Source organism: Lepus europaeus, chromosome 2, assembly GCF_033115175.1.
Source record: "Lepus europaeus isolate LE1 chromosome 2, mLepTim1.pri, whole genome shotgun sequence".
Classification (NCBI taxonomy): Eukaryota; Metazoa; Chordata; class Mammalia; order Lagomorpha; family Leporidae; genus Lepus; species Lepus europaeus.
Window position 1 is genome coordinate 155,283,003 of NC_084828.1, and position 121,896 is coordinate 155,404,898.

Sequence of the window (121,896 nt, forward strand, 5' to 3'; positions counted from 1 at the left end):
TTAAAGTCAGATAATGTAATGCCTCTTGATTTGTTCTTTTTCCTCAAGATCACTTTAGCTATTTGGGGTCTTCTGTGGTTTGATACAAATTTTAGCAGTGTTTTTTCTAGTTCTTTGAAAATGTCATTGGCATTTTTATGGATATTGTGTTGACTCTGTAAATCTATTTGGGTAGTATGCACATTTTAATGATACTGGTTCTTCCAATCCATGAACAAAGCATGTCTCTCTTTTCCTTTATTTCTTCTTTAGTTTCTTTCATTATTAACATATAGTTTTAATTGTAGGAATCTTCCACTTCTTTGGTTAAATTTATTCCCAGATACTTTAACTTTAATAGTTATTAAAAATTGGATTGCTGGGGCCGGCACCGTGGCACAGTAGGTTAATCCTGCACCTGTGGTGCCAGCATCCCATATGGGCGCCGGTTCTAGTCCCGGCTGCTCCTCTTCCAACCCAGCTCTCTGCTGTGGCCTGGGAAGGCAGTAGAAGATGGCCCAAGTCCTTGGGGCCCTGCACCCATGTGGGAAATCCGGAAGAAGCTCCTGGCTCCTGGCTTCCGACGGCGCAGCTCCAGCTGTTGCAGCCAAATTGGGGAGTGAACCAGCGGATGGAAGATTTCTCTCTCTCTGCCTCTCCTCTCTCTGTGTGTAACTCTGACTTTCAAATAAATAATAAAAATAAATCTTCAAAATAATTGGATTGCTTTCTTGATTTCTTTTTCAGATGATTCCCTATTGGTGTATAACAATGCTGTAGATTTTTTTACATTGACAATGTATTCTGCAATTGGCAGGTTTTTTTTTTATTATTATTTCTAACATCTGATTTATATGTGATCTTTAGAGTTTTCTATGTGTAAGATCTTAGAATCTGAAAAGAGTGATCATTTGACTTCCTCCTTTTTTTCTGGATGTCCTTTATTTCTTGTTTTTGCTTAATTGTTCTAACTAGAACTTCTAGTACAATGTTGAATAAAAGTGGTGAAAGTAGTGGCAGGCATTGTGGCACAGCAGGTTGGGCTACTACTTGGGATGCCTGCATCTCATATCAAATACTGTTTCAAGTCTCAGCTACTCGGTGCTTCCAGACCATCTACATGTTTATATGCTTAGAAGGCATCTGATGATGTTGGGTCTCAAAATCACAAGTTCCCCAGGGCTACTGTCTACCAAGCTCACCAGAGGCTGGCAGCAACACACACAAGAATGAGTTCAACTTTCTGGATTGCAGGTATCCTCTTAATTCCAGGCAACTCTAGAGACTCACCCTGTGGATACTGGCAGAGGGCTAGTATCGTACCTTTGGGTTTTGCTGGGTATTGAGTCTGTGCAATATGACCAGCTCTGATCCTTAGCTCCCTCTCCTAGCCTCTTCAAGGTGCTAGAGCTTTGCTTTTCTGCCAACAGATAGGGCAGTTGGGGCAGAGGTCATCTGGCTGTGGAGGCTCCATATATTCACTTGACCAGTATTAACCTAGTGGCAGGAGCTGGAGGCAGACATCTTGGCACATAGATTCAGTTTCGCTCTCAATCCCTCAAGCTGAGGGAGGGGTGACACTGGCAACTTCTTGCCTACTGCAACTTTTCTTCTGATTATAACCTAACACTGTGGTCTCTCATCTGGCTTCTGCAGTTTAGGTGAAGGTAACTTGGTGTTTATATAGCTGCTCACATTGGTGGCTCTGCAAGGTGGGGGTCTGGTGCATCTACTCAGCTACCATCAGGTTCACTTTCCAGTCCTAGGATAGTGTCTTAAGCATTAAAAAAATGTATAATAGATGATTGCTGCTCTAAACACAGAGCTCTACAAGTAAAAGGTAGATCGATCAGTGTTCTGCAGGGATATAAAAAAGAGTTATAGACAATAAGCAAATCACATGATGTCAGTTTATCTCAACACATTAAGGCTTTTTGTGCTCTACAACCAGAGGAAACATGGTGTTTGTCTTTGGGATCTGGCTTAGTAGAGCGATGTTGAGTCTGTGATTATAAAGTAAATTCAAAGTTTATTATTACAAACAATCTTTTAAAAAAAGAAACGTAGGAGGGAGAGAGGGAGTGAGAAAGGCAAGAGAAAGGAAAATCTCATTGTATTCTTGGAATAGTATCTATAACATTTATGAAATATGTTCTCTATAAATTAATTTAAAAGTGATAATCAAAAAATATTAAATAAAAGATGTGATTGCTGCATTTAATGTAGATGGAAAGACTATAATTGATAACATTTTTATTTTTTAATTTAATTTTTTATTTATTTCTGTAATTGGCTAAGTAAAACAACACGTGAAAACCCTTATTTCACATCTTACTTCTTCAGGCTTTCACATGTGTCGCCTCATTGCATATACAAGATTCTTTTCCTAACATGTAAGTATTTCTTTTCTGATGATAAACACATGAATTTTAACTACAGAAAACTGAATACTAGAAAAGCACAGCAAATTTGATATATTTGCAGCAAGTATTCTTTATTCTATGTTGTATTAAAAACTTGAAGTGAAATGGACACTATAAGAAACTATGACCTGATCAGCTCTTGTCCTGGCTCTAGATGTACAATGTAATACTTTATCCTTTTTAGTATTTGTTGTTGTTGTTGTTGTTGTTGTTGTTCTAGTACTAGTGGTTGAACTCTGTAATTAACACACAATTATTCTTAGGTGTTTAAATTTTAACTGAAAAGTGATCCCTGTTAAATATAAGAGTGGGAATAAGAGAGGGAGGAGATCTACAATTTGGGACATGCACAATCTGACTTGCCGCAAATGATGGAGTTAGAAATGTACCAGGGGATTCCAATACAATCCCATCAAGGTGGCATGTACCAATGCCATCTCACTAGTCCAAGTGATCAATTTCAGTTCACATTCGATGGCTCTGATAGGTCTAAGAATCAAAGGGATCACAAAAACAAGACAAGTGTCTGCTAATACTAACTGATAGAATCAAAAAGAGAGAGAAAGATCCAACATGGGAAATGGGATACACAGCAGACTCATAGAATGGCAGGCGTCCTAAACAACACTCTGGCCTCAGAATCAGCCCTTAAGGCTTTCGGATCTGGCTCAAGAGCCCATGAGAGTATTGTAGGCATGGAAAGCCAAGGCACCATGGAAAAGAAAAAAAAAAAAGAAGAAGACCTAAATGAATGATCTCTGTGAGTGAGATCCCAGTGGAAAGAATGGGGCCATCAAAGAAGGAAGTACCTTTCTCTGAAGGGAGGAGAGAACTTCGGCTTTGACTATGACCCTATCGGAATAAGATCAAAGTCAGCGAACCCTGAAGGCTTCCATAGCCCTGGCAACTCATGACTAGAGCCTAGGGAGATTACTGACGCCATGAACAGGAGTGTCAAATTGTTAAGTCAGCAACAGGAGTCACTTTGTACTTACATCCTATGTGGGATCTGTCCTTAATGTGTTATCTAATGTGCAGTGATGCTATAACTAGTACTGAAACAGTATTTTTACACTTTATGTCTCTGCGTGGGTACAAACTGATATGATCTTTACTAACTATATACTGAATCAATCTTCTGTATATAAAGATAATTGGAAATGAAAAAAAAAAACCTGGTGTAAAATTGGAAATGGCATAGAAAATTAATTAATTTTTTTAAAAAAATATTATGTAGGATCTCTGTCTTTAATGTGCTGTACACTCTTATTTAATGCTATAACTAGTACTCCAACAGTATTTTTTTTCACTATGTGTTGCTATATGGCGGCAAACTGTTGAAATCGTTACCTAATATATACTAAACTGATCTTCTGTATATAAAGAGAATTGAAAATGAATCATGATGTGATTGGAAGGGGAGAGGGAGCAGGAAAGGGGAGGGTTGCGGGTGGGAGGGAAGTTTTGGGAGGGGGAAGCCATTGTAACCCATAAGCTGTACTTTGGAAATTTATATTCATTAAATAAAAGTTTAATTTTAAAAAAAATTTGATATTATGCCAAAAGAGTATTACATTATTTTTCCATGTAATATATTACAGCAATTTTCCATCTGTTTAAATAATATTTGGAACATGATGTAAAACCATTATTGATTCTTTCCTGAGGAATGGCTTGTTTATTCAGAAAAAAATATATTTTATCATGAATTTGTAGTTGTAGAACTTAAAAACTGACTCCTGATATAACTTTATACACTGATATATGAATTAAATGTCCCCAAAATGATGATGTTGGTGATCAATAACTGTGACAAATATCACATAAAATCAATTTGTTATATCAGATGACAAAGATACATAATAAGTATGCTTAGATGGGTGGATGGATGGGTGAGTAGATAAATGAATGGATTCAATGAACAGGTGATGGATAGATTTGATGAGTCTCAGGCAGACTGCTTTCTCTATGAAGGAAAATACCTAAAATCTGAAAGCTTCACATTTTCTCTATACTTCTGAGCTAAAAAAGTAAGCATGAAATTGTCCTCACCAGGCTAGTCTCATCAGAAAATGAGAACCCAGAAACACCCTTGAAGGGAATGGATCTTTTTATTTTACTTGGAGCAAGGAACTACAGTTCTCTCTAGTGTTCTATCTATGTCATACACATTACCTGCTCTATTAGCCTGTAGCAACAGTAAGGCATACTGTCTGTATCTCACTTGAATTCCTTCTCATCATTTTACTAATAAATAATTAAAGGATTATGTTTTAAACACAAATGGGTGAAATGATAGATTCCTTTTTAAAACCATAGTCATCCTGTCAACTTACAAGAAATTAGCATTAATTTCTTTTTTTAAAACTTTTATTTAATGAATATAAATTTCCAAAGTACAGCTTATGGGTTACAATGGCTTCCCCCCTCCCATTACTTCCCTCCCACCCACAACCCTCCCCTTTCCTGCTCCCTCTTCCCTTCCATTCACATCAAGATTCATTTTCAATTCTCTTTATATACAGAAGATCAGTTTAGTATATATTAAGTAAAGATTTCAACAGTTGGCCCTCACATAGTAACACCAAGTTAAAAATACTGTTTGAGTACTAGTTATAGCATTAAATCACAATGTACAGCACATTAAGGACAGAGATCCTACATGATATTTTTTAAAAATTTATTAATTTTCTATGCAATTTCCTATTTAAAACCAAGTTTTTTTTTCATTTTCAATTATCTTTATATACAGAAGATCGATTCAGTATATACTAAGTAAGGATTTCATCAGTTTGCACCCACACAGAAACACAAAGTGTAAAAATATTGTCTCAGTACTAGTTATAGCATTACTTCACATTGGGCAATACATTAAGGACAGATCCCACATGAGACGAAAGTACACAGTGACTCCTGTTGTTGACTTAACAATTTGACACTCTTGTTTATGGCGTCAGTAATCTCCCTAGGCTCTAGTCATGAGTAAGAAATTAGCATTAATTTCTTAATTCAGGTCAATCTTCAGATCTCTCTCTCCCTTGCTCTCACTCTCAGTTTTCTGTTCAAATAAAATCTTATATAATTTCTCACTGTTTGCATTTTACTGGTTATAACCCTCTTTTGATGCATAATATATTCCCATGCTTCTGTGTTTCCTATAAATCAATATTGATTATTTTATTTCTTATATATCTAGAGCCTTGATCAGATTCAGATCTGAATTTTTTTGTAAAGTCATTCCTTTTAAACATCCATGTAAAGTATTGGGATTTTGTATGCCATACTATCATATAGTCATTTTGCTTCATTTTAATGCCTGTCACACCCTTACACTTTTCATGAGACCTTGGAAGCATAGGCACACCCTGGCTGTCATGCTCACATCTCGCACTATGATGAAGGTTCATTTGTCCTAAACAATGAACTCTAACTTGAGGGGAAGAAAAGGGTTCCTATCTCCCCTGAAGCTTTAACAGATCCAGCAAAGTTGCAGGAGAAAGGAAGCACTAGCTTGGGCTGATAAATGCCCCAATTCTCAAGTTCAGCACAGAGCAGGTAGACAAAAACCACAATCACTGGCTGTTTCTTTTAGAGGGAAAGAAGATATATATTGGGGGCTGGCATTGTGGCATAGCAGGTAAAGCTGCTGCCTGCAGTACTGGCATCCCATATGGGCGCCAGTTCGGGTCCCAGCTGCTCTTCTTCTGATCCAGCTCTATGCTCTGGCCTGGGAAAGCAGTAGAAGGTGGCCCAAGTCCTTCGGCCACTGCACCTGTTTGGGAGACCAGGAAGAAGCTCCTGGCTCCTCGCTCTGGATAGGGGCAGCTCCGGCCTTTGCAGCCAATTGGGGAGTGAACCAGTGGGCAGAAGACCTTTCTTTCTGTCTCTTCCTCTCACTGTCTGTAACTCTACCTCTCAAATAAATAAATAAATCTTTATAAAACTATTCAGATTAAGGGACTGCTCTATGGTGTAACAGGCAAAGTCTCCACCTGAGGCACGGCCATCCCATATGGGTGCTGTTTCAAGTCTCCACTGCTTTGCTTCTGATCCAGCACCCTGCTACTGTGCCTGGGACATGAGCAAAACATGGACCAAGTACATAGGCCCTTGCACTCAGGTTGTATATCAGGAAGAAGCTCCTGGCTTCTGGCTTCGGATCAGCCCAGCTCTCGCCATTGCAGCCATTTGAGCAGTGAGCCAGCAGATGGAAGATTTCTCTCTCTGTCTTTCCCTCTCTTCCTCTATAGTTATGCCTTTCAAATAAATAAATAAATTTAAAAAAAAAACCCATATTAGTGATGGTTGTCCACCATAAGATAAAGACATTTAAAAGGACCATTTTTCAAAAATCTGTGTGTGTCTGACTGTAGGCAATATTCATTATAAAACTGCAGCAATCCTGAAGCAAGAAGGAGGAAGAAAGAATATGCTAGCTGGGCCTAGGAGACTGGCAGAATGCCTTGGGGGATAATTTCTAACTGATGCAGATGCAAAGTGATGGTATTGTTCTGGCAAGATGCAGCTTGTCCTGTTTTTTGGCTCCAAAGCCATGAGCTTGCTTTTCCTAAGCTATTTATCTATCCTTTTGCCATTCTCTCATTTGATGTCGAATGTTTTTGTGTAAACGTTTTTCCTCTTGCCATTCAGCACTATCATTTTTTAAAACGTGTGTATATATAATGTTGTGATTTAGTTGATAACCCAAGTTTTGAGGAACAACTTTGAAACTAATCTTATTCACTTACCTTTGTAAAATGTTCAGCTAGGTAAAACCATTGGAGAGTATCTTTGTCCCACAATCTAATTCCTAGCTGTGCTCTGACGTGTTTAAACCTGAAAAAGAGCAAGGAACATGAACAGGATCTGTCATTTTGCTCCCTTTTAAGATGGTTAGAACCAATGGCAGATCTTCTAGCATATTCTCCGTAAAAGGACCAGTTTACATAGAAAGTGTATGATCTTGTAAAAAAAAAAAAAGTGTATGATCTTGTTATAATCATCTTTTCCTAATCTATCTTTTGCAAAACAGTGTCACCCACACATCCACCCATCCGTCCACCAATTCATGTGACTATCCACATATGCATTTATCCATTCATTCATCCAACAAAGAGTGGTAAGTTTTTTACTCTGCTAACCACCACTGTTGATCCCTGTGTTTTGAGTAATCTTATGGTCATTCTTTTGAATTCTTTTTCAGGTACTCCATCAATCTCTTCATCTTCACATTTCTTTAAAGATTTATTTATTTGAAAGAGTTGCAGAAGAAGAGAGAGACAGAGAGAGAGAGACGGTGAGGACTTCCATCTGCTGATCCACTCCCCAAATGACCACAATGGCTGGAATTGGGCTGATCTAAAGACAGGAGCTTCTTCTGTGTCTCCTACATGGATGCAGGGGCCCAAACACTTGGTCCACCTTCTACAGCTTGCCCAGGCCATAGCACAGAGCTGGATCAGAAGTGGGGCAGCTAGGACTCAAACCATCACCCATATGGGATGCTGACACTGCAGGCCAGGACTTTAACCCATTTCACTATAGCATGGGCCCCTCATCTTCACATTCTTATATAGAAATGTTGTGTTCTTTCAATCATGTGTTAAACATAACAAATGGCCAGACTGTTATAGCAACAAAAAAGGCCAGTAGAAACCTTGAGATTTCAATTACCAGGATATCCTCTACTAAAAAACTTCTGATTTTAAATATGGATTTCTCCCTGTTAGGCTAGCATATAAAGAAGTAACTCAAAGATGAATCAAATAAATGAAATAAAGCCAGGAACATAGTCTTATAATGGAGGAATTTTTTTTTTTAAGTTAAAGAGTAACCACAGAGAGTTTTCACTGAGATCCTTCACTAAGACAGACGTGAAGAAATTTATATCCCTTTACCCAATCTCATATGTTATTTTAGAGTGGATGTTTATTGTCTTAGAAACACGAATTTTCAGGGCTGGCGCTGTGGCACAGTGGGTTAACACCCTGGCCTAAAGCGCCAGCATCCTATATGGGTGCCGGTTCTAGTCCTGGCTGCTCCTCTTCCAACCCAGCTCTCTGCTGTGACCTGGGAAAGCAGTGGAAGATGGCCCAAGTCCTTGGGCCCCTGCACCCATGTGGGAGACCCAGAGGAGGCTCCTGGCTCCTGGCTTCGGATCCATGTAGCTCCGGCCATTGCAGCCATCTGAGGAGTGAACCATCGGATGGAAGACCACTCTCTCTCTGCCTCTCCTCTCTCTGTGTAACTCTGACTTTCAAATAAATAAATAAATCTTTAAAAAAAAAAAAGAAACACAAATTTTCTTTCAAGTTCCACTTCTACCAGAACACAGCCCTATGACCTTGAACAAATACCACCTGAGAACCTTATGTAAAAATTGACATCTATTTCAGCTACATTGCTGGAATTGGGAAGACATAAAAGAACAAATGGGGGCTGGCATTGTGGTGCAGAGGGTAGAGCCGCCGCCTGCAGTGCCAGCATCCCATATGGGTGCCAGTTCAAGCCCCGGCTGCAGCACTTCTGATCCAGCTCTCTGCTATGGCCTGGGAAAGCAGTGAAAGATGGCCCAAGTACTTCGGCCCCTGCACCCACGTGGGAGATCCAGAAGAAGCTCCTGGCTCCTGGCTTTGGATCGGTGCAGCTCCAACTGTTGTGGCCAATTGAGGAGTGAACCAGCAGATGAAGGACATATCTCTCTCTCTCTCTCTCTCTCTCTCTGTCTCTGCCTCTCCTTCTTTCTGTGTGCAACTCTGACTTTCAAATAAATAAATAAATAAATCTTTTAAAAAATAAATAAAATAAAAAAGAATAAATGCAGGAGAGCTTTATAAACTGGGAGACATATTCAATCTATTTCTCTAACTTTTTAAATTATGAAGACCTAGGAAAGATCTACATACTTCAAAAAAGCATAGAATGATCAACTCTAAAAATATGCACATCATATATGGCAATTATAGTAGTTCATTTTTATGGATAATCATCTTACATGATTTCTTCTACATGGTGTAGAAACCATAGGTGCAAAAAAAAAAAAAAGATAAACATCAAAGTAGAAGGACTACCAGGACAGTCCAGCTTCTAAGAGAGTGATATACAATGGGGACCGGCACTGTGGCATAGTGGGTAAAGCCACCGCCTGCAGTGCAGGCATCCCATATAGGTGCCAGTTCAAGTCCCAGCTGCTCCAGTTCTGATCCAGCTCTCTGCTATAGCCTGGGAAAGCAGAAGATGGCCCAAACGCTCATGCTCCTGCACCCAAGTGGGAAGATCCAGAGGAAGCTCCTAGCTCCTGGCTTCGGATCGGTGCAGCTCCAGCCGTTGCAGCCAATTGGGGAGTGAACCAGTGGACAAAAGGCCTCTCTGTCTCTCTGCCTTTCTTTCTCTCTCTGCGTAACTCTGACTTTCAAATAAATAAGTAAATCTTTAAGAGAGAGAGACAGAGAGAGATACAAACAGGAAAACAATAATTACATTTATAATAAGATGTTACTTTCATTCAGTCTAGAATATCCACTCTATTGTGATAAGCACATTCTCTTGGAACATGCAGAGCTCTCTGGGAAGGCAAGTTACAGATGACTGATTGCCTGGTGATCATGAGACCAAAGTATGGAAATTAACGGTATTATTTTTACATAGATTGTTATCAGACAAATTGTAGCCCCATATACTCACGTTCTGAACTGGAAGCATGCATGCCTATTGTATCAAGTGCACATGCTACTTGTCAGGATATGGGTATTTTTCTGTTAGTCCTAGCGATTGTCTTGACAGAGTGCCCATTTCCATTTTTCTGGTCTTCCTTCCTGCATTCACCAAGTTGACCAACCATTTTTCTTTGTTATCTTTTTTCTAAAATATGCAAATAATTTCAATCAAGGCTCAGAGCCTTGGGCCATTCAATCTTACTAAAATGATCTTACAAAATTCTGAAGGAATCAACTGTGCTACAATTCAAAGTCATTTCATTCTCCCCAGTCTATAGATTATTCCCCTCATTTCTAAGTCACTTGAGAGGCACTTCACTGTTGTGACTCCTTTATTCTCTCAAAGACAAATATATATATATATGTATATATATATATATATATATTCAAAGAATGAAATGTCAGCTTGTATATTACTCCACCATTCACTGCCTCCCCAGGGTGGAAATTCACCTACACTTGTCTCTTACAAAACCTGAGGGACCTCCATCAGGAACAGAACTGCAGCCTAAGAATAGTCTTTCCCCAAAATCAGAAAGTCTCTGAATAACAGCAAGGTGCAAATCATAAAGACCTCTGGAAGTGGTCTCCAGAGATTAAAAATAACTTCTTTAAAGTAGTGACAAAGGGACTAAACTTAGGTTTTTGAATTCCCCCAATATTCTCCTAACTTTGTTCAAGATATTTCAAAATGGCAAAACTTTTAACAAACAGTGTGGAAGTAGAAACATATTCACTGAAGTGCTTTTTAGTACCTACTATACCTCAGTGCTTATAGCAGGTGAGCAAAATTAAGTTAAAGTCATTGTCATGGCTCTCAGAGAATGTATATCCAGAATAAGAAGCAGAAGAAATAATCAATAACTGTAACAACACGTGAAAAACACTTTTTGAAACCAAAAGCAAGAGGAGTGGATTAAGATAGCAGAGTAGGGAGTGAGCTTGCTGTTGAGTCTAAGAGAATATAGTTTTAAAAAGTGGGAAGATTGTAGGCTCAGGGAGAGTTAGGGAAAAAAACAGCAGAGGAAATGCTACATAAATTGGAGAAGCACAATGGAACGAGATGGAGAGTGAAGGCATGCACCACTTATGACCCCAGCAGCTGAGAACCTCTGCACCAGCATTGGAGAACGAGGTGAGATGAGACTGCAGCAGCCCAAGCCACTGGTGAACAAGATGCAGGAAGTCTTGGAATATATCCAAGACTTGAAACAGCCCTTTGACTTGGCTAATTTTTACCACTCTGATTACAATTTGAAGGACCAGGCCGGCGCCATGGTTCACTAGGCTAATCCTCTGCCTGTGGCGCCAACACCCCAGGTTCTAGTCCTGGTTGGGGCGTCAGATTCTGTCCCAGTTGCTCCTCTTCCAGTCCAGCTCTCTGCTGTGCCCCGGGAAGGCAGTGGAGGATGGCCCAAGTGCTTGGGCCCTGCACCTGCATGGGAGACCAGGAGAAGCACCTGGCTCCTGGCTTCGGATCAGCACAGCACACCAGCCATAGTGGCCATTTGGGGGGTGAACCAATGGGAAAAGGAAAACCTTTCTCTCTGTCTCTGTCTCTCACTGTCTTAACTCTTCCTGTCAAAAAAAAAAAGAGTAATTAGAATTATATTAGATTTACTAATAGGACTAGTAATAGAGAAATATTGACTGCTTACAAAGAGTTATGAGTGACCTTAAACTCTTTCATTAAATATTTTGCTAGATCTCATTTGGATGAAATGAAGTATGTAACACTGTTACTCTTGTCTAACAGATATGGAAATTGAAATGGACAGAAATTAAGTAATCCACAAAAATACACAGCACAGTTGAGGCAGTATAACTCCAGAGCCCATGTTCTCAATCTGGATATCGGACTGTGTCTCAAGAGTGTCAAATGTATTTGGAAATTTATATTCATTAAATAAAAGTTTAAAAAAAAAGTGTCAAATGTCAATTGTTCAGTCTTTGGAAAAAAAAAAACCTAAAATAACCATTCTTAAATTTAAAAAATAAAAACAGTACCTGACTAGTTCACCTAAAGTAATGTAATTTGCAAGTGGCAGGGGTAGGATTTGAACTGAGATCTTTTTTTCCTTAAAATTGATTGATTTATTTAAGATAGAGTAGAAAAGATAGACAGATTTTCCATCTGCTCAATCACTCCCCAAATTTCTGCAACACCTGTGGCTAAGTCAGGCTAAAGCCAGGAGTCAGGAACTCCATCCAGGGCTCCCATGTGAATGGCAGAGACTCGAGTACTTGAACCATTATCCACAGCTTCTGAGGCACATAAAAAGGAAGGTAGACCTGAACTGGAATAGCTGGGACTCAAACTGGTGAATGTTGGCATTCAATCTGCCTCACTACAACACCTGCCCCACATCAAGGTTCTGGTACTGAATACTCTGCAGTCAATGTAGTAGATTTCCTCCACGCCTTTACTTTGCCCAAAGCGCTTCCCCCAAGAGCACAGCCTTTGCACCAAGGCTGGAGCTTGGCAACATTGCTTTATCTTCTATCATTTAATGAATGAGGGCTTAAGAAAACAGCAAATGAATAAAATAGGTGGGAACCTACCACTGCCCTTTCTAATTGATGTACATTCCAAACAAGACTTGACAAGTAGAAATCAACATCTGGTAAATACTAGCCAAACTGCTATTTCTATGCTTGCTGGAAGAGATAACAAGTCACCAAATCCAGTTTAATTATATTATTTATAAACATGGCTACATCCTTTCACAAAACCAAAGACTTTGATAAATTCATAAATGTAATAAACGTAATATGAGATATGTCAAAATTTTACTTAGAAATAACATTATATACTATGTTATAATTAAAACTAATTAAATTAATATAATTTTATGTGGTTGATATATGTAAATATATAATTATATATGATTTGCATATAATATAACTAATTAAATTAAATTTGATAATTAGAATTTAATAAAATTATATATACATGGGCAAAAATTGATAGATACTATGGAACTGAAGTCAATTATTGTGGAGTCTTTTTCATTTATAAAATTTTCATTATTTCTATTATTATTCTTGTAATAGATTAATTCACCTTTCCAATTTTCTGAATAATTTTGAATCTACTCCATGACCTTTCCTGTGATTTGAAAAACCTTCTAAAGACAAAAAATATTACTGATTTATTGATAACATATAAGGAAATTTTTACTAAAATAGTGCTTTTTATAAATAGAAAAGATTAATCAATCAAGTGAACTGAACCAACAGAATCCACTATTCAGATTCTGTCCATCCTCAAATTTTGTGTGGATCTCAAGGATGCACACACTCTCACATCAATCCAATAAGTCACCAGGTACTGAGTTTAAAAGTAAATCATACAACCAAAATACTAAAGCTTCTTACAGATTTCTTTCCGCATCAAGGCTGGGAGAATTGCATGTATTACACAAAATCTTAAAAAAAAGAGAAAAACCTTTGAGGATAGGGCTGTGACTGCATGCACAGCACAAAGATGGCCTTTTTTAAAAAAAAAAAATTGTTTTTTAAAGATTAGCCGGCGCCGCGGCTCACTAGGCTAATCCTCCGCCTTGTGGCGCCGGCACACCGGGTTCTAGTCCTGGTCGGGGCACCGAGCCTGTCCCGGTTGCCCCTCTTCCAGGCCAGCTCTCTGCTGTGGCCAGGGAGTGCAGTGGAGGATGGCCCAAGTCCTTGGGCCCTGCACCCCATGGGAGACCAGGAGAAGCACCTGGCTCCTGCCATCGGAACAGCTCGGTGCGCCAGCTGCAGCGCGCCTACCACGCCGGCCATTGTAGGGTGACCCAACGGCAAAGGAACACCTTTCTCTCTGTCTCTCTCTCACTGTCCACTCTGCCTGTCAAAAATAAAAAATAAATAAATAAATAAATAAATAAATAAATAAAAGATTTACTTATTTACTTCAAAGTCAGTTACACAGAGAGAGGAGGAGAGGCAGTTACACTGAGAGAGGAGGAAAGGCAGTGGTCTTTTTTTTTTTAACTTTTATTTAATAAATATAAATTTCGAAAGTACAACTTTTGGATTATAGCAGCTTTTCCCCCCATAACCTCCCTCCCACCCGCAACCATCCAATCTCCCGCTCCCTCTCCCATCCCATTCTTCATCAAGATTCATTTTCAATTATCTTTATATACAGAAGGTCAACTTAGTATACACTAAGTAAAGATTTCAACAGTTTGCACCCACACAGATACACAAAGTATAAAGTATTGTATGAGTAGTAGTTTTACTGCTAATTTGCATAGTACAACACATTAAGGACAGAGATCCTACATGGGGAGTAGGTGCACAGTGACACCTGTTGTTGATTTAACAATTGACACTCATATATGACATCAATAATCACTCGAGGCTCTTGTCATGAGCTGCCAAGGCTATGGAAGCCTCTTGAGTTCGCCAACTCCGATCCTATTTAGACAAGGCCATAGTCAAAGTGGATGGCCTTTTTTTTTTAACATTTCAATTACACTTCTGTCCTAGAAAGTGTACAAATGTAAATCTATAAATGAACTTCGTAGTTTTTTTTTTGAGAAGGTCAGTTCCCACTTTACGCAGTTCCTTCACATAGTTTATAAAAAAGAACATAATGTTATGCCTTAAATTCCTAGTCAACACCCTAAAACACAACTTCATTGTGTTAAAATTTATTGTTCATCTCTCCATATCAACCACAAACCTGAGAGTAGCTTGAGAGAAGAAATTTCTTGTATTCATCATCAAACCCATTATGCCTCCTAGAGCATTGCAAGGCAATACAGACAGAAGCTGATAAATAGACATGGGCAACTGCAAATGGAAATTATGGGTTTCTAAGGCACCAGCCAATTATTGATGATAATAACAAGTGTTAAAATTCATAAACTTCCAGAAATAATGTTAAGTCCTTTATGTATACCCTTTTCTTTAATCCCCACCACAACTTCATGGTGTTGGTATGACTATTTTCCTCATCCTATAGACAAGGAAATAGATTCAGAGAGATAAATAGTTTGTTCAATGCCTCATGAATAAGAAAAAGAAGGTCTGAATTCAAACTCAGATATTTTCATTCCATTCTTGCCAAGTGTTGTAAGTTATTTTCAGTGCTAAGAGATAATTATCTAGAGATAATTTGGGACATTCTCCTTCTATATCTAGAAGAGGCACACAAAATAACATAGAGAGAATAAAGTTGCCGTCAGTTCCTCGCCTGTACCTATAAGTCTTCCAGGCTTGTTCCATCTCCAGGTTTTGGAAAATATACAAAATATAACTCCCTGCAGCGCTGAATTCAGGAAATTCCTCTAGCTCTTGCTTTCTTTGCTCCTGCTCTCTGTCAGGAAATATACCATCTCTCCATCCTGATTCTTTTCATATTTCTCTGAAGTTTGACTTTAAAATCTAGTTCCATGGTATTTCGGTTTGACTGATTCAGAAACCGTGAGGGCCAGTCTACTTGTTTCAGCAGATGCTCCGGGCAAAGACCTTAGGCTATGACCCTTATGGAGCACAGGACCCAAAAAAATCACTACCCCTTCCATCTCAGACCCAACCCACAAACACTTCAGGGAAGGGTCATCATCCAACCAGAGTTAGTTTTAATTGAGAATGTTAAGGTGACCAAAAATTCATTCACAATCTCTGACCATCTCCAAATGTCATTCGTCACTATTAAAAAAAAATCAGTGTTCTTACAGACTAAGCCAACCGTGAAAGTCACCTGCTCTAGGTCTCTCCCATATCAAGTCTTCCTTGGTTCTCTACATCGGGAAGTTTGCTGGAGTGCAGATCTCAAGAGACTCCTCAATACCTAGGAAACATTGTGGTAAATGACAATCTCCCTTTAGTGAAATCCTAAAATATTTTCTACAGTCTCATTACTACAAAGTAAGTTCTTATTCCTCCATATTTTTCCAGTTCATTCCAATATATTCCATGTTTCCCTATGTAACTGGGGTGAGGAAGTGAAACTCCAATAAGATCAAACAAAGATATCACCATTTTTCTCTTCTGTCTTTATTTGTGTCTATCTTGAGAAGTTTATTGATTCAAGGATGCTACTCTGAATGTTGTTTGTTACATTAGATCTGTCATCTTACTTTCTTCTTGTACACAATGCCTTTGCTCAGGCAAAGAATATGATGTATAAATCTTATCTTAAAAGCTACCATAGTATCTGGCCACAGCAGATGACACATATTTGCTGAATAAATGAATGAGACCATTTTCCTTGCATATATTTATTTTATGAATTAACTCCCATGTGAGATTATAGAACCCTAGGAAATAGTGTCTTGTCTTATCCATCTTTGTTTTTTCAAACTAGCAGAGTCCCTTATATGTAGTAAGTGATTCATAAATATTTATTAAATTGAACTAAATTGGTCACTGAGCATGAAAAACATGTCACTTACCAAATTTGAGGATTTAATCTCAGAGTGAAGATCAACCTAATGTCAAATAAGCAGAATGGAGAAGGCATTAAACAGAACAAAGTAATTATTGTCATTAAAATATAATATGATGAAATCATACCTGAGGGAAAAGAAAAGATCTGCACATTAATTTTTTAGTGATTTACTGGGCTCAGGATTATTTCTTGATTTTTTATGCTTATACAAACAGGACAAACTCAACTTCTTTAAAAGATTTTGTGTTGTAGTAAAAATGCCATTGGCATTTTTCTTTTTGTAAATGGGGGACATGATAAGGCATTTCTTTTATAGATTGTTGTGAAGATTAAATAAGACTGTAGAGAAGGGGCTCAACATGGATGTTTATGCTTCTTATTAGGTGCTGAATAAATGTTTATTTCCTTCCTCTTCATTGGAGTAATCAAATACCATTACAGTACCCTGTTCATTCATTTATTCATTCCTCATTTAGTGGAATCAATGTTTCAAAGAGGAATAATACCGAAACCCTTTAAAGACAAAGAAGATTTCAATGAACAGGCAAAAGGAAAGATTATTAGCTTGATAAAAACATACACAATAGCACAACTTAAATGTGTTTTGAATTCAAGGTAAACTGGAGTTTAGTAGTTGAATTTGAAACTTAAGAATCATCAGATGATGACTAAAAAATGGTGACTTTTAAGTGCCAAAATATTTGAATGTTCATCCTTCAGGCTGTTGGAAATCACCAGACTGTTGGTATCACCAGTCCTCTTCTCAGCTCACTCTACAGTTCTTTCTAAGTAGCCTCCATCTACTCCTATGTGATTATGATAAACAATTACACAAATCTACATACCCAGCCCAGACCACTTCTCTGAGTTCACACCTATATGTACAACTGCCTAAAAAAAATCTCCATATGAAAATTGCACAGACACACTTCAATAAACCATGTAAAAATTGAACTCACCATTGGTGCCAGTTGTTATCTGTATCAGCTTAATTCCCCCATCATCCATCTAGTGCTTGTAGTCCAATCCTGGTGATTCATCCTCATACTTCTTTCTCCTGTATCTTCTACAATAAAGAACAACAGTCTCTAAAATTCAAACTCAAACATCTCAAATTTTTCTGTTCCTCTCATCATAATTGAATCAACACTAGCACAGGCCACTTTGTATTTCACCTAGGTGGTCACTTACCTGGTCCTCTACTTCTACTTTTGTCATTCTCCCACTCGTTCTCTATGCAAAAATAAAGATTACATTTTTAAAAAGTCAGCCAGAACATACAATATTCTCCTGGCTGACTTTAACACACAATTATTTTTAGTCATTTAAATTTAACTGAAAAGTGATCCTGGTTAAATATAAGAGTGGGAATAAGAGAGAGAGGAGATGTACAATTCAGCACATGCTCACTCAGACTTACCCCTAATGGTAGAGCAAGAAATGTGCCCAGGGATTCCAATTTAATTCCATCAAGGTGGCATGTACCAATGCCATCTTACTTGTTAAAGTGATCAGTTTAAGTTCATAATTGATCAAAAAGATAGGATTAAGTGTCAAAGGGATTATATAAATAAGATCAATGTCTGCAAATAATAATTTGTAACGTCACGAAATATAGGCTGCATTTGGTGGCTTCCTTCTCAACGAAAATGGTAAAGACTGGAACATGAAGAGCTGTTTGATGAATCCATCCCTTCTAAGCAGTCTGAGTGTGGGGCAGCACTTCTACTCCCTTTTCATGGGTTTGTGTAGACATTTGTGGTGGATTTTAATTTTAATTCCCGAATCTTGATGTGGATGTCAGTATCTTTTACTATACCCACCTCTTTTTCCATTGTAATTGTAGTAGACATTCAACAAATTCTTGAACAGCTTCCTGAGTTTGGTTTCCAGTTTGCCCAAGACAAACTTCCCATCTGACAACAGGAGGATTCAGCATGGTTCCGATTATGTCTCTCCTATTTACTGGAGCCTTTATTGAGGAGCTACTATTTGCCAGATATTGTCTAAGCATTGGGATGGAGGGTTAAGATTGCTCTTGTGAGACCTTCCCAGGAAGACCCACATTGCACGAGGCATTATATACTAAACACACAAGGGATGGTGTTAATCATGCTGGTGGAAGAAGAAGAAGGTGAGATTTCTAAGAAGAAACTGGATGTATGAAGATATTCACATCAGAGGAGCCTAACTGGAGTGCAGCACTCCAGTTATTAAGAAATAAAGAACGTTATTAAGAAATAAAGATAAAGATACGCATGGTTTAAAAAATTGTGTTGTGTCTTGTAAACCACCTTAAGGATTTATAATTCTACTTTTTGACTCAGTGTATTGGGAAAGCCACAGAATGATTAAAAACAGGGAGCAATGTGCTCTGGCTGACTTTTTATTTTATTGCTTTTTGCTTTTTATTTTATTTATTTTTTTCAACTTTTATTTAATAAATATAAATTTCGAAAGTACAACCTTTGGATTATAGTGGCTTTTCCCCCCATAACCTCCCTCCCACCTGCAACCATCCAATCTCCCATCCCATTCTTCATCAAGATTCATTTTCAATTATCTTTATATACAGAAGATCAACTTAGTATATACTAAGTAAAGATTTCAACAGTTTGCACCCACGCAGACACACAAAGTATAGAGTACTCTTTGAGTAGTAGTTTTACTGTTAATTCACAATACAACACATTAAGGACAGAGATCCTACATGGGGAGCAAGTGCACAGTGACTCCCGTTGTTGATTTGACAATTGACACTCTTATTTATGATGTCAGTAATCACCCGAGGCTCTTGTTATGAGCTGCCAGGCTATGGAAGCCTCTTGAGTTCACCAACTTCAATCTTATTTAGACAAGGCCATAGTCAAAGTGGAAGTTCTCTCCTCCCTTCAGAGAAAGGCACCTCCTTCTCTGATGACCCATTCTTTCTACTGGGATCTCACTCACAGAGATCTTTCATTTAGGTCATTTTTTCTGCCACAGTGTCTTGGCTTTTCATGCCTAAAATACTCTTATGATCTTTTTAGCCAGATAGGAATGCCTTAAGGGACGATTCTGAGGCCAGAGTGCTGTTTAGGACAGCTGCCATTCTGAGTCTGCTGTGTACCCAGCTTCCCATGTTTTACAACCGAATATTGATTGTTGTAAATAAATTATTAGAATATTTGAAGAGAAAGGCGTATTTTGATGGTATGAATGTGTCCCCCAAAGTTAATGTTTTGAAATCATAACCCCTGGGGAATCAGTGTTGACAGCTTGGACTTCTAATAGGTAATCAAGTCACAAGGGATTTTCCCTCTTGAATAGATTAATGTCATTATTGCAAGAGTGTTTTTTATACAGGGGCTGAATTACAAAAGCAGAATGAATTTGACCCACCTCTCTCTCTCCCTCATACTCTCCTGTGCTTCCATCTTCTGCTATGGGATGACACAGAAAGAAGACCCTCATCAAATCTGGGTTCCTTCACCTTGGATTTCTCCACCTTCAGAACTGTTAGGAATGAATCTCTGTTGCTTTTAAATTACCTAGTTCCAAATATTCTGTTATAGCACCACAAAATGGACTGAAACAGCAATTAGTCATCATTTTGTCATTGTAACAAAAACCTGAGAGGAACTATTTAGGGGAAAGAAGGTTCATTTAAATTCACAGTTTTGGAGGTTTATATCCAAGATCAGTTGTTCCCACTGGTCTGGCATCTGATGAGGGCAATGGACACAGAACACGTGCAGAGGAAAGGTCACGTGGTGAACCAGAAAGCAGAGGCTGGAAGATGCATGCTCCCTGTCTGTGTGGTTTTTCCTTATAAAGTCACCATGATTTGATCTTGAGAGCTCCAATTCAAAAGTTACCAATCCAAAAATTACTTCATAAAGGCCCTACCTTCAATCTTCATAATTGGACCAAAGCTCAATCTTTTAAGGACCATTAGTCCGTGATTCGGGGACCTAGACGTCCGCATGAGTTGGGGAGCCAAACCCTGTTCAAACTACAGCAAAACATACCATCAAAAACTTTAAGTCAAAACCCAGCAAGTCAATAATCCACTGAGAAACAATTTTAAAGTCCATTCTAGGACCTTTACCTTCCATGGCCAAATATGTTTCTAAGAAGTCACTTAAACAAAAACAGGGTAAATAATTGACCTTTATTCCTATTCATTGCTCTGGACTCCTCAACACCACTAAGGGAATGACTCTTTCCTTAAATCAGGAAAAAAAAGACATATAAAACTTTATAGAGTTTCCGTGAATTAGGTTTGAAGGAAGTGATAATATTACGCAACAGTATGCAATGACCTTGAGCAAGACACTTCTCTGCCTTAGTTGTCTTTCAAAAGAAAAAGACTCAGCCAGGTGGTCATTAAAATCTCCTGCTCCTGGGAAAATATCTCTCAGTCTGAAGAGAAAGTCAGATATTTTAAAACAAAATGTTATACAGAATGATATGTGCAAAAATAAAATTGGAGGTAATGAGCCACTATTTCTAACTGGAGATATTGAGGGAGAACATTTTCAAAGGAAAAAAAAAAGTTCTTGAAATGAGGTCTCCAAAGACAAATCGGAGTTGGATGGAATGTCAAAGGAAGAGAAGGCATGCCAGGCAAAAGCAGCAGTTTGGACAGAGGCCTGGAGGTCTGAAACAGCATGTGGTTCCAGAAAACAGCAAGAGTTTTATGATAGCTGAAGTAGAGCTTGCCAGAGACAGGGCTGCAGGAAGTGAGCATGGAGAGGCAGGCTGGATACAGAAGAGTTGATTTACACTGGGTATGGAACTTTGGAGGATAGGGTGAACATCAAGGGATTTTAAGGAAGCAAGAAAAATGAAAAGATTTTCATTATAGCAAAGTCACTTGGAAGTAATATCAAAGAATGAAAAGAAAGTGAAAAAAGAGGAAGACTACCTAAGGCTATTGCTTGGTGTTGTAAAAGGATGAGTGGCCGAGAGAATGATAGGGAATTTTTAAGACACACCACACACACACACACACACACCACAAATCCCTATTGTCAGAGCTTGATAAATGATTACTTGTGGGAGTGAGAGTTGGATAAAGTTGATGCTGACTTTCATAGGGAAAAAAAAACAATAAAGGTACTAACAATGCTGGTGGCGATGTAAAATAGTGCAAACACTGCAGAAAATACTCTTCTAATTTCTCAAAAGATTAATTATATTTACCAAATAACCCAAAATCTTTCTCCTAGATATATTCCCAGAGAAAGTATTGGGAGCTCAGAACCCAGTGTCCCCAAGTATGGCTCTTTGATGTATTGGTTACTTTGACCTGAAGTTTATTGGAAGGACCTCAAAGGCAAAGATTCTCTGACCCCTGCTTCTTACCCTTCTTTCTACCCCAAAGCAAAGCTCATGAAAACCAGACTTCCTTTTCCCCAAGCCAGGTCATAGAAATTAGAGCTTGTCTCTTGTAAAACAAGTCACAAAACCTATAAATGTCACTCTCTTCTCTTTTCCCTTCTCTGGAATGAAAACTTTCCAGAGAAGTTCTGCCCCATACTGAGAAGAAAGAAACACTTCAACAGGGAGGCTGAGGAGAAACTGAACAGACAGGCCCTGCTGGGTTCCCATCTCAGTCCATCACCACTAGATCCTAATCTTTTGTCCAATCACGTTTCTAGATGTCTGTTCATTCTTCATCAAACAAAACATAAAAGTAGATTTTCCTGGATTTTGAGCCTTCATTTTACCAAAGAAAACTCAATTTTCCATGTAATGGAAAACTTTGATTGGGTATATTTTTAGGCTTTCTTTTGTTAATCCATCTCTTATTATAGGAGTGTCAGGCATGGGCCTTATGATGAATGAAGAAAAGTATCATACTTTTCCTTTCATGTGTGTCTACACAAAAACTTGTACAAGAATGTTCACAGCCACATTATTTATAAGACTCAAAATGTGGAAACAACCCAGATGTTGATCAGCTAATGAATAGTAAACTTTGGTACAACCACACAATAGAATATTATTTAGCAATAAAAAAGAATGAAATACTACTACATGCTAAAACTTGGATGAATCTTGAAAGCATACTAAGGGGGCCGGTGCTATGGCATAGAAGGTAAAGCCGCTGCCTGCAGTGCCAGCATCCCATATGGGTGCCGGTTCTAGTCCAGGCTGCTCCTCTTCTAATCCAGCTCTCTGCTATGGCCTGGGAAAGCAGTAGAAGATGGCCCAGTCCTTGGGGCCCTGCACCCTTGTGCAGGAAGCTCCTGTCGGTGCAGCTCTGGCCATTTGCAGCCAACTAGGGAGTGAACCAGTGGATGGAAGACCTCTCTCTCTCTCATTCTCTCTTTCTCTTTCTCTCGCTCTCTCTCTCTCTCTCTGTCTCTGCCTCTGTAATTCTGCTTTTCAAATTAATAAATAATTTTTAAAAAAAAAAATGTTAAATGATTCCACTTGTATGACATTTCCAGAATAGGCAAATCCATAAAAACAGACAGTGTATTGGTGGTTCTTAGGGCTGGAAGGTCAAGGAGAAATGGAGAGAGACCATTAAAGATATAGAATTTCTCTTTGAGGTAATGAAAATTCCTAAAATTGATTGATTGTGGTGATACTTGTGAATATACTGAAAACCTTTGAGTTGTCACTTTAAAATGGGTGAATTACATCATATGTGAATTATGTCTCAATAAAGCAGTTATTTTTAAAAAGTGCTAGCAGCACCGACTCCCAGCCAAGATCTCTCAAGGACAAGGACCATTCCTCTGGCACAGTAGTACCTTGGAAAAACAACTTATTGAACAGAAAATCACTTGTATAAGTCAGAATGAAGACAATAACTACTCATCACAGTGTAACAAATTGCAAAATCTTTTCAACCATGGGCATGCAGCTAGAATTAAGAATCACCCAGAAAAATATCAAAATGATAACATTTGCTCTATGTTCCACCTTTCAGGTGCTAGCAAGCATCAAGGTGGCTGTGTTAGCCCTCACTTAAAAATGCAGGAGTAATTGTCCCTAAGCCAGCTCTTCTAGGATGAGCTAATGACTAAAATCAGTTTCTCTCAGTTAGATCTCTTACTCTGGAGAACTGAATTTAGAGGTGAGATACAAACACAGAAATTGGAGCTGGACTTTTTTGTTCAGTACTTTTTCAGTTGGTGTTTGGTTTGATTTTGGTTTAGTCATTTGCTTTGGTTTTTGAAGGTAATGAAAACCACAAAGGAAGATTTTAGCTCTGAGAAGCTATAGTTGACCCTTCTGAATACTGCATCAGATAGGACTTTTCTGACCAGTCCAGACATTTTTTGTCTTTGGACTTGTGCTTTGATTTCCTTTGTGTTGCACTGCCATGTCTGGTCTGGCCTGACTTTGCTTTGCTTTGTGCATGTCTGCCTTTGTAATCAAGCAGCATATATCAAGGCAGGCATTAGAATAGTGAGTCCAGCATTTGTGCTAAACAAAATACACCCAAATTTAGCCATCATATAAAGTGATAAAAGACATCTACTTCAGACTCAAAGTGTAATTTTAAGAAAACACCAAACAGCAAACAATTAAAATAATTTGGAAATGAATACGGCCCCTCCACCACACACAAGTTTACATAACTCGACATTCTCTTATTTCACCAGGTATATAGGCAAGTTCTGGATAATCTAAACAGGAAGAGTCTTAGAGTTTATAATCCTGGGCTCCAGAGGAGAGATTTGTTGAAAGACTAAGTTGGAAATGGTCATTTCCTTCAGTCTTAGTCCTTTGGCAGAGATATCCTGATGTATTCTGCTAGCCACCATTAGCACCAGTAGGAGTTTTCCATTTAGATTGTCATCTGTCTCTAGAGGGAAGTAGTATACAAACATGAATCCTACCATTTGTCAACCATGTAAGCAGAACTCCTTAGAACCCACTGCCAGTTCTACTATTTAGAGCTCTAAAGATAAATACAGAACTCATCAAACAGATTGATGCTGAAAGATGAGCAAAATTGACCAGAAAGCATTGCTGGAAGCATGTGCCTCCAAAGGAAGATAATTAATGTGGCAAATCCCAACCACTGTGACTACATCCTAAATCCACATGCATCCCTTCTATGCAACATAAATATGTTTATTTTTTCCCAGAAATATGAACAATTTAGAAGTTTCAGGTATATTTTACGAATACATAGCATTTATTCATTTTTATTTTTAAAATGTTTATTTATTTATTTATTTGAAAGTCAGAGTTACACAGAGAGAGGAGAGGGAGATATTGAGAGAGGTCTTCCATCCAATGTTCACTCCCTAATTGGCTGCAACAGCTGCAGCTGCTCTGTCCGAAGCCAGGAGCCAGGAGCTTCTTCCGGGTCTCCCACGTGGGTACAGGAACCAAGGACTTGGACCATCCTCTACTGCTTTCCCAGACCATAACAGAGCTGGATCGGAAGTGGAGCTGCCAGGTTGAACCGGCATCCATATGGGATGCCAGTGCTTCAGGCCAGGGCGTTAACCCGCTGCACCACAGCACCGGCCCAAATACATAGCATTTAAACTAAGAAGAGAGGCAGGCACTGTAACACAGCAGTGAAGCCACCACTTGTGGTGCCCACATCTCATGTAGGAGTGCCTCGGTTCTAGTTCTGGCTTCACTTCTCATCCAGATTCATGCTAATGAACACCCTGGGAGGAAGCAAACAATAGGTGCTGATGGAGTTCTGGGTTCCTGGCTTCAGGCTGACCCAGCTTTAGTGTTCCTGTGGAGTGAACCAGACAATGGAAGATATCTCCCTCCCTCCCTCCCTCCCTCCCTCTGTGTGTGTGTGGGGGGGGGGGGGTGTTGTATTTTAACAAATAAATAAATAGGTCAATGTGAAAAATCAGCTACTGAGTTCTACCCTCAGAATTGCCTTCAACCCTCAGAAATGACTTCATTGCAGCTTATTTTACTTTTGCAATGCACTCTAAGAATCTATGCAATGTAAAATAATGACAGCAATGCAAATATCGGCTTTCATTAGATGCCCTGGCATTCTTTGTAAGGCTGCATACTAAGCATTTAGTAGAATAACAACAAAAATAATAGCAAATGCTTATTAGGTGTACTCTGTATCAAGCACTGATCTAAGAGCTAAGTATGTATTAGTTCATTTCATTTGCACAACTCATTTAATCATTACAACAATAATTAGTTCATTTCATTATTACAACAGTAATAAGTAAATTATTATCCCACTGAATGTTAAAGAACTAAATTACGGCCGGCGCCACGGCTCAATAGGCTAATCCTCCACCTGCGGCGCCAGCACACTGGGTTCTAGTCCCAGTCGGGGCGCTGGATTCTGTCCCAGTTGCTCCTCTTCCAGGCCAGCTCTCTGCTATGGCCCGGGAAGGCAGTGGAGGATGGCCCAAGTGCTTGGGCCCTGCACCTGCATGGGAGACCAGGAGAAGCACCTGGCTCCTGGCTTCGGATCAGCACAGCGCACCAGCCAGAGCGTGCCAGCCATAGTGGCCATTTGGGGGGTGAACCAATGGAAAAAGGAAGACCTTTCTCTCTGTCTCTCTCTCTCACTGTCCACTCTGCCTGTCAAAAAATAAAAAAAAAGAACTGAATCACAGAGAAATTGAGTAACTTGCTCAAATCATATGTACTAATTGCAATCTGGTTCCAGAGTTTATACTTTTTTTTCAGAGTTTATACTTTTAACCATTACAAAATACTACCTTAAAGTAAAAGACATTATACAAAAACTGAGGACTTGAATTAATAATGGTATCTTCAGAATTTATATAATTCAATCCAAAATAATTCAATTAAACCTAAAATAAGCTTTGATAATATATGATATTTTAATATATTTGCCATTTATTGAATGCTGTAAGTGTAAACACACTTCGTTAAAGTCTTGACAAATAGTACCTCATTTAACATTCACAACATGCTTATGGTTAGGGGTTATCATCATCTCTATTTTATACATGAAGAAATAAGATAAGGAAGTGAGAAATAGGGGCCAGCAACGTGGTACAGTGGGCAAGCCACAGCAGCAACCCAAATGAGCCCTGAGTACGGGCTGCTTCACTTCCTATCCAGGTCCCTGCTAGTGCTCCTGGGAGAGCAGCAGCAGACGCTTCCACTGCCTGAACACTGCCACTCACACGAGAGACCTGGATGGAGTTCCTGGCTTCTGGCTTTGGCCTGCCCAGCCCCAACTCTTGCAACCATTTAGGTAGTGACCCACTAAATGGAAGGCGTCTCTCTCTCTCTCTCTCTCTGTCCTCTGCCTTTCAAATAAACAAATAAATCTTTTTAAAAAGAAGCGTTAAATGATTTATCCAAATCACTAGCAACCCATTGGCAGAAGGAGGATTGAATCCATAACCCATGTTTTAAGGTTTCATTAAATGACAAACAACTTCATATTTGTTTATTTATTTATTTTTTTTTTTGACGGGCAGAGTGGACAGTGAGAGAGAGAGAGAGAGAAAGGTCTTCCTTTGCCATTGGTTCACCCTCCAATGGCTGCCGCGGCCAGCGTGCTGTGGCCTGCGCATTACACTGATCTGAAGTCAGGAGCCAGGTGCTTCTCCTGGTCTCCCATGCAGGTGCAGGGCCCAAGCACTTGGGCCATCCTCCACTGCCTTCCTGGGCCATAGCAGAGAGCTGGCCTGGAAGAGGGGCAACCGGGTCAGAATCTGGCGCCCCGACTGGGACTAGAACCCGGTGTGCTGGCGCCGCAGGTGGAGGATTAGCCTATTGAGCCACGGCGCCGGCCACCAAACAACTTTAAAATGTGTGCTTTCAGTTTCCAAAAATTTTCACTTAATATACATCTTTCAAACACATCAAGTGAAAATTCATACCAAACATTTGTGATTACTCATTAATAAAAATTATGATTTTATCTGAAAATGGGGGGAAATGTGAAATATTAAATGTTCACTCTCTGCTGTGGCCCGGGAGTGCAGTGGAGAATGGCCCAAGTGCTTGGGCCCTGCACCCCATGGGAGACCAGGAGAAGCACCTGGCTTCTGCCTTCGGTTCAGCGCGGTGCGCCGGCCACAGCGCGCCGGCCACATCGCGCCAGCCACGGCAGCCATTGGAGGGTGAACCAACGGCAAATGAAGACCTTTCTCTCTGTCTCTCTCTGTCTCACTGTCCACTCTGCCTGTCCAAAAAAAAATGTTCATTGAGTGAACACATTACTCATCAATTTTTTCATCAAAAATCGAAGTTTGTGATGTGTGCTTTTCTCGTTAAACTCTTCTCCCATGCATATTATGGAATAACAAGAATAAATAAATAATCATAAAGTCCATAATGATTTTCAGTATCAACATGCACAGAAACTGGAAAAGGAAACAGAGTCTTCACACATCAAAGAGATCAATGGGTGGCATCCATTTGTTCTTGCATCCCCTTCTTTTTCAAATTTCTTTCTTCCTCTTCATATAGATTGTCTTCTGGGCTGTGTAAATGACCTTTGCTTCAGGAAATCCATGAGATTTTCACAACTGAATTGACTATAGACAGAGCTCTTTTCCATTAACTCTGTAGGAATCCTACCACCCTGTCTATATCAGCAGATAGGAATATCACAGTGTTGCCCACTGGGCCTCAGCAGGTCCAGGACTCACACCATCCTGAGGTCTCCAGACACCACACGTGTAGCAAATCATCATTTAGTTATTACAGTGAGATTACCTTTTAAGTGAATTGCAGTTTTAGAATCTCCTTTTACACCAATTTCTTTATTTAAACACCTGGGTATTTAGATTTCAAAATAAATTATCTTCTATAAAATTAGTTACACTCCAAATTATAAATAGAAATTCAGATAATGGTTCATAATTAGCCTCCTAGCGTGTTCACAGAAGACAATCATCATGTTCAGGCTATCATGTTAGAGAAAGAGAACTGGATTTAAGAAAAAAAAAAGTCCTGAATTTGAGTCCAAGTCATGAACAATAATGTATTTAAGGTTTTTATTCACAAATTTTTATCTTTCAAAATAATTACTTATGGGACTAATAAAAAATTTGATATTTTGATGTATAAATTATAATGTCCTTTCCAAATATTTATTGTTAACACTGACAAGATAAATCTTTCATGTATTTCCAAGACTGAATTAAGTCCTCTTTCATACTGTGTATCACCTCATGCTTATTCTTTATAGCAAGTCTATTGGAACCAACCTAGATCCTCCTGACAACCTCAATTCCCTTGCTGGGAACCATCTAAGGTTTTCTTTGCCCAAGAAATGTGGATCAGCTAAAACACAGGGAAGGTAGAGAATTGCCAGATATTTATCTCAAGAGCATCCCTCAGCCAATGAGTGACTACAGGTGATGAATAAATATATACACCCCCTAAATAACTGAAGAAACTCTGAGTATATTGTCCACACACTCCAAGAAAACTCTGCAGGACTCAGCCTTAGTTGTTCATAATGGCAACTTGCTGATTAATACACCCTGTAATAGCTTCCTTCACTTTCCTGTTTCATTTCCCTACTCCCTATTGATGGTAGATAGAATCACCTCATACACACACACACACACACAAAGTATTCTCAACACTCAAATCCTAATCTTGGGAGGCAATCTTGTATTCCTGCCTAAAGCACCTTATTTTGCTCTATGAAATTGCCTTCCTGTTTGTCTTCATCTCAATCACATTCACCACTGGATCTCTAACACATTGCCTGGCTTTTCTAGTCTCATGTCTAAAATGCAGTCTATTCCCAATAAAATGTTATTAAATCAATCAATCATTTTCTCTGTTTCTTCTCATTAATCATTTGTAACCTTTTCTGTTGTAGAAGCTATGGATCTTGTCCCTTTACAACTGCTGAAGTTCACACACTAGGATATACTTGGACTGAGTAACAGCAAAAACATTGTTCAGCCCCTACCACACACACACACACACACACACACAAATCTGTTTTTTAAAAAAGAATATTCTTGGACCGCGGCTCAATAGGCTAATCCTTCACGTGCAGCGCCGGCACCCCAGGTTCTAGTCCCGGTTGGGGCACCAGATTCTGTCCCGTTTGCTCCTCTTCCAGGCCAGCTCTCTGCTGTGGTCCGGGAAGGCAGTGGAGGATGGCCCAAGTGCTTGGGTCCTGCACCTGCATGGGAGACCAGGAGAAGCACCTGGCTCCTGGCTTTGGATTGACTCAGCACACCGGCAGTAGCGACCATTTTGGGGGGTGAACCTTTGGAAGGAAGACCTTTCTCTCTGTCTTTCTCATTGTCTAACTCTGCCTGTCAAAAAAATAAAATAAAATAAAATAAATAAAAAAGAATATTCTTGCTTTGTTGTGATGAGAAAACATATCATGAGTTCTACCCTCTTTACAAATTGTAAAGTGTACAGTAAAGTGCCAGCAACCATACAATGTTGCACAACAAATATCTAGAACTCATCACTTTGTTAGACTGAAACTTGATGACTACTGACTGCCTACCACCCCTCCATCCAACCCTGGGCAACCAGCTTTCTACTTTTTGCTTCTTTGAGTTTTGACTATTTCCAAAACTTCATATAGGTAGATTCAACAGTATTTGTCCTTCTGTGGCTGACTTGTTCCACCAAGTATAGCATTTTCAAGATTCATTCATATAGTTGCATATGTCAATACTTATTTCTTTTCAAAGGTTGAATACTATTCCATTGTATGTATATACAGCATTTTCTTTATTTATTCGTCTATCAATACATTTAAATTTCTACTCTATCTCAGCTATTGTGTATGAACATAGAAATGCTAGTATCTTATGAGATTGTGAATTTAACTTTTTGGATTTTATGTCTAGTAGTGATTGTTGGATCACCGTATGGAGAAATTCAATAATGTTTCCATAGCAAATGCACAATTATAGGCCCCCCCAACAGTGTGTAAGGATTCCAACATCTCTAAATCCTCACAATGCATATCTGTTTTTTTTTTTAATGGCTGATTTGTATTTTTTTTTTTTTTGGACAGGCAGAGTGGACAGTGAGAGAGAGACAGAGAGAAAGGTCTTCCTTTTTGCCGTTGGTTCACCCTCCAATGGCCGCCGCGGTAGGTGCGCTGCGGCCGGCGCACCGCGCTGATCCAATGGCAGGAGCCAGGTGCTTCTCCTGGTCTCCCATGGGGTGCAGGGCCCAAGCACTTGGGCCATCCTCCACTGCACTCCCTGGCCACAGCAGAGAGCTGGCCTGGAAGAGGGGCAACTAGAACAGGATCCGTGCCCCGACCGGGACTAGAACCCGGTGTGCCGGTGCCACAAGGCGGATGATTAGCCTAGTGAGCCGCGGCGCCAGCCTTGCATATCTGTTTTTATTAGCCATCATAACAGGTAAAACGTTATAGTTCATTGTGTTTTGATTTGCATTTCCCTGATTATTAGTGATGCCAGGTGTTCTTATTGGCTATTTGCATGTGTTCTTTGGAAAAATGTCATTCTTTTATCCATTTTTAATCAGGAGATCTATGCTTTTTTATTATTAACAGACAAATTTATATTTTCTGTTTATATGCATATATACATATTTTTATTTATTTATATTTTATATATAATGGAATATTATTCAGCTGAAAAACAACAGGTTAAATCCTGAAATTTGTAGCAAAATGAAGAACATTACATTTAGTGAAATAAGCCAATCACATAAATAGAAATACTCCGTATTCTCACTCATATGTGGAATTTGGGGGAAAAATGTCAGTTTGAACTTAGAATACTGATTACTATAAGCTGGAAAGGGTAAGGGGAGAGGGAATAGAAAGAAGGTATAACCTGAGTACTGAGACTGTCTAAAGAATTAGAAGCAGGGGGACGATAGGCTCCAAATATACAGAAAAGACAAGGTAGTAGAACTTCTTTCATGTTCATTAGCTGATTTAATCACTTTATGCTGTATATCCATGTGTTGAAATACTGCCCATAAAAATGTACAAATATTCCATGCTAATCCTAGTGTCGGCAGCTATTTCTCCCACCATGTGGTTGCCTTTTCACTGTTTATTGCTTCCTTTGTCATGCAGCTTTGTACTTTTACGTAGTCCCATTTGTCTATTTTTGCTTTTGTTGTTTGCAAACTTGGTGTCATATCCCTGAAGTCATTGCCAAGATCATTATCAGAAAGCATTTCCCATATGTTTTCTTCCAGGGTTTTATTGTTTCAGGCCTTATATTTCCGTGTTCAACCATTTTGAGTTGATTTTTGTGTACAGTATAAGGGTCTAATTTTATTCTTTTGCATGTGAATATCTAGTTCTCCCAACACAATTTGCTCAAGAAATTATTCTTTTCCAATTTTGCATTTTTTATGATATTATTATAGATAAGTTGGCCATATGTGTAGATTTATTTCTCGGCTTTCCATTCTGTTCTGTTGATCTGTCTGTATGTCAATACCAAAATTATTTGATAATTACACTATCTTAATCCATTTTCTGCTGTTATATCAGAATACCTGAGACTGGTTAATTTATTAAGAAAAGGGATTTATTTTGGTTTATTGTTCTGAAGGTCTGGCTTCTGGTGAGAGCCTCACACCAGAGGGTTATGCAGGCAACTAAGGAAAAGACCACAAGGCAAGAGAGGAAGAGAGGAGAAAAAGAAGCAAATCATTTCATTAAAATCCTCTTATGAGAACAAATCTAGCCTCACGAGAAAAACATTACTCTCTTACAGCACCCCCCACCCTGTTAACACCTGTCACAGTGGAGTCCAAGTCTTAACATGAATTTCAGTGTGGACAAAGCATAGTCAAACCATAGACTGTAGCTTAAATATGTATTTTTAAATTAAGAAATATGACATCTTCAAATTCTTCTGCTTTAAGATTGCTTTGGCTATTCATTATTCCTTTGGCTATTCAAGGACTTTCTCAAGATTACTCTGGTTATTCACAAACTTTAGGATTTATTTATATGTGTAAAAAAATACCATTGAAATTTTAATAGATATTCATTAAATATATAGAGCTTTTGGGATAATATTGACATTAAAATAATATGAAGTCTATCAGCCCCTGAACACAGAATGTCTTTGTATTTATGTGTGTCTTGTTCAATTTCTCTCATAAATGTTTTGTAGCTTTTTATATATACAAGATATTTAAAAAGTTTATGAAAAATACATGTGATGAAAGTGCCATGCATAGACATTGGCATAGGCAAGGGTTTCGTGGATAAGACCCCAGAAACACAAGCAATAAAAGCAAAAGTAGAAAATTGGGATTAGGTGAAGCTATAAAGTTTCTGCATCACAAAGTAAACACTCAACAAAGTGAACAGGCAGCTGACACAAAGGGATAAAGTATTTGCAGACCATGCAACTGATAAAGGATTAATATCCAAGATGTATAAGGAGCTCAAGAAACTTGACAACAACAAAACAAACAATCCAGTTAAGAAAATTGGCTATGATATGAACAGGCATTTTTCGAAGGTTTAAATACAAATAGCAAATAGACCCATGAAAAGATGCTCATAAATATTAGCTATTAGGGAATTGCAAATAAAAACCAAAATGAGGTATCACCTCACCTCTGTTAAAAAGGCTATCATCCAAAAACCCAAAAATAACAAGTGCTTACAAGAATTTAGAGAAAAGGTACCCTGATGCATAGTTTGTGGGAATGTAATCTGGCACAAATATTGTGGAAGACAGAATGGAGATTCATCAGAAATATGAAAATTGATCTACCATATGAGTCAACCTCCTGCGAGTTTACCCAAAGGATATGAAATCAGTATATGAAAAAGTTATCTGTACCCCCATGTTTACTGAATATCAATCCACAACAGCTAAGATATGATATCTACCCAGATGTCCACCAACTGATAGCTAGATAAAAAAAATAGTACATTAATAAAATGGAGTACTACTCAGCCATAAGAAAGAACGAAATCCTGTCTTTTGCAACAAAATGAATGCAACTGAAGATCATTATGCTAAGTGAAGTAAAGCAATTCCAAAAAGACAAATATCATGTTTTGTTTGATGTATAGCTGATAAATAGAGTACCAAAAAATTTAATGTATATGAGTGAAATTGTCATCTTGAGATTTGATTAACATTTGTAATCTTTGTCTATACTACTGTTCAATAGCGTTCTTTCTGCTTTCTACTTGTCGGATTCTTTATTTAGTGGAAGATTAAATTTAAGATTATCAAGTAAATTGAAAGTATGTTACTAATGGTAGGATTAAGTGTCAAAGGGATAACATAAACAAGATGAAGTGTCTGCTAATACTAACTGATAGAATTAAAAAGGAGAGAATGATCTAACATGGGAAACGGGATACACAGTGGACTCATAGAATGGCAGGTGTCCTAAATAGCACTCCGGCCTCAGAATCAGCCCTTAAGGCATTTGGATATGGCTGAAGAGCCCATGAGAGTATTTTCGGCATGGAAAGCCAAGACACTCTGGAAAAAAAAAAAAGAAGAAGAAGACCTAAATGAAAGATCTCTGTGAGTGAGATCCCAGTGGAAAGAATGGACCATCAAAGAAGGAGGTACCTTTCTCTGAAGGGAGGAGAGAACTTCCACTTTGACTATGGTCTTTTCTAAATAAGATCAGAGTTGATGAACTCAAGAGGCTTCCATAGCCTGGCAGCTCATGGCAAGAGCATCAGGTGATTACTGACATCATAAATAAGAGTGTCAATTGTTAAATCAACAATGGAAGACACTGTGCACCTATTCCCCATGTAGGATCTCTGTCCTTAATGTGTTATACTATCCGAATTAGCAGTAAAACTACTACTCACAGTACTTTATATTTTGTGTATCTGTGTGGGTGCAAACTGTTGAAATCTTTACTTAGTATATACTAAGTTGATCTTCTGTATACAAAGATAACTGAAAATGAATCATGACAAAAGATGGGATGGGAGAGGGAGTGGGAGATGGGATGGTTGCAGGTGATAGGGAGGTTATGGGGGGGGAAAGCCACTATAATCCAAAAGTTGTACTTTGGAAATTTATATTTATTAAATAAAAGTTTATAAAAAAGAAAGTATGTTACTGCAAAAATTAGAAGAAATAAAGGAAGGGGAAGAAGGCTGGGAAGTATTATTATATATGAAATCTGTTCTATTTATATAAATAAAAAATTAGAGAAAAATTGTGATTTAGAAAACATCATCTTGAAGCTGTTAATTACCTTGCTAGCAACCTTAGAGATGATGATGGAAACTTCCAGAGTTGTTGAAACCTTGGGTTTTTTTCTGCTGGGTGGGGTCATTGTTTTCTTTATTATTTATGTGAGAAGCAGATAAAGAGACAGTGGGATAGACAACTAGAAAGTGCTCTCATCTGCTGGTTCACTCCCCACATGTCTGCATCAGCCAGGGTTGGACCAGAGCTAGAGCCAGGAATCTGAAAATCCATTCAGGTCTCCCACATAAGGATTAGGACTGTAATTATTTGAGCTATAGTCACTGTCTCCCAGTAGCTGCATCAGTAGGATGTTGGGGTTCAGAGCCTGTGCTGGGGGTTGAAAACAGGCATTCCAGTGTGGGACAAGAAGGTCTTAGTCATTAGACTGAACACCTGCTCCAAAAAGTTTGTTTCCCTTTTTTATGATTCATTCATTCATTCATTTGAAAAGCAGAGAGACAGAAAACAAGGGAGAGACAAATCTATCTTCCATTGACTGGTTCACGTTAAAAATTCCTCCCACTTCTGGACCTGGGCCAGGCCAAAACCAGTAGTCAGGAACTCAATATGTGTGTCCCATGTGTGTAGGAGGAACCCGAGTACTCAGGCCATCATTTGCTGCTTCCCATATGCATAATCTGGAAACTTAATCAGAAGCAGAAGAGCCAGGACTCAAACTGGCACTCTCACATATGACATAGACATTGCAAGCAGCTACTTAGCCTGCTGCACCACAATGCCCACCCCTAAGACCTTGGTTTTTGTCTCTTGATCACTCCTTGCCTAGAGGAATGAAAATGAAAAATTCCATATGTGATTCTTCATCTGCTACTGGTGTCTGCATCAAAATACCATCCCCATTCACAAGAGTTGAGGAAAAGGAGAACAGATCATAAATTAACTCATTTTTTGACTTAGTGTTGTTCAGTGGCAAGTAACAGAAACCCAGTGACTAAATTAAACAAAAAGAATTTTTATTACCTATGCAAAATGAGACAAAACAAGAACCAGACAAACAAAACACACTATGGAGATTTTGATAGGAACATATTGAATTTAAAGACCAGTTTGGGGAAAATCAATATGTTGACCATATTGAAAATTTAATCTATAAAAATTTGTTATGTCTTCACTTAGGGGTCTTCTATTATATTTTTCAACTAATATTTATATCCTTCTAGTAAAAGGCGTTGCACATCTTTTGCTATATTTGCTTATAGATTTTTCTACATATTCATAATCACATACACACAGAAGGGTGTATCAATATTTAATATTTAAATATACATTCTAGTGGTTATTTTCTAGATACACAAAAATTAGGTTGAACACTGTATTGATTGTATATGCTGTATAGTCCGTCATAAGCAACAAACTACCTCATAGTTCAGTGGCTCATGTTCTAATGCCTCCATTATGAGAGGAGAGGATAAATGCACTCTTCCATAGCCATGAAACAAAAGCTCTCTGGTCCACTTTATTGGACACAGTGTGAACTTGAGAAACTGGTAGATGTGACCCTCTAGGAGGATTCTAACACTCATTCCTAAATCCTGTTCTACTTGAACAATAACATCTCACATCCCACCTGCTCTTCTACATAGCCTTTCTAACAACTCTTTAAGAAGTGGCACCAAGTGCCTTCCCCTGGAATTATGGCAGGTGTGTGGTTGTTTTGATGAATCAAGTATGGCAGCAGTGGCATTGTGACTTCTGAGTCTAGGTCTTAAAAGACAATAAAGCATCTGCCTTGCTCAGCAAAAACACCTGCATTTAAAGCTCCAAGCCACTCTGAAAGGAGCCCTGAAGTCTCCATGCCTAAGAGGAGGTCAAGCCCTCTAGGAGGATGGCACACTAATGCTCAGGTTCACACATTCAGCCAAGGTCCCAGACAGAAGCCAGCACCAACATCCAGAGACTCAAGTGAATAAATCATATTTGGAAATAGATTGTCTAGCTCTCAGGGTAGTTTTCCCAGTGGAAGGGCTAGACATCACCATGTAAAGAAATCTATATCCTCTACGCCTTTATTGAATTGCTAGCCAAAAGGATTTAGAGGCATAAAAATGGTTATTTTTCACCACTAAGTATGGGATGGATTGTTATACAGCAATAGCAAACAGAACAGGGGTTTAACCAAATCATCCTGAAGCCTCCAATTATTGGAGTCTAGAACATTATTTCTAAATTCTGCTGTGAAATGAATCACATCCCAGCAAAGCTCTGCAGGATGCTGTTGTCTAAATCCCAGCCCACCAGTCCAAGGGAGAGAGGACTCATTTGCTCTCGGAATGATGCATAATTCAGAGTCAGGGTTTGCCCACTCAGAGCTATGTCATCCCCAAGATCTCTGTTTTTCCAATCCAGGCTTTAACACCTTTGCTGCTACTTTGGAGTGCGGCATCAAGGGATCTTGCAGAAAACATAGTTGTGCTCACTGCATCTCTGAGCAACTGACACAGCGAAGCTTTCAACTGGTGCCTGATTCACCCTCCTTAGCTTTGTCTTGTGTTCTATATTGGTATGCTTGACTCAGCTGCTTTGGTAATTTTCTTTTTTTTTCAGGGGAACTTTAGACAGACACAAACACACACACACACACACAAACACAGGGGAGAAGCTGTTAAAAACACCCATTGTGTTGAATACTTAATTGCTCCCCAAAATGCAATTCAGCTGACAGAAGCTGAACTGAATTCAAATCAACTACTGTCTTCCATTTGCTCGTGTTGACTGCTCCTTCTGGGAATCCAAGCAGCATTTCTCTAACTTCTCTTTTGACTGCAACAAGGAGAAAAACACCCTGAAGCCTGCCTATTACACTTTCCTTTTTCAAAGGAATTGCCTAGAATATTACCCCAGTAAATCCCGAAAATCATATTTAAAGTGTTTTTTTTATTTCCAGTGTGAGTAATTCACACAACTGTCACAGCCCAGCTCACCATAAAGAGAATGCTGTGCTAAAATGATATTATTTGATTATAAAAATCTGAAGCTGGTGAGTTGTGGAAGGAAGCCAAGAGAACCCTTTGGGGGAATTGGTGTTGCTGTCTTGTCCACACTTGCTTGTTTCCACTTGGAAAGGAAGATGCAAGTGTCTCAATTCACAGTGTGAGGCACCTTGCCCCCTCCAGGAAAGTATTCCAGCTGTCAAAATCCCAAGATAGGAGCAAGCACTCAGCACAGCAGTTTAGATGCTGCTCAGGACATCTATATCCGGCATCAGAATGCCTGGGTTTGAGTTTCCCCTCTGCTTCCGATTCCAGCTGCCTACCAATATGCACCCTGGGTGGCAGCAAGTGATAGTTCAAGTACTCAGGTCCCAGAGACCCACATGGAAGACCCAGATTGAGTTCCAGACTCCTGGCTTCAGACTGGTCCAGCCATGGCATTTGGGGAATGCACAAGCAGATGTAAGATCCCGCCCCACCTCCTTCTCTCTCTCTCTCTAGCAGTATGGGTCTGTCTGCCTGTCTCAATGTCAATTTGCCTATTAAATAAAATGAAAATAAATTTTAAATTTAAAAATTGAGTAGTAAAAGATGAAATATTTTTAAAAATTTCAGGAGAGTAGAACTAATTCAAAAGGCATCTTGTTGGGACATTGTGTGTCCCCTGACAGTCATATTTTCATCTTTCTGAAGTAGGTTTTTCAGAGGTCTGCTTATTTCTGACAACCAAACCCAAGTCACTTCTTTTAATGGGAATAGTCCAGCAACTTATAGCTTTGCTTTTAAGGTTTTCAAATCTCACAGAAGGATGTTTGAGGGGAGGGAATTGTTATAAAAGAAACCCTAGCAATAGGAAATTCACAACCTACAGAGAGAGTAGTGCTGTAGGCACTAGTCTAAAAAGAGACCACCCAGCAATCTCCTGACCTCTATTTGTGTGTACCACTGCTGCATGCAGAGTAGAACTTTCACCTTTGCCCTTGAATCTGTGCTCTATTTTCAATTTCCTCCATCAGTAGAATGATGACATGGCATTTTGATACATCTCATACTTGTTCCTTCCTCAAAGAAACATAACTTTCATGAAAGAAATCCAGACACCTTGCTAGAGAGGATGGTGAGACACCAAGTTCAGAGATAGGTCATACGTAGGAGTACGGAAGTACAAGATATCCAATGCTTGTCAGCTCTCTGACTCATAGTATTATTGAACTTTCCTGAACCTCAGCTTCTGAATTTTTAAAAATGAGGGTAAAACCCAATTCACAATGCTCTCATGAAATTACGTGAAATAATTGTGGTTTGTTTATTTAGGTTTATTAAGCACCTCCAATGTGTCAGATATTGAAGATGTAGCAATATATAAATCATGAGAGTGTTGCTTTACAAGAGCCCACATCCTACAGGAATACACAAGGAACAAGCTTACACTTAGGCCTGAGTTTGTTTTGAAAAAGGAATAATAATGATAGTGTGGTATTTAAGCCATGAAGGACATGGAGAAGATTCATGACTGTGAGACAGGGATGTGCATTCAACCTAGTGACTAGGATGCCATTTGGGATACTCACAGCCCACATGGGAGTACATGGGTTTGAGTCACAGCTCTGCTGCTAATTCTACCTGCTTGTTAATGTGAACCTTGAGAGGCACCAGTGATGGCTGACGTACTTGGGTGTCTTCCACAAACACGGGAAACCTAACTGAGTTCCAGGATCCCTTCTTAAGCTCAACTTCAGCTATTGTAGTCATTTAAAGAGTAAACCATTGGATGGAGGCCCCTCTGCTTGTCTCTCTGTCTCTTTATCTCTCAAATAAATTAAATAAATAAATAAATAATTTTTTTAGAAAAAAGTGATGTTAACATTATTATTTTTAAAAGACTATAAAACAGTGGTTGGCATTGTGACTGCCTGTGTTGTCAGGATTCCATATAGGCACCAGTTTGAGTTCCAGTTGTTCCACTTTTGATCTAGCTCCCTGCTGATGCAACTGGGAAAGTGGCGGAGGCTGGCACCTGGCTTCAGGTCAGCCCAGCTCCAGCCTTTGGGGTGTTTGGGGAGTGAGTCACAGATGGAACATTCTTTCTCTCTCTCTCTCTCTCTCTGTATGTCTCTCTTTCTGTATGTCTCTCTCTCTCTGTATCTCTCTTTGTAACTCTGCCTTTAAAATAAATTAATAAATCTTTTTTTTAAAAAAAAAGACTGTAAAACATAATTCTTCTCTTTTGATATAGTTAAAATCTAAGACTAACACATGAAAGAATGCATTAATACTGGCAATAGAGGCCTGAATTAAGCAGCTTTTGCAAGTTGGAGTGCCAGTTCAAGTCCCTTTACTCTGCTTCCCAGCCAGCTCCTTGCTAATGCACCTGGAAAGGCAGAAAAAGATAGCCCAGGTACTTGAGCCCCTACACCGATGTGGGACACCTGGATGGAGTTCCTAGCTTGTGGCTTCAACCTAGCTCAGCCCTGGTTGTTTAGCCATTGGTGGGGTAAACCAACAGATGGAAGATTTCTGTCTCTTTCTCCTTCTTTCTCTGCCACTCTGCCTGTTACATAAACAAATATTAATAAAAGAATACTGACTACATGTAATTTTGTTTAAACTTTTCAAATGCTGTCCAAGAAATTGAAAAACTGTAAAATGCAGCAGAGAGTGGTCTTGCAAGGCATGATGGAGGTGATATTGAGCCAAGCTTCAGTGAGACCCGTGGGCTTTGCAGAGGTAGTGATGCGGGAAACTGATACTACTGAATGGAAACAACTTGAGCGAAGTGATGACTAGAGCAGAGCTGTAAATAGAATTTTCTGCCATAACAGCAATGTTCTAACCTGTGTTACCCAATGCATTTGCCCCGGCCACATATGTGGCTATTGCACAGCTGAAGTGTGGCCAGTGTGACTGAGGAACTGAAGCTTAATTTATTGAATTTTAAACAGTTCAGTTTTACATAGCCACAAGGGACTAGTGGTTGCATTAAATAGTACACTCTCAACGGACTTGCGGAAGACCTGTCACAATTTTTTTCAAGATAAGTAACCCTTAGGGCCGGCACTATGGAGCAGCGGGTTAAAGCCCCAGCCTGCCCTACTGCCATAGGGGTGCCAGTTATAGTCCCAGCTGCTCCTCTTCCGATCCAACTCTCTGCTATGGCCTGGGATAGCAGTGGAAGATGGCCCAGGTCCTTGGGCCCCTGCACCCACATGGGAGACCCAAAAGAAGCTCCTGGTTCCTGGCTTCAGATCAGTGCAGCTCCCGCCATTGCAGAGTGAATCAGCAGGTGGAACACCTCTCTCTCTCTCTCTCTCTCTCTCTACCTCTCTCTGTAACTCTGTCTTTCAAATAAATAAAATAAATCTTAAAAAACAGATAAGACCCTTGCTCACCTGATTTTAAAATTGTCTTCCTGACATTATTACACTCCAACTACCCTTTGAAGGCAAAAAGACACTCTAAAATAGAGTGTTTCTCTACAACATGATACCAGAGCAACGTTACGAGCTGACGTTATTTGCACAGCTTCATCCTGGCTTTATCTGAACCAATGCTTTTCTCTTCAGATGACTGTTGTTTCCCTACAGAATCCAGAAACTGGAAGTGGAAGCAAAACAAAACAGGCAACCATGAAGAAAGCAATGATGAAGGTCCATTTACCAAAAAGCTTTCAGTGTGTATCCATTTCCATGATTACAGGTAATAGAGAAAGGGGGAGCAAGGGGTGAAACCATTTGTTGCATTAAAATCTGGGATAAAAGACCAGAAAAAGGATTCAAAGCTGAGTGATATTTAGGGCACTAGCAACACAAAGTGGGAAAAGGCAGCAAGTATTCTGATGGCCAAAGGCAAAATGAAATCTTTCACGTGAAATTATCCAGGTAATTCCACAGGGCAGGATTATTTTGAGGGGGTGGATTCTCAATAGCCCGAGACACCAGCAGGCAAGCGGAAAGAGGAGACTAGAGGGAACGAGGCTTGAAACCCTGTGGGGAAAAGTTCACCAGGCTAACTAGAAGAGAGAGGAAAAAAAAAAGTGACCGATACGGACACGGGTTTCTCTCTCTCCACTCACCTCTCAAAAGCGAGCAAGACAAAGAGCAGGTGCCATTTTGGACTTACATCATTGGAAAGGCACCAAACAGATGAGCTTTCAAGTCATCTCAAGGATCTAGAAAATCTGCAGCAAACCAAACCCAAATCCAGTAGGATAAGAGAAATAATTAAAATCAGAGAAGAAATCAACAGGATTGAATCAAAAAAAAAAAAAAACATTACAAAAAATCAGCCAAACGAGGAGCTGGTTTTTTGAAAAAATAAACAAAATTGACACCCCATTGGCCCAACTAACTAAAAAAAGAAGAGAAAAGACCCAAATCAATAGGATCAGAGATGAAAAGGGAAACGTAACAACAGACACCACAGAAATAAAAAGAATCATCAGAAATTATTACAAGGACTTGTATGCCAGCAAACAGGGAAATCTATCAGAAATGGATAGATTCCTGGACACATGCAACCTACCTAAATTGAGCCAGCAAGACATAGAAAACCTAAACAGACCCATAACTGAGACAGAAATTGAAACAGTAATAAAGGCCCTCCCAACAAAGAAAAGCCCAGGACCAGATGGATTCACAGCTGAATTCCACCAGACATTTAAAGAAGAACTGACACCAGTTCTTCTCAAACTATTCAGAACAATAGGAAAAGAGGGAATCCTCCCAAATTCTTTTTATGAATCCAGCTGGAAAAAGATGCAGCATTCAAAGAGAATTACAGACCAATATCCCTGATTAATATAGATGCAAAAATCCTCAATAAAATTCTGGCCAATAGAATGCAACAATACTTCAGAAAGATCATCCACCCAGACCAAGTGGGATTTATCCCTGGTATGCAGGGATGCTTCAATGTGCACAAATCAATCAATGTGATACACCACATCAACAAACTGCAGAAGAAAAACCATATGATTATTTAAATAGATGCAGAGAAAGCATTCAATAAAATACAACACCCTTTCATGATGAAAACTCTAAGCAAACTGGGTATGGAAGGAACATTCCTCAATACAATCAAAGCAATATATGAAAAACCCACGGCCAACATCCTATTGAATGGGGAAAAGTTGGAAAAGGAAGCATTTCCGCTGAGATCTGGTACCAGACAGGGATGCCCACTCACACCACTGCTATTCAATATGTTCTCAAAGTTTTAGCCAGAGCTACTAAGCAAGAAAAAGAAATTAATGGGATACAAATTGGGAAGGAAGAACTCAAACTATCCCTCTTTGCAGATGATATGATTCTTTATTTAGGGGATCCAAAGAACTCTACTAAGAAACTATTGGAACTCATTGAAGAGTTTGGCAAAGTAGCAGGATATAAAATCAAAGCACAAAAATCAACAGCCTTTGTATACACAGGCAATGCCAAGGCTGAGGAAGAACTGCTAAGATCAATCCCATTCACAATAGCTACAAAAACAATCAAATACCCTCAAATAAACTTATCTAAGGATGTTAAAGATCTCTACAATGAAAATTACAAAATCTTAAATAAAAAAAATAGAAGAGGATACAAAAAAATGGAGAAATCTCCCATGCTCATGGATTGGAAGAATCAACATCATCAAAATGTCCATTCTCTCAAAAGCAATTTATACATTCAATGCAATACCCATCAAAATACCAAAGGCATTCTTTCAGACCTGGAAAAAATGATGCTGAAATTCATATGGAGATACAGGAGACATCGAATAGCTAAAGCAATCTTGTACAACAAAAACAAAGCCAGAGGCATCACAATACCAGATTTCAGGACATACTACAGGGCAGTTGTTATCAAAACAGCATAGTACTGGTACAGAAAGAGATGGATAGACCAATGGAACGGAATAGAAACACCAGAAATCAATCCAAACATCTACAGCCAACTCATATTTGATCAAGGATCCATAACCAATCCCTGGAGTAAGGACAGTCTATTCAATAAATGGTGCTTGGAAAATTGGATTTCCACGTGCAGAATCATGAAACATGACCCCTACCTTTCACCTTACACAAAAATTCACTCAACATGGATTAAAGACTTAAATCTACGACCTGACACCATCAAATTATTAGAGAGCATTGGAGAAACCCTGCAAGATATAGGTATTGGCAAAGACTTCTTGGAAAAGACCCCAGGAGCACAGGCAATCAAAGCCAAAATTAACTATTGGGATTGCATCAAACTGAGAAGTTTCTGTACTGCAAGAGAAACAATCAGGAAAGTGAAGAGGCAAATGACAGAATGGGAAAAAATATGTGCAAACTATGCAACAGATAAAGGGTTGATAACCAGAATCTGCAAAGAAATCAAGAAACTCCACAACATCAAAACAAACAACCCACTTAAGAGATGGGCCAAGGACCTCAATAGACATTTTTCGAAAGAGGAAATCCAAATGGCCAACAGACACATGAAAAAATGTTCACGATCACTAGCAATCAGAGAAGTGCAAATCAAAACCACAATGAGGTTTCACCTCACCCTGGTTAAAATGGCTCACATTCAGAAATCTACCAACCACAGATGCTGGTGAGGATGTGGGGAAAAAGGGACACTAACCCACTGTTGGTGGGAATGCAAACTGGTTAAGCCACTATGGAAGTCAGTCTGGAGATTCCTCAGAAACCTGAATAGAACCCTACCATACAATCCAGCCATCCCACTCCTTGGAATTTACCCAAAGGAAATTAAATTGGCAAACAAAAAATTCACATTAATGTTTATTGCAGCTCAGTTCACAATAGCTAAGACCTGGAATCAACCTAAATGCCCATCAACAGTAGACTGGATAAAGAAATGATGGGACATGTACTCTATAGAATACTATACATCAGTCAAAAACAATGAAACCCGGTCATTTGCAAGACAGAGCAGGCACCATTTTGGACATACGTCATAAGCAGGGCGACCTCAGGTCTGCACCGGCCCTGAGCCTAGCAGAAAAACCTGACTCTGTGGGGAGGGGTGAAATAACAGGAGATTAACATCTAACTTGGCAACCCAGTGGGAGACTGCAGGAGAATTGGAGCCCACACTGAGGGCAGCACAGATTCCCTGTGTGGTCCTTGGGAAAGAGCTTCCAATCTCTGGCTCCTGTGGGTATATCATTTGCCTGCTAACTACCTCCAATTACGTTCAGCTGTGCGGAATTACTTCCCTTTTAAATCAAAAAAAGAAAGAGAGATTTACCACACCTAACCTGGGAGTGTCATCTTTGACACACCCTCAACCCTGAGGAACCAAACACAGCTCTCAGTCCACACTCATCTCAAGCCTCTGGGGCTCCACTGAAAGCAGACAGTCCACTTGATATAGAGCCATAGTGTAACAAGAAAAAACACCACAGTGAAGAAACCAAATATCTCCAACATGCCAAACAACAAACGCAAAAACCAAGCTAACAAGAACAAGGAAGAAACTATGACGCCCCCAAATGAAAAAGACACCCCAATTCAAGATTATGAAGATGATGAGATAGAAGAAATGCAAGAAGCGGATCTCAAAAAATTGATAAGAACATTAAGAAGTTCTCAAAAACAAATTCTTGAACTACAGAAATCCTTCATGGACAAGATAGAAAATCTCTCTCGTGAAAGTGAAATATTAAGGAGGAATCAAAATGAAATGAAACAACTAGTGGAACAAGAAACTGCGATAGTGACGAGAAATCATAATGAAATGAAGAATTCAATAGATCAAATGACAAACACATTAGAGAGCCTTAAAAACAGAATGGGCGAAGCAGAAGAGAGAATATCAGACTTAGAAGACAGAGAACAGGAAAGGAAACAGTCAAATCAAAGAAAAGAAGAAGAAATTAGAAATCTAAAAAATATTGTCGGGAATCTACAGGATACTATTAAAAAACCCAACATTCGGGTTCTAGGAGTTCCTGAAGGCATGGAGAGGAAGAAAGGATTAGAAGGCATTTTCAGTGAGATACTAGCAGAAAATTTCCCAGGTTTGGAGAAGGACAGAGGCATCTTAGTACAGGAAGCTTATAGAACCCCTAAGAAACATGACCAAAAGAGATCCTCACCACGACATGTTGTAATCAAACTCACCACAGTGAAACATAAAGAAAAGATCCTAAAAGGTGCAAGAGAGAAACGTCAGATCACTCTTAGAGGATCTCCAATTAGACTCACAGCAGACTTCTCATCAGAAACCCTACAAGCTAGAAGGGAATGGCGAGACATAGCCCAGGTACTAAGAGAGAAAAACTGCCAGCCCAGAATACTATATCCTGCAAAGCTCTCATTTGTGAATGAAGGTGAAATTAAGACTTTTCATAGCAAACAGAAACTGAAAGAATTTGTTGCCACTCATCCTGCCCTGCAAAAGATGCTTAAAGATGTCTTACACACAGAAACACAGAAACATGGTCACCAATATGAAAGAAGGTAAAGGAAGGAAACCTCACAGCAAAAGATCACAGGAAGCTCAATTTCTCTTTGACATAGAATTAAACTCTGATGCTCTGTTAAAGCAATGTGTTAAAGTAATCCATTATGTTCTCTTGATGTCTGTTAAATTCTAATTGTTCAAAAACAGCTGAATTTTTATTAAGAGCTATGGGTTATTTAAATATGTGCTTTTTTCAAAAATTTGAATAATCACCTTGTAACAATGATCAGATTTGGTCTATGTTATGTCATGATTTTAAGGAATCTTATTTCAACCAGATATTTTGGATTTTGAGCCTTCTTGGCATTCTTGACAGGCATTCAAAAAATCAAAGTTTCAAACAATCTGGTCTCTAAAATTTCCAGTAAATCCTGGACTTTGGTTTTTCCAGTTTGGGTCCAACTGAAAAAATCGAAGGACCTATGTCTCTCATCTTATAGAGACACCAACTAATCAGTCTATTTGGAGTATATTAGAAGCACTGTCAAGATGTGATGTGGTACCAGACTTTAAGTTTCTATAATGGAAAATGCTATTAATACAAATGTTTGAGAATTAAAAAGTCTAATGATCTTGTATTACTAGACATGATAGTTATCTTAATGAGAAAGCCCTAGAGGCTTAAAGGGTTAAATACTTGTAAAATCCTACAGGTGCTTTCAAAAATACTGTGAAGTAAGCAAGTGCCTCTTGTTGGTTGATGAGTTCATAATTTTAAACATGGCGACTTAAAGTCTTTTGTCATCCACAGTTATATATGATCTGCTGCTCATATAACTAAAGCGTTGTTGGTTCTGTGTTTAGCTGTCCTCCTATAGGTTCCTATGGACTTTTTCCAGCCACTTTTATTGTATTCAGTACTTTGGGATGGCTCTGTAAACAGATGAAGCCAATAATGTATTAACAGTACCAACTGAGACAAAGTATGGTTAACTGAGGTTACTAAAAAGAAAAAGCAATTCAAATCAATTGGCAATCTACAAAAAGAGTTAAAGATTTTAAAAGCTATTATTAAAATTGCTATATTGGTCTATTATGCTATATTATATGTGTGTACATATTGTATGTCCACATGGGGAAATTTTATTAAGAGTTTTATCTTAAATGGCTTATAGATAAGATTGTCCATAAATTTAAGCTGCTAAAATCAATCAAAGATACATTTTAATTTGTGGGACCTGAATCTGTGTATCATATGTTTTAAACTTGTTGGTAGAAAGAAACTAAAAACATTTTATATGGTTGTGCTTAAGTTTACTGGCTAAACAAACTACACCAGGTTAGATATTTAAGAGGTGTTTTCAAATACATGATTCTTAAAATTTATAGAAGGCATTGGACCTTCTGGTAAATGTTTTCTTAAGTTGTTATCTAATGGTTGAAACGGTTTGCTAAGTATTCATGTGATATTGCTATTGTCAGCAAGCGATCTAGAACTTGCTCCCTCATTTCTCTATTCTAAGACCAACTTGTTCTTTCATTTCTCTATTCTCTTCAAGGTAGGAAACTAATTCTATTATGAAGGAATCTGTAGGATGCACAATTTAATCTTTAGACCTTATAAAAGAGATGGCTAACATTTTTCTGCAATAGCATAGCCAAAATAAGAACTCAAATAATAATCTCATAGCTAGATTCACTTCGCCATCAGCGAAGTATATAGTAAGTAGAAAAAACCTCCCTTACAGACCAAAGGGAAAGAAAGTTTTAAAGTGAGAATATAATTTTCCTCATGGGCATTGTCTACCTTGGAAAAACTACTACAGAACATGCCTGTGACTATAGACTTGTCGTTCAGGCCACCGAAGATTAGAGATGGGACTTGGGCACTCCCTTGACTTGCATCCTCTGGTCTGCTTTAACACAAACCAGGAGGAAAAGAAAGCTTGGCATCAGAAGCAATGGGTGGCAGGCCTATTAATGGCTGATCTGTACAGTGATCTGCCCTCAAGGAGACCCAACAGGCCAGTCCACTGCAGTGGCTTTCAATGTGGTAAGCCTGGGCTTCAGCAGAAGTCAGCTTGTGAAGAGCCCTGGCAGCTCTGCCAAGAGTTGGATCACTGGAAATGGACCTGCCCTGGAGTCGAAGGATGCCCAGGTCAGAGCCACAGATCTTATTGGCTCTAAGCTGAAAAGCCCTTCACTCAGCCCAACTTCCAAAGTGACCACTGCAGCTGAGGGGATGGTCAAGTAGGGTCAGCAACATTGCAGGCAGAACTGTACATTTCTTGTTAGAGATGCCCCCTGCCTTTACCTGGCCAGCTCTCCTCCCAGGCCAGCCAAGTAATGAAAGTCAACAGAGTGCCTTCCCCTAGGAGGTTCACACCTCCCTTAGGATATACCCCATGTGAAGAGATAGATAGGTCTGGGCCTCTTAACTTACAAGGCCTAAAGCCCACCAGATTATTATCAAGCCCCTTCTATCAGGTTCTATTTGCCTCTCAATCAGAAAACTTAATTGTAGCTTAGACAGTACCTTTCTTAGCTCCTCTAATAATGACTCTGTCCTTTGTTCTAGGCTCTGTCTAGTGCACTTGGGCCTCATTCCTTTGTAATCATAACCTCTACTCTACCACCAATGGCTCTACTCCCAACCTGTGTGTACTGATGGTCCTCTTCCCCACTTAATGCTGTATAATTGTTCAGACCTGGTAAATGCCACTCTTAGGATCATTGGTTACTATCCTCACTCTGTCTTTTATGACCTTGTCTAAATATGATCAGAGTCGGCGAACTTGGAAGGCTTCCATAGCCTTGGCAACTCATGACAACAGCCTAGGATAGTTACTGGCGCCATAAACTAGAGTGTCAATTTGTTGGGTCAACAACAGGAGCCACTGTGCACTTGCTCCTCATGTGGGATCTCTGTCCTTAATGTGCTGTACATTGTGATTTAATGCTATAACTAGTACTCAAACAGTATGTTTCACTTTGTGTTTCTATGTGGGTGCAAACTGTTTAAATCTTTATACTAAATTGATCTTCTCTATATAAAGAGAATTGAAAATGAATCTTGATGCAAATGGAAGGGGAGAGGAAGCGGGAGAGGGGAGGGTTGCGGGTGGGAGGGAAGTTATGGGGGGGGGGAGCCATTGTAATCCATAAGCTGTATACTGGAAATTTATATTCATTAAATAAAAGTTAAAAAAAAAATAAAGATAATTCAAAGTGTATCTTGATGTGAATGGAATGGGAGAGGGAGCGGGAGATGGAAGGGTTGCAGGTGGGAGGGAAGTTATGGGGGGAGGTATCCACTGTAATCCATAAACTGTACTTTGGAAATTTATGTTTACTAAATAAAAGTTAAAAAAATTTTTCCCAAGAGTTTCAGTGGTACACTGGGTTTGTTGAAATCTTTACTTAGTATAGAGTTGGTCTTCTGTATATAAAGTTAATTAAAAATAAATCCTAAGGATGGGATGGGAGAGGGAGTAGGAGGTGGGATGGGTTGGGGGTGGGAGGGCAGGTATGAGGGGAAGAACCATTATATGTATCTATGAAATTTGCATTCATTAAATTAAAGCTTTCTAAAAAATAAATAAAAATAAAAGTGGGCATGAATTGAGATAGGGAGATAGGAGAGGTTAAGAGCAGCAGGAGCAGCAGCACCTCCCAACCACTACTGCTTATATTTCTATTAGTAGACTCCGGTGGGCTATTCTGTGATGCGTAATCCTATTTCTCTCACAGTGGACCAATGAAAAAGTTACATCTGAGTTTACAAAACATGCATATGGATGCCCTGATTCACAAAACTATCCCTGAGGGGAAAATGCATTCATTAGATTAGTTAGTGAGAAAGAGATAAACCAAACAATAAGAAATAAACTCCACAATCAGTCTGGATATATTACCCTGGATGCTAAATTCCTTTCTGACAAAACAGCAGATCTAGAAAATCAGAGTGGATGCTATAGTATATTACACCAGGGAGAAATTTTTAAGTGGTGAATTAAACTCAGTGTAAGACATGCAGCAATGACTGGTCTTGCTCTCCAGCAGGTTAAAAGACCAATATCATGTAGCCAGGCTCTCTAAGTGTGCATTAGCCACAAAAGAGTCCCCCCACTGTTCAGTACATTGTGCTGAAGCAATCGGATTTCCAGAAATAGACTCACCCTAATCCCCTTTTTTATATTTTCCAGAGGTGAACCTGAACTTTCAATGAGCTTGACTTTGCTTTTATTTTTTCATTCTTCTTTTCATAGATGATTGAATTTCCTCGTGCTGCTTTCAGATCAGATGTTATTTGGAGCACTACTCAAAGAAAGCCATCCATATCCATTGAGAAACAGTGGGTGGCAGAAAAGTTCAGCTTCATTCCTGATTAAGCAAAGAGACACATCAGGGGGTGTGGGAGAAGGTGGAAAAAAACACCGAAGGCACCAAGGTCATGGAGAAGTGCAAGAATTTCACTGCATAGGATGATGCTGGCTGATGCTCAAAGTCTACCAGGTTTAAAGAAGGATTCACGGTTTTTGTAAGAACTACAGGAGCTATTGTTTTCCCACGTGCTAACATCACAAACAATATATTTAATCATTACACTTGCAAATTAGAAATGTTAGCACCAGCAGCTATAGAGTTACAATGGAAAAATATCCCTTGATGCAATAGTGGAATTCTTGCAGTAAAACCTGGTTAACCTTTCCCCAGTAGCAGAGAAACTCTCCAGTCCTAGTTCATAATTTATCCTCAAAACCTGTTTCCTCCCTCTTCTAACCTCTCTTGCTCTCACCTGCCAGAAATGAAGCAGGAGATGTTTGTTGAACCTGACAGCATGTGTAAAAACCCTGGGCGGAATCAGCTCGCTTCATTTTTGTAACAACACATGATAGAAAATTGGGACTCCAGTAGATAAATAACTTGCCCAAGAAAATAACAATCTGTTCATAATCAAATATGACTGGTTACAAAGTTCACTATGGAAGTGTTTTTGCTTGACCATAGGAGAAAGGGGCATTTATTGAAATCCAACGCATGGATGTTGAGATGGAATAATGTGAGTAAGGCAGTCCCGATTACTTGCAATAACTTACTCACCCATACGAAGGGACCTCAAGTCATTATTTTTCTCTTTCTTATTCCAAGTTTTATTAGAGAAATGATTTGATTTTAATTTACTCTCCAAGGACCCAATAACAAAACATATCAGCATCTTTCAATTGCAGACACAGAGTTGAAATGATTGACGTGCTTTCCTTCTGGGCATTCTTGTGCATCAGCAATCACCTGGGGCAGCACCCACGCAGGCTCCCCTGTCCCATCTCAGCCGGGCCCTCCTCTCCAAGCTCCTAACGTGGGTCCTAGGCTAAGAAAACCTGCTGTGCTCAGGGGAAAAACCACAGCAACAACAAAAGAAAACCACAGCAGCCCACCCACACATCTGTTTTGTGAGGCTAAAATTGAGTAAGGTGATTAACTGAAAACAGGCTTAATATATTCAGAGACCTAGAGGTTTGCCCATGATTTTTCACCTGCTTTACACCTTCCCCTGAAAACATTTGAGCTCTCATTGAAGATGTCTTAAACAAATGAAAAACGTGTACCGACTTTGCTGTCATAACCTATCTTAGCTTTCAGAGAGAACTGTAGAATAAGGAACAACACCTCACACTGACACTTCTTGGTAGCAGATTGTACACTCAGAATCAAAGAAGACAATTCTCTTGTTCCAAGCCATCCTTAAGAAAATAAAAGTGACACCAAAATGCTATTATCCGGGAGGTTGGCAAATATTTATGCATGATTTTCTTCATCATTTTTGCCAATCTCCATTTACTATTTTTAAATGATCACATCACTTATGTTTTTAAAGATTGTTTTATTAAGAAAGAAAATCAGGGGCCAGCACTATGGCATAGCTATCACCTGCAGTACCAGCATCCCATATGGGTGCCAGTTCAAGTCCGGCTGCTCAACGTCTGATCCAGCTCTTTCTTGGAGCCTGGAAAGCAGTAGAAGATGGCCCAAGCCCTTGGGTCTCTGCACCCACATGAGAGACCCTGAAGAAGCTCCTGGTGCCTGACTTCGGATTGGCCCAGTTCTGGCTGTTGTGGCCATTTGTGAACTGAACCAGTGGTTGAAAGACTTTTCTTTCTCTCTGCCTCTCTGTAACTCTGTCCTTCAAATAAATAAATATATCTTTTAAAGAAATTTAAATAAATTTATGTACAAAAATTGACCCCCAAAAATCTGGTACATTCCTACTTCAGAGACTACTAGAAAGAAAATACATTTTTAAAGGCTATGTGGGGTCCATATTGTTCTCAGGGTTCTTTGCCTTGCAAGAATGGAGAACAGCCATTCCATGAGCCATAGAAGGCCTGCAAAATCATTTGGTCTAGCCTTGCCAAGGCAACCACAGATGCAGTTGAAATGCAATAAATCTACAACAGGCTACTTTTAAAGTTGATAATTGTGTATGGCCTGAAAATGATGTTATAAAAATCCAAATGGCCCTTGGCAGGAAAAAAAGATTCCTCAGCCCTGGTAGGAATTTAAAACACAGGCATGAATACAGTGTCGAAGTCCCCCTGGGCAGACCTTCTAGATTCGTATCCCTGTAATGTCAGTCAATGGTGGGGTGACCTTGGGCAGATCATTTAACTTCTCCTGTTCTGCTTCTTAAAGATTATTGATTTATTTACTTGTTTATCTGAAAGGCAGAGTGATAGAAAGAGGGAGGGAAGACAGAAGTGAGAAGGATGTTCTGTCTGCTGGTTCACTTCCTAAATGGCTGCAACTGCCAGGCCTGGGCCAGGCCAGATCCAGGAGTCAGGATCTCCATCTGGGTCTTTCACATGGGTGGCAGGGGCTCTGCTACTTAAGCCATCATCTGCTGCTTTTCCAGGTACTGTTAAAGGGCTAGATTGGAAGCAGTGTGGACAGGACTCAAACTGACACTCCAGGGAATAAGAGAGGGAAGAGATGTACAGTTTGGGACATGCTCAATTGGACTTGCCCCAAATGGTAGAGTTAGAAACGTGCCAGGGGATTGCAATACAATCCCATCAAGGTGCCATGTACCAATGCCATCTCACTAGTCCAAGTGATCAATTTCAGTTCACAATTGATCATAATGATAGGACTAAGAGTCAAAGGGATCACATAAACGAGACTAGTTTCTGCAAATAAAACTGATAGAATAAAAAAAGGAGAGAACCATCCAACATGGGAAGCAGGAGACACAGCAGACTCATAGAATGGCAGATGTCCTAAATAGCACTCTGGCCTCAGAATCATCCCTTAAGGCATTCGGATCTGGCTGAAGAGCCCATGAGAGTATTTTAGGCATGGAAAGCCAAGACACTCTGGGAAAAAAAAAATTACCTAAATGAAAGATCTCTGTGAGTGAGATCCCAGTGGAAATAACAGGTCATTAAAGAAGGAGGTACCTTTCTCTGAAGGGAGGAGAGAACTTCCACTTTGACTATGACCTTGTCTAAATATGATCAGAGTCAGTGAACTCAAAAGGCCTCCATAGCCTTGGCAACTCATGACAAGAGCCTAGGGTGATTACTGATGCCATAAACAAGAGTGTCAAATTGTTAAGTCAACAACAGGAGTACTGACTCCTCATGTAGGATCTCTGTCCTTAATGTGCTGTACATTGTGATTTAATGCTGTAACTAGTACTCAAACAGTATTTTACACTTTGTGTTTTGGTGTGGGTGCAAACTGTTGAAATCTTTACTTAATATATGCTAAATTGATTTTCTGTATATAAAGAGAATTGAAAATGAATCTTTATTCATTTTTCTGTATATAAAGAGAATTGAAAATGAATGTGAATGGAAGGGGAGAGGAAGCGGGAGATGGGAGGGTTGCAGGTGGGAGGGAAGTTATGGGGGGGGGGAGCCATTGTAATCCATAAGCTGTACTTTGGAAATTTATTTTCATTAAATAAAAGTTAAAAAAAACTGTCACTCCAAAATATGGAATGCTGGTGTTGCAAGTGGTGGCTTAACCCACTGCACCAAAACAGCAGCCCCATCTGTCCAGTTCTTGATTCACTTATTAGAACTAGGCGAGATACACTGGATACGCTCTAAAGACCGCTTACGATCCAAAGTACTCTCAGCATCTCATGCACTATGCCGTATTTAAGCTGTAATGAATGCTGCTGCTGGAAGTAATTAGATATCTTTGGGGACTGCAAGATGGAAAATGGATGCCTGTTTCTCTCAAAGGACATTATTCCCCCATCTGCCAATTCCCTTGGGTCAGGATAATAATCATTATCCTTTCCTGAATTTGTTCTTGTATCTGTTATTGCACATACAGTTTGAAAATGACGTACAACCTCCTGTCTCTGACTGATATCAAGGCACACATTTTTATCTGTCTTCTCATCAGTCCTATAGTCAAATATTCATAAGCTTTAACCTGCTACAGAATACCACACAATGTCAAAAGTACCCAAAAACAGTGTGATTAGATGGGATGTCATAAATGCTATGATAGAAAGTACCTGGAGCCATCATTTCTATGTAGGCTTGCCAGAGGAAGCTTTTTGGAAGAAGAGAGATTGTAGGTAAAATGTGGTGTTAAAAAAATTGGATTGAGAAACACAAGGATAGCACTTCCCAGGTGCAAGGAATAGTATGTACAAAGGTCTTTAGGTGGAGAAGAGATTGCCTTATTCCAGGAACTTAAAGTATGCCAGTGTGATCAACAAAGAAGAAAGCAACATAACAAGGCTGGAGGTTGGGAAAACCTGGTTCATATAATTTGCTGTGCTACAGTATCCTGCCCAGTGTAGCAGGGGCCACTGCACAGGGTATGGCATGACCTGAACTGAATCTTTGAAAGAAAACATACCTTGACAATTACAGGGAAAATGGATGTTTAGAACACAGACAGCAAGAATTGTGGGAAAATGCTTCAATGGTTCAGAGAAGAGCTGGCTGGACTACTATAGTGGCATTGGAGACAGAGAACTAAATGAATCTGAGATACATTTTGGAAGTAGAAATAATAAACCTTACTAACAGATTAGAGTGTGGGATGGGGTAGCTCAGAGAAGCAATACTGACTTTTCAGATCCTAACTCATGTAACAAGGAGGTGGGGTAACTGAATGAAATGAGAATTACTAAAAGAAAATGGAGCCATGTTGTAAAAGCAAGACTGTCATGTAGAGATGGCATTTGAGCAATGAAAATAGATAAGCTCACCAGGGAGAGCAAGTAGCCAGCAGAGGGTAGCTGGAACCAATACCATGGGACTGCAACATTTGCACTGGAGTCTGAGAAGGAACAAAGAAGAGGAAACCTAAGAGAGGGTTTTTATCCTAGAACACAGAACATTTCAAGAGGACAAAAAGATAATCCAGGTATGCTGCTACTCAGAAATTTGGTAAAATGAAACTGAAAAGTGACCCTTGGAAGTGAAAATATGGAAAGCAATTTTCATGACATGATAAGGGAGTCAGCCTCAGTGTGTTCTGGGATGGATGGGAGTTGAGAAAGCAAAGTCAACACTCGCACACAATGCCTTTAGTTGGTTAATTTAAAATTTTTGAATAGGAAACACATTAAAGTGACTCAAGTGGTACCAAAGGAGGTATTCGAAGAAGAATACTTGCATGGGCCCATCATCCTTACTGCTTTTCCCAAAGTATTCTGCACAAATATGAGCAATAAACATGTCTCCTTTTGTTTCTTTTTTATACAACTGCCAGTTCACTATATATACAGTTCTGTACCTTGCTTCTTCACCTAAAAACATACGTTACATCATTCTATATTCCTATACAGTTTTCTTTCTCATTTTCGACTTCCATAATATTCCACTGAATTAATCTAACAGTTAACTGAACTACTCCTTGTTTGATCTTTCACCAAGGAAGCAGAGATGCAAAAAATATTTTTGTCTATGTAATTTTGTAAACATACAGGTGCCTCTAAAAATTAAACTTGAAAGTGAGGTTGCTATATCAGAGTGTGTTCCTTGGTAACTCTGGAAATGACTGTCAAGTTAATCTCAATAATGGTTGTGGGCTGGCGCCGTGGCTCAACAGGCTAATCCTCCACCTTGTGGCACCGGCACACCAGGTTCTAGTCCCAGTTGGGGCACCAGATTCTGTCCCGGTTGCCCCTCTTCCAGGCCAGCTCTATTTTGTGGCCCAGGAGTGCAGTGGAGGATGGCCTAAGTGCTTGGGCCCTGCACCCCATGGGAGACCAGGGTAAGTACCTGGCTCCTGCCTTCGGATCAGCGCGGTATGCCGGCTGTGGAGGCCATTGGAGGGTGAACCAACGGCAAAGGAAGACCTTTCTCTCTGTCTCTCTCTCTCACTGTCCACTATGCCTGTCAAAAATAAAAAAATAATAAAAATGGTTGTGCATTGACCATGAGTGTGTGAAATTATGTGTTCCCCAACTCTTGACAAAACAATATAGCAAGCTTCTCACCTTTGCCAATTTAATAGGTGAAGAAGACGTCTATGTGCATATTTTTAAATGTTACATTGATGATTTCATTGTGTTTCTTAATGATCTGAGATTTTTGCAAGACTAGTTAGAGAGAAGATTCTAAAATGTGCAAAAGAGAAATACCAGATTACGTTCAGAGCATCTCCAATTAGATTCACAGTGGACTTCTCATCAGAAACCCTACAGACCAGGAGAGAATGGCAAGATACAGTCCAAGTCTTAAGAGAAAAAACTATCATCCCAGTATATTAAACCCTACAAAACTCTAATTTGTGAGTGAAGATGAAACAAAGACCTTCCATAAATAACAGAAGTTGAAAGAATTTGTCACCAACTGTCCAGCCCTACAAAAGATTCTCAAGGATGTGTTACACACAGAAACACGGAAATATGATCATCATTACAAAAGAAGGTAAAGGAAGAAAATCTCTCAGTAAATGTTCAAAGGAAATTCAAAGTAAAAAACAGGAATATTATGTAACTGATAAAGGATTAATAACCAAAATCTATGAAGAGATCAAGAAACTCCAAACAACAAAACAAACTTAAGAGATGGCCCAAGGACTTAAACAGACATTTTTCAAAAGAAGAAATCCAAACAGCCAACAAACACATGAAAAAATGTTCAGGGTCACTAGCCATCATGGAAATGCAAATCAAAACCATAATGAAGTTTCACTTCACCCCAGTTAGAATGCCTTTCATACAGAAATAAACAAACAACAAACGCTGGAGAAGATATGGAGAAAAAGGCACATTACTCCACTGTTGGTAGGAATGCAAACTGGTAAAGCCACTATGGAAGTTAGTTTGGAGATTCCTCAGAAATCTGAATATAGTCCTACCATACGACCCAGCCATCCTACTCCTTGGAATTTACTCAAGGGAAATTAAATTGCCAAATAAAAGAGCTGTCTGCACTTCAATGTTTATTGCAGCTCAATTCACAATAGCTAAGACATGGAATCAATCTAAATGCTCATCAACAACAGACTGGATAAAGAAATTATGGGATATGCACTCTATGGAATACTACATAGCAGTAAGAAAAAAATGAAATCCTGCCAATTGCAACAAAATGGAGGCATCTGGAAAACAGCACACTGAGTGAAATAAGCCAGTCCCAAAGAGACAAATATCATATGTTCTCCCTTACCAGTGACAACTAACTGAGCACCTAAAAAGAACCTATAGAATTATGAGAAGCATGATTCTTAAAATTTATAGAAGGCATTGGACCTTCTGGTAAATGTTTTCTTAAGTTGTTATCTAGTGGTTGAAACGGTTTGCTAAGTATTCATGTGATATTGCTATTGTCAGCAAGCGATCTAGGACTTGCTCCCTCATTTCTCTATTCTAAGCCCAACTTGTTCTTTCATTTCTCTATTCTCTTCAAGGTAGGAAACTAATTCTATTATAAAGGAATCTGTAGGATGCACAATTTAATCTTTAGACCTTATAAAAGAGATGGCTAACATTTTTCTGTAATAGCATAGCCAAAATAAGAACTTAAATAATAATCTCATAGCTAGATTCACTTCACCATCAGCGAAGTATACAGTAAGTAGAAAAAACCTCCCATTCAGACCAAAGGGAAAGAAAGTTTTAAAGTGAGAATATAATTTTCCTCATGGGCATTGTCTACCTTGGAAAAACTACTACAGAACATGCCTGTGACTATAGACTTGTAGTTCAGGCCACCGAAGATTAGAGATTGGACACGGGCACTCCCCTTGACTTGCATCCTCTGGTCTGCTTTAACACAAACCAGGAGGAAAAGAAAGCTTGGCATCAGAAGCAATGGGTGGTAGGCCTATTAATGGCTGATCTGTACAGTGATCTGCCCTCAAGGAGACCCAACAGGCCAGTCCACTGCAGTGGCTTTCAATGTGGTAAGCCTGGGCTTCAGCAGAAGTCAGCTGTGAAGAGCCCTGGCAGCTCTGCCAAGAGTTGGATCACTGGAAATGGACCTGCCCTGGAATCGAAGGATGCCCAGGTCAGAGCCACAGATCTTATTGGCTCTAAGCTGAAAAGCCCTTCACTCAGCCCAACTTCCAAAGTGACCACTGCAGCTGAGGGGATGGTCAAGTAGGATCAGCAACATTGTAGGCAGAACTGTAAATTTCTTGTTAGAGATGCCCCCTGCCTTTACCTGGCCAGCTCTCCTCCCAGGCCAGCCAAGTAATGAAAGTCAACAGAGTGCCTTCCCCTAGGAGGTTCACACCTGCCTTAGGATATACCCCATGTGAAGAGATAGATAGGTCTGGGCCTCTTAACTTACAAGGCCTAAAGCCCACCAGATTATTATCAAGCCCCTTCTATCAGGTTCTATTTGCCTCTCAATCAGAAAACTTAATTGTAGCTTAGACAGCACCTTTCTTAGCTCCTCTAATAATGACTCTGTCCTTTGTTCTAGGCCCTGTCTAGTTCACTTGGGCCTCATTCCTTTGTAATCATAACCTCTACTCTACCACCAATGGCTCTACTCCCAACCTGTGTGTACTGATGGTCCTCTTCCCCACTTAATGCTGTATCATTGTTCAAACCTGGTAAATGCCACTCTTAGGATCATTGGTTACTATCCTCACTCTGTCTTTTATGACCTTGTCTAAATATGAGCAGAGTCGGTAAACTTGGAAGGCTTCCATAGCCTTGGCAACTCATGACGACAGCCTAGGATGGTTACTGGCACCATAAACTAGAGTGTCAATTTGTTGGGTCAACAACAGGAGCCACTGTGCACTTGCTCCTCATGTGGGATCTCTGTCCTTAATGTGCTGTACATTGTGATTTAATGCTATAACTAGTACTCAAACAGTATGTTTCACTTTGTGTTTCTGTGTGGGTGCAAACTGTTGAAATCTTTATACTAAATTGATCTTCTGTATATAAAGAGAATTGACAATGAATCTTGATGCAAATGGAAGGGGAGAGGGAGCGGTAGAGGGGAGGGTTGCGGGTGGGAGGGAAGTTATGGGAGGGGGAAGCCATTGTAATCCATAAGCTGTACACTGGAAATTTATATTCATTAAATAAAAGTTAAAAAAAAAGAAGTATGAGAAGCAATGACTTGATCACCCCTTGTCCTGATTGTCGAGGAACAGTTTACTATTTTATTCTTTTTACTATTTTATTTTTCTACTTAATACCATTGGTTGAACTCTGTATTTAGCACAGAATTATTCTTAGGTATTAAATCCAACTGAAATTTGATCCTGTAAAAAAATAAGAGTGGGAATAAGAAAGGGAGGAGATGTACAATTCAGCACACATTCCCACAGACTTTCACCTATTGGTAAAGCTAAAAATTTGCTATGAGACTCCAAACTCCATTAAGTTGGCATCTTACATGTTAAAGTGATCATATTAAGTGTATAACTGATCATATAGAAAGTACTAAGTATCAAAGGGATCACATAAATAAGACCAAATGCCTGGTAATAACAACAGACAGAATTAAAAAGGAGAGAATGATCCAACATGGGAAGCAGGCCACACAGCAGATTCTTAGAATGACAAATGCCCTAAATAGCATTCTGGCCTCAGAATCAGCCCTCAAGACATTCAGATCTGGCTAAAAAGCCCAAGAAAGCATTTTAGGCATGGAAAGCCAAGACACTGTGGCAAAAAATGGTCCACATAAAAGATCTCTGTGAATGAGATCCCAGTGGAAAGAGGAGGACATCAAAGAAGGAGGTATCTTTCTCTGAACGGAGGAGAGAACTTCCACTTTGATTAAGGCCTTATCTAAATAATGTCAGGGCCAGTGCCATGGCTCACTTGGTTAATCTTCCACCTGTGGTGGCATCCCATATGGGTGCCAGGGTCTAGTCCCGGTTGCTGTGGCCCGGGAAAGCAGTGGAGGATGGCCCAATTGCTTTGGCCCCTGCACCCACATGGGAGACCAGGAGGAAACACCTGGCTCCTGGCTTTGGATCTGCATAGCGCCGACTGGAGCAGCCATTCGGGGAGTGAACCAACAGAAGGAAGACCTTTCTCTCTGTCTCTCTCTCACTGGCTAACTATCTGTCAAATGGAAAAAATAAATAAATAAAGTCTCCATGGAGATTTCTTTAAAAAAATAAATAAATAAATGAATAATGTCAGAGTCTGTGGACTCAGCTCATGACAAGAACCTTGGCTGATCACTGACATCATAAATAAGAGTGCCAATTGTCAAATCAACAACAGGACTCACTGTGCACTTGCTCACCATGTAGGACCTCTGTCCTTCATGAGTTGTACTATGAGAATTAACAGTAAATCTTGTATTCAAACAATATACTTTATGTATCTATGTGTGTTCAAACTGTTGAAATCTTTACCTAAGATAGAGTTGGTCTTCTGTATATAAAGATAATTAAAAATTAATCTTAATGTAGAATGGGATGTGAGAGGGAGTAGGAGGTGGGAGAGTTTGGGGGTGGGAGGGGCATTGCAGGGGAAGGAACCACTATATTGCAAAAGCTGTACCTATGAAATTTATATTTATTAAATAAAGGCATTCTAAAAAAATAAAATAAATGCGTTTTTAAAATATATTGTTTTTAAGATGTCAACTCAAATTCATTCATTTTTCTAAGATCATCAAGGAAACTCAAAACTGGATATTAGATGAGATTTATGAGTGTTATATTTTAGAGGTATTTTGAAGTATTTACAGATAAAATAATATTTCTGAATTTCCTTCCCAATAATCCATGGAATGGCAGGAACAGGTAATGTTTTAGATCAGTAAGATAGCATCCTGTCTCAATGATTGTTGAAGCTGAATGATGAGTATATAATGATGAATATATTTATTTTCCTATGTGAAAGAAATTTCACAAGATAGAAAGATAAATTGCTTTTATGATAAAAAGGAAATAGAATATTTTAGAATAAATGATGTATTTCCTATAAAATGAATAAAAACTACCATAAATAATGCTATATAATGATATTTAATGATGATAAGATTTTATATATTGCCAAAGAACAAAAACATATGATTTCAAAATACATATATATTTAAAGGTATATGTAATAATAAATAATAAATATATAATTTACATTAGATAATAAATATAAATGCAGTTGGTTGTACATAAATATGGACTAGACAGACATAGTCTGAAATTTTATTGATTACCACTTGGCGTTGCTATTAGAGGCGCTTACTTTGTTCTTTTGTAATAAGGAGAAAGAATTATTTAAATCTACAAAAAGGGAAATATAATCTCGAGTGTTAGAAATAGAAACTTGAGGAATATTTTATTAGCTAATCTTTCATTTATTTATTTACATGTCATGTTTTACTTTTAAATATAAGAAAATGTTTTGATTAAGAGCTTTGCAATATATATCTGACGCACATACGTTGTTACTCAGCACACAATTTTTCCAGCTCTTTCTAAAACATTTTAAACTGGGATTATTGACCATGATTCCTACTGGAAATAAAATCACAAAAACATTTAAGATATTTTTAACCATGTATTATTTCTGATTTTAGGTGCAGAAGAAAATGAGCAATTTTATTAAGAAGCGTAAATGGATGAGAGCGGCAAGATGGCGGAATATGCAGGGAGCACACGATTAGTCCGGGGGACAGACAGTTTAATACAAGTGGAGATACTGCAGCGTCAAGGAAGAGTAGGGGATGAAACAGCAGAGGAAACTCTTCCGGAAGAGTACCTGCGTGGAAAGCGTGGGAACCCAAGTTCGGCACACCAGCAGCAGACTCAACACACCACCGCTGGAACCCGAGGTGAGCCAAACCTCAATATCCTGAGACACCAGCGGGCAAGCAGAAAGAGGAGGCTAGAGGGAACGAGGCTTGAAACTCCGTGGGGAAAAATTCATCCAGGCTAAGTAGAAGAGAGAGAGGAAAAAAAAAAGTGACCGATACGGACACGAGTTTCTCTCCGCTCACCTCTCAAAGGCGAGCAAGACAGAGCAGGCGCCATTTTGGACATACATCATAAGCAGGGTGACCTCAGGTCTGCACCAGCCCTGAGCCTAGCAGAAACACCTGACTCTGGGGGGAGGGGTGAAATAACAGGAGATTAGCATCTAACTTGGCAACCCAGTGGGAGACTGCAGGAGAATTGGAGCCCACACTGAGGGCAGCACAGATTCCCTGTGTGGTCCTTGGGAAAGAGCTTCCAATCTCTGGCTCCTGTGGGTATATCATTTGCCTGCTAACTACCTCCAATTACATTCACCTGTGCGGAATTACTTCCCTTTTGAATCAAAAAAAGAAAGAGAGATTTACCACACCTAACCTGGGAGTGTCATCTTTGACACACCCTCAACCCTGAGGAACCAAACACAGCACTCAGTCCACACTCATCTCAAGCCTCTAAGGCTCCACTGAAAGCAGACAGTCCACTTAATATAGAGCCATAGTGCAACAAGAAAAAACACCACAGTGAAGAAACCAAATATCTCCAACATGCCAAACAACAAACGCAGAAACCAAGCTAACAAGAACAAGGAAGACACTATGACACCCCCAAATGAAAAAGACACCCCAATTCAAGATTATGAAGATGATGAGATAGAAGCAATGCAAGAAGCGGATCTCAAAAAATTGATAAGAACATTAAGAAGTTCTCAAAAACAAATTCTTGAACTACAGAAATCTTTAATGGACAGGATAGAAAATCTCTCTCGTGAAAATGAAACATTAAGGAGGAATCAAAATGAAATGAAACAACTAGTGGAACAAGAAACTGTGATAGTGACGAGAAATCATAATGAAATGAAGAATTCAATAGATCAAATGACAAACATATTAGAGAGCCTTAAAAACAGAATGGGCGAAGCAGAAGAGAGAATATCAGACTTAGAAGACAGAGAACAGGAAAGGAAACAGGCAAACCAAAGAAAAGAAGAAGAAATTAGAAATCTAAAAAATATTGTCGGGAATCTACAGGATACTATTAAAAAACCTAACATTCGGGTTCTAGGAGGTCCTGAAGGCATGGAGAGGGAGAAAGGATTAGAAGGCATTTTCAGTGAGATACTAGCAGAAAATTTCCCAGGTTTGGAGAAGGACAGAGGCATCTTAGTACAGGAAGCTTATAGAACCCCTAATAAACATGACCAAAAGAGATCCTCACCATGACATGTTGTAATGAAACTCACCACAGTGAAACACAAAGAAAAGATCCTAAAATGTGCAAGAGAGAAACATCAGATTACTCTCAGAGGATCTCCAATCAGACTCACAGCAGACTTCTCATCAGAAACCCTACAAGCTAGAAGGGAATGGCGAGACATAGCCCAGGTACTAAGAGAGAAAAACTGCCAGCCCAGAATACTATATCCTGCAAAGCTCTCATTTGAGAATGAAGGTGAAATTAAGATTTTCATAGCAAACAGAAACTGAAAGAATTTGTTGCCACTCATCCTGCCCTGCAAAAGATGCTTAAAGATGTGTTACACACAGAAACACAGAAACATGGTCACCAATATGAAAGAAGGTAAAGGAAGGAAACCTCACAGCAAAAGATCACAGGAAGCTCAATTTCTCTTTGACATAGAATTAAACTCTGATGCTCTGTTAAAGCAATGTGTTAAAGTAATCTATTATGCTCTCCTGATGTCTGTTAAATTCTAATTGTTCAAAAACAGCTGAATTTTTATTAAGAGCTATGGGTTATTTCAATATGTGCTTATTTTCAAAAATTTGAATAATCACCTTGTAACAATAATCAAATTTGGTCTATGTTATGTCATGATTTTAAGGAATCTTATTTCAACCAGATATTTTGGATTTTGAGCCTTCTTGGCATTCTTGACAGGCATTCAAAAAATCAAAGTTTCAAACAATCTGGACTCTAAAATTTCCAGTAAATCCTGGACTTTGGTTTTTCCAGTTTGGGACCAACTGAAAAAAATCGAAGGACCTATGTCTCTCATCTTATAGAGACACCAACTAATCAGGCTATTTCCATTATATTAGTAGGACTGTCAAGATGTGATGTGGTACCAGACTTTAAGTTTCTATAATGGAAAATGCTATTAATACAAATGTTTGAGAATTAAAAAGTCTAATGATCTTGTGTTACTAGACATGATAGTTATCTTAATAAGAAAGCCCCAGAGGCCTAAAGGGTTAAATACTTGTAAAATCCTACAGGTGCTTTCAAAAATATTGTGAAGTAAGCAAGTGCCTCTTGTTGGTTGATGAGTTTATAATTTTAAACATGGCGACTTAAAGTCTTTTGTCATCCATAGTTATATATGATGTGCAGCTCATAAAACTAAAGCGTTGTTGGTTCTGTGTTTAGCTGTCCTCCTATAGGTTCCTATGGACTTTTTCCAGCCACTTCTATTGTATTCAGTACTTTGGGATGGATCTGTAAACAGATGAAGCCAATAATGTATTCACAGTACCAACTGAGACAAAGTATGGTTAACTGAGGTTACTAAAAACAAAAAGCAATTCAAATCAATTGGCAATCTACAAATAGAGTTAACGACTTTAAAAGCTATTATTAAAATTGCTATATTGGTCTATTATGCTATGTTATATGTGTGTACATATTGTATGTCCACATGGGGAAATTTTATTAAGAGTTTTATTTTAAATGGCTTATAGATAAGATTGTCCATAAATTTAAGCTGCTAAAATCAATCAAAGATACATTTTAATTTGTGTGACCTGAATCTGTGTATCATATGTTTTAAACGTGTTGGTAGAAAGAAACTAAAAACATTTCAGATGGTTGTGCTTAAGTTTACTGGCTAAACAAACTACACCATGTTAGATATTTAAGAGGTGTTTTCAAATACATGATTCTTAAAATTTATAGAAGGCATTGGACCTTCTGGTAAATGTTTTCTTAACTTGTTATCTAATGGTTGAAACAGTTTGCTAAGTATTCATGTAATATTGCTATTGTCAACAAGCGATCTAGGACTTGCTCCCTCATTTCTCTATTCTAAGTCCAACTTGTTCTTTCATTTCTCTATTTTAGCAGCTTAAATTTATGGACAATCTTATCTATAAGCCATTTAAAGTAAAACTCTTAATAAAATTATCCCATATGGTCATACAATATGTACACATATATAACATAACATAATAGACTAATATAGCAATTTTAATAATAGCTTTAAAATCTTTAACTCTTTTTGTAGATTGCCAATTGATTTGAATTGCTTTTTGTTTTTAGTATCCTCAGTTAACCATGCTTTCTCTCAGTTGGTACTGTGAATACATTATTGGCTTCACCTGTTTAAAGAGCCATCCCAAAGTACTGAATACAAACAGAGGTGGTTGGTAAAAGCCCATAGTAATCTACAGGAGGACAGCTAAACACAGAACCAACAACACTTTAGTTTTATGAGCAGCAAATCATATATAACTGTGGATGACAAAAGACTTTAAATTGCCATGTTTAAAATTATAAACTCATCAACCAACAAGAGGCACTTGCTTACTTCACAGTATTTTTGAAAGCGCCTGTAGGATTTTACAAGTATTTAACCCTTTAGGCTTCTGGGGCTTTCTCATTAAGATAACTATCATGCCTAGTAACACAAGATCATTAGACTTTTTAATTCTCAAACATTTGTATTAATAGCATTTTCCATTATAGAAACTTAAAATTTAGTACCACATCACATCTTCACAGTACTTCTAATATAATCCAAATAGCCTGATTAGTTGGTGTCTCTCTAAGATGAGAGACATAGGTCCTTCGACTTTTTCAGTTGGGCCCAAACTGGAAAAACCAAAGTCCAGGATTTACTGGAAATTTTAGAGTCCAGATTGTTTGAAACTTTGATTTTTTGAATGCCTGTCAAGAATGCCAAGAAGGCTCAAAATCCAAAATATCTGGTTGAAATAAGATTCCTTAAAATCATGACATAACATAGAGCAAATTTGATCATTGTTACAAGGTGATTATTCAAATTTTTGAAAATAAGCACATATTGAAATAACCCATAGCTCTTAATAAAAATTCAGCTGTTTTTGAACAATTAGAATTTAACAGACATCAGGAGAACATAATAGATTACTTTAACACATTGATTAACAGAGAATCAGATTTTAATTCTATGTCAAAGAGAAATAGATTAGTATACTTGTAACATTTTCGATCTGCCAATGTCCTTGATTTACATTTTGAAATAAACTGTTAAAAATCTTCAAATTAGGATAACATTTTAAATAAGATAACACAAATTTTAGCCTGAGCTGTTTTCATTTCTGTTGGAATGGTATATCTTTTTCCAACCTTTCACTTTCAGTCTGCATGCATCATTGTTGGAAAGGTGAGTTTCCTGTAAGCCGCAAATAGATGGGTTTTGTTCCTTAACCCAATCAGCCAATCTTTTAACTGGACAGTTCAGGCCATTAACATTCAATGTGACTATTGAGAAGGAGTAATTTTGCCCTGCCATTTTCCTAAAGATATTTTCTAATATATGCTTTGAGCTTCCTGTGATCTTTTGCTGTGAGGTTTCCTTCCTTTACCTTCTTTCATACTGATGACCGTGTTTCTGTGTTTCTGTGTATAACACATCTTTAAGCATATTTTGCAGGGCTGGACGAGTAGCGGCAAATTCTTTCAATTTCTGTTTGCCGTGAAAGGTCTTTATTTCACCTTCATTCTCAAATGAGAGCTTTGCAGGATATAATAGTCTGGGCTGGCAGTTTTTCACTCCTAGTACCTGGGCTATGTCTCGCCATTCCCTTCTAGCTTGTAGGGTTTCTGATGAGAAGTCTGCTGTGAGTCTAATTGGAGATCCTCTGAGAGTAATCTGATGTTTCTCTCTTGCACATTTTAGAATCTTTTCTTTGTGTTTCACTGGGGTGAGTTTGATTACAACGTGTCGTGGTGAGGATCTCTTTTGGTCATGTTTACTAGGAGTTCTATGAGCTTCCTGTACTAGGATGTCTCTGTCCTTCTCCAGACCCGGGAAATTTTCTGCAAGTATCTCACTAAAAAGGCCTTCTAATCCTTTCTCCCTCTCCATGCCTTCAGGAACTCCTAGAACCCGAATGTTGGGTTTTTTAATAGCATCCTATAGATTCCCAACAATATTTTTTAGATTTCTAATTTCCTCTTCTTTTTTTTTTTGTTTGACTGTATATTTCCTGTGCTCTGTTTTCTAAGTCCAATATTCTCTCTTCTGTTTCACTGACTCTGTTTTTAAGGCTCTCTAGTGTGTTTGTCATTTTATCTATTGAGTTCTTAATTTCATTTTGATTTCTCATCACTATCACACTTTCCTGTTCTACTAGTTTCTGCGTTTCATTTTGATTCCTCCTTAAGTTTTCATTTTCTCAAAGAAGATTTTCTATCCTGTCCAGTAAGGAATTCCGTAGCTCAAGCATTTGTTTTTGAAAACTTCTATTTGTTCTTACCATAAATTTTTTGAAGTCTGTATATTGCATTTCTTCCATCTCATCATCTTCATAATCTTGGCTTGGGGCGTCTTGTTCATTTGGGGGTGTCATAATGTCTTCCTTGTTCTTGTTTCCTCGGTTTTTGTGTTTGTTGTTTGGCATTGTAGAGATATTCTTTGGATTCTTCTTCCCTCACTGTGGTGTTTTTCCTTGTTATACTATGACTCTATTAAGTGGACTGTCTGCTTTTTAGGAGCCTTAGAGGTTTGAGATGGGTGTGGCCTGAGAGTTGTGTTTGGTTCCTCAGGGTTAAGGGTGTGCTAAAGGTGACACTCCCAGGTAGGCTTGGTAAATCTCTCTCTCTCTCTTTCTTTTTTTTGATTCAAAAGGGACGTAATTCCACACAGCTGAGCAGTATTAGAGGTAGTTAGCAGGTCAATGATACACCCACAGGAGCCAGCGATCGGAAGCTCTTTCCCAATGACACACAGGGAATCTATGCTGCCCTCAGTTTGGGCTCAAATTCTTCTTCAGTGTCCCACTGGGTTGCCAAGGTTACCAAATTGCAGCATCTCTGGAGAGTACTCATGTTAATTCCTTGATTTCTCTCCCCCAACATCTCTTTTTTCACAGTTTCAGTTCATTAGCACCACACATTCACTAGGTCCTAATCTCCTGTTTTTTCACACACACACATTCCCCCTGGAGTCAGGTTTTTCTGCTTGGCTGAGGGCTGGTGCAGCCCTGAGGTCACCCCGCTTATGGCTATGTCCAAAATGGCACCTGCTCTTTGTCTTGCTCACCTTTGAAAAGTGAGCAGAGAGAGAGAAACTCGTGTCCATATCAGTCACTTTTTTTTTCCTCTCTCTACTAGATAGCCTTGTGAACTTTTCCTCACAGGGTTTCAAGCCTCATTCCCTCTAGTATCCTCTTTCCGCTTGCCCGTTGGTGTCTCGGGCTATTGAGGTTCGGCTCACCTCGCGTTCCAGCGCTGGTGTGTTGATTCTGCCGCTGGTGTCCTGAATCGTGGGCTCCCACGCTCTCCACACAGGTCCACTGTGAATTACTAGTTCTGGAAGAGTTTCCTCTTCTGTTTCTTCCCCTACTCTTCCTTGAACCTGCAGTATCTCCACTTTTATTAAATTGTCTCTTCCTGGACTATCAGTGTGCTCCCTTCCTATTCCGCCATCTTGCTGCTCTCCCTGTGTTGTCATTTTCATTTGTTTCCAGAAATTTTTTAATTCCTCTTTTGATATCTTCTATGACCCACTGTTCATTCAGGACAATTTTTCTCAGTCCCATGTGTTTGCATATGATCTAGAAATTCTTGTGTTGTTGATTTCAAGCTTCATTCCAATATGGTCAGAGAAGATCCATAGTATGATTTCAATTTTTTTTATCTTTCTGAGACTTGATTATGGCCTAGCATATGGTCTACCCTAGAGAAAGTTCCATGAACTGATCAGAAGAATATGTATTCTGCAAATGTGAGGTTAAAGTCCTGTAGATATATTAGGTCCATTTGGTCCATGGTTTCAGTCAGCACTGTTATTTCTTTGTTAAGTTTCTGTGTAGTTGATCTGTCCATTGATGAAAGTGGGGTATTAAAGTCCCCCCTTACTACTATTTTATTGGAATCTATGTTTCCATTTACACCCATTAGCATTTCTTTTAGATAGTCAAGCACCCTGTAATTAGGTGTATATACAACAATAATAGTTACATCTTCCTGTTGAATTGATACCTTAAACATTATATAGTGTCCTTCTTTGTCTCTTTTAACAGTTTTTGTATTAAAAGTTTTTTGTCTGATATTAGGATGGTGACAAATGCCTTTTTGTTCTTTCTGTTAGCGTGGAATATCTTTTTCCATCCTTTCAGTTTCAGTCTGGATGCATCTTTGTTGGTGTGATGTGTTTCTTGTAGGCAGCAAATAGATGAGTCTTGTTTTTTAATTCATTCTGCCTGTCTGTGTCTTTTAACTGTAGAGTTGAAGCCATCTGCATTCAAGGCAACTGTTGATAAATAACTTGGTGCTGCCATTTATTCATAAATATTCTTAGTGCTTACTTTAGATTTCATTTTTGCTTTTACTGGGAGATTTTCTGCCTTCACATTCTTTCACAATGATGGCTATCTTTCTATGTTTCTGTGTGTAGCACATCCTTAAGCATCTTTTATAAGGCTGGACAAGTGGTGATATATTATTTCAATCTCTTTTTGTTATGAAAAGTCTTTATTTCACCTTCATTCAAAAATGACAGCTTCGCATGGTACCATGTTCTGGGTTGACAATTTTTGTCTCTTAGGACTTGGAATATATCTTACCAATCTCTACTAGCCTGTAGGGTTTCTGATGAGTTGTCAGCTTTAGTCTAATTGGAGATCCTCTGAACATAATCTGGCATTTCTCTCATGCATATTTTAGAATCTTTTCTTTATGTTTTACTTAGGAAACTTTGACTACGATGTGTCATGGTGAAGACCTTTTCTGGTCATGTCTATTAGGAGTTCTATGTGCTTCCTGTACTTGAACATCCCTTTCTTTCTCCAAATTGGGGGTGTTTCTGTAATTATTTCACTAAAAAGGCATTCTAATCCATTTTCTGTTTCCACACCTTCAGGAAATCCTAAGACTAATAGTTGGGTCACTTGAATGTATCCAATAAATCTCTAACACTGTTTTTGTTTTCCATTTTTTTTTTTTTTGGTCTGACTGACAGATTTCCAAAGATTTTGTCTTCTTACTTGCATGTTCTTTCTTCTGACTCACCAAGTCTACTGTTAAGGCTTTTAACCACATTTTTTATTTGTTTTATTGAATTATTCATTTCTAACATTTCATTCCAATTTCTCTTTTAAAATCTCAATTTCATCAGAAAAATTTTCATTAATGTCCTGTATGTATTTCTTTAATTCATGGATTTGTTTCTCATTGCTTCTAAGTAATCTTATCATTAATCTTTTAAATTCCATTTCTGGCATTTCATCAATCTCTTCATCTTCACATTCTAATATTGAAATGTTACTGTGTTCCTTTGGAGGGGGGTCATGGTGTCTTCTTTATTTAGGTTTCTTATATTTCTGTTTTTATTTTTAGGCATTTGTGGAGTTAATTGTTGTTTATTTCCTCTGATGGCTTTTATCTTTGAGTTATGCCTGTGTGGCTTAGTGGAATGTCTGCACCTTCAGTGAATACCAAGAGGTATGTGGTGGATATGGCCAGGTAGCTCTGGTCAGTGCTCCAGGGTGGGGCAAGTATCCATGGTAACACCCAAGTTGGGCATGGTAGATTACCTCTTGTTAACAGAAGGGGGTATAGTCATCTCTGTTGTTGTGGTTACCCATCAATCCTCTCCTCCAAGGTGAACAATGCCCAGGTGCTAACCCCCAGTGTGTTCAACACTCATCTACATTGCTGTATGAACCACACAAATGATCTGCACAGTCCTCACTGTGAGCACAGTTGTCACTGCAATGACCTGACCCAGGCCGCCAAGAAGTTCCGAATGTATGGAGCCACAAACAGTAATTTCCCAGAGACCCAGCTACACCCTGCACTCTCTCACATAACCACCAGGTTCCCACAGTCTCAACACAAAGGGTTCCCACAGTCACTGGCTGCAGAGGTTTTGCTCTTCCCTGCCAGCCTGTCCAGTCAACAGACCGGCAGATGCTCCCCAAACCATCTTACCATGGTGCCTTGATCCTGTGAGGCTGAGGGTTCCTCACAGTCCTACGTGCATCCTACATTGAGTCCCAGTCAGACTCAATGGCAGTAGGGACTGTAGATTTTTCCCTCTGCTAGAATCTCTGGATCACACGTGTACACAAGAGCCACTGGCCAAACATTGCTCTCTTCCCACCACTGCCACCAGTATTACCAAGAAAATGGTGTCCAGTCTTAGCCAGTTGCTGTGCATGAGCCCAAAGGCTTCCTCAGCTCCAACCCAAAACCAAAATGATGCCCGCCCATCCTCAGCCAGGAAGTATGTGCTATTGTGGGGAAGTTGGGATGAGATAATAATTCCCCCTCTACTTCCACTTTGTCTGCAGGCAACTGTTTGTAATCACTAGCCCCAGGACTTCAGTCTGGACTCATGCCACACTCTCACTCCAGCTATATCACCACGGGTTTTTGCAGTCCAGTTTCCTACCAATCCCCTAGCTGCTGCCCACTCTGGCTCTCGGCTGTTGTAGTTGTGTGTTGTGTTCATGTTCATGCTGTGTGTCTGCACCCTCTACACAAGTCCATGTTGTTCCTCTTTCTTTTGTAGGAATTCCAGCGTACTTTTCTCTGCAATTCTCCTCCTGAAAGTGTACTTCTTACCTTTTTTTACTATTTATCCCTAACCTAGAGCAGTATGGAATCTCTTCAGATAATATATTTTTAATTCACATTATACTCAAAGGCTTAATACTCTACTAAATAAAAATATTTAGCAAGTAAAAAGCAAAAATTCCATCGTGTGTGTGTATATATATATGACAATTATTCAAGTATTTTCCTGTTATTAAACATTTGCATCGCTGTTTGTTCACTATTTTAAATAATTTATAGTTGCCTTTCATTGTTTCATGCATGAATGCTGAACTTCTTATTCAGTTCCTGATCAACTCAAGTACAAGTCATCTGCAATCTTTATTTCCCAAGAGTCAAACCCTGTAGAAACTCCCTCAGAGTGTGCTTTTTTAGTGAAAAAACACATGTCCTAATGATCAATTAGAAACTAATCATATGTGGGGATCAGTGCTGTGGCATAGCAGGCAAAGCTGCCGCCTGCAATGCCTGCATCCCACATGGATGCCCGCTTGACTCGCAGCTGCTCCATTTCAGATCCAGCTCTCTGCTATGGCCTGGAAAAGCAGCAGAAGATGGCCCAAGTCCTTGGGCTCCTGCACTTGTGTGGGAAGACCCAGAGGAAGCTTCTGGCTCCTGCCTTTGGATCGGCGCAGCTCCAGCAGTTACACCCAATTGGGGAGTGACCCAGCAGATGGAAGACCTATTTCTCTCTCTCTCCTTCTCTCCGTGTAACTCTGCCTTTCAAATAAATAAATAAATTTTTAAAAAAGAAAAAAAATTAATCATATAATTATAAATCATCAAGGAACACTACACCAACATTGAAAGCAGCCATCAGCATACACTTGACTACACGAGGCTCTCAGAAGGGTAGAATGGAAGCACCCCATGCATTCATAAAATTCTGCAGAGACAAAAAGCTGTTTTCCTTATTATATCAACACCGGTGGAAAGATTGAATTCTGTTGAAACTACTGAAGACAACTCAAGTGATTTATGAAAGCTCTTCAGTGAGTAAATGTTTCATTCATAAACCATATATCTTATATAAGTTAACAGAAGATCCCAAAATGAGACAAGCAGCAGTGTGCAGGGAGAAGACAGATGAAAAGATCTATAGATCTTCCTATATGGAAACGTTTTAAATGTTTGCCTAATTCTCCGGTGTCACAGTTGTATTACCTACATTGCTGCCTGAAAGCAGTGAGGAGTACCAGATTGCCATGGAGTGACTCCTGTCTGCCAGTCCCTCAAGTAGACACTTGGACAAAAAGGGACTTCTTTTTTTTAATTAATTAATTTATTTTTTTGAGAGGTAAAGTTATGGACAGAGAGAAGCAGAGACAGAGAGAAAAGTCTTCTGTCTGTTGGTTCACTCTCAAAATGGCCACAACGACCGGAGCTACACTGGTCTGAAGGCAGGAGCCAGGAGCTTCTTCCAGGTCTTCCACGTGGGTGCAGGGGCCAAAGGACTTAGACCATCTTCCAGTGCTATCCCAGGCCACAGCAGAGAGCTGGGCTGGTAGAGAAGCATCTGGGACTAGAATCGGCACCCCTATGGAATGTCAGCGCCACAGGCAGAGGATTTTATCATACCACACCCCAGCACTGGCCCCGCGATTCTTACGGAGTTTACAGAATAGAAATTTAGTGGAGAAGGATAATGAGGAATGGAGATAATCACACTACAAACAAACAAACAAATCACTGAAACCAGGGATGACTGCTATGAGGGACTAAGAATTACTTGGTAGGGGGCAGGAGACTACATAAAGTAAGACCTTATGGTGAGAAGATCTAGACATGAGACTTGCAGGTAAGCGAAAATTAGCCATACAAAGAGGGGAGGGGAGGGAGTAGTAGAAAGAAGATGAATATTCTAGGTAGAGACCACAGCAAGTGCTTGGCCGTGAAGAAGCCAATTTAACCTCAAAATGCCCCCCACTATCCTTTTTTCATTTTCACAACCCAGGGGCTCCCATTCTGGTTTCCTGCCTCAGCCTCTCCTCAATAGTCCATACCAATTAAATTTAAACTGTGTTTCACCACCATAGCATCCTTCTCTCTAACACAGTAATTTATTTTGATATTCTCAGACTACATTATATCTCGTATTGTACAACATTTTTACACAGTTTAATTTTGCCTATAACACCAATTAAATTTATGGAGGGTAGGCACACATTAAAAAAATTATCAGCAGCATATCCAAAGTATATCTAGAATTAACATTTATGTGTTTACATTTAGCCAAATAATAATTGGACATTCAATGATCACTCTAAAAACCTAACTTAATTTAAAAATGTCAATAGTTTCTCAAAAAATCAGGATTCTACATATTTTTAAATTACAATATTTTATTTACTTATCAAATAAGTGTTGAAAGTGAGATGGATTTTGCTATCTTCTTGATGTAGGGAAACATCCTCACAGCCTATTTAAATAGTTGAACTGATTCAAGTTTATTAAATAAGACCAATGAGTTAATTATCACAAAACTATCCTGCCGTGGAAAGCATAATGTACAGACTTAAGTGAAAAAAACACAATTTTTTCTGCACAAATATTCTAACAAATACATTTTGTCATAACAGTAGTAAAATTATTGCAATGAAATTTTCAACTTAATACTACTATCTAAGCATTTTAAGAAATAGACATAAGTTAAAAATGTTGATTTACATTGAGTGTCATAGTAAATAGTAAGAAATATTCTTTTTTATAGTTGTTCAATCAATGGAAGCAAAATGTTCTAACTATAACCTCTAAGCTCTCAATCGATCTTGATTCAATATCTCTCCAGGTTTCTATTGCTGAAGACTATAAATTCTGATCCTAATTAATTATTTTTGTTAAATAAAGGAGACTATGTCAAACTTAAAAAATTTCTTCACAGCAAATAAAACAATGAACAAAGTGAAAAGGCAAGCTACCGAATAGGAGAAAATATTTGTAAAACACATATCTAACAGAGTTAATCTCCTAGATATATAAAGAATTCCTATAACTCAATAGCAAAAAAAGAAAACTAATAATACAATTAAAATGTGAGCTAAAGATATTATTTGACATTTCTCCAAAGATACACAAATGGCCAACAGGCATATAAAAAAGCATTCTAACGTAAATCATCATCAACGAATTGCACATAAAACCACAATGAGATATCACTTCACATCTGCTACACTGAGTGATATCCAAAAAAAAAAAAAAAGTGAGTGGAGATGTGGAAAAATTACAGATACTATATGATCTAGTAAACTTACTTCTTGATAAGGTATCCAAAATAATCGTGGTCAGCACTGGGGCATAGCAGGTTAAAGCCCCAGCCTACAGCACTGGCATCATATCTGGAAACCGGTTTGGGTCCCAGCTGCTCCACTTCCTATCCAGCTCCTTGCTAATGCTCCTGGGAAAGAAGCAGAGGATGGCCCAAGTACTTGGGCCTCTGCACCCATGTGGGAGACCTGGAAGAAGCTCCTGGCTTCAGCCTGGCTCAGCCCCAGTCATTGCAACCATTTGGAGAGTGAATCAGTGGATGGAAGACCTTTCTCTCTCTCTCTTGCTCTCTCTCTCTCTCTCTCTCTCTACCTCTCTCTAAAACTCTACCTTTCAAATAAATAAAATAAATACTTTTTTAAAAAATATAATATAATTAAAATAAGGATCTCAAATAGATACTGATAATACCAAGTTCATTGTTGCATCATTTGCAATACTCAAGACATGGGAAAAAACTAATTGCTCGTGGAGAGATTAATGAATTTTTAGAATGTGTAATAAAGATACAATGGATACTATTTAGCCTATAAAAGAAATTCTGCAGTATGTGACAACATGGATGAAACTTGAAGGTATTATGCAAAGTAAAATAAGCCAGCCATAACATGACAAATGCAGCACAGTTCCACTTATATTAGGTATATAAAATACTTAAGTGGCATAGAATCAAAGAGTGAAGTGGTTGTTGTCAGAGGCCGAGGAGAGACGGAAGCCAGAAATTACTAATCAGTAGGCATAAAGTTTCAGGTAAGAAAGATGAATAAACTCTAGAGGTTTTCTGTACAATATTGTACAACAATAATATATTGTACATATAAAAATTTATTAAAAGGGTAGAGCTCATGTTAAGTGCTCTTACCACAGTAAGATAATTTTTTAAAGATTAAATAAAAATAACAGGGCCAGAAATGTGGCGTAGCTGGTAAATCTGCCACCTGCAGTGCCCGTGTCCCATATGTGCACTGGTTCAAGTACCAGCTGCTCCACTTCCTATCTAGCTCTCTGCCATGGCCTGGGAAAGCAGTGGAAGATGGCCCAATTCCTTGGACCCCTGCACCCACGTGGGAGAACCAGAAGAAACTCCTGGCTCATGGCTTCGGATCGACTCAGCTCTGGCCATTGCGGCCAACTAGGGAGTGAACCAGTGGATAGAAGACCTCTCTCTGTCTCTCCTTCTCTCACTGTGTGTAACTGTTACTTTCAAATAAATAGATAGATCTTTAATAAATAAAATAACACCATAAGGTACCCTACAAATATATAAAACTTTTACATAGTAGTAAAAAGAACAAATTAATCTTAAAAGATAGCATAAAAATAAACTATCTAAGGCCTAAAGAATAACAACAGAGGAATCTACTTGAACACAAACTCACCACACTGGTTAAGAAATAGAGCAGTGGCTGGCGCCGTGGCTCACTAGGCTAATCCTCCACCTGCAGCGCCGGCACCCTGGGTTCTAGTCCCAGTCGGGGTGCCGGATTCTGTTCCAGTTGCTCCTCTTCCAGTCCAGCTCTCTGCTGTGGCCCAGGAAGGCAGTGGAGGATGGCCCAAGTCCTTGGGCCCTGCACCCGCATGGGAGACCGGGAGGAAGCACCTGGCTTCTGGCTTCGGATCAGAGCAGCGCGCTGGCCGTGGCAGCCACTTGGGGGGTGAACCAACAGAAAAAGGAAGACCTTTCTCTCTCTCTCTCTCTCTCTCTCTCTCTCACTGTCTAACTCTGCCTGTCAAAGAGAGAGAGAGAGAGAGAGAGAGAGAAAGAAAGAGAGAGAGAGAGAGAGAGAGAGAAAGAAAGAAAGAAAGAAAGAAAGAAAGAAAGAAAGAAAGAAAGAAAGAAAGAAAGAAAGAAAGAAAGAAAGAAAGAAAGAAAGGAAAAAGAAATACAGCACCACCTGGAACAGGGATTTGATTCAGTGGTTAAGACACAGATTGGGACATTCACATCCCATATCAGAGCGCTTGGGTTCACATCCAAGCTCTACATCTGATTCCAGCTGCCTGCTTTTGTGCACCCTGGGATGGTTCATGTGCTTGGTTCTCTGTCACCTCCATGGAGACTAGCCCAAGCTGTTGCTGGCACTGGCACTGGATAGGAGATCTCTGTCTGTCTGTCTGTCTTCTTCTCTTCTTCTCTCTGTCTCTCTTGATTCAGATCTTCAGATCGGAGCAGCGTGATGGCCGTGGCGGCCATTTGGGGGGTGAACCAACAAAAGGAATACCTTTCTCTCTGTCTCTCTCTCTCTCTCTCACTGTCTAATTCTGCCTGTCAGCTATATATATATAGCTACATTGTTTGAAAAACTGTAGAAGAAAACACATAAAATAAAACATATAAAAAGTAAATAGTAGACTAAGAGAACAACTGTGATTCCATGACAACAAAGATCAACAAATGATACATCAAAACAGGATTCATAAAACAGAAGTATCACACACAAATTGCCAACAGGTACTTTGTCACTAGGGAAGGGCATGAGCTTGAACACTAAGCCCTAAAATGGAAAATCCCTGAGTCAAGAATTCAAAACAGAATAAATGCTATTTTGGTGAAAGTGGTTCACATTACAATTGTCTTAGACACACACACACACACACACACATATATATGTATATATATATACATATAAGTATTGCTAACAGGAGATATACTCCACCCAAAACAAACAAACAAAAAAAAAACTGGAGGGGATGTGTGTAAGGTAACAGCAACCAAGGGACATCATCAGTTGAACACCAAGGATTATTTCCAGCTCATATTAGTCATAGATACTGTTCTCTTCAGAACTGTATATCTTAAATATGTAAATGTATTAATTCACTAATATTTTATTTAGCACTGAGTACTTCTAGGACAGCTTACATTAGCATTGTGTATAGCTAGGTATTATCCTTTTTTATTAAGGTCAGAGAAAGAGAGATGTAGAGACAGGCAGACAGAAAAATCTCCCTCCACTGGTTCACTCCCAAAATGCCTGCAACAACTTGGACTGAGCCAGGTTGCAGCCAGGAACCAGGAACTCAATCCAGGTCTTGAGGGGGAAGGGATCTAACTACTTGAGCCATCACTGCTGCCTCCCAGGGTTTGCATTAATTAAAAGCTGGAATCAGAAGCAGAGAAGGGACTGAACCAGGCCCTCTGATTTAGGATACAGGCATCCCAAGCAGCATCTAACAACTGTACCAAATGCACCCTTAATTTTTTTTTTAGATTTTAACTGCCTATTTCTTTAATGTTTCCTTTTCTTTCTATAAGTTCCAAAGGAGCTTTGACCATGACATTTTCACTACTGTTTACCCAAAATGCACAACAGATGTCCAGCACATGGAAGATGCTCCTTAAATATTTGTGGACTGGCTGCAAATAAATTCATTGTTTCAAGATGTATCCACTGAGAAATAATAAAATTGATTTTATTAACAGCCCCAAAGCTTTTCAACTTTCAAAAGACCTTTTCATTATCTCTCCAAGTCCACATCAATCCTGTATGTTTGAAAGAATTAATCCATCATATTAAAATTAATAATTTACCCCAATATTAAACAAAAGCATATAAAACCCAGTCCATGCTTCCAAAGGTCTCCAGATCATCAGTACTATCTCTTTAAATTCTCTGCTATTCTATAACAGCAGCCAGAATGAAGGAGCTCTATGTTGTTATAACAAGCCTCTCTTGCCTAATAGCCAGACAATTGCCTTAAGGCATTTGAAATATTCAAAATAGCTCAGAACTGCTTTGCAAACTTCTTCTCTGGGCTCTATTTAAATTAATCCCTTTTGTTGACATGTCAGTTACAACCTTAAAAATTGTCCTCAGTTCTTATTTACAGGGGGAAAAAATGCTCTTTACATTTCACCAAAGACAGTAACTACACAGAATTGCCTTCCTCTCCCCCAGCCAGGGCCTCATAGTGATAAGACTGCCCACAAACAAAAGAATAATACTGACCCCTGGGCCCATACACAAGCAGAATGATACTGGATTTGAGACTGTGGCCTTGTTCAATGTAAAGCTACACCAAAAATTCAATTTCCTTAAAGACTCATGAAACATTAAACTGCATTAATTTTGCTATGTACGTACTGGTACTGGGGGGTATTTTGCTCATAAAATATTTGGCAGAGGGACTCCAATGTATTCAAATTTTAAGAATTCTAAATTCTCCTGAGTCCAGACTAATAAAGTGAATTCTTTTTCCTAAGAATCAAGCTTGAAAGATAGACAAGGAGACAAATTATTCTCTCTCTCTCTCTCTCTCTCTCTCTCTCTCTCTCTCTCTTCTCTCTCCTCAAAAAAAAAAAAAGTATTCACTGTTTAAAGAATTTAAGGATTGGGGTCAGCGCTGTGGCGTAGCAGGTAAAGCTGTTGCTTTCCGTGGTAGCATCCTAAAGGGGTGCTGGTTCACTTCCGATCCAGCTCTCTGCTGTGGCCTGGGAAAGCAGCAGAAGGTGACCCAAATCCTTGGGCACCCGCACCCACGTGGGAGACCTGGAAGAAACGCCTGGCTCCTGGCTTTGGATTGGTGAACCTCCAGCCATTGAGGCCAATTGGGGAGTGAACCAGCAGATGGAAGACCTCTCTCTCTCTCTCTGCTTCTCCTTCTCTCTGTGTAACTCTTTCAAATAAACAAATAAATCTTTAAAAAAAAATCTAAGGGTTGGGGCAAGTGATTGTCACAGCAGTTAAGGCTCCACTTGGGATATCCACATCCCATATTGGAGTGCAGAGAATTGAATCCTGACTCAGCTTCCAACTCCAGCTTCCTGCTATTGCACACCTTGGGAGGCATCAGGGATGGCTCCGGGGTTTGGGTCCCTGCCACCTACAGAGCAAGCCTAGATAGACTTCCCAGTTCCAGGCTTGGACCTGGCCTAGCCCCAGCTTTTGAAGGTATTTGGTAAGTAAACCAGTGATCTATAGCAGATATCTCTCTCCTACATACTTTTTTTTTATTTTTATTTTTTGACAGGCAGAGTGGAGAGTGAGAGAGAGAGAGAGACAGAAAGAAAGGTCTTCCTTTGCCATTGGTTCACCTTCCAATGGCCGCCGCGGCTGGCGCTCTGCGGCCAGCACACCGTGGTGATCCCATGGCAGGAGCCAGGTGCTTCTCCTGGTCTCCCATGGGGTGCAGGACCCAAGCACTTGGGCCATCCTCCACTACACTCCCGGGCCATAGCAGAGAGCTGGCCTGGAAGAGGGGCAACCGGGACAGAATCCGGCGCCCCGACCGGGACTAGAACCCAGTGTGCCAGCGCCATAAGGTGGAGGATTAGCCTATTGAGCCGCGGCGCCAGCCTCCTACATACTTTTTAAAAAAGAAATAGATAATCTCATCTTTGTCTACAGCCATATCAAAGTGTGTCCAGTCTCAACTGATAAACTCAGTTTTAGGTTCTAGGGAGTCTTTCAAATCCACCATTTAAAAATAAATTCAATTGTAAGCATTAAGTTTTCTAACAATCAAGAATGGTTCTGCGTGTGCACGGCAAGGCATTCACTCTTGACTCTTTCATATTGTGGTTGACAATTGTGAAGAACTTCTTAGGCAGAATCTGCCTTACTGAAGATTCTTCACTTTCATCATTTGTGTTCTTTCTGGAGCTTCCCCATCTCTAGAGCTGCTACTGACTATTCTGTAAGAACTTATTTATCACCCAGAAGAATCAGTGTTTTCCCAGTCTGCCCAAGGTTGACAGCACATTAAGAATCTAATTTTTTTCACAGGCAGAGTTACAGTGAGAGAGAGAGAGAGGTCTTCCTTCCATTGGTTCACCCCCCAAATGGCCGCCACGGCCGGAGCTGCGCCGATCTGAAGCCAGAAGCCAGGTGCTTCCTCCTGGTCTCCCATGAGGGTGCAGGGCCCAAGGACTTGGGCCGTCCTCCACTGCCTTCCCGGGCCACAGCAGAGAACTGGACTGGAAGAAGAGCAATTGGGACAGAATCCGGCGCCCCAAGTGGGACTAGAATCCGAGGTACTGGCAGGATTAGCCTAGTGAGCTGTGGCACCAGCCAAGAATCTAATTCTTAATCACACAAGCACCAACTCTGATGTAGGCTTTCTTTTCTTTTATGTATCAATAAATTTTGTATGGTGACCTCTTGGATATGATTGCAATTTAGGCTATAATCTTTCAGAAGGCTACAGGGAGATTTGTGACATAAATATAACTTACATCCTGATATTCTAATTAAAGAGTAGTCCAAGAACTAACAGCATGGGCATAACTTGGGAGCTTGTTAGAATGGCAGAATTTACTAAGGGAGGTGTGAAACACACCTCCCTTAGGATATACCCCAAGTGAAGAGATAGATAGGTCTGGGCCTCTGAACTTACAAGGCCTAAAGCCCACCAGATTATTATCAAGCCCCTTCTATCAGGTTCTATTTGCCTCTCAATCAGAAAACTTAATTGTAGCTTAGACAGCACCTTTCTTAGCTCCTCTAATAATGACTCTGTCCTTTGTTCTAGACCCTGTCTAGAGCACTTGGGCCTCATTCCTTCGTAATCATAACCTCTACTCTACCACCAATGGCTCTACTCCCAACCTGTGTGTACTGATGGTCCTCTTCCCCACTTAATGCTGTATAATTGTTCAAACCTGGTAAATGCCACTCTTAGGATCATTGGTTACTATCCTCACCCTGTCTTTTATGACCTTGTCTAAATATGATCAGAGTCGGTAAACTCGGAAGGCTTCCATAGCCTTGGCAACTCAGGACGACAGCCTAGGGTGGTTACTGGCTCCATAAACTAGAGTGTCAATTTGTTGGGTCAACAACAGGAGCCACTGTGCACTTGCTCCTCATGTGGGATCTCTGTCCTTAATGTGCTGTACATTGTGATTTAATGCTATAACTAGTACTCAAACAGTATGTTTCACTTTGTGTTTCTATGTGGGTGCAAACTGTTGAAATCTTTATACTAAATTGATCTTCTGTATATAAAGAGAATTGACAATGAATCTTGATGCAAATGGAAGGGGAGAGGGAGCAGGAGAGGGGAGGGTTGCGGGTGGGAGGGAAGATATGGGAGGGGGAAGCCATTGTAATCCATAAGCTGTACTTTGGAAATTTATATTCATTAAATAAAAGTTAAAAAAAAAGAATATCATATAGAAAAAAAAAAAGAATGGCAGAATTTCAGAGCCTATCCTGATCTTACTGAACCATCAACTACAGTTTAAAATATTCCAGGTCATTCTTATTCACATTGCTTTTGGAGAAACCCTGTACTAACTGACCTTAACCCATTACAGCCAAGGCATTCAGAGCCACTTGAATGCCAACAAACACTACTCCTAACATTTTATATCAAATTAATCCTATTTGTTCACCAGTGTTAGTGAGCAATTAAGCACATTTTTTAAAGGTTTATTTATTTATTTGAAAGGCAGAGTTACAGAAACACACAGAGGCAGAGAAGGACAGAAAGGTCTTCCATCCACTGGTTCATTCCCTACATGTCCTCAATGGCTGGAGCTGCGCCAATCTGAAGCCAGGAGCCAGGTGCTTCTTCCAGGTCTTCCACGTGGGTGCAGGGGCCCAAGGACTTGGGCCATCTTCTATTGCTTTCCCAGGCCATAGCAGAGAGCTGGATTGGAAGTGGAGCAGCTGGTACTTGAACCAGATCCCATATGGATGCCAGCACTGCAGGCAACAGCTTTACCTGCTATGCCATAGTGCTGGCCCCAAACACATTCTTAAGATATAGTTTTCACATACTGGTGTGAAATATTCGTGACAAACTTATTCCTGGGTAGAGAGAATTAATAGAATTAATTTTGTAAATAATACTTCAGAAATTGATTTCCACAGGCTAATATCTCTTGCACCTAAGATGACATTCTAACTCAAATGGTAACAGATAAACCTATTAATTTCTCTGAAGGTCAGTTTTCTCATTAGCAAAATAGGGATAGCAATAAATAATCTAGTGGGATATGTTAAATATTAAAGGAGAAAATGTGAATGAAGCATCTTCATCTCAAAGTGTATTTTATTTTAAAGATTTATTTATTTGAGTGACAGAGAGAGAGAGAGAGAAACCTTCCATCTATGGTTCACTCTCCAAATGCCTACACCATCCAAGCTGAAGCCAGGAACCAGGAACTCCGTTTGAGTTTCCTACATGAGTGATGGGACCCAAGCACTTGGGTCATTAACAGCTGCCTTCCAGGTAAATTAGCAGGAGGCTGGATCAGAAACAGAGTGTCACTGGGATCCAGCCAGACCCTTTGATAAAGGATGTAGTGTCCCAAGCAGTGGCTTAACCAGCTGTACCACAACATCAACCCCACACTTCTGTTTTCTTGACTCGTGGGTCACTTGCTCTTCCACTGGAGGTGGCTCTTTCCATGTGACCAGGGAAGATGTAGCAGGTTCACAACTCCAACAATTCACAGTTTCAGACACAAACTCTCAGAAAAAAATTAAAATAAAAATTTACTAGTCCTTAACTGGAAGATACTCCATCGAGTATTCTAGAAGCCTGGCTCATTTTCCTGACCACAAAGTGGGAGTACAGATAGGAGCGGGAAAACGGGGCCTGCCCAATACACATTATGTAACTGAAAGGTAGGGTGATATTGCCTTTCTGAAAAATAATCAATGAGAAATATGTGCCTAGCTACTTCCAAGACTAAAGGCATATAATTGTCAACTTTAGATGCACAACATAATGACAAGGAAAATTATTTAAATTCCTCATACCCAGAGGACACCCTTAGACCAATTAAATTGAAATCTCTGGGATTGAGACCCAAGCAGCAGTATTCTGTATGTTTCTCAGGCTAAGACAACATATAACCAAGGTTAAGACCCATTGGCTGCTAGGGAATGAGAGAGGCAAGAGTCAGAGAGCCCAGTTTAGTCAGCGAGTCCAATTACATTCATGCACATCAGATACCAAAGAAGTGTGGAATGTTGTTCATGGTGATGGAAATGAACAGCTTCTAGCCTATGTATTAGGAAAAAAATCAACAATTGCTGCTGAATTGGTGGCAAGCAGAGATGGACTGTGGGAAAACAATGAAGCAAAGGTGACTCCTACATATCTGAGTATAGAGATGCTTCTCTCATATAAGCACTGTATTTGGAGAAAAACAGGCCAGATGGGAAGAAATAAAAGTTCAGTAAATTTTGCATTTGAAATCGAAGTGAATCATTCAAATAGCAAAGTCAAGCATGTAATTTGATTCAGTGAAATAATTGAACTGGAAACGCAAATATAGGTATCATCCAAATACAGATGATATGTACAGATACAGGTCATGAGAATGGATTAAATATCTCAGTGAAAATGTGAAGAGAGAAAGGAGAAAGAAAAACATTATGTAGCAATGCAGATGACACACTGGTGTATTTCTAGTCTCCCAGAGAATTCTGATAGTGAGCCAGACTGAAAACTAGAGTTTTACAGATTTTTTCCTAATAAACTCTGGTGAAGCTTCTTCTCCCATGTTTTGAATAATTCCAAGAATATTGTTGGGAAGGGGAATATGCCTCTCAAAATATTCAGTAAAAATATTTATTGGGAGAACTTAGAAAAAAATCATTAAGACAAAAAAATCACAATAAAAGGGAGAAGGTATAATGTATATTGGAACTAGGTTTCTTAAAGAAAAAAAGATGACCAATTGGATAGAATCAATATCCTGAATATCCTGATTTCTTGTACCAGCCATCTGAAACCAGATACTTGAACACACTCTAAGTACATCTATTTTTTTCCAAAAGCTTGAACCGAACTTCTGAGATCCTGTTAGTGTCAGAAGGAATCATGAATGGGCAGACAGAAGCACTAAAATGGAGCAGTAATTACAGTAAAAGAGCATAACTATTCCTTATAATGACATGCCTCACAGGAGTGCCTCTTTCCTTCTCGTTCTAGAGGTTTGACCCCTTCTGAGGTAGAATAATCGTAAATACTAGAGGAGGAAGACAGATTTAAAGGTTATCTGTCCAAGGAGGGCAGCACACACTTCATAAAATTCTGTGCCTTTCTGAAAAGGGACTAAAATAAGATGATGAATGTCACCTTTTTTAAAATGGTCCTTAAAATCAGATTCAGCAATTTTATTTAAATGTTAAATTTCTTTTATTTAAATGTTAAATTTCATGATAATACCAATAAGTTCTAATGGATAATAAAGTAGCATAGAAAGTAGTTTTACTCTATGTAATCTACTAAAGTTAATAAATCTTCAGTCAACATCTCAGAGTGCTGGTTCAAGTACCAGTTCCTCTGCTTCCAACCCAGCTTCCTGCTAATGTATCAGGAAAGGCAGAAGAGAATGGCCCAAGAACTTGAGTCCCTGCCACCTATGTGGGTGACATAGATGGAATTTATCACCCCTGGCTTCAACTTGAGCCAGCCTGATTGTTCTGGGCATTTGGGAGGTGAACCAGTGGACAGAAGATCTCCCCGTCTGCCTCTGTCACTCTGCCTTTCAAATAAGTAAATAATTTTTAAATTTATTTTTTAAAAGAGAGCGATTCATAGAAAATTTTTACAGACAGAAAGCAAATGAGAAAATCTAGATAGTATATCAATTCTGTGGATAACATATTTCCATTCTAGACTTTACCAAATGAAGTATTCCATCCAAAAACTGCTGATCTCTCCGCAATCCTCTTAACAATCTTATTCTTATACATCACCCATGTTGATGTAGGTAGCTCCCAATCCTGACTTCTTTTCCAGTCACTGATTTCACGTTTTTCAATGACCCGACGAACATTTTTAACTAGACAGTTTCAAGCTCACTCTGTTCAAAATTGATATCCTCTTCCTTTGAAAACTTCTTCTCACGCTTTTTCTGTCCATCTCATCATATCCTTTCTTGTCACCTCTAGACTGGAAATTTAAGATCCATCTCTGTCTTCTCTTCTTTTTTGCCTCCAGCATTCAACAATGGCCAAGCCCTGCACTTTGACCTATATAGAGGCTGATGTTTGGTCCCTTACTTCCAGTTCCTTCTAGAATTTTCCTGTAACTCTTTGTTACCATGACCATCATTGTAGCCATCCTACATAATATCCCTCTCAGAGGTGGATTTCCTAGGAAGCTAATGAAGCTTACATTTGAGAACTCAGCACTAAGGTTCTGTCACGTCAAATTCATTATATTGTATACTTTTCTTGAATGGCATAGTGACTGCTGTGACTGACCTTGCCACGCTCTGACTCTCTGGCTCAGCATGCACCCACCCAAGCTAACTACATAATGAATTCGTTCTCCTTGGCCTAATTGTAAAAGCTTCTTTGGTCTTGCCCAAACACCGATGTTCCTATTACTCTACTTTTGTATACTATTTGTATACCAGATTGAATTGCTTCTGCCATACATTTCCTGCCCAACTCCACTATGTTATGCTTACTTGTTTCTTTACCAAGAGTTTCCTCCCCACCTTGCCTTCACTTTTCTCCCTAACATTGCCCTAACACTGATGTTCAGATTAAGTCGTCACCCCATGAAGTCCTCTTAAGTTGTTGCCAGCTGGATGCAAGTTCTCCTGCCTCCAGATTTACTTAATGGAATTTCTCAAATGTAATTATTAAGTGCAAGAATCAAATCTACCCTTAGCGAAATTCCATTTTATTAGAACACGGCCACACCCTGTTGTTTACATATTGTGCTATGGCTGCTGTTTCACAAGAATTGAGTAGCATTAGGTAGTCACAACAGATCCCACATGTCCAACAAAGCCTGAAATATTGCATATTTGGCTCTTCCCAGAAATAGTTTTCCAGCCCCTAATCCAGGTTATCTTTTTTTTAATTAATTAATTTGTTTATTTGTTGACAGGCAGAGTGGATAGTGAGAGAGAGAGAGAGACAGAGAGAAAGGTCTTCCTTTTGCCGTTGGTTCACCCTCTAATGGCCGCCGCGGTAGCGCGCTGCGGCCGGCGCACCGCGCTGTTCCGATGGCAGGAGCCAGGTGCTTCTCCTGGTCTCCCATGGGGTGCAGGGCCCAAGGACTTGGGCCATCCTCCACTGCACTCCCTGGCCACAGCAGAGAGCTGGCCTGGAAGAGGGGCAACCGGGACAGGATCGGTGCCCCGACCGGGACTAGAACCCGGTGTGCCGGCACCGCAAGGCGGAGGATTAGCCTGTTGAGCCACAGCGCCGGCCTCAATAAATATTTGAAGAGGAAATATATTAATACATACCATATACTTCTTTAAAGATCTTTTCTATGTTTAAATAAAAATAGTTCAGGCATAATATTTCTATCATTATCCCCATCACTATTAGGAACTTAGAATATTTCACTTATACACACACACTTTGAAATCTATCTTGTAACTTTCACCCAGACTGTACATATTTTCATCTGTTTACCTTCCTAAAATTAAGGAGTTTTCTTGTTAGTCAATAGTTAATTAGACTTTTTTCTCCTTTCCTCCGCCATCGTGGTGAGTGTACCTGACTCTTCCTCGCCATGTCTTCTCACCAGACCTTCAGAATCAAGAGATTCCTGGCCAAAAAACAAAAACTAAACCATCCCATTCCTCGATGATTTGGATGAAACTGTAATAAAATCAGGTGTAACTCCAAGAGGAGACACTGGAGAAGAACCCAGCTGGGTCTATAAGGAATTACACTTGAATGGCTGGCACACATATTTCTGCTGTCTCAATGTCACTATCTTTATCACCACAACAAGCTGAAGATGTCACCATATGCACAGCTAGACATGTTTGATTAGGTCTGTGACCAGTGGGTTTGTTCAGCAATAAATATGTGAGACCTGTTGAAAAAAAGTTAATTAGGTGATCCGACTGATTATAACAATTTTTATTTTCATTATTATTTCTTAAATTCCAGGTGAAGGTATTAGCATGTGCAATGATACCTAGAATACAAGGAGCATGGACTACACATGGTAAGGTGGATGCCTGGGTACAAAAGGACACTGACTAATTATTTATTAAGAAAATCCCTGTAGATGCGAAGATTTGTGGATGCAGAAATCCTATATCATAGATGTCTTATGACAATGAAATGTGATACTCAGAAACCCCTTCAAGAAAGGACCTATTGCCTGGCTGGGAGGAGTATGGTTAGCTGATAGCCTTGCCAACACAATGTGAACTCAAACTTTTTGACTTCTACCAACACAATAGGTGAGAAGTGAGATTTCAGTGCAATTTCAATAAGTACTTTTTTTCCATGAAGTTGGTTGAAAACCATTTTTTCATATGTTTGAATGACTTCATTGCTATAAAGTGTCTGTTAATGTCCTTTTCAGTTGAGTTGTTAACATTTTCAATATTAATTTGTAGAAATTCTTTGTATATCATCGAAATTAACCATTTATCCACAATGTTAAGCTGTAATTTATTTTCCTAGATTTTCATTTGTTTTTGACTGTGTTTTGGTGCATAGAATTTACTAAATTTACTAAATTGTTTTTGCTGAACTACCTGTACAACATTAACATCTGGTCTAGGTATAAACTGATAGTGTTGCTTTGTAAACATGGGCTTTAAGTGAGTTTGGGAGTAATTTATACCAACTTGTTAATGTTGTTTGATAACTGTGAGATTGATTATTTGGAATTGTTCTCATGAAGACTCTAGAAGAGCTTTGTCATAGGGGGTGGTTACTTAGAAATAACATGCCTAAATGACCAGCAAAGTAGAAAGAGCAGCATCTGAACTCCATTTGAGTCTCCTTTGTTCCCAGGTCTCTTGTACACATGTCAGTAGTTCCTGATCTGAGAGATAAAGTGAATCCTGGTATGAACCTTTATAGAGAATACAGATGGAGTTTGTACCTACCTGCCCCAGGACCTTTGCTGCCAGGCTGCCTTTAGATGTTATGCATACCTTTATTTTAAAGTTGTTTTTGTATCACACTCAAAACAAAACTAAACAAAACAAAAATCCTGTAACACAAGCATTGTCACTTGGATCCTGTGTGTCTTCTTTAGCAATCAGCCCCAATCAAACTGCCATCATCAATGCAATGGCTTTCATAACACAAATTTCATTCATCTTTACACAGTCAAATGTTTAATGATTTATTTATTTGACAGACATAGTTGCAGAGTTACAGAGAGAGGAGAAATGAGATAAAGAAAGAGAGAGAGATAAAGAGAGAGAGAGAGAGAGAGCTATCTTTCATCCACTGGGTCATTCCCCAAGTGGCCTCAGTGGCCAGGGCTGGTCCAGGCCAAAGTCAGCAGCCTGGAGCTCCAACTGGGTCTCCAAAACAGGTGGCAGGGATCCAAGTACCTGGGCCGTCTTCCACTGCTTTCCCAGACACATTAGTAGGAAGCTGGATCAGAAGTGGAACATCTAGGACTTGAACAGGTTCTCACATGGGATGGAAGGATCACAGACAGAGGCTTAACCCACAATGGCAGTCCCACACAGTCAAAATTTTTATCTGCTATATGGCTTTGGAATTTGATGTCTTGTTTTTTATCTAGACTAATTTTTTATCCATTTATTATTGATTTATTGCACCATCATTCTTGAGGTTTCTTAATTCATTGTAGAATTTTGAGTCTGTTTTATACGTTTCTCTCTCTCTCTCTCTCTCTCTCTCTCTCTCTCTCTCTCTCCCTCTTCCTCTTCCTCCTCCTGCTCCTTCTTATCCTCCTCTTCCTCCTCTTCCTCATTCCAGGTGGACCTTCAGTCTTATATTGATAATTTTCAAGTTCTCCTTCCAAAGTGATTTGACATAATACAGCAAAACCAGTTCACTTACTGAGCCAGTGATGGAATTGTTCAGTTCCTTTCAATGTGGCCAAATTCTATTCCCTGGGCCCACAGATTCCTATTAGTCATAGGCCCACAATAGCCTCTTTCTATCTCATTTCCAGAATAGAGGACATTAAATAGTGATCCCCCTTTAATCCTTGCATGTTCACCTAATGTTCAGCAAAACTGCATTTGAAAACTATCAAACATTTGATATTTCTACCCTTATAGAGAAAGTTTCTCTGGATTTTTGAGCCTACTATATGCCTTTTGTATTTTTCTATAATCTCACATATTTAGAGCAGAATTTACAGCTTGATTAGAAATCTATGATAATATGCAAACATACTTACTGAAATTTTCCTTACATATGCTGAAAGAAAATGTGACAGATTTCATAGATATATTTTACTATTTATAGTTATGCTTTCAAGAACTCTCTTCTAAAACCATGACCAGGAGAACAAAACACAGCCTTCAGAAGAGTTTAACAAATATCCTCCAATCATTCTCAATCAGGAATCCAGCCAGAATTTCTGACATTGCTGCAGATTTTAATAACCCTAACCACTCACCAGGCAATCTTTCCGTGTAACAACAGATCACAGACATGTCATTCTCACTAACATTCCGAGTGTGTTACTTTGATTAAAAACTAAATTGCTAAACCTCGTACAATAAAAACCAGGTTGCTGTAATTATGGGTTTAAGCAGCTGAAAGCATTTGCAAGAATAGCCTCTGATCCCATCTTTCATTGATGTAGGCAGGAGGATTAAAGTTAAAAGACCATCCAGAGGTCTGATATCTAACAGAACACATAGATCAAGTATCCAAAGTAAGAAACGTTATGATTCAACTGAGATCCAGGTTAAGAGCATTGCAATACAAAGCCATTAGCTCCCAGAAAGGGGGCTCAGCTTCAACTAGATCTCTAGAGAACTATTGTCCTCCTATTGTAATGAAGTGGAGAAAACTGGGTTCACCAGAATTCCTTTGCAAAGATTACACTAGCTCTGTTTAGAAATGATTCCACCATACACCAGCCTCAGATAGACAGCAAGACTTGCAGGTAAACTGAAAGTTCATGGAAAGGACCAGAAATAAATTCTTGGTTATGTCAGGTGGAGAGAGGAATAAAACAAGAGAAAGAAGAATGGGGTATTGCAAACAAGATGGCAAGAGTGTACAATGTGTTTTGTGATCCTTTCTTACATCATTTCCCCCCAAATCCAGTAAAGCCCTCAAAAACCTGTAAAGATTTCATGGGAATGATTTTTATGTATCTGTGGTGACATAAAAGGGATGGAATTATATATCCAGGGTGTCCTGGGGCAAATTAGAAATAGATCACCTGGACAAGGGAGTAAAGGAGCAAAGAGAAGCACTAGGCATAAGGTCTTCAAAGGTTTTCTGTAAAGGATCATACAGTAAATATTTCAGGTCTCATGAGTCAACAGTCTCTGTCATAACTGCTCAACTCTGCCATTATAACATGAAATCTGTCGTGATCAATACAGAGTCAACTGTAAAGCTTGTTCTCAGTTTTGTTTGTGAGTGTGAGTGCAGGTAAATTGCTGAACTCTACTTAGTATAGAGTTAGTCTTCTGTGCATGAAGTTAATTGGAAATGAATCTTCTATGTATAAAGTTAATTGAAAATGAATCTTAATGGAGAATGGGACTGGGAATGGGAGAAGGAGGAGGAATAAGGGTGAGAGTACTGGGAGGGCAGATACGGTGAGAAAAAACACTATATTTCTAAAGTTGTACATATGAAATTTGTATTCATGAAATAAAAGGTTTCTTTGGAAAAAATAATTAATTGATTTTTAAAAAGACTGGAATTCATTGCATCATTGAATTACTGTCTTAGAAGCCAGAAGATGAAGATCCTTCTTCTCTGACACCTCTGAGCTACCCACCTTCCCCTAGGGTTGGAGGGAAGTGAAGACCAAAGCAGCTGAAACTCCCATGAGGCCTCAAAATGATAGTGTAGCAACTCTCAGGTAAGAAGAGAAATTCTATGTGTCCATGAGTCACTCAAATGAAAAGCGCTGAAAACCTGGGAGCCATACGTTGAAGTTGGAGTAATAGAAACTAGAACTTATGGGGAGATAAAACAAGGGGATGTGGACAGACTGATGAGTTTAAGAAAAGAAATAGATCAGAATTTACATTTCATTTCAGTTTCTATGTCAGTTTTTATTTTTCCCCTGGCATTTTAGAAAGTCAATTTTACTTCATAGGTAAAATTTCCTTTCAATTTTATATATTATGACATTTGAAAACTATTACTGGGGCAGGCATTTGGCCTAAGGCTTAAGATGCCAGTGTCCCTAGTCAGAGGACCTGGATTACAGACCTGCCTCCAGTTCCTAACTCCAGAATGCTTAAAGGAGGAAAATGATTGCTTGTAGTTGTGTCCATGCCACCCATGTGGGAGATCTGGATTGAGTTCCTGGTTCCAACCTTCAGCACAGTACAGCCCTACCTACTGTGAGCATTTGGGGAGTGAAACAGCAGATAGGAGAGCTCTCTAGCTCATTCTCTCTCTTTTCCCTCTGCCATTCAAGTAGCTGAAAATAAATAAGATTTAGAAAAAGAAAAATCTTCCCAAAAAATCCTAGACATGGTACATAAAATATAAACATCTTGGTTTATGCTAGGTAAATATGGAACACAAAAACTATTAAAGCCTTGATGGTGCATTTACGCTGTGGTTGTTCAGAAGTTCTAAAGCTTCTATAACTTTGGAAATTTTAACTCACTTTAGCCACCACTTCTGAGTTGAGTGCAATACCAAAAGGAGTCATAACAACTTTGACTTGTAGTTTAATGATTACTGGTGTTCATGAGAGGTCACTGCTAATACTTGGTGATAATTTAAGGAAACAGCTAAAGAGTTTTCATGCTATGAGAATCTTTAAGTTGATTTATGGCTCTAAACTCATTGTGAGTTCCTTCTGACTTTCACATCTTTTAAAAAAAAGATTTATTTAGGCCAGCGCCGCGGCTCACTAGGCTAATCCTCTGCCTTGCGGCGCCAGCACACTGGGTTCTAGTCCCGGTTGGGGCACCGGTTCTGTCCCGGCTGCCCCTCTTCCAGGCCAGCTCTCTGCTGTGGCCAGGGAGTGCAGTGGAGGATGGCCCAAGTCCTTGGGCCCTGCACCCCATGGGAGACCAGGATAGGCACCTGGCTCCTGCCATCGGATCAGCGCGGTGCACCGGCCGCAGCGCGCCAGCCGCGGCGGCCATTGGAGGATGAACCAATGGCAAAGGAAGACCTTTCTCTCTGTCTCTCTCTCTCACTGTCCACTTTGCCTGTCAAAAAAAATTTTATTTATTTATTTATTTATTTGAAAGGCAGAGCCACAGACAGGCAGAGACAGAGATTTGCCATCCACTGGTTCACTCCCTAAATGGCCACAATGGCCTGATCTGGGCAGATCTGAAGCCAGGAACCAGGAGCTTCTTCCAGGCCTCCCACATGCATACAGGGGCCCAAGAACTTGGGCCATCTTCTACTGCTTTCCCAGGCCAGAGCAGAGAGCTAGATTGGAAGCAGAGCAGCCGGAACTCATTCTGGCACCTATATGGGATGTCGCCACTGGAGGTAGCAGCTTTACCTGCTAAGCCCCCCATCCACATCTTTTTTTAAAACAAAGATAGAGCTAGAACGAGAGAGAGAGAGAGAGAGAAAGAGAGAGAGAGAGAGAGAGAAAATGTTCCATCTTCTGGTTCATTCCCTAAATGGCCACAATTCCCTAAATGGGCTAGGCCAAAGCCAGGAGTCAGGAAGTCCATCCAGGTCTCCTACATGAATGGCAGGGGCCCAAGAACTTGGGCCATCATCCATCACCTTCCTAGGACCATTACCAGGAAGCTGAATTGGTAGAAGAACAGCAGGGACTCAAACTAGCACTTAGAAAGGAGATACTGGAGTTGCAAGCAGCAGCGCAACCACTGGACCACAATGAGGCCACTCCTCCCACCATCACATCCTAAGCAAAATTTGAAAACAAATTATCAAGAGAAATTTTTGTTTTATCAGATGTAGATAGCCTTTATTTACCATTCATGTACTTCAATATCTTACAGATCCTTACAAAGATACTATGATCTGTAAATGGCATCCCTACCTATTGGACTGCAGTCCACTGTGGTTCACACTCAAACCCACCATCTGGATGAGAAATCCTGGCAGCTTGTAGAGCTCTGTTCCATTCTAGTACAGCGCTCTGCAATGATGTTGACTGTGGAGATATTTCAAAACACACAGTCAAATTCCCAGCCCATTAGCTTAGCTTTCCAGAATGGCCCAGCTCTACATTAACTTGGAAAGTTCTCCTAGGTAATGAATATCCCTGGGTATATTTGAGCCATTGGCTTAGTACTTTGTCTAAATCTGCTTTTGTTGTCAGATTGCTGGGTAGGATTTAATTGCTGCATCTACTTGGTGCTAATCTCTTCCAGTTGCATATTTTTGTACTGCCGGACCGTTGCCTTCTCTTTTTCCAGTTTTTGAGAACATGAAAGACTTTTATAATTAAAGTTGTAGAAGAAAAGAAATTCAGTGGCTGGCATGGTAGCACAGCAGGTTAACCTGCCTTCTGTGATACCAGCATCCCATGTGGGCATGGGTTCAAGTCCCAGCTACTCCAACTCCATCCAGCTCCCTGTTAAAGCACCTGGAAAAGCAGTGGAAGATGGCCCAAGGACCTGGGCTCCTGAAAACCATGTGGGAGACCCAGACTGAGTTCCAGGATCCTATCTTGGGCCTGGAACACCCCAAACATTGAGGTCATTTGGAAAATGAACCAGCAGATGGAATATCTCTCTCTCTTTCTCTCTCTCTCTCTCTCTCTCTCTCTCATTTTCCCTCCCCCTATACCTTTCTCTCTGTTTCTCTCTGTAACTCTGTCTTTCAAATAAATGAATATATCTTTATAAAAAAACAAAATTTAAAAATAAATATCTTTGGGTTGTTTTCAAATTATTTTTTTCTTATCTTCCTTTTTTTATTTTTTTAAGGTCCTAGGGGGAAAATCCCCAAGTAACAGAAAGAAAAAGGAAGCTACACATTAAGGCTTGCTCAGATGTTGTAGTATAGATATTGGTAATTAGAAGCTTAAGTTTTCTCTGAGCAGGGAGGGGTGTATTTAAGTCAATTTTATTGGTTAATAATGTACATTCAGAAGAATTGGCTCATTTTAAATGTGTGTCTGAATGAGTTTTAACAAATTCTTCACACAGACACACTTTAACTACCACTGTAATCAAGGTATAGAATTCTATTACCCCCAAAAAGTTTTTCTGTGCCCATTTGCTGTCAAGTCTCCTAAACCCTAAGCCCCAGATAACCATTTGTCTGCTTTTTGCTTCTGTAGACAGGTTGCCTTTACCAGAATTTCAGATAAGTGGAATCATGCCACTTGTAACTATTGAAGATTAGACTTCTATCATTTTACATAGCTCTATCCTGACTATTCTATATTGCTACATATATTGCTTTTGACGGCTGTTTGACATTCTGTAATATGGATACATCATGGTGTCTTTATGCATTCACCAGTTGATGAACATCTGAATTGGATTCAGGTTGGGAACCATATGTATAAAACTGCTACAAACATTTTTATGCAAATCTTTGCTTGGATATATGTTTTCTTCTCTCTTGGGTAAACACCTAGAGAAGTGGAATTTCTCAGTCATGGTTAACATTTTAAGAAAATGCAAAACTTTTAAGTTTGTACCATTGTGTACTCTCAGTGGCAAGGCACAGTGTTCCACATCCTTTCCAGCACTTTGTGTGGCTGGATATTTTCATGGTAGTCAGTCAAGTAGGCTTGCAAATCAAATCTTATAACTTTAATTTGTATTTTTGTGCCAGTGATGTGCAGTATCTTTTCATATGCTTACTGACTTTATTTGTAAGGTATCCACTCAAATGTCTTACCATTTCTCCTGGTTTATCCTATTATTATTGAATTGTAGAGTTTACTATGTATTCTAGAGAGAAGTCCTTTGTGAGATATCTGTATTGTTAATCATTTCTCTCCGCCTATGCTTTGCATTTACATTTTTGTCAATTCAAACTGCCACACCAGGTTACACTAAAAGGGGCTGCTTCAATTATCTGGTGAACCATAGGGCTTCATGGTGTTTCTTTTCATTAATTTTTATTGTAATTTTTAATTAGTTTTTAACAGATTCAATGGGGATATGTAGATGCAATTCTAAGAACATGATGATAGTCACTTACTCCCTCCCTTCTTCATGATGTTTCTTTCTTTTTTTAAGAAATTTTTGGGGCCGGCGCCGTGGCTCACTTGGTTAATCCTCCCCTGCAATGCCAGCATCCCATATGGACACTAGATTATAGTCCTGGTTGCTCCTCTTCCAGGCTAGCTCTCTGCTGTGGCCTGGGAAAGCAGTGGAGGATGGCCCAGGTACTTAGGCTCCTATACCCACATGGGAGACCAGGAGGAAGCATCTGGCTCCTGGCTCCAGATCAGCACAGTGCCAACCGTAGCGGCCATTTGGGGGGTGAACCAATGGAAGGAAGACCTTTTTCTCTGTCTGTCTGTCTCTCTCTCTCTCTCTCTCTCACTATCTTATCTCTACCTGTCAGATACATAAATAAATAAATAATAAAAAAATTTTTTAAAGAAATTTTTATTTATTTGAAAGTCAAAATTACAGAAGGGAGAGAGAAAGAAAGTGAGAGAGAGATGCCTTCTATCCACTGGTTCACTCCCCAGATGGCTATAAAGACCAGAGCTGGGCCAGGCCAAAGCCAGGAACCAGGATCTTCTTCCAGGTCTCACATGTGGGTGGCAAGCGCCCAAGACTTGGAATCTTATGCTGTTCTTCCCAAGGCATAAATAGAGAGCTGGATTGGAAGTGGAGCAGCTGGGACAGGAACCAGAACTCAAACCAGCATTGCAGGCAGTGGCTTTTCCCACTACACCACAACACTGACTCCTCCATGATGATTGTAAAGTCTCAAGGAGATGAGGCTTGGCTAAAGTGCTTTATCTATGGGGCAGTAAATCTGGAGTAATTTTATTAAAATTCTATAAGAAACTAGATAACCAGGTTTCATCAAACATCTTATTTTCCAGCACAGTGCTTCCCACAGGGAAGTGTGGTTAGTATCCCCACTGTGAATCAGAAAGTATGAAGTAGGACCTCCAATTCTGCATTTCTAACAAGCTCATATGATGTGACTCTTCCAGGGACCACACTTCAAGTGGCAAAGTGAGTACAGCCAAAACAGTTTCAAAAACAAAAATACACAAGAATTCATCCCAGTATTTTTAGCAAAATGTTCTAGGACCACTCATAAACCTGTCAAGTCTGTCCTATCAACACCATTATCCCTATGTATTCCAAACATCCCAACCTACATCATGCCACTCACAGGGACTGATTTGTAAGTAAAGGTGTCTGAGAAGTAATATGGCGCAAGAAATAAGGGAAAGAGGAGAGGATGAGGAAGGGCCAGAAAGAATAAAATGTCATATGTAGACTGAGTTACTAGGTTAGCTAAATATAGTCAATTTTTCATATTATTCTACATACAAATCAGTGTTTATTTTTATTAGATTTTATCTTTAGAGCTTTAAATTGAATGGAAGGTATAGAGATTTTTGATATACCTTCTGCAAGTTAATGTTTTCAATGCTAAAAAACATGATTTGGCCAATTTAGGACATAGCATAAGTATCCCTTTAGATGTGCGGTGTGGGAGGCAAAATGGTTCTATTTCATCAACTCACATTTAGGAAGCTTTAATACAAGATTTTCAAAAGCATAAAATGGCCAAGCAAGAATGCTTTATAACAGCTGGTATCAAAAGGCTCATCCTCAACCAGCAGCACTTAATGTATTCCCATTAAGTAAACTCACACCTCAACTTCAGTAACTCAGAAAGTCATTCCTGTCTTCCATCACTTTAACACTTGGCAAAGTAAAACTTCTGTGTCTTTGTTTTGGAATCAAAATCCAGTCGACCAGAAATTGTCCCAGGAAGAAGAGATGATGGGCTATTGCTGTGGCATAGCCGGTGAGGTCATAGCTGCAGTGCTGGCATCCCATATGGGTGCCAGTTCGAGTTCTGGCTACTCCACTTCCAATCCAGCTCTCTGCCATGGCCTGAGAAAGCAGTAGAAGATGGACCAAATTCTTAGGCTCCTGCACCCATGTGGGAGATAGGGAGGAAACTCCTGACTCCTGGCTTCAGATTGACTCAGCTCCAGCCATTGCAGTCAACTGAGGAGTGAACTAGTGGATGGAAGACCTCTATCTAACTAACTATCTATCCATTATCTATCTATCTATCTCTCTGCCTCTGCCTCTCTGTAACTCTGTCTTTCAAATAAATAAGTAAATCTTAGAGAGAGAGAGAGAGAGAGAGAGAGAGAGAGAGGTGGGAATTGTGATATCTCAGCCATCCCAAACTGGGAAACTAATATGAATAAACTCTCAGTTTCCTGAAAGCAACTTAACCACATTAAATCACTTTTTATGACTAAACCAATAGCAAAGTTTTTCCAGAACCTACCCCAAAAATTCACTTTCTTTCTTGTCAATTCCTGTACTACCATTACTATTTGACACTGATAATTGCCTACTAAAATCCATTATCCTGTTATTCTAAAATAATATAATTTAAGCAATAGTTGACCTACTAACATTATATTTCCTCACCATTCTTGAAGCTAAGTGTAGCCATGTGATTGTTGTCATCAGTTTAAAATAAGCATTACTGTCCAACTTGACCTTTCACTTATTTGTGAGAAAAAATTACCTGGGGGTGCCTGAAGTTCAGATTGACCATGCAGATGAACATAATACCCAAGACTAGGGAAGAACCACACAATACAAGAAACCTAATCCCAGAATCACTGTGTGGAGCAGAGACATCCTTGCCTGGACTGCTCACCTCAAAACTCCCATAAGCCACATTCTTCTTTAGAGCACAATATTTGAAGGCTGTGTTGTTAGAGCAGCTTTTCCGCAGTCTTTGGAGGAGGCTGTCAACAACAGATTCTCACTACAGTATTCAGATAAAGCAATTTTAAATGTTCCTAGGAAAACTATCCCAGCCATCCGTTATAATCTACTGTATTTTCAATAATAAAACAGATAGCTGTGGACAAAACTATTTAAAGGAGATTGGAGAAGTTATCCATTTATATCACTGTCTGTCCCTGAACTTTAAATAATAAGAGAAATATATTTAAAGGCAAAACAATTTAAAAGATTGGAAAAGACAGTCATTTACTTCATTATTAATCATTTTCATTTCCTATACACAGTAAAATATGATGTGTGGTATAAAGGAAAAAAATTGCTTGTCTAAATTATCAAAGTGAATTTTTTCTTTGTGTGTTTGGCACAGAAGTTAAGTCATGGCTTGTGCTGCCTGCATCATCTCAGAGTGCCTGATTTGAATCTCAGTTCTTCTGCTTCCCGTCCAGCTTCCTGCCTGTGTGCACCCCAGGAGGCAGCAGGGAACGGCTGAAGCACTTGGGGTCCTGCCGTGTGTGTGGGAGACATGAATTGGTTGCTGGCTTCTGGCTTTGGCCAGCCCTGGCTATTACAGGGATTTGAGGAGTGAAGTAGCTTATGAGAGATCCATGTTTGTCTGCCTCTCTTTCTGTCTCTCTTTCAAATAAAATGAAAATAAATTTTTTAAAAATTTAAACAAAGGTACATCACTGTGGTCTACTGATACTAAAATGTTAATTTTAAATAATGGATAAATTTCTGACAACAAATTCAACTTCTTAGATAAAGTGAACAAATTCATTGAATGGTACAAAGTAGCCTCTAGGTTTAAAGGTATTCCAGCTGACATCACATGGAAGAGAGACAAACTGTTCATACTGGACTCTGCTCAAACTTCATATTTGAGTGTAAAATAAATAATGTAATTTTGAGTCACTAAAGATAGTTTGCTGTACAACAACATATAAACTGGGGCAAAAGCTGTTCTTAAACATGAGAGAGAAATTTTAAGGAAATAGAATACTCAAGTAAACAATAAGCTGATTCACAAAACACGTCTCACCAAACTATAAAGGATAGCCATCACTCAGAATATATCCATAAAATTACTTATCAAAGAAATGCTAAAACATCTCAAAAATTTTATAATTTGAGCATTATTCTTCTAAGAACCACAAGGATAAAACAAAAGCTATAATGACTACTCTAAAATATATTTAATCAAATGGTAATAAAAATATCATTAAATCAGCCAACTCTGTGCTGACAGAAAAATCTGTAATTTCAAATGCATACGTTTGGAAAGAAGGAAGCCCAAGTCCTTGGGCCCTTGTACTCAAGTGGGAGACCTGGAGGAAGCTTCTGATTCCTGGCTTCAGATGGGCCCAGCTCCAGCATTGCAGCCATTTGGGGAGTGAACCAGCAGATCAGCAGATGATATCTCTCTCTCTCTCTCCCCCTCTGCCTCTTTCAAATAAACAAATAATTTTTTAAAAAAAAGAGTGAGCACGACCTTTCTCTCTGTCTCTCTCTCACTATCCACTCTGCCTGTCAAAAAAAAAAGAGAGAGTGAGCAGAAAATCAGGCTGAGAATAGAAGAGAGAAAATGATGAATTGAAGAGCAGAAATAAAGCAAAGAGAAGTCAAACACATAATAGAAAATAGAACCAAGCATCAATTGGTTGCTTAAAAACATCAATAAAACTGCTAAGCTTATGGGCAAATAATCAATAAAAATACAAGGAGCAGGTTAAGATGCCTCCATCTCACATCAGAATATCTGGTTTTCATTCCTGCTTCTGGCCCCTGATTGTAGCTTCTTGTGAAGGCAGACCCTGGGAGGCAGTAATGACAGCTCGAGTAATTGGGTTCATACCACACACATGGGAAGACATAAAGCTCCCAGCTCTCAGCTTCAGCACAGCTCACCACCTATTGATGCAGGCATCTGGGAAGTAAACCAGCAGATGGGAGTGTTTTCTCTCTCTCTCTCTTTCTTTCTCTCTCTCTCTCTCTCTCTCTCTCTCTCTCTCTCTCTCTCTTTCCATATAAAATACATGCACACACACATACATATACATATATATCTGTCTCTGCCTCTTGAGTAAATAAAGTATTTAAAATTTTAATAATTAGAGAAAAAAGAAAAAATTTGAAAATGTCATAAATTACCATTGTCAGGAATGAGCAATGTAAACACTAAAAGTTAAACAGGCTATTATAAACTAACTTAGGCAAATGAATTTGAGGTTACAAGTAACATAATCAAACTCCTATAAAAAATACACAACTTACAAAAATTGACATAGGAAGAAATAGAATATCTGAAGAGACTATATACATGAAATTAAATCTTCCAATAAAAATTTCCAAGAAATCTCCAAGCTTAGATTTCTTCCCTGACAAAGTCTTCTAAACAATTAGGAAAGAAATCATAATAGTTTTTACAAGCCTCATCTATTTTCAAGTCAAAAAGAGGATGTTTTCCAAACAGATGTTGGCCCCGCAGCCATTAGTCACCCCATGGGCCTCTGAGATACAGATATACTGCCAAGCAAGATCAAAGGCACACCTTTGATAGATCAGCATACCTTGATACCAAAACCTGCTACCCACATGGGAAACCTGGAAGAAGCTCCTGGCTCCTGGCTTCAGCCTAGCCCAGCCCTGGCTGTTGTAGCCATCTAGGGAGTGAACCGGTGGATGGAGGATCTCTGTGTGTGTCTCTCCCTCTGTTGAACTCTGCCTTTAAAACAAATAACTAAATCTTTAAAAAAAAAAAAAAAAGCACCACTTGTACCAATTCCAGTGATCAGGGAGCTCCCACTACAGCCAGACACCAGATTAAACTGAGTCTGTTCCTTTCCAATAGGATGACCTGGACACTCTGGAATGGACTTGTTTGCACTGGATGCCCCTCTGTTGAGTCCTTCTTTTCATAGTGTGGAACAATCTTTCTTCATTCCTCTGAACTCACCTCTAGTAAATCCTTTAAAAAAAAAACTGGAAAAACTGTCCCCCAGCCCTTGAAAAAGAGGCAGCTGGTTTTCCTTCATAATGTTGTCTGACCTTAATACAAGCTTCCAGAATGGCAGGCCTGGCCCTTGACCAGAACTCTCAGATACAACACTGTCCATCTTGCAATCTTCCCAAATGTTTCAAGGACCTTGTGTTCAATCCTTCATGACTCTATCCCAAAACCCTGACCTATGCAAAAACAACTGACTATACCTGATTAAATTTACAGACCCATGGACAATCCTGCCGTACTGGATAATACCTCCTTTACCCTCACCCAAAACTAGCCTCTTTGCAATGAATCAACAGCCCCTCCACCCTACCACAGAACCCATTGTCCCCTTCACAGACCAGAAACGGCATTGCTTATGATCATTAAGAGCCAATTCCTCCAGTTTCCCAACATAATATCCTACCTTTCATCAAGTGGACAATGAGGAAATGGGGACCATCAGAGCTTATGTTCTCTTCACCGTGTCACAGCTCTCTCACATAGAGACCAAACTGGTTCTTTTATCCAGGACCTTTCTCATTTTATAAAAGAATTACAGGGACTCACTGTAGCCTTTGATTTTTGCTTTGCAATATATCTATATTCAAGAGGCCCATGGGGCAACCAATGGCTATAGGGCCAACATCTGCCAGGGCATCTACTTATACCTATTTCTGCTGCCACCAACCAGGACACAAGAGTCAGGACTACCAAAAGACCACCTCCTGGACCCTGCCCAATTTGTAAGTATTTGAGACACTGGAAGCAGGACTGTCCTCACCTTTGTGTGAAAGGATCACACCACAACCAAGGACCCCATCTGTGAAGAAATCCAGGATAATGACAAAGACCCCTGACCCTATTACTTGACTATGAACCCAATGAAATAGATGAGGTGACTCCATCCTTCTCAACCAACAGGGCCAAGAGGCTGCATTTTCCCTGTATTTTCTATCTCTGTGACTGAGCATCAAGTCAACCTGGATGTAGTAGACAACAAAATAGAATTTTTGGTAGACATGTGGACCACCCACACTGCGGCTACTACTTTCTCTGGACCTATCTTTCAGTCCTCAATCCTTCTTACAGGCATAGACTGCCAAACAAAGCCTGGCAGCTTCACTTCTCCTTTAGTGTGCACCATAGAGTAAAATGTCTTCACACATACCTTGTCCTGCCAAATTATCCCACCCTTTACTTGGAAGCAAAAAACATGCTCACTGGAACAGACACAATAGAGACCCTAGGCTTTGGTTCACAAGCGCCGTGCTGAAGAACTTCATTTCTGTACTCTCTCCTGCCCCTAGTGATTCCTCTAGCATCCCTCCTCTTTGCCTTAACTCTTGGGCCTCCTCTTGTAAACAAACCAACTCAAATTATCTCTTCCAGAATATAGCAAATCAATTTCTAAATGATAATGCAATCATTATCATTATGAAGAGGATATCAACCTCTTCAGTGCCAACTTTCGAGGGGTTAGATGGGCTAATAAGCAGTTAAGTCAGATCCCAATAGGAATGAGAAAAAGGAGTAGAGTCCCATTGAGAGTAGACAAAGTACTCAACTCCTCCCAAAGGTTCCCTGTAGCAACATTTAGTTTTGTTGTGTGTGTGAGAGAGAATAGGCTAGACAACATTACCAATCCCCATCCCTCTAATGGGTTTCTTAGTTTTATCATGAACAGGCTAGACAGGATTGCAGTTCCAGCTCCAGGATGGGTTTTATCCTTACCTCTGATTGGCTGTTATTATAGCCCTCTGATGGGTTGTTAGCTGTCATTCTGCTTCTCCCTGACTGGCTAAACCTAGATAGGCACTTTTGTGTATAAAAAACCCAGCACTGGGGGGCGGAGCCAAGATGGCAGATAGTGAGGACGTGCGCCGTAGTTTGGGAAAATAAAGTTTCATAAAAGTGGAAATTACTGTAGCCTCAGGAAAAGACTCAAGAAAAAAACTGCAGAGGAAACGCTTCCAGATCTAGTGGATGTGACACAGAGGACCTACAGAAAGCCCACCACGTGGAAACCCAACCGCGGGAGACGAGCCCCAGAATCTCGCCAGCGCGGGAATGAACGGAAGGTAAGACAAAGACGTCAGAAACCCAAGACATTGGGGGAGAAAGGCAGAGGCCACTCTCTTCACTCACTGAGCAAAACAAAGAGCAGGTGCCATTTTATATATGTAAAGCGCTGCCAATGAGTACACAAACTCAGTAACTTTGGAACTTTGGTGAAACTTGAGAACACATTGAGGGCTGCATAAACTCTTTGTGTGGTCCCAGGGGTAGATCAAACGAATACTCACAGAGGCCAGATTTCAACTACCCTCAATTCCACTCACCTGTACCGAATATCTTCCCAACTGAGTCAAAAAAAAAAAAAAAAACAGAGAGAGAGAGCGATCCAGCAAGGAGCAAGGGACAGAACAATCTGGGTGAGTCGCTTTTTGCACAGCCTTAAACCTGAAGAATCCAGCGGAGCTCTCTGGCCACACCCATCACAGCCTCCAAGGATCCATCAAAGCAGACAGCCCACTTAGAGGCATAGTATAACGAGAAAAAAAACACCACAGCAAAAAAAAAAAAAACAACACCATAAATTATCTCCAACATGCCAAACAACAAATGTAGAAACCGAGGTAACAAGAGCAAGGAAGACACTATGATGCCCCCAAATGAACAAGACACCCCAATGCAAGATTATGAAGATAAAGAGATAGAGGAAATGCAAGAAGCAGATCTCAAAAAATTGATAAGAACATTAAGAAGTTCTCAAAAACAAATTCTTGAACTACAGAAATCATTAATGGACAAGATAGAAAATCTCTCTCGTGAAAATGAAATATTAAGGAGGAATCAAAATGAAATGAAACAACTAGTAGAACATAAAACTGTGATAGTGACAAAAAACCACAATGAAATGAAGAACTCAATAGATCAAATGACAAACACATTAGAGAGCCTTAAAAAAGAATGGGTGAAGCAGAAGAGAGAATATCGGAATTAGAAGACAGAGAACAGGAAAGGAAACAGTCAAATCAAAGAAAAGAAGAAGAAATCAGAAATCTAAAAAATACTGTCAGGAATCTACAGGATACTATTAAAAAACCCAACATTCGGGTTCTAGGAGTTCCTGAAGGCATGGAGAGGGAGAAAGGATTAGAAGGCCTTTTTAGTGAGATACTAGCAGAAAATGTCCCAGGTTTGGAGGAGGACAGAGACATCCTAGTACAGGAAGCTCATAGAACCCCTAATAAACATGACCAAAAGAGATCCTCACCACGACACGTCGTAATCAAACTCACCACAGAGAAACACAAGAAAAAGAACCTAAAATGTGCAAGAGAGAAATGCCAGATTATTCTCAGAGGATCTCCAATTAGACTCACAGCTGACTTCTCTTCAGAAACCCTACAAGCTAGGAGAGAATGGCGAGACATAGCCCAGGTACTACGAGAGAAAAACTGCCAGCCCAGAATATTATATCCTGCAAAGCTCTCATTTGTGAATGAAGGTGAAATAAAGACCTTTAACAGCAAACAGAAATTGAAAGAATTTGTCGCCACTCGTCCAGCCCTGCAAAAGATGCTTAAAGATGTGTTACACACAGAAACACAGAAACACTGTCACCAATATGAAAGAAGGTAAAGGAAGGAAACCTCACAGCAAAAGATCACAGGAGTCTCAAACCATATATTAGAAAAAATCTTTAGCAAATGACAGGGCAAAGTTATTCCTTCTCAATAATACATTGAATGTTAATGGCCTGAACTGTCCAGTTAAAAGACACCGACTGGCTGACTGGGTTAAGGAACAAAACCCATCTTTTTGCTGCTTACAAGAAACTCATCTTTCCAACAATGATTCATACAGACTGAAAGTTAAAGGCTGGAAAAATATATACCATGCCAGCAGATGAAAAAAGAGCAGGCGTAGCCATCTTAATATCGGACAACATAAACTTTACCACAAAAACTGTTAGGAGAGACAAAGAGGGGCACTACTTAATAATTAAGGGATCCATTCAACAGGAAGAAATAACGATTATCAATGTATATGCACCTAATTACAGGGCACCAGCTTATTTAAAAGACTTGTTAAGGGACTTAAAGGGAGACTTAGACCCCAATACAATAGTACTGGGGGACTTCAATACTCCACTCTCAGAGATAGACAGATCAACAGGACAGAAGATCAACAAGGAGACAGTAGATTTAAATGACACTATAGCCCAAATGCATCTAACGGATATCTACAAAACATTTCATCCTACATCTAAGGACTTTACATTCTTCTCAGCAGTACATGGAACCTTCTCTAGGATTGACCACATACTAGGCCATAAAGCAAGTCTCAGCAAATTCAAAAGAATTAGAATCATACCATGCAACTTCTCAGACCACAAAGGAATGAAATTGGAAATTGGCAACTCAGGAATCCCTAGAGCACGTGCAAACACATGGAGATTGAACAACAGGCTCCTGAATGAACAATGGGTCATAGAAGAAATTAAAAGAGAAATCAAAAACTTTCTGGAAGTAAATGAGGATAAAAGCACAACATACCAAAACCTATGGGATACAGCAAAAGCAGTGTTAAGAGGAAAGTTTATATCAATAGGTGCCTACATCAAGAAATTGGAAAGGCACCAAATAGATGAGCTTTCAAGTCATCTCAAGGATCTAGAAAATCTGCAGCAAACCGAACCCAAATCCAGTAGGAGAAGAGAAATAATTAAAGTCAAAGAAGAAATCAACAGGATTGAATCCAAAAAAAAAAACATTACAAAAAATCAGCCAAACAAGGAGCTTGTTTTTTGAAAAAATAAACAAAATTGACACCCCATTGGCCCAACTAACTAAAAAAAGAAGAGAAAAGACCCAAATCAATAGGATCAGAGATGAAAAGGGAAACGTAACAACAGACACCACAGAAATAAAAAGAATCATCAGAAATTACTACAAGGACTTGTATGCCAGCAAACAGGGAAATCTATCAGAAATGGACAGATTCTTGGACACATACAACCTACCGAAATTGAGCCAGGAAGACATAGAAAACCGAAACAGACCCATAACTGACACAGAAATTGAAACAGTAATAAAGGCCCTCCCAACAAAGAAAAGCCAGGACCAGATGGATGCATTGCTGAGTTCTACCAGACATTTAGAGAAGAACTAACTCCAATTCTTCTCAAACTATTCAAAACAATTGAAAAAGAGGGAATCCTCCCAAATTCTTTCTATGAAGCCACCATCACCTTAATTCCTAAGCTGGAAAAAGATGCAGCATTGAAAGAGAATTACAGACCAATATCCCTGATGAACACAGATGCAAAAACACTCAATAAAATTCTGGCCAATAGAATGTAACAACACATCAGAAAGATCATCCACCCAGACCAAGTGGGATTTATCCCTAGTATGCAGGGATGGTTCAACGTTCGCAAAACAATCACGTAATATACTACATTAACAGACTGCAGAAGAAAAACCATATGATTCTCTCAATAGACACAGAGAAAGCATTTGATAAAATACAACACCCTTTCATGATGAAAACTCTAAGCAAACTGGGTATGGAAGGAACATTCCTCAATACAATCCAAGCAATATATGAAAAACCCACGGCCAACATCCTATTGAATGGGGAAAAGTTGGAAGCATTTCCGCTGAGATCTGGTACCAGACAGGGATGCCCACTCTCACCACTGCTCGTCAATATAGTTCTGGAAGTTGTAGCCAGAGCTACTAGGCAAGAGAAAGAAATTAAAGGGATACAAATTGGGAAGGAAGAACTCAAACTATCCCTCTTTGCAGATGATATGATTCTTTATTTAGGGGACCCAAAGAACTCTACTAAGAGACTACTGGAACTCATTGAAGAGTTTGGCAAAGTAGCAGGATATAAAATCAATCCACAAAAATCAACAGCCTTTGTATACACAGGCAATGCCACGGCTGAGGAAGAACTGCTAAGATCAATCCCACTCACAATAGCTACAAAAACAATCAAATACCTTGGAATAAACTTAACCAAGGACGTTAAAGATCTCTACGATGAAAACTACAAAACCTTTAAAAAAGAAATAGAAGAGGATACCAAAAAATGGGAAAAATCTTCCATGTTCATGGATTGGAAGAATCAATATCATCAAAATGTCTATTCTCCCAAAAGCAATTTATACATTCAATGCAATACCAATCAAGATACCAAAGACCTTCTTCTCAGATCTGGAAAAAATGATGCTGAAATTCATATGGAGACACAGAAGACCTCGAATAGCCAAAGCAATCTTGTACAACAAAAACAAAGCCAGAGGCATCACAATACCAGATTTCAGGACATACTACAGGGCAGTTGTTATCAAAACAGCATGGTACTGGTACAGAAACAGATGGATAGACCAATGGAACAGAATAGAAACACCAGAAATCAATCCAAACATCTACAGCCAACTTATATTTGATAAAAGATCCAAAACTAATCCCTGGAATAAGGACAGTCTATTCAATAAATGGTGCTGGGAAAATTGGATTTCCATGTGCAGAAGCTTGAAGCAAGACCCCTACCTTTCACCTTACACAAAAATTCACTCAACATGGATTAAAGACTTAAATCTATGATCCGAAACCATCAAATTATTAGAGAGCATTGGAGAAACCCTGCAAGATATAGGTATAGGCAAAGACTTCTTGGAAAAGACCTCAGGAGCACAGGCAGTCAAAACCAAAATTAACATTTGGGATTGTATCAAATTGAGAAGTTTCTGTACTTCAAAAGAAACAGTCAGGAAAGTGAAGAGGCAACCGACAGAATTGGAAAAATATTTGCAAACTATACTACAGATAAAGGGTTGATAACCAGAATCTGCAAAGAAATCAAGAAAATCCACAACATCAAAACAAACAAGCCACTTAAGAGATGGGCCAAGGACCTCAATAGACATTTTTCAAAAGAGGAAATCCAAATGGCCAACAGACACATGAAAAAAATGTTCAAGATCACTAGCAATCAGAGAAATGCAAATCAAAACCACAATGAGGTTTCACCTCACCTCGGTGAGAATGGCTCACATTCAGAAATCTACCAACAATAGATGCTGGAGAGGATGTGGGGAAAAAGGGACACTAACCCACTGTTGGTGGGAATGCAAACTGGTTAAGCCACTATGGAAGTCAGTCTGGAGATTCCTCAGAAACCTGAACATAACCCTACCATACAACCCAGCCATCCCACTCCTTGGAATTTACACAAAGGAAATAAATTTGGCTAATAAAAAAGCCATCTGCACATTAATGTTTATTGCAGCTCAATTCACAATAGCTAAGACCTGGAACCAACCCAAATGCCCATCAACAGTAGACTGGATAAAGAAATTACGGGACATGTACTCCATAGAATACTATACAGCAGTAAGAAACAATGAAACCCAGTCATTTGCAACAAGATGGAGCAATCTGGAAAACATCATGCTGAGTGAAGTAAGCCAGTCCCAAAGAGACAAATTTCATTTGTTTTCCCTGATCGGCGACAACTGAGCACCAAAGGGGAAACCTGTTGAAGTGAAATGGACACTATAAGAAACAATACCTGATCAGCTCTTGTCCTGACTCTAGATGTACAATGTAATACTTTATCCTTTTTAGTATTTGTTGTTGTTGTTGTTGTTGTTGTTGTTGTTCTAGTACTATTGGTTGAACTCAGTAATTAACACACAATTATTCTTAGGTGTTTAAATTTTTTTTTTGGACAGGCAGAGTGGATAGTGAGAGAGAGAGAGACAGAGAGAAAGGTCTTCCTTTTGCCATTGGTTCACCCTCCAGTGGCCGCTGCGGCTGGCGCTGCGACCTGCACACCGCGCTGATCCGATGGCAGGAGCCAGGTGCTTCTCCTGGTCTCCCATGGGGTGCAGGGCCCAAGCACTTGGGCCTCCTCCACTGCACTCCCTGGCCACAGCAGAGAGCTGGCCTGGAAGAGGGGCAACCGGGACAGGATCGGTGCCCCGACCGGGACTAGAACCCGGTGTGCCGGCGCCGCAAGGCGGAGGATTAGCCTAGTGAGCCGCGGCGCCGGCAGATGTTTAAATTTTAACTGAAAAGTGATCCCTGTTAAATTTAAGAGTGGAAAAAGAGAGGGGGGAGATGTACAATTTGGGACATGCTCAATCGGACTTGCCCCAAATAATGGAGTTAGAAATGTGCCAGGGAATTCCAATACAATCCCATCAAGGTGCCATGTACCAATGCCATCCCACTAGTCCAAGTGATCAATTTCAGTTCACAACCGATGGCTCGGATAGGTCTAAGAGTCAAAGGGATCACACAAACAAGACAAGTGTCTGCTAATACTAACTGATAGAATCAAAAAGGGAGAGAAAGATCCAACATGGGAAGTGGGATACACAGCAGACTCATAGAATGGCAGACGTCCTAAACAACACTCTGGCCTCAGAATCAGCCCTTAACGCATTCAGATCTGGCTGAAGAGCCCATGAGAGTATTGTAGGCATGGAAAGCCAAGATACCATGCAAAAGAAAAAAAAAGAAGAAGACCTAAATGAAAGATCTCTGTGAGTGAGATCCCAGTGGAAAGAACGGAGGTACCTTTCTCTGAAGGGAGGAGAGAATTACCACTTTGACTATGACCCTATCGGAATAAGATCAAAGTCAGCGAACTCTAAAGGCTTCCATACCCCTGACAACTCATGACTAGAGCCTAGGGAGATTACTGACGCCATGAACAGGAGTGTCAAATTGTTAAGTCAGCAACAGAAGTCACTGTGTACTTACATCCCATGTGTGATCTGTCCTTAACGTGTTGTCTAATGTGCAGTGATGCTATAACTAGTACTGAAATAGTATTTTTACACTTTGTGTTTCTGCGTGGGTACAAACTGATGAGATCTTTACTAATTATATACTGAATCGATCTTCTGTATATAAAGATAATTGGAAATGAAAAAAAAACCTGGTGTTAAATTGGAAATGGCATTGAAAATTAATTAATTTAAAAAAATATTATGTAGGATCTCTGTCTTTAATGTGCTGTACACTCTTATTTAATGCTATAACTAGTACTCCAACAGTATTTTTTTTCACTTTGTGTTGCTATATGGGGGCAAACTGTTGAAATCGTTACCTAATATATACTAAACTGATCTTCTGTATATAAAGAGAATTGAAAATGAATCATGATGTGATTGAAAGGGGAGAGGGAGCTGGAAAGGGGAGGGTTGTGGGTGGGAGGGAAGTTTTGGGAGGGGGAAGCCATTGTAACCCATAAGCTGTACTTTGGAAATTTATATTCATTAAATAAAAGTTTAATTTTAAAAAATACCAGCACTGGCAAGTTTCCCGGGCAATTCCTCCCTCAAAGCCCCCCTCTGACTGCTGCAGCAGGAGGTTTCTCACTTAAATGTATCTTAGTTTGCTCACTGTCCCTGTCTGCATGGAAGTTCTTCTTCAATAAGAGACAAGAACCAAGATCTCTTTCATCATACCATAACAAAATTCCTCCTGCAGAGGCCAACATACAGTCCCCTGGATAATAAGGGCAGACATTTATGGAGTGGATCACCCTTTTTTTAACTGGGCTCTACACCTGCTGGATCCCAACAGGCAGAACCCTGTATTCCCCAAGCCCCTGGCAAACTGGCATTCCTGGATAGTGCCCATGTGATGACCCTGTCCAGCTGGAAGCAATTACGGAAGACAACACCTTTACCCAAATGCCAAAGATTTGTCACTGTCTATCTGTTAAAGAAAAACATAGCAAGGGTGACAATACAAATCTCTTTCTTACAAAGAGAGCCACTTAAATTGCACAAGAGAAGGGGCATAAACTGGAAAAAGAAAAGATAACTTTTTCTGAGCAAGAAGAAAACAGATGAACTTAGAAATTTACACACACTTCTGGGGCTAACACTGTAGCACACTGGGTTAAGCCACACTGCCTGAGATACTAGAATTCTCCATGAGCACTGGTTCAAGTCCCAGCTGCTTCACTTCCAATCCAGCTCCCTGCTAATGTACCTGAGAAGACAGCAGAAGATGGCCCAAGTGTTTGGCCCCTGCCAGTCATGTGGGAGAGCCAGATGAATTTCTTGGCTCCTGGCTTCATCCCAGCCCAGTCTTGGCTATTGCAACCATTTGGTGAGTCAACCAGTGGATGAAGATCTCTCTATGTCTCTCTCTTTCTCTGAAACTCTGCTTTTCACACAAAAATAAATAAATCTCTTTTTAAAAAAATCTATAGACATTACTCTACCATAGATGAGACAGTGTTTTCCTTAAAGAATAATGTGAGTCAGTACAATAGTTTTCCATTTGAAAAAGGAATGATTCAGTATAAGAGGGAAGAAATGATGAACATTTTAGAAATGCCATGTTAAAGAGAATCTTGGAGGCCTGGAATTGAAACAATCAGATATAAATAAGAAACTACGAAGAGGATTTTGAATCTCTTCATGCATCCAAAGCCTCTGCAAACCATTGCCAAATTCTAAAAAAGCTACCAGTGAAGGCAGTAAAAAGGAACAGAACAGTTCCGGAATGGCCAGGAAGGTGAAGAGGACCAGCCCCAGAAGTTCTGTCAGCTGAATCTTGTAGTGATGACGATAAAGACAGTGAAGAGGAACCACCAAAAAAGACATCTAAAAGAGAAAAACAGAACAGAGTTGCTGCTAAAAGTAAGATGTCTGTAGGAAGTGCTAATGCTAAGAAGGCAGACAGCAGCAGCCTCAAAAAGTCAAAACAGTTCCAAAAAAGGCAGTGAACCTGAGCACAGCTCTGCTCACGTTCTTAATTTAAAATCTGAAGAGGAGACTGCTCTGTGGCATAGCAGGTAAAGCTGCCGCCTGTGAAGCTGGTGCCAACTCAAGACCCAACTGCTCCTCTTCTGAGCCAGCTCCCTGCCGATGCACCTGGGAAGGCAGCAGAAAATGGCCAAAGTGCTTGGGCTGAACAAGATCAAGAGGTATTTATCCTAGGGATGCAAGGGCAGTCACAGAAGGAAGAAAAAAAATCATTTGCTCATCGTGAAAGATGTAGAGGAAGCGTTTGAGAAAATTCAACATTCCTTCATGTTAAAAACAAAAAAATTCCACAGATTGGTAATACAAGGAACATACCTCAAAATTATAAAGGCTCTCTATGACAAACCAATAGGCAATATCAAACTGAATGAAAAAAAAAAAAGCTGAAAGCATTTCTCCTTAGATCTGAGACAAGACATGGATGGCAGAACCAGCACTGTGGTGTAGTAGGCTAAGCCTCTACCTGCAGTATCGGCATCTCATATGGGCGTGGTTCGTCTCCCAGCTGATCCAGCTTTCTACTTATGGCCTGGAAAAGCGGTGGAGGATGGCCCAAGTGCTTGGAAGAAGCTCCTGCCTCCTGACTTCTGATTGGCCCACCTCCAGCCATTGTGGTCAACTGGAGAGTAAACTCTATATCTCTCCCTCTGTTTGTAACTTTGCCTCTCAAATAAATAAACACATAATTTTTTTTTAAAAAAAAGACATAGATGTCTACTTTTGCCATTCTTAGTATATTATTGGAAGCATTAGCAATAGTAATTAGTGAAGAGGGCATCAACATTGGAAAAGAGGAATTCTAAGTATCCATATTTGCAGATGACATGATTTTGCACATAGAAAAACCTAAATACTTCACCAAAAAAGCTGTTAGAGTAGAAAGGCCAATTCAGCAAATTCACAGAACACAAAATCAACATACAAAAGAGAGTAGAATTTTTATACATGAGTAATGATCTTGCTGAAAGAGAAACTAAGAAATATCATACACATAGATTAAAAATTATGAATAGGCCGGCGCCGCAGCTCACTAGGCTAATCCTCTGCCTTGCGGCGCCGGCACACCGGGTTCTAGTCCCGGTCGGGGCACCGATCCTGTCCCGGTTGCCCCTCTTCCAGGCCAGCTCTCTGCTGTGGCCAGGGAGTGCAGTGGAGGATGGCCCAAGTGCTTGGGCTCTGCACCCCATGGGAGACCAGGAGAAGCACCTGGCTCCTGCCATCGGATCAGCGCGCTACCGCGGCAGCCATTGGAGGGTGAACCAACGGCAAAAGGAAGACCTTTCTCTCTGTCTCTCTCTCTCTCACTGTCCACTCTGCCTGTCAAAAATAAAAAAAAATATATGAATAAATTTCACCAAAAGAGTGAAAGATCTCAAAAAGGAAAATTTTAAAACACTGATGAAAGTAATCACAAAGGATTCAAAAAATGAAAAGATATTGCTTTTTGTCGATCAGAAGAATTAACATCAATATAATGCTCATACTATTTAAAATAATCTGTGGATCTGTGGATGCAATGAAATCCCTGTCAAAATAACAATGAGATTCTTTCCAGAATTAGAAAAAGCAATCCCAAAATTCATAATGGAACCACAAAAACCCAGAATAGCCAAAGGATTCTGAGAGGGAAAAAATGCTAGAGGTATCACAAAACTTGATTCCAAAGCATACTACAAAGCTATAGTAATTAAAACAACATGATACATATTAACTGACAGACCAATGGAATAGAAATGAGAGCCCAGAATTTACTTCACACACGTACAACAAATTGATTTTGGACAAAGGTGTAAGAACACATATTGGAGAAAGGATAGTCTTTTCTTTTTTAAAAAAAAAAAGATTTATTTATTTGTTTATTTAAAAGTCAGAGTTACACAGAGAGAGGAGAGGCAGAGAGAGGGAGAGAGAGAGAGAGAGAGAGAGAGGACTTCCATCTGCTGTTCACTCCCCAATTGGCCACAATGGCCGGAGCTCCACCGATCCGAAGCCAGGAGCCAGAAGCTTCTTCTGGGTCTCCCACGCGGGTACAGGAGCCCAAGGACTTGGGCCATTTTCTACTGCTATCCCAGGCCATAGAAGAGAGCTGGATCAGAAGTGGAGCATCCGGGACTCCAACCGGAGCCCATATGGGATGCTGGCACTTCAGGCCAGGGCGTTAACCCACTGTGCCACAGTGCCAGTCCCAGAATAGTCTTTTCAAAAGGTGGTGCTAGGCAGGCACCGTGACTCACTAGGCTAATCCTCCACCTGTGGTGCCGGTACCCCGGGTTCTAGTCCCAGTTGGGATGTTGGATTCTGTCCTGGTTGCTCCTCTTCCAGTTCAGCTCTCTACTGTGGCCCAGGAAGGCAGTGGAGGATGGCCCAAGTGCTTGGGCCCTGCACCCTCATGGAAAACTAGGAGGAAGCACCTGGCTCCTGGCTTCGGATCGGCACAGCACACCGGCTGTAGCGGCCATTTGGGGGGTGAACCAAAGGAAGGAAGACCTTTCTCTCTGTCTCTTTCTCTCACTGTCTAACTCTGCCTGTCAAAAAAAAAAGTGCTGCTAGAAAAACTTCACATATATATGTAGAAGAATGAAATTGAATTACTACCTTTTAGCATATACAAAAATCAATTGAGGATGGATCAAAAACCCAAATGTAAGACCTGAAATTATGAAATTGCTAGAAGAAAATACATGAATAATACTTCAGGACATTAATGTCAGTGATGACTTTGTGGATAAGCCTTTTGATAAAGTAATAGCAACAAAAACAAAGCTAGACTAATGGGATTGTGTCTAAATAAAAAGCTTCTGCACAGCAAAGGAAAAATATGATGAAGTGAAATCCAATAGATAGTAGTAAATATCTATAAGCTACTTACCTTATGAAGGAGTCATATCTAGAATGTAACAGGAACTCAAAAAACTCAACAACAAATAATTAATCCAGTTAAGAAATGGGCAAAGTACCTGAATGGACAGTTCCCAAAAGAAGAAATACAAATTGTCAACAAACACATGAAAAAATGACCAATGCCACTAGCCATCAGGGAAATGCAAATCAAAACCACTATATCATCACCTCACTCTGTTAGAATGGTTATTATTAAAAAGATAGAGAGTAACAAATGCCAGCAAGAACATGGAAGTAGGGGAACCCCTATGCACTGTTGGTGGGAATATAAATTAATACAGCCATTATGGAAAACAGTATGGAAATTTCTTTAAAAACTAGAAACAGAACTGCCATATGATCCAACAATCTCATTACTGGGTAAATATATAAAAGACATAAAATCATTGTATTAGAAAGACCCCTGCTCCACCATGCTTTTTATTTCAATTTAAAAAATAAGAAATATTTATTTTGAAACAAGATAAGGTCATAGATAAGAAGTGACAGAAAACTACCACTCAAGTATTTTCCACTCACAAAACAGGCAAAACATAAAAACATTTAAATTTCACATTGGTACCAAGAAGATTAACTTCCCTGCCTTCTTGGATTAGAAAGAGTAAAACTACCAATCAATAGTTTTGCAGGCATTTGAACATGCCTAAGCCTTTACATCAGTAAAATACTTTCTATAAAATCTGATTACAAAAGCAATACATATTTATAAAAATTCAAACAGAATAAAAAGGAAAAAAAATAGAAAGTGAAAGACCCTGTAACCTACTATGGGACCCATCCTTCTACCCCATGCCCCCAAAAGAAAACACATTTAACAGTTTTATTTCCAAAACATTTATTCTACACATACATAAAACACATGCACATCTTGATTCGGCTCATAATATGCAGTGTTTTGCTACTTAACATTTGACACTAAAAGTATCTTTGACATCTTTCCAGGTCAGTCAGTACATGTTGACTAGACAGTGTTATATCATTGAATACCCTTTTTAAGACAACAAAATTGCTCTTTTGAAATCAATCACACAACTATGGATTTATAATTTTAAAAGAAAATGGGCAGATTCTTGGAACAAAAAGATAAGCATCTAAAAATAATCTTTGTGTTTCCACCAGTGTGGAAAAATAAAACAAATTATGTGATTGGGGAGATTCATTTCCATGTTTCTACAGAATGCTCCATTTGTTATGCCTATCTGAAAAGAATGAGAAACTCAGACGATTAATTCACGTACACTTAGTCACCATACTACCAATGCACATTGTGATGTTATAATTAGATGTTCTTTAAGGTTTCAAATAACAGTAAAAAAAAAAAAGGAAGAAAAATACAATTAATAACCTGAAAAAAAGACAGAAATTCAAATTTTAGATTGCCGAATAAAACATTACCTTTTTTCTCTACTTTGGAGCAAATGCTAATGGAATCCAATGCTGATTACTTAAATTCAGCTCATATCACTCATTCAATCAGGGAAATAACAGGAACACAACCAGGCCTACTGTGAAGTCAGATTAAGATGTAAAAATTTTTTGCTTGAAAGTAATGACTGTGTAGCACATGGGACATTTGTCAACTGCTTCAGCACATGTGTTACAAGTGACCAGATGTCCACAAGGAATAAAAACAACAGCAGCATTTCTATCCACACAGATTTTGCAAAGCCGCTCCTGTTGCAGGCGCCTTAGCTGCTCTTCAGTGCTAACTTCTTGCTGCAAGGAAGCCTGACCTGAGTCATCGTGTGGACTGTTTTCCTGAGCAGTCACTAGGTCTGCAACCTGAACCTCAAGTGATTTATAGTTGCTCCCACACCTGTGTACTTTTCCCTCCACTATTTTCTCAATCTCCCTGAAACTGAATCCCATTTGCAGAGTTTCTTGTAGCACAGGACTTTGGCAGATGGGATCAAGAATTCTTCGGGATAGGGATGGTATTTTTCCAGCAGTCCTTGCTGGAGACTCCTCCAGTGAGTGGGTCAGATGAATATTGTTGATGTACCCTTGTCCTTTCTTTTCTAATACATATTCACACCCTGGATACCACTTAGCATGTTGCTCCCAAGGGTCGTCCCTGGGCTCCCAGTCAGTTAAGCCCCCTCCACAGTGAAAGCACTCTACTCTATCACCTTCAGCTAAACAGTACAATCCAGCTCTCGCAAGCTTCTCCTTGTTAACTGAGTATCTCCACAATCCAAAAGTACTGATCCGAGCATCATAATCCGCCATGGCTGGGTTTCTTGGAGGATTTGTTGAATCTGAGAAATTCCTATCAGAACTCACAATATTAAATTCACTTTGATTATTAACATCCCTGCCCACAACAAAGAAGCAGTTAGGAAAGTGTTGCCTGTGTTCTGACCAGGCACGATCGCCAGGTTCCCAGTTTTTCAGTTTTCCACCACAACAAAAGCACTGCACTTGATCATCAATACCTGTGTAGTAGAGCCCAGCACTGGCTAACGCTCTGGGAGTTAAGTGGGCATAATCTGGCCAGTTCTGAAAGGACTTTAATCTAGCTTCTTCACTACACATGGCAGGGTTCTTCGGGTATACAGTGTCTGGGGTATCTACAACCTGTCCAGTTCTCAAAGGATACTCTGCAGGAGTCTCAGACGGTCTGTCTAACGCAAAATGATTTCTGTTTCCCAGGTCGTCTGCACTTCTATATTCACCATTTTGGACACCAGGCTTTGTAGGTTGTGTGGCACTGTTTTCAGAATAAAAGCCATTGATAAATCTGCGATTTGGGGATACTTCCCTGTGTCTTCCAACCGCTGAGTCTCCATACATCCACCTATCCACGGCTGCATGACAACTAAAGCATCGTACAGCGTCTCCTTCTCCAGCAGAAAGAAACCCTGCTCGAGCCAGTGTTGCTGCTGAAACAGGACTATCACTTGGAAAACCAGCGAAGGTTTTTACTCTATTAAACTCTTCTACAAAGTCTTCATCTTTATTGCTGTCTGCAGCCACACAAGTTTTAGATCCTTCAAAACTGTTAAACATCATCTGCTCTTGAAAATAGGACTTGTCCACCGCACCAGGAGACCCAGCACCAACCGCCAGCAGTTCAACAGCCGAGTCTCGATCGGCGGAGCAGGGGCGGCCCCAGTGCTAACCTGGAAATATCAGCTCTGTTCTGTGATCAGACTCCTATCTATGCCCCTCACCCCACCAGCTCTGGTCTGAGCGCCCCTCAGGTCCCCGCCGCCTCCGAGAGCTGGAAGTGGGCAGCTGGAAGAAGCCCCCTCTTCACAGCACCTATGGTAGAAACCAGAACTAAGCCTGTGCACATGCGCAATGGGCACCCGGTAGGCGGTCATGTTTTGGCAGTGCTGTTTATAATAGCCAATGTACAGAATAAAACTGCCTGTCATCGGGTGAATGGATTTTTCTAAAGCAGTATGACCACACAATGAAATATTATTCATCCATAAAAAAGAATGGGATTCTCCCATTCACAATAGCTACAAAAACAATCAAATGCCTTGGAATAAACTTAACCAAGGACGTTGAAGATCTCTATGATGAAAACTACAAAACCTTAGAGAAAGAAATAGAAGAGGATACCAAAAAATGGAGAAATCTTCCATGCTCATGGATTGGAAGAATCAATATCATCAAAATGTCTATTCTCCCAAAAGCAATTTATACATTCAATGCAATACCAATCAAAATACCAAAGACCTTCTTCTCAGATCTGGAAAAAATGATGCTGAAATTCATATGGAGACACAGAAGACCTCGAATAGCCAAAGCAATCTTGTACAACAAAAACAAAGCCGGAGGCATCACAATACCTGATTTTAGGACATACTACAGGGCAGTTGTTATCAAAACAGCATGGTACTGGTACAGAAACAGATGGATAGACCAATGGAACAGAATAGAAACACCAGAAATCAATCCAAACATCTACAGCCAACTTATATTTGATCAAAGATCCAAAACTAATCCCTGGAATAAGGACAGTCTATTCAATAAATGGTGCTGGGAAAATTGGATTTCCATGTGCAGAAGCTTGAAGCAAGACCCCTACCTTTCACCTTACACAAAAATTCACTCAACATGGATTAAAGACTTAAATCTATGACCAAAAAACCATCAAATTATTAGAGAGCATTGGAGAAACCCTGCAAGATATAGGTACAGGCAAAGACTTCTTGGAAAAGACCCCAGGAGCACAGGCAGTCAAAACCAAAATTAACATTTGGGATTGCACCAAACTGAGAAGTTTCTGTACTTCAAAAGAAACAGTCAGGAAAGTGAAGAGGCAACCGACAGAATGGGAGAAAATATTTGCAAACTATACTACAGATAAAGGGTTGATAACCAGAATCTACAAAGAAATCAAGAAATCCACAACAACAGAACAAACAACCCACTGAAGAGATGGGCCAAGGACCTCAATAGACATTTTTCAAAAGAGGAAATCCAAATGGCCAACAGACACATGAAAAAATGTTCAAGATCACTAGCAATCAGAGCAATGCAAATCAAAACCACAATGAGGTTTCACCTCACCCCGGTGAGAATGGCTCACATCCAGAAATCTACCAACAATAGATGCTGGAGAGGATGTGGGGAAAAAGGGACACTAACCCACTGTTGGTGGGAATGCAAACTGGTTAAGCCACTATGGAAGTCAGTCTGGAGATTCCTCAGAAACCTGAACATAACCCTACCATACAACCCAGCCATCCCACTCCTTGGAATTTACCCAAAGGAAATTAATTTGGCTAATAAAAAAGCCATCTGCACATTAATGTTTATTGCAGCTCAATTCACAATAGCTAAGACCTGGAACCAACCCAAATGCCCATCAACAGTAGACTGGATAAAGACATTATGGGACATGTACTCCATAGAATACTATACAGCAGTAAGAAACAATGAAACCCAGTCATTTGCAACAAGATGGAGGAATCTGGAAAACATCATGCTGAGTGAATTAAGCCAGTCCCAAAGAGACAAATATCATTTGTTTTCCCTGATCGGCGACAACTAACTGAGCACCAAAGGGGAAACCTGCTGAAGTGAAATGGACACTATGAGAAACAGTGACCTGATCAGCTTTTGTCCTGACTCTAGATGTACAATGTAATACTTTATCCTTTTTAGTATTTGTTGTTGTTGCAGTTGTTCTAGTACTAGTGGTTAAACTCTGTAAATAACACACAATTATTCTTAGGTGTTTAAATTTTAACTGAAAAGTGATCCCTGTTAAATTTCAGAGTGGAAAAAGAGAGGGAGGAGATGCACAATTTGGGACATGCACAATCAGTCTTGCCCCAAATGAAGGAGTTAGAAATGTGCCAGGGGATTCCAATACAATCCCATCAAGGTGGCATGTACCAATGCCACCTCGATAGTCCAAGTGATCAATTTCAGTTCACATTCGATGGCTTAGACAGGTCTAAAAATCAAAGGGGTCACACAAACAAGACAAGTGTCTGCTAATACTAACTGATAGAATCAAAAAAGGAGAGAAAGATCCAACATGGGAAGTGGGATATACAGCAGACTCATAGAATGGCAGATGTCCTAAACAACACTCTGGCCTCAGAATCAGCCCTTAAGGCATTCGGATCTGGCTGAAGAGCCCATGAGAGTATTGTAGGCATGGAAAGCCAAGATACCATGGAAAAGAAAAAAAGAAGACCTAAATGAAAGATCTCTGTGAGTGAGATCCCAGTGGAAAGAACGGGGCCATCAAAGAAGGAGGTACCTTTCTCTGAAGGGAGGAGAGAACTTCCACTTTGACTGTGACCCTATCAGAACAAGATCAAAGTCAGCGAGCTCTAAAGGCTTCCATAGCCCTGGCAACTCATGACTAGAGCCTAGGGAGATTACTGACGCCATGAACAGGAGTGTCAAATTGTTAAGTCAGAAACAGGAGTCACTGTGTACTTACATCCCATGTGGGATCTGTCCTTAATGTGTTGTCTAATGTGCAGTGATGCTATAACTAGTACTGAAACAGTATATTTACACTTTGTGTTTCTGCGTGGGTACAAACTGA

General features: G+C 39.5%; 1 protein-coding gene and 1 pseudogene across 1 annotated transcript; one reads left to right on the top strand and one right to left on the bottom strand.

Moving 5' to 3' along the window:
* The first annotated feature begins 41,216 nt into the window (after positions 1-41,216).
* On the top strand, positions 41,217-113,003 carry LOC133752109 (protein DEK-like; annotated as a pseudogene).
* Positions 113,004-117,389: 4,386 nt separating this feature from the next.
* LOC133749806 (E3 ubiquitin-protein ligase XIAP-like) lies at positions 117,390-118,883 on the bottom strand. The gene has a single exon (XM_062179154.1). The coding sequence runs from the start codon at positions 118,881-118,883 to the stop codon at positions 117,390-117,392; it is 1,494 nt and encodes a 497-aa protein (XP_062035138.1).
* Positions 118,884-121,896: the final 3,013 nt, after the last annotated feature.

Excerpts from the sequence above, each read along its gene's own strand:
- LOC133749806 (XM_062179154.1), bottom strand. The coding sequence starts at position 118,883 with ATGATGTTTAACAGTTTTGAAGGATCTAAAACTTGTGTGGCTGCAGAC.